General features: G+C 36.4%; 2 protein-coding genes across 4 annotated transcripts; one reads left to right on the plus strand and one right to left on the minus strand.

Annotated features, from left to right (window-relative positions):
• Positions 1–9851: 9851 nt before the first annotated feature.
• LOC149770036 (uncharacterized) lies at positions 9852–96720 on the minus strand. 3 transcript variants are annotated; one of them, XM_089949493.1, is made up of 20 exons: positions 96640–96720; positions 87673–87788; positions 82776–82825; positions 81733–81843; positions 76653–76798; positions 58682–58812; positions 57250–57385; positions 54827–54895; positions 51960–52066; positions 51592–51673; positions 47674–47844; positions 44400–44486; positions 39298–39392; positions 38384–38491; positions 37019–37079; positions 29892–29996; positions 21168–21232; positions 19003–19074; positions 17299–17468; positions 9852–14190 (listed from the first exon to the last, which is right to left on the minus strand). In XM_089949493.1, the coding sequence occupies exons 2-20, from the start codon at positions 87774–87776 to the stop codon at positions 14069–14071; spliced, it is 1992 nt and encodes a 663-aa protein (XP_089805619.1). In that variant the 5' UTR covers positions 87777–87788; positions 96640–96720; the 3' UTR covers positions 9852–14068. The 3 variants fall into 3 exon arrangements, with proteins under 3 accessions (XP_089805619.1, XP_089805621.1, XP_089805622.1); XM_089949495.1 differs by lacking the exon at positions 96640–96720 and adding an exon at positions 96483–96501; XM_089949496.1 differs by lacking the exons at positions 9852–14190; positions 17299–17468; positions 19003–19074; positions 21168–21232 and adding an exon at positions 28998–29386.
• LOC149770037 (zinc finger BED domain-containing protein 4-like) lies at positions 92728–94269 on the plus strand. Its single transcript, XM_089949498.1, has one exon. The coding sequence runs from the start codon at positions 92728–92730 to the stop codon at positions 94267–94269; it is 1542 nt and encodes a 513-aa protein (XP_089805624.1).
• Positions 96721–144179: the final 47459 nt, after the last annotated feature.

The following is a 144179-nucleotide window of genomic DNA, read 5'->3' on the forward strand; positions in this document are numbered from 1 at the left end:
TGATTATGATAACTGGCGTGGTAAAATAAAAGTAATAATATTGTTTGCTTTAAAATGAATATTCCGCAGTTTTCTTTATGCAAAATTAATTTCAAATGTTAGGCCAGTCTATATATTTTTAAACTTATTGCTGTTTCTTCATCGCTTTAAACACCAACAATACCAGTAAAACACTATTTTTTTTTTTAGTAAGATAAATATTTAAACATTCACTTACATTAAGAAATTACTGTCCATGATCTAGCAACAGTACAATATCTAGCGAAAATAAAATATTTCTTATACCATAACACAATTCAATATTTCTTATACCATAACACAATACAATATTTATTATACCATAACACAGTACAATATTTCTTATGACATAACACCATAACCATACCTTTTCGTTACAATGTAGTATTAAACTGGTTTGCGAACTAATATGTGCTGTAGAGCCGAGTTTTATCTCAAAAAGTTGAGAGTCAGCTCAGTCCCCACCATGAATAGTATGTTCTGAATCTGAAACACAATAGGCTGGCTTGTTAAGAAAACGATCACTTTCAATTCATTTTCTTAAAACACACAGACACGCACACTTGCAAGAGCTGAATTACATAAAAAGATAAAAAGTAGATAAAGCAATACAGAATACAGTGGAGCTCATCACAATATTTTTACAGCTTATCCTTTTTTTAGTTCTGAATAAGTGATGTTGTAAGGACTAAAGGAGGAGCCTGATCCCGAAACTTCATATTATTTCCCAAGTGCTCCGGCAAACGTTTAAACACAGTCAAGCGTATTCCAAATACTGACATAAATGAGTGTGCATATAAAATAAAAACCTGTACTCAAACACCACGCGCTAATTCCTTATTTGAATACAGATAACTTGAGCTGGTCGCACCTGTCAAGCAACTAAATTCAGCCTGGTCGTTTAAGAATATATCATGTAGATGCCAGATTCTTATAAATATTAACTGGATTGGCGCATGCAAGTTGATGACGTTAACTGTAATGAAACATCGGTAGACGGGATTTGTGTGAAAAACATATTTTTGTTCCTGCTTGATATACAAGTTTAGTAAATATTAATCGATCATGTACACATAATGATACCCTCGGAAAGCTGCATGATAACAATTGCACAGAACTATCCATTGTGCTCCCTAACAACTCTATCAATGTTATTAAAACATATTATAAGTTTTACACAGGATCTTTTCGTAATATGCTCGGAAGTCCGGAAATAAGCATTTAAAGACACCATGATTTCAATAAAGGAAAGGGCTTTATGCAAATGACACTCATTTCTGTCATAAAATATAACCACTTTGTAATCAATACCCGTAAGCAAATTTGGACCACATTACCGACATCATTCTGTCAGGGGCTTTTACCCACAATAGGTCAAGTTAGCAATCTCAGAACAATTTTAGCTCCTTTTTCAATATTTGTCTTACACAGCATTGTTTCTGCACAATATTCGTACACAAGAGATAGATCACCGAATTGCTTTTAAACTAGTTTATTAACTTTATTATGCAACATGTTATAACAATGAATAGAAAATGCAAAAATGAATATATTATTCTCTATTTTGCACCGCATCAACCCATACATAACACCGATCAATTTTAGAATAGCGCAGACCCAGACTTGCCGTGCCAAGATGCACATTCAAACATTGTTGTGAACTTAAATTCATAAGTGGGTTCTGGGTGCTCAACGTATGGAATGAACTTGTATTGATACATGGCAATTTATTTTCCTAGAAATAAAGCAATTTTATATGCAATTTTAGATGAAACATTCCATTTCATGCTCGATCGTGGGGATCATCTCCAAGTATCACAGAGTGAAACTTTAGGTTATAACATTTCTCTTTAACTCGTAAAATTTTGAAAGGATGCGCTTTTATCTATTTGATTATAAAAATTGATCGATGGCTGCCCGGGATATATAAAATATTTTGATAATATCATTGGCAAAGAGCAACAGAGTGATTATATTTTAATTTATGAACGATGACAAATGACAGTTTTCGATGGCAACAAGATAAGAGTCTGCAAAATAAAGTTTGTTAGGTTTCTCACTTTATATTAAATCAAAAAGATCACTTTATGTTAATTGAAACAGGTCACTTTATATGATAGAGTAGTAATTGGTGTACCAAGAGTCATGAGTGGAAACCCATTTTAAAAATAAAACTAAACACACTTGCGGGTTTAGTAAATAATACGTCTTCCTCCTCTTTACATATTGTTATAACATTTCGGAGAAAACTGAAACCAACTTATAAAAGATTCAAAATATATTAAGTTACCAAAATTGCATTCCCTGAAAGTTATAAAGCATGCCATAAATTTAGAGACATGGAAACAACCTCACATTAGAACAATCACAACAATCGATGTTATAATGTTAACGTTAGTTTAGATTGGTCTTAAATGCAATTTTTATTATGTATTCATGTTCAAAATAAATGTTTTCTTCACTTGTAAAATCAAAATGCTAAATATATTAAAATCTGATGAGAATTCTGTTAGCAAAAGACCTGAGACACTTTTAATTAATTATTTGTATTAGTTTCATGTATTGTTCAGATTTTGATTCTTTCTTTTACAAATTGATTCTGTAGAAAGTGTACTGGTGAGATAGCCAATGCTACAACTTCTCTGACTATATTTATGTTTAACTCGTAACAACTATAGCTGAATTAGATAAGTTACTGAACGGGAACTAACAAGATAACATTAACTTCAGTGACTCAGTCACTGCCATTGAGAGATGTAAAATAATCATAAAATGTAGGTCTCAACAGCCCATTTTGATAAGACATAACCGATGTTACTTCTGAACTTGACATACATGTTTTAATTTGAACATACATCTTTGTAATTAAGTTTTCAAAATCCTGGACCAGGAAATCGCAGTGACCCAATTTTAATGTGAAATGATTTTATGCCAAGATGCATTCTTATTGTATTAGTTAAGCTACAGTTTGTTATGATTTGAGCACATACACCATATTTAAGTAGTTTTCTGAATCCTGGACAATCTTTAATTATAAGATACGTTTTAGTATAGTGTTCAGAGTCCTAAAATTGTGTGAAATGTTTTTATTCAAAAATATAATTTCAGTGTAATATTCAGCAATAGATGAAAAGGTAATGGAACTTGATCCAAGAAATAACAGTCACCACCTTTTGGTGATAGTCACCCATTGTTGGAGAGGGACGCATATCCATCCCATACCAAGATACCTCAAAAAGGAAAGCTTAATATCAATAGAAGTACTGGTAAAATAAATGCAGCCCAAGCAGAGAGGATGGACATATCATTTACAGCAATTTAGAAACAAATCTTGAAATATACGTTTTAGTGACCCAGTTTTGTTTAAAGCATGCCTATCCGATGTTTTACTCTCAGTAGAAGTGTGGTTAAAATACGTGAGGTGTTCGCATTATAGTATGTGTTAAACAAATGAAGCAATTTTTAAAAAATTATGGAAAGCAGGGTACTGTGATTCATTATTCCTGTGTAAGAAATGTTCATTCCAGTATCCGACAGTGCAAGTTCTATGTAAATAGTTTATATATATATATATATATATATATATATATATATATATATATATATATATATATATATATAGAGAGAGAGAGAGAGAGAGAGAGAGAGAGAGAGAGAGAGAGAGAGGGAGAGAGAGAGAGAGAGGTTACAAACCAGAATGGAAGGATAATCACAATTATGAAGCAATTTTATTGACCTGGAAATTAGGTCACATCAATCTATCTCTGGTAAGCAACACACATCCAACCTTTTGTCCCTGTTCGATGGCAACAGGTGAAAAGGTAGTACAATTAGAGCCAAGACATATTTTAACCATTGCTTTAGTTCTCAAAAAATCCTGGAAAGCAGAAAGTAGGTCACAGTGCTCCATGCCCATCTCAAGCTCACCCATTATGCAGTACAAATTTATTGTTAATAAGTGAAGCAGTGTAGGAGTTGGACTAGGAAGACAGTCACCGAGTTGTACAAAGTAAATCAAATATAATGCCTGATTGTTGACATGAAAGTATACAAAACTCGACCACTATTTTTTCTAAAACATCAGGCCACAGACCACCAAACAGGAGCAATGAAAGTCTTGCAGGGTGTGAAAGCACAAACCAACTGGTCAAACTTTTGGACCAATAAAACGAAATTAACCAAACGTTTGGCCTAATAAATCCTTACCCAACAAGTTTTGTGTCTAAAATACATTAGATAAATTTGTTGATAGTGCTTTCTCTTTTTTCGGTTTGGTTGCATTTTGAAAAACATCCAACACTTCACAACCAACCGATCATTACTAGACTCAAACAGCGAAAGACAACGATTGAAAAAAAAAAGAATACAGGCTAAAAGCAAGTTATAATTTTGACCAATAAAAGTGCAGGAATTAATTAATATTCGACTAGAACATTCAAAGGTTTTTGTTTGTTCCATGGCTATGATATTCTCCTGACTTACAAACATATTACCAAGAAAAGAGTTTTCGTGTTTTAATGGGACTTCAGATTTTGCACAGAAGGATGACCTAATTTTCTGAGCTGCTCTGGTGTCTGGTACTTTATGGTTGAGCTTATCTTGGTAATCATCACACAAGGCCAGCTGTCATGCTTCTGCATCGTTGTAGTTTGTTTTTTTTTGGGTGGTATTTCTTCTCTACGTCAGTGAGTGACACTGACTGTGGATATCATCTATATAATATTTCCCGATAGCATTTCTCTAATTGATTTGTTAATGATGATGGTGACATAAAATTGTAACTTTTATGCGGGACATTTCGTTGTTTTAGGCAACTCAGTTAATGTCAGCGACTTCAAGATTTCTTGTACAATATCATACGATGAGTTTTGTGCCACTAGTCTTAATGCATCAAAATAATATAATCCAGAATGTCTTTGAATGAATTCACAGTAATTCCGAAATAACGATATAGTCTAAACTGCCAATGAGCACTTTGCAATTCCAATGAATAAATTTAAAATATATGATTTCTCTCAAACCATATCTGAACACAACAATGATTCTAGAGACTGAACTTAAAGTATGAATGAAATAATTGTGTTTACTTCAAACTTGTATACAAATCTAAGTTACAATAAGATGACCATGATAGGGGTCATCCATTTAGTACATACGCATGGAGGGGGTTTAACCCAAATGCATATGCTTGCGTATTGAGAGGTCTACTAATAATGTACGTACGCATGGGAAACGGGGGGGGGGGGGAGGGACGTTAGACCTCGATAATAATTTCTCTAATACGTAACCTGATCGTTTGAATTTTAGCGGGCACTAGACAAACTTTATAAAGTTACTCAGCTTATACTTTGATGCAGCCATATATTCAATGTCGATGGACTATCTGTTTTATTAAACACATTAATATTATTAATCCTTGATCATTTCTGCGTGGATTAAATATAGGCCGTTTTATAGAATTGGGGGGAGGTGTGTGTAAAGAAGTACGCATTTGTACGGGGGGGGGGGGGGTTTCAAGCTGTGGCAGATTTTTGCGTATGTACTAGATGGATGGCCCCATATGAGTCGAAAGTTCTCTTCCAGAACCTTCTAAGGTCAAAAGGCCATGTCAACATGCTTACAAATATTAAATACAACCCACAGCCATGGGCTTAATCTAGAACCTACAATAATGGATTAAACTAAAGCACACAATAAAGATACGCATAACACTGTCTATGGTAATCAGTATGTCTGTTCCTCCATCCATCCAGCAGTCAGTTGCATAACAAGCTGTAATCAAGAGATCTACAGTAGTTCTTTGAAGTGTAGGCATGAGTGAACCCCAAGAAAACAATATGAATAAACAACCTATTAGATTTTATTATATGCAAAAGAATATTTAGAAAATGATTATATTCACTGACTTATTATACAATTTGTAGATTTTAAAGAATTTGAAATAACATATTCTCGATCGTTACAGTGAGAACCTTTCTCAAACATTAGAATTGAACTAAGTCAACCAGACAGAGCAACGAATTTGTTGACAAGTTTCATCATTTAAAAATGAATCGTGTCCATGGATCAGCTACTATGAATGAATAACTGACAGTGAAGTACATATTCAACTATGAATTCTCGCAGAACAAGTGAAGTGTGCACATTTTTTTATATAATTTAATGCTGGTTTGGAACTTTGAATAACAAGATTCTTACAAGATGTGAAACTGAAAAATGGAGTACATACCTCAAGCATGCTCAACTACTTGGAAAAACTAAAGTAGAAGGTATTGCATAAATATGCAGAGAAAACTGGACAAGACTATCATACTTCAGCTGTTGGAAGAAAAATAAAACCCAGTTATCATTAAAATGACAAATGAATGATTATATAAGTTCTGGATCTTACTTAATCAGAAAAAATAACATTAAAAAGACTTATTTTATATATATATATCATAAACTAACACATGCCCAAATGCATTTCGCAAATGAGTTCAAAACACCATATTAACAGTGAGGGTGTTTCAAAATAACTTTCAATGAGAAAATATCTCCATGTCATAGTCTAAATTTTAGAAACACCTGACAGTGATGGACTGTATATTTTGAACACCTAACGGACCATCTGTTAATGTTATTTGGCCAGCAGAAGGGGATTAATTAGCCCACTAATCAGCATAGCACGAGATCGACCACTAAGCATTTTCCTGTTATACATTGTTCTAAATGGTTAGATATACATGTTCCATCTATGCGGCCAGTAATAATTCATATGTAGTGTATGTTATGGAACTCCTACTAGCGTTGGAACAAATATGAATTTGAGCCTCACTTTGTCTAAAACATAAGACATAGCACAAAGCAAAAAATATAAACAAATCTTTTATCTTCATTAGTAACTACTCAAAACGTTTAAAATTAAGTGAGCATTGAAAGTAATCCTACATGAAAATCAGCCATCAGAGTAATATATATTGTTTTTACATTATGCCAACTACAAAACTTGGCAGCATTATTTGTAATTGGAACTGTGTATATATATATATATATATATATATATATATATATATATATATATATATATATATATATATATATATATAAAGAGACCTATATCTTCAAAGAAGGAATACTTATTTTGTTTTTGTTGTAGGGTTTAACGCCATTTTTCAACACACCATAGGCTGTACATGGCGGCCAGTATTAATGGTGGAGGAAGAACCCGGGAAATCCCCGGAAAGAACCACCGGCCCTCGAGAAGCTACTGGCAAGCTTTCTCACATACCCACATTGACCGAATCCGAGGCTCGAACCTACGCAGACTGAGGTGAGATGGCAGTGATCCGTAACGGAGAGCGCTTTAGACCACTCGGCCACTCGGGGCCCCGAATACTTATTTTGAAAGAAATACTTATTTTGCAACTCTAAAAGATAAGCAATGCATTGGTTAATATGAAAGAATTATTCTCTTGATAGATTCTAAATAAAGGTCTTAGAGTTTTATGATTGTGATATGCATCCATCATTTTAGAGACACTAGAAATAAGCATTGACTGATATTTAAGCTCCAAAAGTATGTCTATATAACCCCTCCTTTAAAATAAACAAGAGAAAATTTATGATGGATTGAGCAACCTATAATCAAACGTTTATGGCATTTGAAAATTTGCCTTTAGTTTCGACAGAAAGCACATGAACAGCAATATAAGATATTTCCAATGAAATAGAAAGAAACTGAAAGAGAACTAGAAATAGGCAAAACATACCAAAGTGCTACTTGGGTGCTTGGGATATTAAGTCAAACTTCTGATAACAATTTGCTGTTTTTGAAGCAAGTATTTTATATGAAAGATTTCACACAGGGCTCTCAACAGAATTTCTGGATGAGTAGTCATGGACTCTTCACTCATGGAACTCAAGAGTCTCCAGCATGTTTCCGAGAGTCCCAGACATAAACTTTGCAGTATGTCACTTTCAATATGATAGAAAGAAAAATGAAGTACCTGTTCATTATTCTAATAATAGCTCAACCGAATTCTTAGCCATTTACAATATCACATTAAAAAGAAAATATTTTTCCAGTAAATAAAATGTTAAGTTATACATTCTACATGTACCATTATGTTTACCATTACAACACTAAAAAAATAAACAACTAAACCACAAGAATAAAACTGTCAGCATTAGTTTGAATACTTAGAATGATCACTTAGAATGCAGTCTAGTTTCATTAGCAAGTAAAAGACATCTTCGTTCAGACTAAGGACACAGAGATGTGCAGACACCTGCCATTGCATTGCTCTATATATATAAAAATAATTAAAATGGAAGAAAATGAATGAAAAAATATACCAAGCAGTATATGTGCAAAGAGGCCAATGTGGGTATGTGAGAAAGCTTGCCAGTAGCTTCTCGTGGGTCGGTGGTTCTTTCTGTGGATTTCCCAGGTTCTTCCTCCACTATTAATACTGGCCGCCATGAATAGCCTATCATGTGATGAAAAATGGCGTTAAACAACAACAACAACAACATGTGCAAAGAAAACTAATTTTAAAAAAAATATGTAAATTGGTAACATGTTAAATTCTTTAAGAGTTGACCCTAAGGAAAAAAGCTGGGATATAATGTGATCTCGATAGAAAAGATGAAGTATCACAAGTCAGATGGAACTTGTGCCTATTGTTTTCTTTGCTCATGTTGGCATTAGTGTCATTTTCATCACAAGTTCAATTTCCCAAAAATGAAAATAGTTTTGACCAACTCATATTTACGAGTCTGTATTTTTCTTAAGTGTTTGTGATTTGGATTTTTAACATAGCTTTAACAATTTTTCAGTGATATTGATACGATGTCTGCAAGATAACAGTTTATAATGATGTCTAAAACTGGGGCATCATGCTGCAGACATGCATTGCTGGATTACCAGATAGGCAGAGTAGGTACCGGCCTAGGGGCCCCCTGACAACGGATCAAATTAATATTGATTAAACATATTAGGAAATAATTTGCGAAGGGGGCCCCAAAGATTTCGACTGTCTGAGGGCCTCACCAAGGTTTAATCCGGCACTGCAGATATGTGGCATCACGTCCCACCCAGCCACATTATCCTGACACAAGGCCAACCAGTCCTAACACTAACATTTTAATGCTGAGTGCCATGAGGCAGCTGCTAGCACATTGTTTTTATAAGCCTTTGGTATTTCTGCCCTCTTATAAAGTCTCTACTGATGCTGTCATGCCCTATGGAAATCACACATACTGAAATAATGGTTATTATCATGGCATGTTGACAATTTGACAATATTGTCCAAATCAAACTCTGAGAAGCTTTTTATTATCTTCGTGATTTATATTTGTGTTGTCACCAATTTATTTTAATCACCATTACAACATATAGGGCATTATTTATTTGCCAATCAATTGCAGGTGCTTACATACACAGACCAATAGAACATGGTTTCTTTGAAGTATGTCAGTGGCATTCTGAGGGTTAGTCCTTTTCACAAGACAACTACAAGAAAAAAGGCAAGCAGTCACACTGGCCTGTTTTACTCAAGTCTTGCCTCGTTATTCTTCAGCCTGGTCATGGCTGACCAGAACATGGAAAGGGTCATGTTCTTGGGGAAAATGAAGCGTGTCATGAGGATGAATTACAGTCCTTTGAGAACTGAATGCATATTTGAGGTTTATGAGAGCCCTGCATATATCTATATACAGTAATGGTTGAGCTCAGTTCAGATAAGACTACACTGGACTATGACAATAATTAAGAGATGTTTCTTACGAACTGTAGATGTTTCTTACGAACTGACTATGTAGGGGAGAACTGACAAAAATCAAACTCTTGATTTCTTTTCAACTATAACAAAAGACATTTATTAAGAAAACACAAGAATTGAATTGCACAAAGCCAGGATATTATCAGTGTCATAAGGTACAGGTATGTATATGACAATCTCACACAAACCCATGGTATGTATTAGCACCGTATAATTAATTAATTGTATTAATACAGTTTTGAAGAATGAAAATTATACTACATTTACACTGTCTGGATTCAGCTGCAATAAAGCTTGCTACAGAACAGAAAATATGACTTGGTTGTAATTTGTAAAATGTAAAATCAACAAGGAGAACAACTGCTTGACTTTACATATGAACTATAACAATGTGCTTATTTCAATTGAACTGATATAAATGGAATTTAATTAAGTCAGTGACGACAACACTATCAATGATTTATAAAACAATATATAAAAAAAACATCAATAATTACATATTTGGGATGACAGATTAATCAGGTGTTGAGATAACTAAGTTTAGAATGCCAAGTTGGTGAGGATAATGCTTCCAATCACCTAGACATTTGAGCTTCTAAAGAAAATGTTGGAATTATGTATATGAAGTATTAGATTAAGTAATGATTAAATTGGATATTAGATCAGTCACAATGACCTAAATATTCCATTTGTGTTTGAACAACCTATAATTTATGAAAATGAATAATCTATTTGCTGCACAACAAATATTCACAGGTATGGAATTAAAACAAAAACTTACAGGAATGGCGTTAAAACAAAAATAGACTTAAGTCAGCATAGAATAGCATCATAAAGATGCATTTAGTTTCGTAAACATAATTAGATACAAAAATTAATAAATTAATAAACGCATTAATCAGTGAGGGCAACACTCACTTGGACCATGTAACTGATTTCTTACAACAAATGATATAACATACTGAAGTTTGCTTATAAAATCAATGAAAAATTAATATAATTCATACAATTTAGAAGAGAGTAAAGTATGGAAAATTTCTTAAATTTATATTGCTTTGTGAATAAATAAATTTTAAACAAAAATTGTACTCTCCAAACTACATCCTAATGTTACAAAACTTTATACATAAAAGTAAATAAATAAATAAACAAAAATAAATAAATAAATAAATAAATAAATAAATAAATAAAACTCACAATAACTGTGACCTGACAATTTGAATGCTGCTCAGCTGACTGCCTACAACACCCTAGTAGTACATACTTCTGACAAAACTCACAACACCTTACATTCTTCTGACAAAACTCACAACCCACAAAGCCCACATAGTTTGTTAGAATCATCCAACAATCATAAGCTGGTATGACAACAGTACATTTAGTCAATATCCACAATGGCTACATAAAGAAATTACCAACTCAATTTTTTACACATCACTGCCATAAAAGTAAATTGTAAAAATTAAAACCAGTTTGTTTTTCACAGTGCATGCCATGCTTACCACTGTAAGAAAACTAAAAAATTAAACAATTTAGAAGAGAGTAAAGTATGGACAATTCATAAATAAATACTGCTTTGTGCTAAAATAAATTTTAAACAAAAAATTTAATCTCCAAACTATTGAAGTTTCAAAACTTTTACGTAAAAGTAAATAAAACTAAACAATAAATAAATAAATTTAAAAAAAATCACAATAACTGTGATGTGAATTTGAAAGCTACTAGCTGACTACCCACAACACCTTACATACTTCTGATGAAACCCACAACCCAGACAACCCACAAAGTTTATTAGAATCATCCAACAAACAAACAGCACATGCCATATTTACCATTGTCACTCACAGCAATGATTGGGCACCTATATTAAGTCATGCACTCTTTCAACATCACCATGGTGGACTGTGTGATAAAGGAAGTCAGCATGTGTTTGTGCCAAGTTAAACAAAGAAGAGAAAAAGAAAAAAATTAAACACAATGACACACAATATCTAAAAATTGGGGACTAAAAATGCATTGAGTATGTCTCATAGTCTGAAAGGGGTAACCAAAAATAATTAGTCAAATTATCAAGGATGCCAGCATCCACTTTGATACTTCCTATTTTTATTAACTCAAAACCTATAGACTACACCAGCTAACAATTATCTGAAGAAGAAAACTGACCCATACATACATACATACATGCATGCATGCATGCATGCATGCATGCATGCATACATACATACATACATACATACAGACACACACACACACACACACAGATACATACATACATACCTTGAATATGTCTGAAATTTAGATGCACAAAACACAGCTTGAAAAAGTATATAACATTCCTAAAAAACATTTTATAATACTAACATGCATGCCAACCTCTGGCAAGGAAAAAGTGTAATCCAAGCAGAAAAAGAGTAATCCATATATAACATAATAAAAATTCAATAAGCATATGTACAAAATGATTTATTTATCCCTCTGGACTTTTAACATCAATTACTGCTTGAAGTTTTCATATAGAACACTTTGAGCTCTAAAAAGCAACAGACTCTCATACTGCATTTACAAACACTTTGTACAAGCTGAGACTATGAATGTTTTGCACAACAATAGAGCACTAAGTGCTGGGTTACAGAACCTGGATCTGAATTCAGTTTTATTTTTGTTAACAATACTGAACAATCTCTCACAGTCAGCATTAGAATGGTAAAGAACCAATATTCCTTTTATAACCTGACAAAGATGAGGAAATTTTTATCTTACAGTTATTGGGTCTTTTAGCTGAGAAATAAGATGAGAGAAATTAACTCAGGTAGAGTACCAACTTGATACTTCAGGAGTTCTCCTTCTAATTTATCAGCAGCCTTTCCTGCAGCATGGTGCATCATATGACAGAGACAACCTGATATGTACAATGATGGAGACATTTTTCAAAATACAGAATGCAACTCCTTTATGAATTCCAGTCATCACTGATGCAGCATAAGCTGAAAACCCCATAAAGTTCTGCCAACTTAGTTTATTCAAAGCATTATCAAGCAAATAAAAATAAAAATGTTTTCTCCTGTTGAATCTACTGTTAATTCTGGTAATGAAAGAAGAGCACTATGAATTTGCCCTTTTCACTGTCAAAGTCTCTTACACAGACTTTTTGTTATAATCACTACTCCTGTCTGCTGCAATACTAAACGGCCCAATTTTCATGGCTTCTGCAATTTTAAGTGAAGTATCTTCTGCTAAACACCTAACAATATTAGATGATTTTGTTCTTGCACAATACATATTTTCTGCAATTTTGGATACAGAAAACATCAGTTTGAGCAAGGGACCAATGTAGGTTTCTATCACTAGAGTAGTCCGAGTTCTAATAAGAACTCAGTAGATAACGCCTCTGCATTTATTAAATTTGTGTCCACAATTTAGTTATGCTATAAAAAAAGAAATTAACTTAGTAATGGAGTTAGTAAAATGAGCTAATTCAAGGTTTCTTTGTTTTACCACCATGACCAATATTAAAATCCTTTCCAAAGAGCCTGCAAGTGACATGAAGCTGCCCTAGAATGGAACGCAGTATTGTGTAATTCTTGTATTCGTCTCTGAATCTGTTTTTTGTCTTTTTCTTATTATCTGTGAAATGATTTTTACTCTAACACATGCATCGACTAGAATAAATCTGATCTCACTTTAAGCACCCAATACCTACAGATTGGTTCTGTATGAGATATGAATTAGAACAAAGAATCGGCGAGCCAAGATTAAAAGTTAGAAAACCAGTCTGTTTTCTCCTAACTAAGCCATACAGCTGCTACAAATATAAACTGAGGTCACAAATTGAAAGTAGAAACCAGCATGTTTCTTGGAACTGCTACAAACAGAACATAATACTGTTAGGAAAGTGCATGCAAGTCTTCAGACAAGCATACTCTTATGTCATAGTTACATAGAAGCTGTCTTTTCTAACATATGGTCTGTGGGATTAATGGGATGTTAATAAAAAATAAGAAACTAAATTATTAATATTTTTTAGAATGATATACTGAAAATGTATAATCCGAATACAATTACGTGTAAGGAATAATTTAGTGAGAAAAAAAAGCGTAATGATTATGCCAAAAGCGCAATGGTTGGCATGTATGTACTAAGGTATAGAAAGAAATGATTGTTTCTAGTATGCAAATATTAGTACTGACTGAGACATTTTCAAATACAAAGCAATGGTTACTGAACACATTGTTCCTGACTCAACTCTGGGCAGAATGACAGCTATTTTATCCTGCTGTGTTGGATTACACTTTCCTCAAAATGACATCATTGATCCAGTTGTCAATCACATTTTCCAGAGTGTACAATGGCATTGGACCATTGCTAAGAATGGTGTAATGGAAATCACTCAAATCAAAAAGTGGACCTGGAATATAAAATTTTAAATTTTTTAAAAAAACACAAATAACCAAAAATGACGAGCTGCTCCTTTGGAATCGATGAGTGATGATTTAAATAGAAATATATTTTTCTAAAACAAGAAATGACATACTGGAAACATAAAAACTAAATACATAAAATGGCTCTTGAAGAATGTGTTTGCACCTTATTTAACACCAAAGCTTTTGGTTCATTCATCACTCAAAATATTTTTGCTTGTTCACATTTCATATGTCCAGTGTGCCCAATGCTCTGTGCAGCTTTGTAAATTATGGAATTTGAAAAAATCCTGTTCCAGTTCTGAACACATTAGTATCTGAAATTTCATGTTTCATGTTTTCCAAAGGAAATCAGTCACTTATAAAATATCATGTTGCTCTTGTGTGTGTGTGTGTGTGTGCGTGTATGATTTGGATTTTTTACGTAGCTTTAAAAAAAAAATCAGTCATATCGCTACGATGCCTGCAGTGTGGCAGTTTATAGTATTGTCCATCACTGGGGCATCATGCTGCTGACATGTAGCATGATGTCCCATCCAGTCACATTATCATGACACCAGGCTGACCAGTCCTAACACTAACCTCCTAATGCTGAGGCAGATGTAAGTACCATTTTTGTAAGTCTTTGGTATGACTTGGCAGGGGATTAAAACCCACAACCTCCTGCATCTAAGGCGGACGCTCTAACCACTAGGCCACCAGAGCAGTCTCTCTTCTAAATGTATAAATAATCTTTCCCTATATGTATGGACAAGCCTTGATGGAATCAAATGGTAAACTATTGTTCAAGGAACTGCAGAAAAGAACCTTTTGATAGGGGACGGAATTCTTATCTCTTCATCTCTGCCTTGAAAACATATGTTGCTAGTGAGATGTTGTTGTTGTTGTTGTTGTTGTAGGGTTTAACGCCATTTTTCAGCACAAGATAGGCTATACATGGCGGCCAGTATTAATGGTGGAGGAAGAACCCGGAAAAACCCCGGAAAGAACCACCGACCCACGAGAAGCTACTGGCAAGCTTTCTCACATAACCACATTAGCCGAATCCGACTAGTGAGATGTAAGAAGATATTAGATGTCATTTAATATATATAAAATATTTTATTTTAAATATTGAGATGTTTATATGCATATTTTGCCATCTTCACATTCATTGGCAATGAGAAGAAAATATGTATTTCCCAAAACATTTCTATCTCTCCCTCTTACATACCAAAAAATCCAGCTATGTCCAAACCTTTTTATACCTATCCCTTTATCTATCTTTATATGTGTACATGTATGTTTTTGCTTTTCTAACTATACCTGCATTTTAACTCTTTCTCATGTACATATCTATCTACATGTATTACTAACATATTTGGGGGGGGGGATTAACTCTAATTATCGGCACATTCTCTAAAAGTGCAGCCAAAGATAAAAAGTAAGCAAAAGTTAAAAATGAACATAATGTAATTTCCTTATAATACCACATAGTTTATATTCTTTAATTTATTCATCATGGTATATTATGTTCGGGGTGAGGTGAAATGTCTGAGGGGCAAGTACAATTTCCAGTAAGCATGCCCTGTAAAGCAGACATTTATAAAAATTTGTAAATTCCTGATGAATATATGAATAAAGGAAAACTCCAAATAGGATATTCATATCAGACATATCATATGTCAAGCTGATTAAATTTTGCTAAATTCTTGATAACATAGTCACTGTTTAGTGACCAGGATGATGGTTCTCACTATCCAGGTGATCCAGATCAATATGTAACTCATCTCTAGACTGGACACTGGAATCTGTTCCTGCTATTGATGACCAGTCCAAGTCATAGCTAAAATAAGAATCGAGATCCTCATTCATTGACTTATCATCAATGGCAGTATCAGAATTAGATCCAGCCTCAAAAGATGAAGATCTGGTATCCAAACCAAAGCTGCCCATGAAATTTGGTCTGTGGAAAGATGAGTTCCAGCAGTGCTAGAACTGGATAAAATGCATCTACATCAGCAGAATACAGATGACCAGTTACAACATTGTAGTGACCATACTGAGCATCCTATATCTATATTCAAAGTTAATTTTGCAACCCAACTATTTTTAAAACATTGATAGTGTCTTATTTCTTTTGAATAGTTCTTTTTTCCATGTTGATGCTGGGAACTGGACGTAGCTTCAGACATTGTATAGACACAGATGAGATTTTAACTGGAGTTACAAGTGTCTACTGCACGTATACTACACATGAGTTATTTATCTTCTCATCTCACCCCGATTCACAAGTGGTCACTGGAAAATATTCACCACTACTTATTTTTCACTTGGCTTCTATTATTTCTCTTAATATCGCACAATATACAATTTGCAGATTAAATCTACTCGATAAACTTAAAATTCCAACTGGCCATATGGACTTGCTGCCCAAGTTTGTATCCCCATTTGCCATGATATTGGCTGGCATTGGACCGGTAGACTGGCAGAAATTTTACATGCTGACTAGTATGATAATTGATTTAACAAATTTATACATCAAATCAAAATCAGACTTTCATGATTATGTTTAACTTTTATATGTCTTGTGCTAATTGAAAGCATATTTCATAAAAATGCTTCCCCATACAGTAGATCTGGAATGCCTAAACAATGATGCTGGTATTGCCATTTTCTCCATAGCACGCTGAAAGGAAATGTCAACAGTAAGTTTGCCATCAATCTGAATAAAATCAGATCTCCACTGTCCTAAGAGAAGACCAGACACCAACCATTTAGGGTTCATGATTTATTGATCTATGTTATTACCATAACTGCTAATTTTATCAGTCCATCATATGAAATCTTGTATCTTCTCATTTGGGAGACTGAGCGGTGTAGCTGAAGAGCATCAATGTGCGCCAAACAATTTGATTTACTTTCAGATTATTTAAAGCTGCATTTCCATTGGCTAAGATTAGCAATGGGGGATACAGCATTAACTTTTCTGAAATAAGAGATTCACTGAATGTTTAAATTTCAATGTGGTAGTCACATTACCGTCATGGATAATATGAAAGGGTTACAGGAAATCAATCAAAGCTGATGCAAGAAAAACAAATAAATAACCATACCCAATTCTTTTTCTGCCTTCTGTCTCAGTTCTTTGATCTTCAGTTCCCCAATCTTGTATCCACAAGCCTGCCCTGGCCAGGTGATATAGCGGTCAATTTCTATCATTGAACCTTCCATCGTGTAACTAGTGTAGTTCAGAAGGTACTCTACTGCCCTTTCTCGACCCCACCTTGAATAAAATATAAAATTCAAGTTGAGCACATAAAACACGCCTCATAAAAAACAGCTGACAGTGTCATACAAAAACTGATAGGTATGAAGATGGGTAGGAAGGAAGACAAGTAACACTTTAAGTAGGCATGCACTCATCTGTCATAACTGTTGTTGTTGTTCTAGGGTTTAACGCCATTTTTCAGCACAAGATAGGCTATGCATGGTGGCCAGTATAACTGGTGGAGGAAGAACCCTAGAAAACCCAGGGAAGAACCACCGACCCACGAGAAGCTACTGTCATAACTGTGTGTGTGTGTGTGTGTGTTATGTAGTTAGGTAGGTAGGTGTGTATGCATGTATATATATGTATTTTACATATTATTGCATGTATGTGTGCATGTGCATATGTATGTATGTATGTATGTATGTATGTATGTATGTATGTATGTGTGTGTATGTATATGTGTATGTATGCATGCATGCATGTGTGTATGTATGTCAACACTTTTAGATCTTCTGCATGCTTTCATAGCAACATACAGACTTGATTTTTACTTCCTATACAGGATTCATCTGGCCGAGTGATCTCAAGTACTTGCCTTGACTGATTGCTGCCATCTCACCTCTATCCACATGGTTTTGAGTCTCAGGCTCATCCAATGTGGGTATGTGATAAAGCTGCCAGTAAGTTCCCATGGAATGGTGGATCTTGCCAGGGTTTATCCCTGGTTCTCCCTCCACCAGTTATACTGGCCACCATGTACAGCCTATCTTGCACTGAGAAATGGCTTTAAACCCAAGAACAACAACATACTTGCTATAAATCCCTAAATATTATGTGTGTATGTTTTCAATGTAAATTTTATGCTAAAATTAGCTTGCATTGCTTAGACTAGTTTGTCAATAAGTAATTGTCTGCATCATAATTTCAGAAATAAAAGTTTCACATTGTATGCTTTCATTGACAAGCACCTATATTTAAAAAAGATGTATTGTTTGTGTAAGATACTTAAATAGGTCCCATGTTTTACCCTTGTATTTAAATTTAATTTCTGTGTGCAAGTTTAGATTACAAATTTATAATTCCTTTCTTTGCATGATTTTTTCCCTAAACGTTTGATTGGTTAATGTTAAGTCTAGCAAAGAAATTAAAACTGAAATTGTATGATAACAGATGAAAGTTGTTTCTGTATTGTTGTAAATCCAACAAGCTAATACATTCTCAATTGTTGTAGTACTGGATAGAGACTTGAAATAAAAACTGTCCATCCATTGTCTATTATTTACAGTAGAATTCTCAATTTCTTTGAGGTAAATATAGTATATTAAGAGAAATATTAAGGGCTGTTCCATTTAAACATACATGGTACCCAGGGAAGGCTGTTTTTTTTTTACAAAATATATGCCAGGCTACTTTGATTTCAAAGAATTCATATTAAAATGATTTTAAAAAAATCTAAATTGCATCTATGGGTGAGTACCTCACTTTAAAAGTGCCTTCCCTGAGTCCCATGTATGTTTTAATAGCCCTAACAGCATGTGCTGCATACCCAAAGTAGTGTAATCCTGTGTCAATAACAAGTCTGCAAGCCCGAAACATTTCTTCGATGTATCTTCCCATCCTAAAATAAATTTATTGATATACATACACAAACACAACTGTAAATTAAACTGAAGGACAATCAAATACAATTAGAAATTGTTTCCACTTAGAGATGTTCTCAAACGCACCACCAACCATGCTTGATGTAGATACCTGATGTAATTAATAACTTAACACATTTAGATTTTTAAAATGTAATTCTGCACATAGATCCATGAATCAGAAAGTAGTAGCGATATATAAAAATAATTTTATCAAGCAATGACAAGGTCACAAATCCAATCACATTTATTGTAACATCTCTAGTGTTCAAAGATTAAATTAAATACTGCATCAGAATTGAAAATCACATGAAGATATTGTGAATATAATGCTGCCTGGATATGGGTACATATTTATTATTTTAAGTGTTCTTCCCAATGAAACTTATCAAAGACATGGTATCAATTTCAGCATTCTTATGATGCATTAATTAGAAGAACAGAATATTCCAGTACATATGAACCATTTAAAGGGTGTAGGGACTTCCCTTCGTATAATAGTGTAACAGTTATTTAGTTGATATACGGAAATAGTTCCTTATAGCTATTCTAAAATACACATTTAAGAAAACGGTAAAATGTAAATCTGCATCATCGATTGCTTTCCTGTGTCATTGTGGTTAACACTAAATGCATGAGTCATATTGAAACATCTCTAAACGAGCAGGTATTATTGGCATATTTCATATAAATATATAGATAGCGCTTTTACGAAAAGAGGTAATTTGGATTATTTTGCCAGTTTCCAGACCAAAATAAATGAATGTTTGCTGCCACAATGCTGAACAATGTCAACCAAACAATTGTGCAGCTATAGACATAAAAAAAGACAGGTAAATGGACAGACGGACAGATAGGTAAAGAAACATATACTACTCACCCTAGCAAATGATATAAAGCATAGGAAAAAAAAACTAGAAAAAATCACAGAAACAGAATAAAGAAAACACAGACCATAGATTAAGACACGAAGGATAACATCAATTATGGTTTCTCTACAAAAGAACTCGTGTTAATGCAAGTTCATAAAACAGAGAGACATTCTGATCTCAAACAATTTTACATTTACCAACGAGGCTGTGCTTTTTCAACAGTTATTGTCATAACCTGACATTTTTAGGTCAAGTGTCATTTTATTTAAATACAAGAAAAGAGTCAGTAAGTATTACAAATGCAGGTAACTGTGACTTTAAAATTTGTCCTGCTGTTAATAATATTCCAGACAGCTACAATGTAAATCACAGAGAGACATGATTCTCACTGCCCACCTCTATCAAATCAAGCAGTATGTGCCCATGCTAAATTGCTGAAGAATATATGCATATAGGTTCAATGGCTATTGTTGCTGAAAAGCCACAATACAGAAACAAGATTTCTGCTTTATTGTACTATTTTCAAACAAGCAGGAACCATGCAGATGGGGTCTGTGTAATGGGACTTGACATTAAATGCAGTCTGTGTGCTTTTTCGTAGAGAGATTACAAAACAACTACTCTACATACTTGCTTTTAGGACGAGTCAAACTGCAAACTGCACAAATCTGGATCTGCCATCACATAATGCACCACCTAATCTGGGTTTGTGCAGTTTGTTAGGGTAATCAGTAGAACAAACTAAACAGGCCCTGATCTGCTGGCACATAATGCTATGGTAGATCAGGATCGTTGTTGCTTGCAGTTTAACTCAACTTAAAAGAATATACAATATAGATTATGAGTGAACTGTGACTGCTTTAGAAAGGTAATGCTTTCTGTTGATGCTGAAGAAACAACCACTATGCCTAATCCAATTTAATTAAAATAGAGATCTAGTTATAATAAGTACATATGTTCCAAGTGGAGTTTTTCACTTTCATAATTGTCAAAGATGTATTCTGATTAGTGAATCAAAGTTTCAAAAGAACATGACCTCGTATAAGTGTTCTCCTATATGCTGAAGATCTCAGATGTAAGAAAGAATATTTAGTACCACAGGTACAATGCATTTGAATCTGAAGCTTGAGATGGAAAGTAAAGTAACAATAATGCATGAGGAATGATCACAAACAACTGTCTACAACTGGATAACTTACAATTCAAAGTCATCCTTGTATATGCCCATTTCTTCTCCCAGATATTCAGCATATAAGGCCCAGCCCTGAGAAAAACAATATTATGGATTTTACTTTCAAAACATTTGAGTAAATCAAAAATCCAATTTTTTTTTTGCAAAATGTTTTATCAAAAATACTTACCCAATCATAATACCTCAAGAGAACTACTACTACCTCACAAATTCAGCACTCCCAAGTTAAAGCTTTTAGCTAGAAATGCTATAAATTATCTGCCCATCTAGGTGGCAGTTAGAGTGATCTCTCTTTGACATAGGGATTGGAGGAAAATCCTCTGAATACCAGTTACTACTAACACAGAACACACATTCTCTACATGGCTGTAGCTACAAAGAGCCTAGGAGGGTACATGTTTATTATGATCTGGGAAGTATTATTGAAGAAACATATTTTACTATAAACAATTTGGTTTCTTTTCCAACTCTTACCTGATCATAATATCTTGGGAGAATAGGCTTGAGGTGGAGGAGATACATCCCCTTACCCTCCTGCAAATCCAGCCTAAGTCATGAAGCTACGTCCTAATGAAGCTGTCAAATGACCTGGGAAGTTTGTCTGTTGCATCATGGCTATAGGTCCCACCAGAATGAGTTGATCCTTTTTGGGATGAAACAGCTCTGAGATTAAAGCTCAAATGTTATACTTGTGGTGATTGTTCTAACCTCAATAGTTGAAATGCATAGCAAATTCATTTGATCAGGGGTTATTTCCTGATATGCAGAATGAATGAAAGTCTCTGCTGACATATCATTCTGTACCTTTTTGAAAGGAACCAAACGGCATAATCTCCCTTGAAGCAATGGCTCAGTTCTTTTAAATGCCACTTCAGAGCATGCAATGAATCATGTTGGTGGCCTTGAGGTGAGTGTCCTGGGAAGACAGAAACTTCATTACAAAAGTTTGATACCCCATGAACAGAATCCTGTTTCTGGTGATGAAAGCTGGAGCAGTCATGAGTGAAATTTACCCATCTTGTCAGAACTACATGTAGTTCAGGTCAACTTCTAGAGTATGTATTTGGCTGATTCTGCCTGCCATTACTAATGCAGTGAGGTAGCAGTTCATACATGAGTAAAAAATAAGGGCCACAGGAATGGTTCAAGTGATGACTTGTTCAGCCAGGTTAAAGTCCACATTGGGCACAGAGCTAACTACTTTGGCCATGTCTAATAAAATTGGACCAAACATCAGATAGGTCTTTGTCCAATATCCTCTTTTTCATGATGATGCAGGACGTCAGTAATCACTGAATGGTTGTTGTTGTTGTTGGGTTTAACGCCATTTTTCAGCACGCGATTGGCTATACATGGCGGCCAGTATTAATGGTGGAGGAAGAACCCGGGAAAACCCGGGAAAGATCACTGAATGGTAGTCTTTGATTGTAATTCATGGTAATTTTTCTGATCAATGAGCCTGAGGAGGAAGTTAACTATCTGAGGTATTGATGCCTGCAGAGGTACAATGTGTTCTTGTGCACACCATTGAGAGAAAATTTGCCTTCATAAGGTTTAAAATTGGGGGGCTGTCTTGCTTGAGCGATTTTCTTCACCACAGTTGTGAGTACAATTATTCCTATGAGCTTATTTAATATGATTCAGGCATGAGGTTCAGAAGCTGTGTGTGTAATTTGAATTGGTAATGTAGCTTAAACAACTTTCCAGTCATATCACTACAATGTATGCAGTGTATCCATCCAGGTCCATCCAATTTATGGACAGAGCACCAAGTGCCCAGGCTTTTGGATCAATGACTGGCGAGATAAAAGTTGTGAGTGCGGAATTCCACCTTGTCTAAAACAGATCCACCATTGGTTGATCCTACTTGGGACAGTGAGTCTTCTAATACATTTATTATAGAGAATATGACAAAGTTGGATGTGAATCTTTGGACACCACTACAGAAAATCACAAACCAGGATGCAAAAGTCTGGGGACTTGGTTTCACCTTGCCTTTTGAGCTAAGTTGATGAATAGAAAGCAGACTCTCTTTACATTTAAATCTTCCTGCCACTAATGAAAAGCTGTTGAAATGACTTTCATCTTGAGAATATTGATATGTAAATGACCCTCCTGGATAGGCCACACTCCACTTGTTTCCTGGAATGATAGTAACTGGTGTGCCACCAAGACCTCTGTGTTTGCATCTGTAGAGACTGTGAGTTCTGGTGGTTGCACTTGTAGATGGAAAGGAGCTTCATATTTGTGGAGATTGTTGCCAAGGAAGCTCCGTTTGAGAAGGAGAATAATAATTCACTAGGTAGTATGATGTTGCTGCCACAGAGGTGGTCTGGACATGGGCCATTAGTTACCTTGTCCATCAAACAAGCAGTGGTCTGGACATGGGCCATTAGTTACCCTGTCCATCAAACAAGCAGTGGTCTGGACATGGGCCATTAGTTACCCTGTCCATCAATCAAGCGGTGGTCTGGACATGGGCCATTAGTTACCCTGTCCATCAAACAAGCAGTGGTCTGGACATGGGCCATTAGTTACCCTGTCCATCAATCAAGCGGTGGTCTGGACATGGGCTATTAGTTACCCTGTCCATCAATCAAGTGGTGGTCTGGACATGGGCCATTAGTTACCCTGTCCATCAATCAAGTGGTGGTCTGGACATGGGCCATTAGTTACCCTGTCCATCAATCAAGTGGTGGTCTGGACATGGGCCATTAGTTACCCTGTCCATCAACCAAGTGAAGACCCAGGGACTAATGCTGAGGTCAAATGGAAGTGCCCTGAACAGGTAAACAATGTCTCTATAAGCAAATGGTAGGAACTTCCTTAATAGACAAAGGGCAATAACTCTTGTCCATTAACTTCCTTTGTCAAAGCTCCAGTGGCCTCGTGGTTAGGGCGTCCACCTCAGATGTTGGAGGTCACGTGTTTGATCCCCAGCAGAGTCATACCAAAGACTTAGAACAATGGTACACACAGCTGCCTCACCTGGTGCACAGCATTAAGAGGTTAGTTTTAGGATTGGTTGGCCTGGTGTCAGGATAATGTGATAGGGTGGGACATCATGCTACGTGTCTGCTGCATGATGCCCCAGTGCTAGACAACACAATAAGCTGCCACACTGCAGACATTGTAGTGTTATGACTTAAAAATTGTTAGACAACCAGTTAAAAATCCAAATCACACACACACACCCCCCCCGTCAAAGCCAGGTGATACTAGTTTTTAGCTGAGAAACATACTAAAAAGGATGCTTGCATGGTGGGGTGGTGGGGAGGGTTTTAAGTAATGTGATTGGGTAAATATTCTTAGAAATTTACTTTAAAATTTGCTTTCTCCTTCCAATACATTCCTAAATCACATTATGTTAGGAGAATAGGTAATATGAGGAGGGAATGACGAACATCTGACCTCTACCTTGGGTAATCTTCCAAGGAATGATGGTTGGATTGGTTCTCCTAATTACATAAGCAACACCACCTAGGGTTACTTGACCTGTGACCTTTACATATGGTTAAGAAAATGAAAACTGAAATCTACTTACCTACAAAATGTTACTGGTGAATCCAGTGAAGCTAACAGGCTGTATTGCTTGTTCAAGTTGGGTCTGGTGGCCATCTGCCACCACCAGACCAACCCAATTCCAGGTTTGCCTGTCTATGGAAGAAAACAAGCAAATGACAACTATTTGATTCCTGATGGAGAGTAACATATTTTGGGCTACAAAGCCTGGTTGTGTCAAAAGGACCACCAAACCATCTGATCTGAACTGAAGATAGTTCAAGTCGATGTAAAGGTCATGTGGCTCATTTACCCTGCATGTGGAAGCTACAGCTATCAGGAAACATGACTTGTATGATAGGAATTTTAGTGAAGTATGGGCTACAGGCTCAAACTTATTCAAACTGAGCCATGTTAAAACCCAGGATAGGTTCCATTCTGGAAAACAGAGGGATGGATTTTTATTGATTGAGATCAAAGTAGGCTAACGAGATCTGATAAGTCTTTATCATGCCCAATACCATGTCTGACATGATGCTGGAATCTGTTTGATACCATGTCTGATATGATGCTGGAATCTGTCCAATATCATGTCTGACATGATGCTGGAATCTGTCAGATATCATGTCTGACATAATGCTGGAATCTGTCCGATATCATGTCTGACATGATGCTGGAATGTGTCTGATATCATGTCTGACATGATGCTGGAATCTGTCTGATACCATAGAGCGGTACGCTTTGATAGTGATTAGGGCCAACTGTTTCTCCTCTAAGACCCAGTTGATGATCGAGGCAATGTTATTGATGTGTCAAGTCCCTGAAAACACGCCACTTTCCCTCATAAGCCTTCAGAGTGGAATTGAAGGTTTAAACCGTTTGTCTTGCAATGCTGTCCTGATAAAAGCGAAGTAAGCAGAAGGCAGCCTGGGCAGGGATTGAACACCAGTGACCATGGTTGCTTGGGAAGATTCAGGTTGGCTGGAATCTTCCTGGGCAGATCTATCACTAGATCGAGTAGATCAGTGACCCAGGATTTGCCCATCTGAGACTGGCTATCAGAATTTTCATGCATTTCTGACCCAGTAACTACTAGGTTATTTTTGGAATCAGGAAGGTGGGAGGGTAGGAAAAGGCCCACAACCCTCCCAACTGATTGACAGTGCATCTACAGCCCAAGCTTTTCTGGGTCTTGGACTGAAAAAATGAAGGAAGGTAAGTTGTGATTCCACCTTGTCAAAAAAAGATAGATCGACACGCACACCAAAATGCACAGATCCAATAGAAGACCGATTGATAGAGAAACCATTCTGTGTGAAGGACTAGACCTCTCCTGGAATAAAGTGTCAGCCAAAACAGTGAGTCTGCCAGGGAAGTGTCTGATTTGGATATTGATATGGATATTATCACACTAATATAGACATTGCCAAATCACAACACAGGTGATTTGGTGCCTCCTGTTTGAGATAGGTCACCAACATCAAGTTGCTGGACACAATTAGGACAATTTTCCCTGAGAGTCGATCTTTCCAGAAAGTGAAAGGCGTTGTTTACAGCCTTTTTTTTATAGAAGGTGATGTCAGAGGCTGCTCCACTGGCTCCCTTGTGCCAACGATGGTAGTGAATTCTGAAGATTATTTTCCTTTTTTTTAGCAGGGTTGGATTCATTAGGTAGCAGGCAAATATTCCAAACGTAATTAGGGAACCTATCTGAAGGAGAAACCATAATACAATTTATTTCTGTGGGGTTTCAAATTTCATGATTTGAGTTTTAAATTTTTTACATATTCATGGGTACCTGATTTCATGGATCTATCATTTACACCCCTCCCAACAGCCTCCAAAACACAATGCATACGTCAATGCAATATTTCTGTACAAGTTTACTAGCAAAGTGACATTCATTTCCACGCATGTGTGAGCAAACAGGTTTAATCTGTACCGCAGTAATTAAGCTGAGTAAATAAGGTATTCATTGCTAACATCTGGTATAAATATGGAGAAATTAAAGAAAATGCTGACATCTTTTTCCACACGTCTGAGCCAACACATTTAATACCACTGTTGTAATTGTCAGAAATTAGATTCTCAGTTGTTTTTAAAGATCGCTATCAAAATATAAAGTTCTCAATAACTAGGGATTAGGTGCCTGAATGATGCCATGGACTGTAAACCTCTTTGTTTTCTTCTAAACAATTTATCCTGTAATGTAAACAGTTCTGCTGAAAGTGAATTTCACTTCAAAAGTTAAAATGTAACTGATAAAGTGTTTAAAGAGTCCTGCTCTGGTGGATGGGAACAAAGAATGTGAAAACTCTACCAATCATTTTTAACAATATTAAGTCCTAGTTTCTGAAGAAAGTGCTGACTGTGATAAAAGGCAATCATAGCCTGAAAAAGGCTGATGTCTCATTTAACAGAAAAAAGGATTACGCCAATGTCTGTGTCAGCTGCTTGCATGGATAAGTTACATTCCATAGATTTAGCAATTAATGTTTGCAAGGAGGAACTCAAATCCCGATTCCATTCATTAGTACTCAACATAGATGACTCATTGGTTAAATGAACAGAAGAATGTGCATTCAGATTACGTCTCTGTGGGTCTCCCCTTAAGCCAATTCACGCAAAGTGGCTTGTGTGCATGCATGACAAAGAAGCACTTCAGACTCAGTTCAAATGGGCTTTAAGAAAGCAGGACTAATCTGCAATTATAGTTTATCTAACAGTTAGTTGTGCAAACATCTATTCATAAATGGGAATATTATGTGCTATGGGAAATAAAAGACAAAGTGGGAAAATCTGCTTTATTACTATAATGTACATCTGGTAGAGTAATTACAATCTTAAATGAGTTTATTTTGCATTCAAATTAAACTGTCATCGATGAGTTTCAATGTCATACATGTACTTATCCTAATGTACATATCAGACTACAGACTGCCATGGTATTAAAACTGAGAAACAAGTAATGATTTTCCATTGCATAACACAGGGAATGGGTGAATGTCGGCCTGGTTGATATTTCATTGTGACTTTAATTTCATGGTCTGGCTTACTCACGAAAACCACAAAAATGGGAACCCCATGAATTTAAACCATATCACAATATTAGATGGAGTATAATCCTGGAAGTAAAGATTCCTCCAACTTGTTAATGGCAGTACTTACAGGCAGCTAGTAATGTGAGACCTCTCTGCTGAGTAGTTAGTGCCTTGGCAATATTTGAAGCAGTAACTGAGTCATTCACTGGATTTGCCACCAATATCTGTGTCAAGGGATATCACTATCTAACTGCCACCTGGGAGAGCATTTTTAGTGAAAAGTTTTAACCTGGGAGAGCTTTTTTAATGAAAAGTTTTAACCTGGGAGAGCATTTTTAGTAAAAAGTTTTAACCTGGCAGAGCATTTTTAGTGAAAAGTTTTAACCTGGCAGAGCATTTTTAGTGAAACGTTTTAACCTGGCAGAGCATTTTTAGTGAAAAGTTTTAACCTGGGAGAGTTGTTGTTGTTGTAGGGTTTAACGCCATTTTTCAGCACAAGATAGGCTATACATGGCGGCCAGTATAATTGGTGGAGGAAGAACCCTGGAAAACCCCGGGAAGAACCACCGACCCACGAGAAGCTACTGGCAGGCTTTCTCACGTACCCACGTTAGCCGAGCCTGAGACTCGAACTCACGCAGACAGAGGTGAGATGGCAGTGATCCGTAACGGTGAGCGCTTTAGACCACTCGGCCACTCGGGGCCCAACCTGGGAGAGCATTTTTAGTGAAAAGTTTTAACCTGGCAGAGCATTTTTAGTGAAAAGTTTTAACCTGGCAGAGCATTTTTAGTGAAAAGTTTTAACCTGGCAGAGCATTTTTAGTGAAAAGTTTTAACCTGGCAGAGCATTTTTAGTGAAAAGTTTTAACCTGGCAGAGCATTTTTAGTGAAAAGTTTTAACCTGGGAGGGCATTTTTAGTGAAAAGTTTTAACCTGAGAGAGCATTTTTAGTGAAAAGTTTTAACCTGGGAGGGCATTTTTAGTGAAAAGTTTTAACCTGGGAGGGCTGAACTTGACTGGAAGTAGCAGTTCTCCTAAGGTATTATGCATGGGTAAGGTATCTGAAGAAGAAAAAAAGATAACATTTTGAATGAATACATGTATTAATTGGGGCATGGAACAAAAATAGCCATAGAGAGAGAGAAAAAAAGGTATATACATACCTTCATATATACATACATATATTCATGCATGTATACATGCATACGCACACACACACATACACTGTGATATTCAAACATTAAAGGAAACTAAAACCATCTTAAGCTATTACTGTGGTAATTTACTCCAATAAGTTAAAACAAATTTTTAATGATTATATAAAGACATTTCAATGAGCTTAAGACATAACTATGCAATGAAGTATTAATAAACAAATTTGTACAGAAATATCTGAACATGGGAGATTTCAGCTTTTGGAAACTACAGATGATTTTAGTCTTCTAATGATGATTCTTATTGCTGAAACAGAGATTTTGTTGGGTTTCTTCTTCTGCAGGATCCAAATCATCAAACCAAAAGCTTTTATTGTTTTTCTCTGCAGATTCAAACATCAGATAAAGAGTTTATATTGCTTTTATTCTGCATGATCCAAGCTTTCGAACTGAGATCTTTTATACTTTTTCTTCTGCACCATCGAAACATCCAACCAAAAGCTTATACTGTTCTTTTTCTTCTGGAGGATCTAAAACATCCAACAAAGAATTTTTACTGCTTTTTTCTGCGGGATCCAAACATCAAACCAAGATCTTTTATTGTTCTTTTCTCCTTCACGATCTATACATATATCAAACAGAGAACTTTGTTCTTTTTCTTCTGTAGCATCCAAATATCAAACTGAGAGTTTTATTGTTCTTTTATTTCAACAGGACCAAAACATGAAGCTGAGAAGTTTTATTGTTCTTTTTTTCCTGCATGATCCAAACATAAAACATAGGATCGTCAACCTTTAGGCCATTGTTTTACACTTGAAATATTCAACTAATTCCAAACAAAACAATTTCACTTACAATGATATCTTTGATATTACAATTCATATTGAATGATCCCTTGCTTCTAAAATGGTGTTATAACTACATTTGAAAATAATACTGATTATTGGGATCATACAGACATTGATATATCCAGTTTAGTTGGAACTGGGCATTTTCTATTTCAGTTAGATTGTTATGCATTTCATTTTGATTTACCTCCAAATATGAATTGAAAAATGGAAAGTAGAAAGGTGCACTGATGACTCTCCAGTTCATATGCTTCCTAAAGGTAGGCAAATCAGATACCAGGCTGTAGCTCTCCTGTTTACAAATATAAAAGAAAGTTGTTATCCATAGTCCAACACACACACACACACACACACACACACTTCCAAACAGGCATGTGATATAATAAAACAAATAAAAATGAATATCAATGTGGACCTCAGGGACTGGTACAATCAGTGTCAAAAGACTTTACCCAATCTACGTGATGTAGGTGGTGACATTCCAAACAAGTCTCACTTTATGACCCTAAGAGAAGCTCTAGTCTTTTATGCTAATCATCTGGGTCTTACAGTCACTGATCAGTGTACAGAGATAACAACTGCATTATGGTTGCATTACTGTTTATTTGTATTGCATTCTTGTTGAACAGGGTTGAGTTTCTGATATGTTGTGTTACAGCTGCTTTGTGCTGCACATTAACTGAACTGTGTGTCAATCCTTTACCGCATTTTTAGTAAACTACATTTGTGATAGATTCTGCTGCTAGTAGCTTATCAAACATTCAATGTAAAGCCCAAGAATGACAAGTAGCTTATCAAACAGTCAATGTAAAGCCCAAGAATGACAAGTAGCTTATCAAACAGTCAATGTAAAGCCCGAGAATGACAAGTAGCTTATCAAACAGTCAATGTAAAGCCCAAGAATGACAAGTAGCTTATCAAACAGTCAATGTAAAGCCCAAGAATGACAAGTAGCTTATCAAACAGTCAATGTAAAGCCCAAGAATGACAAGTAGCTTATCAAACAGTCAATGTAAAGCCCGAGAATGACAAGTAGCTTATCAAACAGTCAATGTAAAGCCCGAGAATGACAAGTAGCTTATCAAACAGTCAATGTAAAATAAGCAAAGTTATACTTATTAACCTAAGAATGACAAGTAGCTTATCAAACAGTCAATGTAAAACCCAAGAATGACAAGTAGCTTATCAAACAGTCAATGTAAAATAAGCAAAGTTATACTTATTAACCTAAGAATGACAAGTAGCTTATCAAACAGTCAATGTAAAACCCAAGAATGACAAGTAGCTTATCAAACAGTCAATGTAAAATAAGCAAAGTTATACTTATTAACCCAAGAATGACAAGTAGCTTATCAAACAGTCAATGTAAAACCCAAGAATGACAAGTAGCTTATCAAACAGTCAATGTAAAATAAGCAAAGTTATACTTATTAACCTAAGAATGACAAGTAGCTTATCAAACAGTCAATGTAAAACCCAAGAATGACAAGTAGCTTATCAAACAGTCAATGTAAAACCCAAGAATGACAAGTAGCTTATCAAACAGTCAATGTAAAATAAGCAAAGTTATACTTATTAACCCAAGAATGACAAGTAGCTTATCAAACAGTCAATGTAAAACCCAAGAATGACAAGTAGCTTATCAAACAGTCAATGTAAAATAAGCAAAGTTATACTTATTAACCTAAGAATGACAAGTAGCTTATCAAACAGTCAATGTAAAACCCAAGAATGACAAGTAGCTTATCAAACAGTCAATGTAAAATAAGCAAAGTTATACTTATTAACCTAAGAATGACAAGTAGCTTATCAAACAGTCAATGTAAAACCCAAGAATGACAAGTAGCTTATCAAACAGTCAATGTAAAATAAGCAAAGTTATACTTATTAACCCAAGAATGACAAGCAGCTTATCAAACAGTCAATGTAAAATAAGCAAAGTTATACTTATCAACCCAAGAATGACAAGTAGCTTATCAAACAGTCAATGTAAAATAAGCAAAGTTATACTTATTAACCCAAGAATGACAAGTAGCTTATCAAACAGTCAATGTAAAATAAGCAAAGTTATACTTATCAACCCAAGAATGACAAGTAGCTTATCAAACAGTCAATGTAAAATAAGCAAAGTTATACTTATTAACCCAAGAATGACAAGTAGCTTATCAAACAGTCAATGTAAAACCCAAGAATGACAAGTAGCTTATCAAACAGTCAATGTAAAATAAGCAAAGTTATACTTATTAACCCAAGAATGACAAGTAGCTTATCAAACAGTCAACATAAAATAAGCAAAGTTATACTTATTAACCCAAGAATGACAAGTAGCTTATCAAACAGTCAATGTAAAATAAGCAAAGTTATACTTATTAACCCAAGAATGACAAGTAGCTTATCAAATAGTCAATATAAAGCCCAAGAATGACAAGTAGCTTATCAAACAGTCAATGTAAAATAAGCAAAGTTATACTTATTAACCTAAGAATGACAAGTAGCTTATCAAACAGTCAATGTAAAACCCAAGAATGACAAGTAGCTTATCAAACAGTCAATGTAAAATAAGCAAAGTTATACTTATTAACCCAAGAATGACAAGTAGCTCATGGATCTTAAGCAATACTTATTGTACCAAACTTCTGGGACATAATATCAATTGTTTACTATATGCGATTTTCTCAATATATTTGGCTGCCATGACCCAAATAATGGAACAAATATTCCAAACAAAACTGCAATCATCATCATCATTAGAATATAGCAGTAGTGTCAGTTATAGTTGTAGTAGTGATCATCATAGTAACAGTAGAAGCCAATGACATAATAGTAGTGGTAGTCATTGTCATAGTAATAGTAATTACTGTCATAGTGATAGTAGCCATTATCATAGTAATAGTACTCATTAATAATAATAATAATAATAATAATAATAATGTTTCCTACCTGAAATATTCTCAACACATTTTATTCTAATTTCATGGTACAGTGGAACCCCGCTATAACGCGCCCCGCCATAACGCGAATTCGGATATAATGCGGTCGTAGCATGGCTCCCGAAATTTCGTATATTCATTCACACATGAAAAAAAAAAATTTGGAGAAAAGTAAAAAAAAACAAAACAAGAAATTAACTTCATTTTGGGCATGAGATTAGTTGTGACTTTTAAAATAATATGATCGTGGCATGGTTCCTGAAATTTAAATTCATTTACGTGTATTTTTATCGGACTGTGAAAATATTTGTTTAACGTACGAGAAATAGTGTGTAAAACGTTTATTATAATTTGGTGGAAGAATTCGCGTATGACTTTTAATAATAAACGATCGGAACTTAACAATTTATCCAGATTCTTTAAGTGATTTTGGAGAAGTGATCGTGTATGAATTCTAAAATAATACGATATATATAACGTACGAGAAATAGTGTGTACAACGCTTGGCTTCTGAAATTTATCAATTTGAACAGGTTGTGGTGAAGCTCCATATTCTACTCTAGAAGAGAAAACTGGTTTCATTAGGTTTTTGAATTGTTAAGCCGAAGTAAACATTATCGGAAGTGTTACTTATTACGGATCCATGAGTAAAGCCAGTAAATCGTCTTTGTGATTGTCTTCCATGAAATCTGTATACAGTCGTTGCTCAAACAATAGCCGACATGGGCTTCTTATTTAACTGCAATCACAGCCAAGCAGCAGACAAAGCTGTGGTTGATACAAGAGTCGCACAATTTAATAAACATCAAAGGACGAAAGCCGCCAACATGTGTGCTGTGCTTGGCGGTGTGATCAAACAACAAACAGTTGAAAGTAAATAATATCCAATACAGACACCGTATGTAGACCCGGGAATAGCTGCATGCAATGACCGTACGATATCAGACGGCAAGTAAATGGTTTCAATATTTTGTTCATCCTATATTTTACACGACGAATTCAGACTATTACAAAATTATTGAATATTTTAAATCTGTACGATTTTCAATGAAATTACATCCATTATGGATGAACTGCATGCCACGACGGCACGGTAGCATACGGTGTTGATACACTTTTCATGATATAGCGATAGTCTGGTATTATCGGTCAATCTGTATTATCGTTCAAACAAATAAAAATTAGTAAATGTTTTTAATGCACAGTAATAACCTATAAATATATTAGCCATCGATTATTTTGAATCTATCTTAATTAATGCATTCCAGTTAATATTCATCTGATGATAAGCCGACTTTTGATCATTGCACATGTATACACGTATATGTTCTCGGAAAAAAAGTTAAATATTGTAAAACCCCGCATTAACGCGACCCCGCTTTTAACGCGATCCGATTTTATGGACCCCGATCATCGCGTTGTAGCGGGGTTCCACTGTATTTGTTTTTGTAATAATATTATGTTTTTTTATCTTATAGGTGTTGTCTAATGTTGTAAAGTGCTTAGAGCTTCTAAAGATTAGGTGCTATACAAAGTCCTCATCATTATTATTATTATTATTATTATTATTATCAAAGTAATAGTAGTAATTATCATAGTAATAGCAGTAGTCACTGCCATAGAAATAGTAGTCATTGTCATAGTAATAGTAGTCAAGTGTCACACCAAAAGTAATCATCATAATAATAATAGCTGTCATTGTAATAGTAGTCGGTATTAAAGTAATTGTAGCATCATTATCATAGTAATAGCAGTAGTCACTTTTATAGTAATAATACTCATCGTCACAGTAATAGTGGTCATCATCATAGTAATAGTAGTTGTCACTGTCATAGCAATATTAGTCACTGTCATAGTAATAGTAAAGTGTCATAGTAATAGTAGTCCTCATCATATTAATAGTAGTTGTCATTGTCGTAGTAATAGTAGCCACTGTCATAGTTATAGTGGTCATCATCATAATAATAGTAGCTGTCACTGTTATAGTAACAGAAGTTCTCATCATAATAATAGCAGTTGTCATTGTCACAGTAAAAGCAGTTGTCACAGTCATAGTAATAGTAGTCATTATCAAAGTATTAGTGGTCATCATCATAGTAATAGCAGTAGTCACAGGCATAGTAATATTAGTCATTATCATAGTAATTGTTGTTATTGCTTTAGGGCTTAATGCCATTTTTCAGCACACAATAGGCTATATATGGCAGCCAGTATTAATGATGGAGGAAGAACCCAGGAAAACCCCGGAAAGAACCACCGACCCTCGAGAAGCTACTGGCAAGCTTTCTCACATATCCACATTGGCCAAATCCGAGACTTGAACCTACGCAGACAGAGGCGAGATGGTAGTGATCCGTAACGGAGAGCGCTTTAGACCACTCAGCCACTCAGGGCCCCATCATAGTAATAGTGGTCATCGTCATAGTAATAGCAGTATTCACTGTCATAGTAATAGTATTCATTGTAATAATAACAGTCATTTTCACAGTAATAGTTGTTGTTGTTGTTGTTGTTGTAGGGCTTAACGTCATTTTTCAGCACATGATAGGCTATACATGGCGGCCAGTATTAATGGTGGAGGAAGAACCCGGGAATACCCCGGAAAGAACCACCGACCCACGAGAAGCTACTGGCAAGCTTTCTCACATACCCACACTGGCCGAATCTGAGACTCGAACCCACACAGACAGAGGTGAGATGGCAGTGATCCGTAATGGAGAGCGCTTTAGACCACTCGGCCACTCGGGCCCCCTCACAGTAATAGTAGTTACTGTCATAGCAATAGTAGTCATTATCATAGTAATAGTAGTCACTGTCATAGTAATAGTGGTAGTCATTATCAAAGTGACAGCAGTAATCAATGTCATAAAAAATAGCCATTGTCATATCAATAGTAGTCTTGGTCAATAGTCAAGGTCAGAATAATTGTAGTCATTGTCAAAGCAATAGTAGTCATCATGGTAATAGCAGAAGTCATTGTCATAGCAATAGTAGTCACTGTCACAGTAATAATAAAGTGTCATAGTAGTATTTCATCATTATAGCAATAGTAACTGTCATTATTATAGTAACAGTCACTGTCTCAGAAATAGTAGTCATTGTCATAGTAATAGTAGTCATCATCATAGTAATATTAGTAATCATTATCATAGTAATATTAGTAGTCATAATAGTAATAATAGTCATCATCATAGCAATAGTAGTAGTCACTGTCATAGTAATAGTAGTCATTGTGATAGTAATAGTAGTCTTCTTCATAATAATAGTAGTAGTAATTGTCATAGTAATAGCCGAAGTCATTGTAATAGTAATAATAGTCATCATCATAGTAATAGCAGTAGTCACTGTCATAGTAATATTAGCCACTGTCATAGTAATAATAGTCTTCATAATAGTAGTAGTCACTGTCATAGTAATAGCAGTCATTATCATAGTAATAGTAGTAGTCACTGTAACATTAATAGTAGTCATCATCCTATTAATATTAGCAGTCACTGTCATAGTAATAGTAGTAGCCAGTATCATAGTGATAGTAGTCATTGTTGTAGTAATAATAGCCATTGTCATCATAATAGTAGTAATCATCATACTAATATTAGTCACTATCATAGTAATAGTAGTAGTCATTGTAATAGTAGTTGTTGTAATAGTAGTCATCATCACAGTAATAGTAGTAATCATCGTTGGAATAGCAGTAGTCAGTGTCATAGTAATAGATTTGGATTTGGATTTTTTAAAATGTAGCTTTAACAATTTTTCAGTCATTTTGCTACGTTGTCTGCAGTTTATAGTGATGTCTAGCACTGGGGCATCATGCCGCAGATATGTAGCATGATGTCCCACCTAGTCACATTATCCTGAAAACAGGCTGACCAGTCCTAACACTAACCTCTTAATGCTGAGCGCCAAGCGAGGAAGCTGTTAGTACCTTTTTTGTAAGTCTTTGGTATGACTCGGCTGGGGATCTAACCAACAACCTCCCGCACCCAAGGAAGATGCTTTAACCACTAGGCCACCGGAGCGATTGATAGCAATAGTAGTAGTCAGTGTCATAGTGATATTAATAGTCATTGTTGTATTAAATTTTATGAACTTTTAAACACTCATTTAATGACTATTTTATAAGCAGCTGGTGAAAGTACTTTTCACATATTTTTCTAAGTAATTGCCCTTATTTGTGGACAGAATGTTTGACTATGAGTCTCGCAAGACTATACACACCTGTTCGTAAATATGAAGTGATTTTTCAATTGTTTCTATATTTAGCTATGTATGTAAATATCACTTGTTCATGCAAATATTCCCACATTTTACAATGACCCTTAGTTATGCAGCTATATTTGTGAAAAGCTACAATCAGTGAGAATACTATGAAATAACATACCGCTAAGTGGTGGCCAGGAACTGTTTCATGCATTGTCAGGGCAGCCATTGAGTATGTTGGACTACAATTTAGAAAGCAGAAGTTAAGTTCATCATCCTCAGGTTTTTCAATTAACATCATATATGAGAAATTTCTGCTTGGCTTTATTTTTGCTACTTTTAGGGTTGAGCAGAAACCCTTAAATTTAAACCTCATGGACATCATGGGAGCAAAGAATTCACACCCCCAAGGTAGCAAAAGTTCAAAAATTAAAAATGTGCATTTTTCCATAATGTAAATTAATTAAAATCAACAAATGCAGACAATTTCCCTATTGTAACAGTATTTAATACATTCTATTATAGTATATCATCAGCAAATATGACAAAGCAGGCCTTCAAAATTGGACAGCGAATATGACTAATACAGGCTGAATTACTACATTAATTATTTCATGATTTGTTTGTTTGTTTGAACATACAAGTTTTAGACTTGTAGGGGTGTCTGGGAACTTTGAGGGAAGCTTGCCAAATCTGTATTTCTGTAATGATAAATGTCTGCTTTAATAAAATGCAAACTTGTTCAAACACTACAGTAATGGAGTGCGTAGTCAAAATAGCTCAGATGAAATCATGAAGTCCTGTCAATTAACATACTAGAAGTATCTTGTCCCATCTTGTACAAATATGGACAAAACATATACAATTCTTCAGTTTTACTAAAAGAAGCTATAGAAAATCAAAAGGAAAAGTTTCAAAATGCATACAAGTCCATTCAACTAATGCTAAAAAAATTAGGTCTTATGGAATTTAAATATAGTTCAAATTGACAACAATGTCATTATATATTACTAAAATGAAATCAACTTAGTTACCTGAATCTAAGTTTGATGCGATTGATCAAACAGAGCTCTACTGTCCATTAAAAGAAGAAATAAATGCGTGTGTGATCACATTAGCACTTGCATAAACTTAGCATCTTTAATTATCTGAATGATAAAGTCAAAAAATGAGGCTGTCATGAGCATGAACTATATAAATTGTGAACACTGGGAACCATGAGGGTATGTATCATGATAGTATGTATCATGATGGGATGTATCATGATGGAATGTATTGTGATGGCATGTATCATGATGGAATATAATGTAAGCCTACTGTTTAGCGGGCTGTTTGATTTTTGCAGAGTTCCTGAGAAGAAAACGTACAAAAATATATATGATATGCATTTTGTTGGGAAGAACATTATATGGGGAACCAATTCAAGAACCTTTACTGTTGCTTCTAAAAAGCAATAAATTTACCAGCCACAAAATAGTTGGCTAAACAACAGTGCATTTCTATGAATAGCGACACTACTGATAAGAAATGAAAAATGTAAACTTACTTGTTTTGGGGTCTTCTAACGTTCACATAGAAAATACCAGGTCTTGTACCATCTTCAGAACCACTTTTGTACTCACCACCTATTCCATCTTGCGGTGTATTCTTGACGCTGCAATCAGGTATTTTAATGTTGAAATAGACATTATACAATAACATAGTACATCTGTATTCAAATTAAAATTATATATGCTGGCATTTTACAGTTTGTTCTTGTAGCCCATAATAGCAATCTGTTAATAAATTATGAAGCAGAAATTTGCTGAGAATATTATTGACACTGCTTCTGAACAAATTAATGAAAGCAGTCCAAGGGTTCTTCTGGGTCCAGAGAAGAATAACAAATTTGGATACATGATGATTATACCATCATGTGGATAACATCAATTAGTAACAATCATCTAATTTGTCAATCATAGTTATTCCATGCATCATGTGATAAATCTTAAATGAAAGAACAAGAAATGAATTTGTAGGATTTTCTCTGGGACAAGAGACTGTAGGAAATTTATATCTAATGAGATACAATATATCACATACCACCCATCCACCACTGAGTAAAACGAAAACAAAGTAAAATGTTGCAAGATAATTCATAAGAATGCCAACTGAGACAGACTGTTGTATGATATTAGCAATCAATTATTATTGAGTTGAAGCTCTAAGACAAAACAGACCAAACATTCCATTTTTTGTACAAGATTTTTCCAATAAAAAGTATTTTTAAAAAGCACAAATGCTTGCTTCATAAATGTTCATGACTTCAAATGTAATACTGATTTAAAACAAGACATGAGGTAATACTTTAATTTCTCAGAACGTTAAATCAAAACACAAACAACTGAGATCAAAAACAACAGATGTGGGATTTTTTCTCAGTCCTTAATACCAATGTTTTTCTTTAACAGTAATACTTACATTACTGGCAGGTGTGGAATATTTTTGAAGTATTTTGGCAGTTCTGGTAAGATGCGGTCGAATATGATCTCCCGAAATCTTTGGAGAGCCACTTCCTGAAAATAATTGTTTTTGTTTTCATCTGATCAGTACATTATGTCATAAATTAAATAGATTAACACTTGTACCTAATGTATAGGTCTAACATTCATACCTGACAGATAGGTTAACATTCATACCTGTGTAAAAGTATAATATACATACCTGGTGTAACGGGCAACATTCATACATGGTTTATAGCAGCAAAAGATGCATACATACATGCAGTTGATCACATGATGGATAAATATAACTGGTCACAAAATGGGAGATTTATTATTTCAATAACAGAAGGAAGATGTATGATAAATGAACAAATGTCATCAAGTATTAGAACATATGTATATCTACCCATATAGTAAATGCATACATAATGCTGCCTGATGAATGCCAATACTGGAATTATTATTCAAGATATGATAAACACATTACATGATGCATTTTCATTTTTTATTGCCATAAAGTCGTTTTTCCCATTTGCTAAACCCATTTTGGAAACTATTAAATATAAAAAGGTTTCAGAGAGATATGCGGCAGAAAGTGTAGAAAATGGTAGGTTACGAGGCTATAAATGCCTTCATACACAAATTATAAGCAAATAAATTGTCTGCAGAATAATTATTCAAAGACTGTAAAATACAGAACAACTTAGTGAAGAGCTTGCAAAGGCCACAGAGCTTCAATGTTCTATAAGTTTTTAAGCAATCGAAGATCTAAGCATCACTGCACTTCCAAAATCAAAGTTAATGGAAAAAAAATTGGTCTTAGCAGAGATTACAAAAGAAAGCAAAGAAACCTATTCCCACACCAAACAATTTGCTGACAAAATCCCTATAAAAGAAGAAATCAGCTCTTTCAAAATATTTTTCAAACATTATATGGTCATTTGAAATTATATTCACAAAAGTGTATAAGAACAAGGATTCTCTAACAACTTTCAACAAAGCATAGTAATATTCCTTTTAAAAGGTAAGATGAAGAACAAATTAGACATAAATAATTATTACAATACATGCCAACCATTATGCTTTTATTCACCAAATTACTTTTCCCACCAGACTGTATAGGGATTACACTTTTTATGCTACATTAAAAAATAATTGTTATTATCATCTCTTTAATTCCACTCATATAAATTTGAGAATATTCTTAAAAAGATGATTGCTGCATAAGAACAGCATGAGAGAACTTTCCTCACATCCTATTTATAGCAACTGTATATGACCCATTTCCAAGAAAACAGATGAGTTTCTTCAAAAGTGAAATAGTTAGCAAACCGGTCTATATTTTTAAAGAAAACTGTGCCAGATGTTAAGTGAAATGCTCTAAGGTGTGAGATGTGGTTGTGGATGATATATAACAGATAATGTAGGAGCCAATGGGTCTTTTCAAGTTTCAAGACATGTCAGACCAGAAAGAGTGACAAATCAACCCTGCTTTACAAACTTTAAAAGAATAATATAAGAGTAATATAATACCGCATTCTGAGCACCTGACCATGATCATTGCAGGATTCCAGTTCACAATCATTCAGCAAAAGCTAGTTGAAGTGAGTCCTGAATATAATTAATTTTTCAGTATACTTTGTGCTTGTATTCTGGTTCTAATTCAGATAGATTTTGCCCTTTGTGACAAGAATTTTGACAAGCTGAAAAACCAGGTTAGTAGTAAAAATGTATCTTTTTCATATGTGTTGTTATTGTGGCATGAAATATATACATTATAGTTTTTACTCCCAAATTAAACTTTTTGTCACTTATAACAGCATTAATTATGCTCATACATCTTGGGGGGTTGGCATGTATGTTATTATAACTAAAGTTCCAGTTTTTCAGAAAGTCCTAGAAAAAATTGTATATAACTGACTGGTTATTTTTTCTGAACAAATCTCTTTCCCAATCCCATTACACCAGGGCCTTTGAAACAACTGCAGTTACTAACTGCAGCTTTCTCTATCAAGAAAGAGTTAAGTTCTTATATGGATATTGAGAATTATATCTATATTACATTTCTTGATAAGACTAAGGCCTTCTCTGCATGGTTCTTCTTTGTAAAGAATGGCACTGTAAACTAATAACTGATCTACACCTGCCTTGCATGTTATTAGCAAGACAAGACCACTGTAATGTCTAATTCACATCATTTGATGCAACACTTACTTGATAAATTTTCTAAGATTGCAAAATAGTAGAGACTTGGAATAATGCAGAGAAAAGCTGAAATGTTGCATTCACTAAGAAAAAAAGTGACTGTGTTCCCCTCTTTTCTGTTTCCAATATGGCAAATGTCAGCAGTCAAAATAAAAATTACCCCATACATGCAACTTAAAATCAAATGTTTCATTACCCACTGTTTACACACATGGTTTGGTTTTGTAACACTTGTTTTGTTTTATGGCTCTTGCATTTTTATCTGCACTTAACTTGAAAACATTTAATATATTGAGAAATTTAAAAACTTTCTTTGTCAGCATAATTCACAATTACCAACTATATAAATTGAAGATTTCAGTGCAAAGATTAAGTACAGTAGAACCTTGTTAATTCAGACTCTTTCATTACCCAATAATGTCAACATTAATTAGTTTTCCAGACAACTGAATCATGCAGATGTTTAAGATGTCCTTATATGGTATACCTGTACATGTATTTGCTATCTGTACATGTATATTCAATAATGGTTGAAATAAATTAATGAATACATCTACTGACTTATGTTTATTTCACTTTATTATAACATGCACTTGTGCATAAATAAAAGTTTAAACAATTACTGGCAAATCTTTTTTTACGCTGGATGGTACCTCTAGTCATCTATGCAAGCTTGATGGTGTCATCATAATACATGTAATGTAAAACGTACAACAAATACAAACTAATATCTCACAGTTAATAGGTTATGGTAAGGCTAATAAAATGCAGTAATTTTTATGTCTTATTTTACAACTGCTTTAGCTTCTAATGAGCCAATAATTGACATCAGTTTATTCTGAGATGAAGCTCTATACTGTTCAAAGCTTAAATCAATCAACTTTGACAGCCATCAAGAGACTATGATTGTTACCTACAACTGGAATAAAACAATGACACATTAACCTATAATGTCAAAGCTGTGGACATTTTGATTTCAGTGTTTTGAATTAACACACCCATCAGTAGGTAGAAGTTGCTTATACAACCACTGGTTACAATACGGTCACCCCACCTGAAAGTTTTCCACATACATGATCACATGACCAATTTAAAACTTAAATGTGCCACTAGAATTTGACTAACCAGTGGACACATATCCAAATCTGTGTCGGTGAATTTGTGACTGTATTTTCTGATATGATTGTTTAAATTTTCTTATCTTTGGACATTAACAAGATTATCGAGGCAAAAGTTTATAGTAATTTTACACTATGGTCCCTGATTTTGATTTCCAGATCCAGGACACAAATTTCTGCATAACAAAACAAATTAACTTTCGAAATTCAATTTCTGTTGAAATATGTTCGGATAGCATGTTTCCAGATAAACGGATTCTGAATTAATGAGGTTCCTCTCTATATAAAGTAAAACCTGTCTTGAGAGACCACCACTTCTACCAATAAAAATGGTCTCTCAAGACAGGTGGCCTCTGATAACAGGTTTGTACAAAAGAGCAGTTTCCAAGATCAAATTTATGAAGTGTTCAAAAAAGAAAAGAAACCTCAATCACTGTACATATATTATATTCTTCATTCATAGTTCTTGTTAAAATATTGCATGCATTTATCTGAAGAAAAAAATTATATAAAGATATACGTCATTAAATATGAAGCACATTGATATATAGCATATAAAATCATTTCTAATTTACTCCTTGTCCTTTATAACACCGTGAATTCGTTTCATTGACATTTCAACTGCTATTTTGCGAGTGGTCTCCTCTATTTTTTTACTTCTTAAAATTACATTAATTCTTTCTTCCTGTGTTAGAATTTGTCTCATTTGAGTTGGAGGCTTTGCCATTGTTTTTAAGGTGCTAAGTCCTAACATTATCAGCACTCAATGGTAACAACAACAGTAATAATGGTTCTAATAAAATATATGTGGAATATATATAAATGAAATAAAAATATATAAACAACTTATCGAGAAACAGAACAATTTACTCAGAGATAAAAGTCAAAGGCTTAATTCACAGATGACATAAAGTGATTAACTTTATAAACAACTGTCTAACTGGCTGCACAACTTGAACAGACGACGGCTTGGTGTGTGGGATATAATCACTGTAACATTGAAAAAATACTACAACAACACAACCATTAACAATAACAATCGAACTAAGGAAACAATTCTCACTTTCCAGTTTAATAAAGACCTCATTCACCCCCAGGCATTACAGATTAACTCCAAAAACCAACTATGGGCACTACAATGGCAGTCATGTACCTTTGCTGGTTTATAGTTGATGACAAATAATACTAAATGCTTGACCTGCCAAATTTACAGGCCAGTAGCCAGGCCCTTTGTTTGATCTTCATCAGAACAGTCTTTACTTTTCAAGCAGTTGTGGTTACAAATGATTAAATAAAGGTCAGTGGTGTTTGTCTCTATTTTCATGATATGGATGTTTATAATGTTGGAACAATCTGCATTTACTAAAGTCTGGTTTACGATCAATGATACATGGCACTACCTGCATGACCTACATAATTTCAGAAATCGATAACCAGTCTTTTGAGGAGGTTTTCAGAACAGTCTGAGCAGTCATAGTTACAAAGGATTAAATAAAGGCCAGTGGTGTTTACCTCTGCTTTTGTTGTGGTCATTCATAGCAGTGTCAAAATGTGTATAAAACTATCACAGATTTTACTCAAAGGGATTGTTACCATGTGTACTTCTAATTGTTGTAATATTACCAGCATCAGGCAAATGTGATATAATTATAATGTCGGTGTTGTACTAAGCTAAAAGCCAGTTCTTTAATATATATATAATGTAGAAACAAGTTTGAAGAAAATGGAAGAATATAACTTTCTAAATGTTATATACCGGGTCCATGATAAGGAAACTAGAGTTCTCCTTCAGCACTGTGAAGAAATCTTGCACACTTCCTTGGATTCCTAGTCTACTCATAACCTGTAAAAATACAACAAGGTATAAATGATAAGCAACTGAATCACAGCATCAGTCATTAAAAGACTGGGCAGTGGAACAATATATAAAGGTAGCAAGATATATATCAAGAGAGAGAGAGAGAAAGAGAGAGAAAAACACCACATATGTTCAGGGCCTGAAAATTCTGGTGGTCCATTATCAATTCTTTTTATCTCTGGACCAGTCATTTGCAAGCAGCACTAGCCCAATCTACCTTTAATATTTCTTATTTGTTCCACTAAATTCAAGAAAATGCATTTTTTAGTCCTTAATTCATCTGACAAGAGCCATAAAAGTGCACTGATGCATGGGGAAGTCGATCAAGACTAGTAGCATACAATCACCCTAAAAATCTGTAAATTTAGCATGCAATGTGCTAAGCACCAGTCTAAGCTGTGTCTTCCTCATTTGTTCTCAACCATAGCTAAAACTAAGCATCAACAGTATCATCAAGCCTTCCTATGAGTTGATTTAGATATTGTTCTAGCCTTCCTATGAGTCGATTTAGATATTGTTCTAGCCTTCCTATGAGTCGATTTAGATATTGTTCTAGCCTTCCTATGAGTTGATTTAGATATTGTTCTAGCCTTACTAAGAGTCAATTTAGATATTGTTCTAGCCTTCCTATGAGTTGATTTAGATACTGTTCTAGCCTTCCTATGAGCTGATTTAGATATTGTTCTAGCCTTCCTATGAGTTGATTTAGATACTGTTCTAGCCTTACTATGAGTTCATTTAGATATTGTTCTAGCCTTACTATGAGTCAATTTAGATATTGTTCTAGCCTTCCTATCAATTGATTTAGATACTGTTCTAGCCTTACTATGAGTCAATTTAGATTCTGTTCTAGCCTTCCTATGAGATGATTTAGATATTGTTCTAGCCTTCCTATGAGTTGATTTAGATATTGTTCTAGCCTTACTATGAGTCAATTTAGATATTGTTCTAGCCTTCCTATGATTTAGATATTGTTCTAGCCTTCCTATGAGTTGATTCAGATATTGTTCTAGCCTTCCCATGAGTCAATTTAGATATTGTTCTAGCCTTCCTATGATTTAGATATTGTTCTAGCCTTCCTATGAGTCGATTTAGATATTGTTCTAGCCTTCCTATGAGTTGATTTAGATATGGATTTACCATTTGAAGGCAAAAATTCAACCAGAGAATTAGTCTGCAACAAGATGTTTTGCACTATAAGGAATAAAATGTCACAGGTGCAAAAATAATGAAAATTATTATACAAATATATGTATTCTGACTTTCCCAGATTGCTGGAAAAAGGCTTGTCCATGGGATGAGTATGATGAGAAGCAATCATTTATGTTTCATTCAGCGTGTATGGCATACTCAGAGTCAGCCAATAATTAAAACATCTTATTCAAAGGCATGCAAAGTTTTATAACTGACTCATTACCAGCACATGAAACAAACTGAATGCACATAAGCCCCGAGTGACTGAGAGGTCTAAAGCGCTCACCGTTACGGATCACTGCCATCCTGAGTTCTTCTTCCACCATTTATACTGGCCGCCATGTATAGCCTATATTGTGCTGAAAAAATGCCATTAAACCCTAAAACAACAACAACCATAATGGTTATTGATAGTAAATAAAACACACCCCTCTCAATCATCAAGGTCATGATTGCCTGAACATTTACAAAGCTGAGTGAGCAACTAGTTATTCATCATACCAGAGCTAGTTGATTTCGGTCCTGACACTACTGCACGCTGACTGCTTTCTTCTGAGAAACATGGCAATTGACACATACACTTTGAGAGACCAAGGCAAAGTTCATCTGAAGCTGAGAAGTCTACCAAAATAGTCTGAGTTTTCTCTGATTTCCCACCCCACTTTTGATATTCTTACCTAAAGAAAATGACAAAAAATCCAAATTGGGTTGGGAAAGGTCAAAGGAAACTCTATGTGACAAGTGAATTGTTACTCTTAGAGCCACTGACTCTATATAAATCAACTTTACAGGTTGTTTTCTCATCTGTTTGACCAAAGAGCTTTCAATAGCAAATGTTTTCAATTTTTATTTGATGTTGAGAACTTATAGACCTAAATGTTTTAGTTAATTACAGCACTGAGATTCAAAGAGGCTCCACCAATAAAGAGATAATTATGATATCTGAAAATTTCAAATTTCAAGGTTCCTAAAATAATTAAACTAAATAAACAATAAAGTAGTTTTCTGGATCTTGAGTTTGTAATTATTTTGTTATTTCTCCTGTCTTAGTTTTTGTTAAACAATGTAGTAAATATATGAATGTCCGACTTATGTGTGGACCACCACCAGTACCTGTGAAATTTATGGTTTTACTGGCCTTGGACTGTGAGTTAAAAACAATTTTTTTTTAGGTCCGCATATTGGATAATATTCATCTAATAAATAGTTCATATCATGAAAGTTATTCAATGAAATGAGAATTAATTTTACTGTCCAAGGTCATTCTATTCATCTTAATTATACAAGAATATCACTCTTTCATGTAATTCACAACTCCTGGTATTTGGCCCCATCCTTGTAGAAGAGTCTCAGAGTCAGTTTAAACAGAAGATAAAATGCCCATTTTGCTTTTATAATCAACACTGCACAGATCAAATATTCAGTTAAAATTGATCAGAAAAAGGATATTGTGTACACTAATTAAAAGGTCTGAAAGAGGATATTGTGTTCACTAATCATAAATAGGTCAGAAAAGGGATATTGTGTACACTAATAAATAGGTCAGAAAAGGGATATTGTGTACACTAATAAAAAGGTCAGAAAAGGGATATTGTGTACACTAATAAATAGGTCAGAAAAGGGATATTGTGCACACTAACAAATGGACAAAAAAGAGATGCTGAGTGCACAATAAATAGATCAAAAAGGGATATTGAGTACAGTAGTAAATAGATCAGAAAAGGGATATTGTGTACAGTAATAAATAGATCAAAAAAGAGATATTGTGTACAGTATTAAATTGATCAAAAAAGAGATATTGTGTACAGTATTAAATTGATCAAAAAAGAGATTGTGTACAGTATTAAATTGATCAAAAAAGAGATATTGTGTACAGTATTAAATTGATCAAAAAAGAGATATTGTGTACAGTATTAAATTGATCAAAAAAGAGATATTGTGTACACTAATAAATAGGAACACTATTATTGCTAAATACCTTTAAGATATCTTGGTAAATGCGGTCTACTTCATCCAAACCTTTTTGGTGGACTTCTTCTGGTGTGATATTAGTAAGGGAGGTATGCCATCGTAGCATATGTATGTAATTTTGTGTCCCATTCTTCCAGCCATGTATTCCCCAACTTTTCCTTGTATGGGGCATATATACCTAAAATGGACACTGATAATTCTAACCATTTGCCTTTGTTGACTTTCCTGAAATTTCTAAGTACTGACTTCATAGAAGAGAATTTCCTATGATCCTATTCTAACTATTCCATGTAATTCAAAATAATCTAAATTAATATGTCAGTTATAGTCTACAAGTTTGACAGTTACAGTCTCACGAGTAAGTCAGTTTCAGTCTACTAGTTTGATAGTTACAGTCTCACGAGTAAGTCAGTTTCAGTCTACTAGTTTGATAGTTACAGTCTACTAGTTTGACAGTTAGTTTCACTAGTATGTCAGTTAGTCTACTAGTTTGACAGTTACAGTCTACTAGTTTGACAGTTAGTCTCACTAGTATGTCAGTTACAGTCTACTAGTTTGACAGTTACAGTCTAACTAGTTTGACAGTTGCAGTCTCACTAGTATGTCAGTTACAGTCTACTAGCTTAACAGTTACAGTCTCACTAGTATGACAGTTACAGTCGTATTGGTTTCATCAGTATGACAGTAACAGTCTCAATAGTATGTCAGTCTCATCAGTGTCAGTCACATTAGTATGTTAATCTCATTAGTGTGTCAGTCTCATTAGTATGTCAGTTACAGTGTCATTAGCATGTTAGTCTCATTAGCATATTAGTTAGTCTCATTAGTATGTCAGTCTTGTTAGTATGTCTGTTACATTCTCATTAGTATGTCAGTCTCATTAATATGTCAGTTAGTGTCATTAACATGTCAGTTACAGTCTCATTAGTATGTCAGTTAGAGTGTCATTAACATGTCAGTTACAGTCTCATTAGCATGTCAGTTTCATTTGTTTGTCAAATACAGTCTCATCAGTATGTCAGTTACAGTCGTATTAGTATGTCATTTATTCTCATTAGTATGTCAGTTACAGTCTCAACAATATGTCAGTCTCATCAGTATGTCAGTTAGTCTCATTAGTATGTCAGTTACAGTCTCATTAGTATGTAAGTTAGTCTCATCAGTATGTCAGTTACAGTCTCATCAGTATGTCAGGTACAGTCTCATCAGTATGTCAGTAACAGTCTCATCAGTATGTTAGTAACAGTCTCATCAGTATGTCAGTTACAGTCTCATTAGTATGTCAGTAACATCAGTATGTCAGTAACAGACTCATCAGTATGTTAGTTACAGTCTTGTCAGTATGTCAATTACAGTCTCATCAGTATGTCAGTAACAGTCTCATCAGTATGTTAGTTACAGTCTTGTCAGTATGTCAATTACAGTCTCATCAGTATGTCAGTAACAGTCTGATCAGTATGTTAGTTACAGTCTCATCACTATGTCAGTTACAGTCTCATTGGTATGTCAGTAACAGTCTCATCAGTATGTTAGTTACAGTCTCATTAGTATGTCAGTAACATCAGTATGTCAGTAACAGTCTCATCAGTATGTTAGTTACAGTCTTGTCAGTATGTCAATTACAGTCTCATCAGTATGTCAGTAGCAGTCTCATCAGTATGTTAGTTACAGTCTTGTCAGTATGTCAATTACAGTCTCATCAGTATGTCAGTAACAGTCTCATCAGAACATCAGTTACAGTCTCATCAGTATGCCAGTAACAGCTTCATCAGTATGTCAGTTACATTTAAATAACTAGAATTGAAATGGATGAAAAAGTCATCTTAATTCGCTAATGGCAGAAAGACAATTTGACTATACTGTATCCATCTGAGTTGCTTTTCATGACCAGCAAATTGCACCTCTAACTATTCTTTACTTTTATAAGAAGCAGATAAAATCTAATAACATACCTAACCTTTGATGTGGTCAGTAAAGTGCCAAAGGTGACCATAATCGAATAAAATGTATAACTAAACAAAAGAATAATAGTATTGTAAACAAAATTGACATAGTATAAGAATAAAATAATTTATGGCATTTTTTCTTACTATATAGTCTGAAGCTCTGGTTAGTGATTACATAATAGCATACACTGAGTATATACTATGAGGCAACCATAGTGAATATATACCGTATGGCAACCATAGTGAATATATACTGTATGGCAACCATATTAAATATATACTGTATGGCAAGCATACTGAGTACATACTGTGAGGCAACCATACTGAGTATATACTGTGTGGCAAGCATATTGAATATATACTGTATGGCATCCATATTGAGTATAAACTATGAGGAAACCATACTGAGTATATACTGAGGCAAGCATACTGAGTATATACTATGAGACAAGCATACTGAGTATATACTATGTGGCAAGCATACTGAGTATATACTGTGTGGCAAATATACTGAATATATACTGTGAGGCAACCATACTGAGCATATACTGTCAGGCAACCATATTGAGTATATTCTGTGAGACAACCATACTGAGTATATACTGTCAGGCAACGATACTGAGTATATACTATCAGGTAACCATACTGAGTATATACTGTGAGCACCCATACTGAGCATATACTGTGTGGCAACCATATGGAGTATATACTGTGAGGCAACCATACTGAGTATATACTGTGAGGAACCATACCAAGTATTTACTGTGAGGCAACCATATGGAGTACATACTGTGTGGCAACCATACTGATAATATACTGTGAGCAACCATACTGAGTATTTACTGTGTGGAAACCATACTGAGTATAGGCTGTGAGGCAACTATACTGAGTATATACTGTGAGGAACCATACCGAGTATTTACTGTGAGGCAACCATATGGAGTATATACTGTTTGGCAACCATACTGATAATATACTGTGAGCAACCATACTGAGTATTTACTGTGAGGCAACCATACTGAGTATAGGCTGTGAGGCAACCATACTGAGTATAGGCTGTGTGGCAACCATACTGAGTATAGGCTGTGAGGCAACTATACTGAGTATAGGCTGTGAGGCAACTATACTGAGTATAGGCTGTGAGGCAACCATACTGATCACATGTAGAAGACTTTCAATCCATCAAAATCACCACAACAGTTTAACCCTGAGTTTATAAACAGTGTTGGAAATCTACTGAATGTAAAACTGTATGAGCCAGAAAAGTTGGACATATGTTAGGTGTTAGAACATATATTAGTTAAAAAGATAGGGTAAATGTCATTTTAACACATTAACCCCTGGAGCTTTTTGTCCTTTTCGCCTGAAAATCGAGTAGGAAACACATTTTGAAAGCTATTTCTGAACAGATCCGAAAACACTAAATCTCCGGTGATCTTTTAAAAACATACTGCCTAGTTGTGTTAGAAACATTGTTTTTCATTAGCTATTTGACTCGCGCATGAGCAGAAGGGTAAAAGTTGGAAGGTTTAGGGGGTTTTTTTTGTGCTAATCAGAGCCATTATTTTTGTATGGAGACCAATCTTTATTCCAAATGCCCTTCTTATCCTACTTTTTGCAAAGGCTCATCTGTCTGTTTGCAGTTCATACCTGTTTGCCTTAGATCCGAGACCAAAAAGTCTAAAATCCAGACATAAAATCAGATTACGACCACGGGTGAATTTTCAGTAGAAAAAAGTCTGCTCCAAAATATGAGGTTTTTCATCTGTATTTTGTAGTGCAACTAGACATTACAGATTATTTGTTATCATTGTAGAGCTACATCTGTGTACCTTTCTATTATACCACCCACTTTAGTGTATCATGCATGACCATGACACAACAGAGCTTGGCAGTAGGCTACTACCTCCTGCCCCGTTAAGTCATCACTAGGTGTAACTGTGTTAAAAGAGGCATATTACTATCATTCTGATACATACCTTTTGTATGAATAACTTGACTGCTTTCAATTTTAGAATGAACTTCTTAATCGCTGTCTTCATACGTTCTGTCATATGCTGCCTGTAATGAAGATTAATGTTCATTCCATTGAATATAAATGTTAAATATTGTACACTTTTGCTTATTTTTATTTAATTCCTTTCCAAAATCATATCTAAAGGATAACAATAAAAGGAAACATAACATTATCATATGATAATATCTGAATTTTCTGTTCAATGGATATATATATATATATATATGGGTGGGTGTCATAAAATTTATACAAAACAATGAAAAATGATTACATTTACTAATTATGTTTATACATGAAACTAAATCACATGATATAATAAACCTTTCTTACAAAGTGTCACCAAGTATAAATGCTGCTTTGACTTCGAAGAATGGTTCAATGAAAGGAAAGGAAGATTCATTTGCCGTTAGCTCATCTATTTGGCCTGGAATCCGACTCTAAATAAAATGAATATTACTATATTTAAAAAACATGTCATACATATAGTATTTATAGGTTACTGCATTTGTATGGGAAAATATGAACGAGTTTTTGGATGAAATACTGCATGACCTTGGGAGTGCAGTATATCCATCTGACAAAACGAGTTCATATTTTCCAATACAAATGCAGTAACCATTTATTATATGCTCATTTTCTTATTCTACCTAAGGCTTAATTACATAAACAAAAGAAACAAGGTAAATGAATGTATGCCATATTCCAAATTAAATACACAAGCACAGATTCATCATTACACAAAACAACATTATTAATGCGCACATAATTCCGCCCAGACAAATTTGAACTTAGTCGTGCACTTGACATAACTTTCAAAAGAAAATGGCGTGTCTAGTTAAAATTGAAATTTCCAGTCATATTGTGAATGAATACGCATTGCAACAACTTTTCCATTTGATCTGGAATGATTAGAATTTTGTATTTTGTTTCGATTCTACGAAAGTTCGTGATTTTGGACTGGAATCATCTGTGCAAATTGTACATGAAATACATTGGATTGAAGCAACGTGGGAGAAGCCTGATTACATCTGCAAGTGTGTTTGTTCTGCCATTGACTATCTGAAATCATAATGTGGGAAAAATATGAGGTGTTTCAATTGTAATTATCAAAAAGACGCTAACGAATTTAATATTTATTTCATTTTGAGTGCAGTAAGGAAGATTTAACTGCAATTGGAATATAGTCGAAATTACAGTACAATTTCAAAATGTGTAATCAAGCTTGAGAACTCATGACATGGCAAATTCAGATTTGCAGAACTAAGAAAGTACATTTTGAGGAAATTCTGGATGTAAGTATATTTTTTTGCCATTCTTATTACCAGCTAAAAGAGACAGTTTATGCCATTATAGCTTGCATGTTATTTGTAGGTACCAAGCAATTTTATGAAATCTGGTGTCCATCACAAAATCTGAAACAACGTATCAAAAAGTCAACGTGGCATGTAGCAAAGCAGTGGGTATGTTGCAGTCCATGAAACATCTGCTTTAGTTCATTCAGAAACAAATTTAATCAACCAAAACATATTGCGCCTACTATGCAAATGTACATGATTTATTTACAAAGTAGTTCCTAATACACTACTATGCACTTGTCCTGCGCATGGTTGCAATATAAAGGGGTGAAATATTGTAAAATAATGAACGATCTGATAATGTAAAGTTCACAGAGAAAAAAATAGCATATAATAAAAATAAGTATCATCCTACTTTAACATTCATAAGAAAGATGTTTTGCCTTTAATAAGTACTACTGGTAACAGACTCATTTTTTCTTCTTTTTATACGCTCATCTTGAAGTGTCACAATGAAGGAAAATATTTCATAGTGTTATAATTCCAAATGTGACATAATTGATTTGCTTGGTCTTCTTATCACTGAAACATGCATAGATTTGCAATTACTAGTCTTGGATCTACCCAGAATATAGTGAAAATGGAGGCCTGAGGCCTGTCAGTTCAAGGTCTGTGTAGTTCTTGACATTAATCTGAGGAATGTACACCTCATGTACCGGTAGTTTCCTTACCAGTATCTAGACATTACATCACCTCATGTACCGGTAGTTTCCTTACTAGTATCTAGACATCACCTCACCTCATGTACCAGTAGTTTCCTTACCAGTATCTAGACATCACATCACCTCATGTACTGGTAGTTTCCATACTATTATCTAGACATCACGTCACCTCACATACCAGTATCTAGACATCACCTCATCTCATGTACCAGTAGTTTCCTTACCAGTATCTACACATCACATCACCTCTTGTACCAGTAGTTTCCTTATCAGTATCTAGACATCAGATCACCTCATGTACCAGTAGTTTCCTTACCAGTATCTAGACACAGCAATAATGGCAATGTAGTTATAGTTAAGACACCTGTTGCAGTAGATACACTGTGTTCAAGGCAAAGCAGAATATCAGGAAAAATGGCCTGGATGTCATCTATTTTGAACTGCATCATCCTGTTTATATCCATTACAAAACTTGTACATGGATAGGGGGCTATATTTTGAACCATTAACATCTCTTAGCATCCAAAGTGACCATTGGATATGAAACTTACATGTGTGCATTTAGTGTTGGAGTGCATACACTTTTTTTTGGCTTCAAACTCAGATATGGGAGGTAAAATGAATCATATTCCTACCTTTTTGAGTTGGAATTATAGCAATTACAGCTATTCAAAAATGTACAGCTGTATTAAGTACTCTATTTTATCAAAGTCTGATATTTGGTATGTTGATGTTGCGTCTAATTTGTGCATATACACTATCCCTTGCACCAAAAGGACCATCAAGACTTTGAATAATGTCAAAAACATAAACTGCAGTGCATTCAGTTCAAAACATTCTAGTAGTGGATGCATAATCTGAAATTTGGCAATGACATGAAAATGTAATCTGAATAAAGGCAATAATTTTTTTAACAACATTTGACCCACATCAGTAACAATTTATGGCAAATAGGTGGTTTGCAAAAATATCACCAGGCAACAAGAAAATCTCTTTGGAGTAACATTTATTTTTTTCATTCGATCCTAAAAGCATTTATTTTAGCAACAATAAACAACACTTGTGAGACAGCTTTCTTAGGACACAATAAACACACATGTAAGATAACTCTCTTATCACACACTAGAGCATATGCATGTGAGAAACATGCAATTATAACAAGACTCATACTAATACGTACCACAGAGACATTATTCAGAGTATGGTTATATTTAATAGCCAGTCTTGCAGCTTCCATCATTTCACTGTACTGAAAATAATAAAAAATATGAATATAACTGTAGTGCTAGATAAAAAGTGTATGGGAGATTGCAAATATATTGCAGTGTTTAACCAAAGCTCCCTTTCCTTGACATAATAATACACAAAGTTGCTTCTACCATGAAATATGGTGAGCCACATAAGAAAAAACATTTGCATCAAATAATGCCATATTTTAAAACAAAAATATTATTATCATAAATATTATTATTAAGATATTTTAGTACAGACCCTGTGTTTCTAAGTTCAGATCACAAACACATACCCACAAATAATCTTTTTTTCACTTGTCAAAAACACCCCAAAAATCACAAAATAAATGAATACTTAACCAAGATGTAAAGGATACAGTACAACCTGTTATGAGAGACCACCCCTTCTGCCAACAAAAATGGTCTCTCAAGACAGGTGGTCTCTTGTAACAGATTTGTACAAAAAGGCCAGTTTCCAAGATCCAATTTCACAACAATTTAAAGAAGCATAACCACAATCACTGTACAAATATTCTATTCTTTATTAATAGTTCTTGTTAAAATATTGTATGCATTCATCTGAAAACAAAATTATATAGCATTAAAGATCTACTTCAATCATTAAACATGAAGTCACATTTACATTTGAAGATCATATGTACATGCATTAGCATATGAAATCATTACTGATTTACTCCTTTTTCTATATAGCACCCTAAATTTGTATTACCAACATTTAAACTGCTATTTTGTGAGAGGTTTGCTCTTTTTCAATTCTTTTGAATACAACATTCATATTTTCCAATATTAAAATCTGTCTCATTTTAGTTGGAGGTTCTTCCATTCTTATTAAGGTATCAACATTATTAGTGTTATGTTGTAATATCAACTGTAAAGACAGTTTTTAACAAGGCTTTGGGAAGTATATAAAATCTAAACATGTGCATTGCATATCTAACAATTAATGAAATAAAAAGAAACAGTTATCTCATCCAGAAACAGAATCATTTACTCAGAGACAAAAGTCAACAGCTTAATTCAAAGAAGACATACAGGGATTAACTCTATCAACAAAGTGTGCAACCTGGTCACACCAACTTGAATAGACGACAACTTGGTGACTGGGATGTAATCACTAACATCTGGGGAGAAGAAAAAAAAAAAAAAACCATCACAAGCCTTGAACACTATTAGTCGAATCCCTCAAATGATTCGCACTTGCCGGTTTAATAGACACAGACTTTATTCACCCCCAAGGTAATACGGATTTACTCTAAAGACAAACAATTTACACGACCAGTACATTAATTTGGGCACTACAATGACAAATTACTGATATGAATATTAGACTGGTTTATGGACTGTGCCATCTGTCACTATATACAAAATGGGTAGCCAGAATCCTTTTCTTTTCTTTATAAGATTTTTTTTTTGTTTTTATGTGTCTTTTTGATCAGAAAAATCTTTACTATTAAAGCGATCATTGTTACAAATGATTAAATAAAGGTAAGTGGTGTCTGTCTATGTTCTCATGATACGGACGGTCGTTCATAGTTTGATATGAATGGAAACCAGGCTAAGTGCAGGAATACTCTACAGGTACTTTTAGTCTGGTTTACAATAGAAGATATGAAACACTAAAAGCATACCTACAAAATTTCAAATAGTGGAAGGCAGCCTCCGTTTTTGTTTAGAAAGTCATTTGATTAAATAAAGGTCAGTGGAGTTTCTCCTCATTTTTGCAACTGCAGTCGTTCATGGCAGTGTCAAAATGGCCTATTTCGCCAAGAAATCCTGGTCATTGGTCACATTCAGCAGGTGGTCACTCATGACAGCATTAATATAATAAAATCAATCTGTGCATTATGATTGTGGTCTGAAATGACAGGTGGTCGCTCATAGCAGAGGTTGCTCATAGCAGATTTTACTGTACTATCAAATCTTTTTATAACAACAAAAAAAATCACACTACCCTACAGTATAAATAATTTGTTTGGCTATGTATTTCCATGCACATATCACATACCCACAATTAACCTTTCATTTTATTTTTTTTAAACGCCGTAAACCCAATTTGTTTTGAGGGGGGAAAGGGAATTACATACCATCATGTAGTGGGCTGTTCACCTATGTGCTTTTTATTTTGGTCAAAATGATAATTTTTAATTAAGAACTCTGTATTATGATATTACAACAGTGAAAAACATGTCTTCAGACTTCATCATTATCTGTCATAAATTTACAATTGTCAAAAGAACATTAACATTATTATAATTTTTAATCTTCAACAATGTCTATCTTGTAATTTTCAAATAAATATTTATGAAATAAAATGTTATTAATCTTAGGGGTTACCTTTACAGAATCATACCTGCTGTGGCATCTTCTCGATCCGAACAATGAAATTCAGATAATCAGCATGGGTCTCAAAAGGTGTCACATCTACCAATTCTTTTGGGTTGGTTAAAAATCCCTCAAGGAAATTGAATGGATTCAATGGATGGAACCTTCATAAAATAGAAAATATGAAGATTTGCTGACACATCTAAAACATAAAAACACATTTGATGGTAAATTTCTGAACCAGTTACATCTGTGTTAAACATAATGACATACATGGTTAGGATTAATATTGTTCAAAGGAATGTTGGAACACAGAAAGCATAACCTTTCAGCTATAAAGCTTAAAAACAAATCACTTGCATACTATTTGCCAGCCGCTAATTTTTCTACTGGGGATTGTAAATACCACATTCTGACAAAATAAGCTATGAATACACAGCATTAATAAAAAAATCAATGAACAATTTATTTTAATTATTTTATAGCATTTTTTACTCCATAGGGTTCATTAAAAGTTGCTGGAGAAATACATGTACTTAAATTAACAGATTTCCATGCAATACTAATGCCCTGCACTCTCTGTTCATGTAACTGGATATTCAGTTGTGTCTTTTGAGACTACCCAATAATCTAACCCTAGTAGTACCTATACAGAACACACACATAAGGAGCTATACTGGATATGATGGACTAGCATGAAACTAGGCCTACATAAAAAAAATGTCCAACCATCTCAATGAAATGTAATCAAATTTTTAGTCTACCAAAAGTTTATCACCTGTATGCAAATCTTGTGACAATTTGACCCAAGTAAATACTCTAACACTTAATGAGGAATAATAATAAAAATAATAATAATATAATTATTATTATTATTTTATTATTATTATTATTATTGTATCGTTTTCAGTGTCCCGTTACAACATTCTCATGACATTTCCTTTACTACTGCCTCCATGCATATCATTTTTTGTATGTATTATTGTATCTGGTCCTGGACGGCATTGATATTTGCCTCTCTTGGTTTCTGTCCTTTCTCCTTAACCAGGATACTTGTGAAAACAATATGGTTCTCCATACAATACACACATTCACATCAATCACCCCATGTTCAGTTTTCATATTAAATGTTGCTATTTTTATAAAGCACCAAATAACAAATAGTTTACTCATTTTCAGACTGATTTTCAAATTATTTCTTTATTTTTGGTTATTTAACACATATTTGAGAATTCAACCATCATTCAAACATGTAATAGACCAGATTTCATTTTGCCTTTTCTCTTAATGCTTGTTTTGTTGGTGTAAATTGTTTCTTTCCAAAGGAAGATATTGGACAGCTCAAAAAAGTTTTGAAAATATTTTGCAATTATGCTATTTTATGTATTCACATGTATTTTTAAAGTCATTGGACATTCCTTGCCAACAAAGCTAAAATAACAGGCATGAAAAAAACTTACGTCCACCATTGATATCCATCAATATATGTTGTAAGAATATCCTTCAGAATGTCATAGCTCACTGCATGTGTCTTGTCTAAATTGGACCTCTTGACTGACATTAACTGATCCAGAAATGCTTGAGCCTTGTCCTGTATAATTACATGAAATATTTACACTTATTTGGGTTTTAATATTATAAAAATGTATGTGATTAAGTGTGTGTGTGTGATTTAGATTTTTAACGTAGCTTTAAAAAATGTTCAGTCATATCGCTACGATGTCTGCAGTGTGTAGTTTATAGTGATGTCCAGCACTGGAGCATCATGCCACCGACATCTAACATAATGTCCCACCCAGTCACATTATCCTGACACTAGGCCGACCAGTCCTAACACTAACCACTTAATGCTGAGCACCAAGCAAGGCAGCTGTCAGTACCTTTTTTGTAAGTCTTTGGTATGACTCGGCCGGTGATCAAAAACCCACGACCTCCCACATCTGAGGCAGACGCTCTAACCACTAGGCCACCGGAGTGGTTAGTTTTTATAAAAATGGAAACACCAATTGAAATATTTATCAATTTTTATCTACTTCGTGCATTTAGAAAAGATACAATAATGGTATACTTTGAGCTTAGATTCATAAAATAAAACTTTGCACCTTTAAAGCTTATTTTTTTTATTTTGCAAGAAATAAATTGAAAAATAAAAAATATGGCAAGAAAAGTGTTCTGTGCACAACTTCAGTCCTTGTATGTCTTTTGAGTTTGTGAAACCTGACAATCTTGACATCTAGACTTTGTGACAAGACAGTACAGCTAAAATGAATAGGAAATTAATGTTTATTTCCTTTTAAGAATAACTCTGTGTAATTTTAAATTCAGAGTATTTAATATTTGGAGATCACCACATTTATATTACTCTGAGCAAAACAATCAAACTACATGTATTGCACTAGTCTGTATGATATCTAAGTCAAAATGTGAGTCCTACACCATTACACTCTGTTGTCCTACACCATTACACTCTGTTGTCCTACACCATTATATTCTGTCGTCTACACCATTCAATATCTTTATGATTATTTAACATCTGAAAACTTTTCACTGGTTGAATGCCATGTTTGCATATCACTTCGTGCAACAAGTACAGGAGTACAGTTTTCCACTATATTATATTTATTAAAATTAAAACATAACTAAATCAGAAATATGGCAGAGCCAATTACAGCAGAAAGTAGATGCCACATAATTTAAAAAGTTTCATTTACATTTTCTGTCTCATTTTTTTCTTGAACAGGAATGCTTTTTGGTAGATATCTGTATTTAGATATCTGCATGATCTATAAAGAGACCAATGTTGTAATTCTACTATAATAATGTTCTAAATTCTCAAAAAATTGACAATGCCAAGTTTCATTGCTGTAATGAGGGATGTCATAATTAGGGGTAAAATGATTCATGAATATATCAATACAAGGGGTTGAGAACCGATATGAACAATACTTACCATATGCAAATTATTTTAATCTTCAGCATCTTGAATAAAATAAGAACTTTATTTGCACTGTCTTTCTTTAAATTGAGAATACAATTGAGACAGCTGTCTCTGGCACACAATTTTGTTAGTAAAAATAAAGAAGGATATTAGTAACACTCACAAAACTTCTACAAATTAACACAAAGTGATGTGGGCTGTAATCCCCAATACCCACCCACCCATCACCTGGAATCCCATGCTAATTATCTTTTCCCAACAATATGTTCAATATAAAGGAGCCACTCCAAATGTGTTCCACATGTATAATTATGTACTTTAACAACCACTTTTGTGTGAAGTTTCTATTTTAATTTGTATCTGGTCAAATTTAAAGTCACAGTACCAGTGTGTCTTGCTTCACATAAATGGTTGTTAAACTAAATGTGATTGGAACATTGGGCCCAGGAAAAAGCAATATGGCATAGTTTGAGCAACGTATCAAGAACTTTGAAAAATGTGCTTAAAATCCTGAGTACCTAAATACCCAAAATGATTGATTGCCACTCTGGTTCATCTTCTGACGATGGACTTAAAACCCTAATACAGCATTATGGAACCAATAAGAAATATGGCATAGAATTCAGTAATGCACTGATTCAGGAAAGTGAAACTTGGGCCGAGCTTATGCATGTGCAAAATCTTATTTTGGAGCAGAATTTTCCAAAAGATAATACTTGTGATGTCTGGAAAATTGTACAGAACAATTTACCAGCTTATCAAAGCTGACTTTGATACACACACACACACACACACACACACACACACACAGATATATATATATATATATATATATATATATATATATATATATATATATATATATATATATATATATATATATATATATATATGTATGTATGTGTGTCTGTGTGTGTGTGTGTCCATACAGAACAATATTCACTCACAGATAAGGAATAAAGTATGCTTAGAAACAAGAAATTAATGATTATACAATGATAGGTGACATCTTTTCAAGATTTTGAATAAAAATGGGCTCTAACCAAGTGAAGCAAGAAGAGAAATGGATATTGAAGTGTTAGGTAAATTTTAAACTATGGCCATTTCCTCCTCTCCCTCCTTTATTCCTACTCCCCCTTTATTTTGGTGACAAGTGGGTATCTCACCACTTTAGATAAAATCCCATCTGCATCTCTGCTTAAATTGTACATGGGGAACAAACTTAGAATCTCTCTTTTCATGCTGATATATTTAAAATCAGTGACTAAATCTGCTGATTGGTTAAATACAATTAGTACAGAATCAGTGAGGGGGCTGAATACAAATATCAATAGTTTGCTACCTTGCATAATTTCTTTTAAAAAATTTAAAAGAATGGGACTGGGTGTTGTCAAAAGTTTTCCCTCTTCATTAAAAAAAAAAACAAATACATGTGGCCATGGCAGTTTTTTTGTGCAACTGCAGGAAATACAATGTAATATATTTTGTTAGTATTCATTCCCACCCAAGCCTGGACTGATTCTAGATGAAGGTTACTTTGTAAGGAAACTGCATTATTCTTCCTTTTTGAAGATAACATTATAATGTCCTCCAAGTTTAAGATAACATTATAATGTCCTCCAAGTTTAAGAAACGCATGAAACTGATAATAAGAAGCTTTTAAAGCATTCATGCAGTACAAAACAAATGGCGTGGCGGCTAAACTAAGTCCTGCATTTGATGCAATGAAACATGTCTTAAATGATATTAAATGCTGAATAAAACTCCCTGACAACAGCTAGTCTGAAATTTGTTTGTAATCTTGTCATGTATACGTGTGTGTTAATTGGATTTGTAATGTAGCTTTAAAAAATTTCAGTCGTGTTATTTCATGTCAGTCGTGTCATGGATGAGAATGGCATAAAAACATATGCTAAGTATATGTCTGTGTGCAATCTTCATACTGGAATACACCCAATATGTCAACACATATAAAAGAGCACACTTATCACTGACAGACCTTCTAAAGATGAAAAGTTGACATGTTTATCAATACTGTATCCTAATGTAGACTGTGTATTGTGAATCGTATTGAAACACGACATAGGTGCATCTTTTCACCCTTAGTCATAATGATGATGTGGTAATATGATTTGGCCATCATTATGCCGAACATAAAATTTTATGACCATCCTAAATATTATTCTTACGACGATGTCAGAAAAAATTAATAAGATTGCATGCTTTAATTTGCAAGAATGAAAAACAATGTCAGATAAACTTACTGAGACTTCATTTTACAAAAGTTCACAAGTAAACAATGATGGGCACATTATAAGTTCTATTCCAAAGAAGCAATTTTGTTTAGTGTATTATGTTTCTTAAATAATACTTACCTGATCACATTATATAAGGATAACTTTCTTTGCTACATCAAAATCCAGCCCTCCCAGAAAGATGAAAAACGTCTTTTCATATATATATATATATATACATACATACATACATACACACACACACACACACACACACACACATATATATATATATATATATATATATATATATATATATATATATATATATATATATATATATATATAGACAAGTTTTTAGTTCAGTTCAACCTGAAAGGATGCTGACATTGCAGGGAAGGGTGGGAGAGATCATCTGTAATCTGATCAGATAAGTATTATTGGAGAAATATGATTTACTAAAAATTGTGCTTTCTCCAGCAAACACATTACCTGATGATATTATATTAGGAGAATAGATAAGAGGAGGAGCAAATGATGAGCATCCCGTCTCTACCTGTTTCAACCAGAAGGAGCATGGCTGCTCTACTACAGAGAAAGCTGCCAGAAACTTTCTTAAGAGGGGGAGGATCACCACACCATACTCTGAGAGTGGAGTGAAGTCATGTGGGATTTAATCAATGGCGAATGGTGTGTGGGTGATAACATTATTATAAGGTGTAGAAATGCCTAACATAAAATAAACATTTTGTACCACTTCAAATATTAAGTACCTAATTAAAGCACAGCTGGTAATTATTCTTCTTTGTTTGTTTTCATGCCCCATCAAAAATGCCTTTGCAAACTCAGCATAATTTACTAAACCACACCCATATATGTATCATCATCAGTTTATTTACTGTTTCAGATGTAAACCATCAAGCCTTTGAAATTCAATCACTGTAGTAAGAAATCTTAAATTAAAAATGGAGGGAAAAAAAACTTTCCATACATATCATTTCACAATCAGGTTTTTATAAAGGGAGAACCGCTGCAATATTGGCCAGTATGAATATATTCAGGAAATGGGTTTCAGGATATATATCCAAACACAATTTTCCACAATTCATGAATGTTGTTCCTTGGACATTTCTGTCAATGTATCAGATTTTCTGCATGGCCTAAACCATAGTACATGTAAGTGATATCATGCTTGTTATTTCTGTATCACTGCTTTCTGTGCTATGTTCAGTTAGCAGCTGATGACTGTCCTGTCTCTGATATGAACCCTGAACAGGCCACCCAGATTTGGAAGCTTGCACAGACAGGTGGCAGAGCAACTCTTGTGCTGCCTGTTTTCTGAGCAGTTAAAATTCAACCCCTAAACAGAAGTGGAGAAAAGAATGAGAGGGAGCACAAGGCACCACAAGGTATCATTTTAAACTAAATCCATGTTGCAGGAGGCCATCAGGGCATTAGCCACAATGTGCTGGTATGCTCTAGGACCTTGGCGATATGACTCACCAAATTGTTGGCATGATCATTTCTGGCCTTCTCAGCAGGGCAAAAGTTCCACTGTGTCACTGCCTTTAAAACAAAGCATTTTGTCTTACTCTAAAAGTTTTGTCCAAATTATTAAATTACAGTACAATTAGCAACAAAGGAATCAATCATTGCTACATAGGAATAAGTCATTGCTACATAGGAATTTGTCATTGCTACATAGGAATTAATCATTGCTACATAGGAATAAGTCATTGCTACCTAGGAATAAGTCATTGCTACATAGGAATAAATCATTGCTACATAGGAAAAGGTCAATGCTACATAGGAATTAGTCATTGCTACATAGGAATCATTTATTGCTACATAGGAATAAGTCCTTGCTACCTAGGAATAAGTCATTGCTATATAGGAATAATTCATTGCTACATAGGAATAAGTCATTCCTACATAGGAATCTCCACTGGAGAGGACACTCCAGCGTCGTCGTACGGCGTCGGCACAACACGAGAAGTAGCAGTTTACCGGTTCTAAGTCAAAGCTCGATTGGCGTAGAGCTTGGCGCCAGGGGTTACTTCTGACGGTGGGAGAGATCATCAGGTCTCACTGGACAGCTACCGCCCGCCTCAAGCTGGGCAGCCCCCAGTCAGTAAGGTGCTGCCCGCCATGGCCTGCCTGCTTCACTGGGTGCGTGGAGCTTAGAGAACCATCTCGACAAGTGGGCCACAAAACTCTGCACCAGGAAAGACTAAAAGAAGAAATAAAAAGACTCCAACTCTTCGTTTTGCAACCTGGAACATCAGGACCATGTGTCCTGGATTGACCACTGACCTACAGCAGATCGACGATGCACGGAAGACTGCCGTCATTGACAGAGAACTCTCCCGACTGAACATCGACACTGCCTGCCTCCAGGAGACCCGACTGGCTGACAGCAGCACCATCAGGGAAGCCAATTACACATTCTTTTGGCAGGGGAAGCCCTTGGATGAACCTAGGCAGCATGGTGTAGGCTTTGCCGTCAAGAACACGCTAATCGCCTTCATTGAACCTCCATCATCAGGTACTGAGAGAATCCTTGCCCTCCGGCTGTCAACATCCTTAGGCCCGGCCAACATCTTCAGTGTGTACGCCCCAACCCTCTACTCCACCTACGAGGAGAAAGACAAGTTTTATGAGGCTCTGGATCAGGCAATATCCAGTATCCCCAACAATGAAAGCCTTTACTTACTAGGAGACTTCAATGCTAGAGTGGGAGCTGACCATGAGGCCTGGTCCACCTGTCTCGGCTTTTACGGAAGGGGCAAGATCAACGAGAATGGTCAGCGACTGCTGGAGATGTGCTGCTCCCACAGCCTATGTGTGACAAACACTTTCTTCAAATGCAAGGAGATCCACCAGGTGTCATGGAGACACCCACGTTCACGCCACTGGCACCAGCTAGACCTCGTCATCACCAGGCGTGCAGAACTGGCCAGTGTCCTCCTTACCCGCAGCTACCACAGTGCCGATTGTGACATGGACCATTCCCTCGTGGCCAGCAAGGTGCGAATATTACCCAAGAAGCTGCACCACGCCAAGAAGAAGGGTCACCCACGTATCAACACCTACTTTGCAAGCAACCCAGAGAAAACACAGCAGTTCATCAGCAAACTGAAGGAAGCCCTCACCAAAGTGACACCTGATGACACCATTGATTCCAAGTGGTCCCATATCCGTGACTCTGTGTACAATTCAGCCATCACAGCTTACGGGAAGAGGGAGCGAAAAAATGTCGACTGGTATGAAGCAAGCTGGGAGGAGATGGAGCCCGTGACTGAGGCAAAGAGGAAAGCCCTTCTGGCATACAAGGCTGCACCTAGCCCCAGAACACTACAAGCCCTCAGGATTGCAAGGAATAACACCCAGAAGACCGCCCGCCGCTGTGCCAACACCTACTGGCTGAACCTTTGCAACAGTATACAGACAGCTGCTGACACCGGGGATACAAGAGGAATGTATGAGGGTATCAAAAAAGCGACAGGCCCCCCCAGCTACAAGACCGCCCCCCTCAAGTCCAAGACGGGCGAAGTCATCACAGACCAGGGGAAACAACTGCAGCGATGGGTTGAGCACTATCTTGAGCTATATGCAACCCAAAACAATGTCACTGGAACTGCCCTGGACGCCATTCCAGACCTGCCTGTCATGGAGGAGCTAGACACACAGCCCACCCTAGAAGAGCTCGGAAAAGCCATCGATTGCCTTGCCTGTGGGAAGGCTCCTGGAAGCGACGGCATTCCGCCTGAAGTCCTCAAGAGCGGAAAACCAGCACTGCTCCAGCCCCTACACACACTCCTCTGCCTTTGCTGGGAACAGGGATACATCCCACAGGACATGCATGATGCCAACATCGTCACTTTGTACAAAAACAAAGGAGACCGTAGCGACTGCAACAACTATCGGGGCATCTCCCTCCTCAGCATCGTCGGAAAGGCCTTCACCCGTGTTGCCTTGGCACGCTTGCAGATCCTAGCCTCCCGCGTCTACCCAGAATCCCAGTGTGGATTTCGAGCCGGCAGGTCAACTGTAGACATGATCTTCTCACTACGTCAGCTGCAGGAGAAGTGTCGCGAGCAGCGGATGCCCCTCTACATTGCCTTCATAGACCTGACGAAGGCGTTTGACATGGTTAGTCGGAGTGGACTCTTCAGACTCCTGCAGAAGATCGGCTGCCCCCCACGTCTGCTTGCTGTCATTATGTCGTTCCATGAGAACATGCACAGCACAGTGTGCTTCAATGGCGCAACATCTGAAGCATTCCCAGTCGTTAGCGGAGTCAAACAAGGCTGTGTCCTTGCACCGACGCTCTTTGCCATCTTCTTCTCCATGCTTCTCCAGTATGCATTCAAGGACTGCAGCGAGGGAGTGTACATCCATACCAGGGCTGACGGCAAGCTGTTCAACATCGCCCGTCTCCGTGCTAAGACTAAAGTCACAGAGGTACTCATCCGTGAATTGCTCTTTGCCGACGATGCAGCCTTGACATCACACACGGAAGATGGACTTCAGCAGCTGGTATGCTGCCTCTCCCATGCATGTAAGGAATTTGGACTGACCATCAGTTTGAAGAAAACAAATGTCATGGCACAGGACACAGACTCCCCTCCCTCTGTCTCCATCGATGGGTACAATTTGGAAGTTGTCGAGAACTTCACATACCTCGGGTCTAACATCTCCAGCTCACTCTCCATTGATTCTGAGGTGGGCGGCAGGATTGCCAAGGCAGCAGCAGTGATGGCCAGACTTAACCAGAGGGTCTGGAACAACCCCAACCTCACAGAGAAGACCAAACTGCGTGTCTACCAAGCGTGCGTGCTCAGCTCACTTCTCTACAGCAGCGAAACATGGACCACCTATGCAAGACACGAGAGGAAACTCAACAGCTTCCACCTGAGATGTCTGCGGCGCATTCTGCACATCCAGTGGCAGGACAAAGTACCCAACACAGAGGTTCTAGAACGCGCCAACATGAACAGCATGTTCTCCATACTCAGCAAGAGGCGCCTTCGCTGGCTCGGCCGTGTCAAGAGAATGGACCCAGGTCGCATTCCCAAGGACCTGTTATATGGGGAGTTAGCAGAAGGTGCACGACCAACTGGACGACCACATCTGCGCTACAAAGATGTTTGCAAGAAGGATATGAAGACAGCAAACATCAATGTCAACGACTGGGAGAGCTGTGCAAACAACCATTCCAGCTGGCGTCTAGCTGTCAGGCAGGGAGTTCAAAACGCAGAGGAAAAGAGAAGAATAAAGCAAGCTGAAAAGAGAGCTAAAAAGAAGGATAAGCAAAAGCGTACTTTGGAGCTATGCCATCGTCTCTCGTAGACGGACGGATGCCAAGACATAGGAATAAGTCACTGCTACATAGGAATAAGTCATTCCTATATAGGAATAAGTCATTGCTACATAGGAATTAGTCATTGCTACATAGGAATAAGTCCTTAGGGCTGTTCCAGTAAAACATATACCCCCTCGGGGGAAGGCACTTTCAAATTCAACCAATCCACAACAGAAGCAATTTTAAAAAATTATGATCCGCCGTCAGATGTGTTTTAATCGAGAAACACTGCCCCCTACAGAAGTTTATTTTTTTAACATAATTTCTGGCTATGGGTTAGTGGGCGGTAGAAGCGATTTTAATATTGAGTTGGGGACAGAAGTGATTTAAATGACAGCTGGCTGTAGGTAATCTACTGAATTCATATACATCATATAATCTACTGCATATTTTTATTTGTATTCACTCATTATAATCAGTCTTTTGTCCCTTTGTTTGTTTGTCTGTCAGCCAAGTATATCTCTTGATACTGTGAAATCACAGATTTTCATGGTGGCTTATTATTTGTAGAATTCATTGATCAGTCCCTTAATACCTACTAATTTAACGTCCATGAATACAGATTTTATAATAGATATTTCTATTCTAATACAGAAATCATGAATTTGTATCCTTACTAAACTCTGTGTTTCCTAAAGTGATCAGTATGTCTTGCTATTTGTCTTTGTTCTCAGGCATGCTGCTTTTGATTAGAATAATAGTTAAATCTTGTATTGCTTTAAATGTGTGGTCAGATTCTATGATTCATTGTTATTATTTTTTCCAATAAATGTTTTGGTAGACTTATATGATTTGTCAGAAGAAAAAAAACCAATGATGCCTGTGGAAGTGATGTTGCATCATTTGTCTACTTTTACACTATATCATTTCTTGTAAGAACATCTTTTTCAGTTACCGATGTCTTATTTTTACGCCTTGTTGCAGGACTAATATACAGTTATAAAAAAATATAGCAAGTCAAACATTTTTATATCACAGATTTTAAAAAATGGATGAAAGTCAAGGAATCATTTTTACCAGAGCACTCATAAAATCAATGTCACTGCAGTTAACTGTATTGTCAACAGCATCATAATCATCACTGATGGCCTAGCAGTAACATTCTGCACTTTCAATCCAGTTGTCATAGGTTCTATCTCCCACTTCTAGTCTTTCATATGAGACTTATACCTATGGCCTGAGGGGCTTTCATGGCAGAGTGGTTTAAGATGCTTGTCTTGTGATACAGAACTGAGGGGCTTCCATGGCAGTGGTACAAGATGCTTGTCATGTGATTACTTGCCTCCAATGTGCTAATGAGAATGTTGCCAGTTACTTGTGGAAGGTCAGTGGTTCTACATAAGTGGTGTTTGGTGTCTCAAAAGGACTTGGATTTTCTTCAGCAGTAAAACTGGCTGCCATGTATAGTCTTTCGGGGTTCTTCCTCCACCTAATATATTATAAAAAAGTCACCAAAAAAACCCAAATCAAACCACACTGAATCAACCAACTAATCAACTGTGGCAACAGCAGCAAAGGTACTAGTCAATCATTTTTGCCACAGCTGTATGAGTTTATAACCTTTGACTCTAGTAATTTTTGTAGACCTTAGAATATCGTCAATTATGCGTTTTTGACAGTTACCTAAACGTCATCATCAGTTGGTGCAAATGGAATTTTCATGGTGAGCATATGAGATGGAAAAGTCTTGAGCAATCCTGCATCCCACACTGCCGAAAATTTTACATTTTAGCTCACTTAAATTTTCTCTTAACAATGTTCATTGTTCTAACTAGAACTGTTATAACTTATTCAAGCTATATTCACCAATATCTGATGATATGCATCTGTAATAAATATTTGTAACAAAGTATGAGAATGCATCAATGTTTTTCAATCATGCATTTGAATTGAGCAACAACCACAATCAACAAACCAAGAAATAAAATTATTCACATCTCTCAGGCAGATGTAGGGCATAATCATAATCTGCCAAAAGATTTTTAATATTTTAAATTTGCCAAATGTTTTTTCCAACCATACTGATTCAGTGGACATATCACCAGGATGGACAGAAACAGACCAGAAGGTTAAAATCAATTTGATACATCTTTTAAGTAGCTAAATTCATATTGGTTTAGTTAACTGTACACCCTTTATTGTCTTCCTTTTGATGAAATTTCTTATTGAAGCTAAGAAAATAATGTTGCACACATAAAAAAAGAGGCACACTTCTACTCATTATTGTTTTTATTATACTTCTCCATCCCAGTCTGTTCTTATGATTTTCTCCCCCCCCCCCCACATACTGTTTGTCTTGTTTATGATATGTATCTAAATTTCTCACTTACTTTTCCTACTACTATACAAATGTTCTGTGAAAATGCATATCAGTGTGAACACAATGGGGAGACTAAATCCAAGATTGAAAACTTCTACATTTCTGGATGTATTCTGCTTGGATACCACATTTCTGCACAAAACTCAAGAGTTCAGGACTCTGCACTAATTTAGTTCCCACTGTAAATTTGTGCAAACACCACGATATTAAAATTCAGTAACTTAAAATTTTGAGTGCTCATGATCAAATTTATGTCAGTATAGACACATCTATGACAGCTTTTGTGAAGACAAAAAAAACATAACAGCTGCACCATTTTCTGGATCTATACAAATTTGAAATGTGTGCTTTCAATACTGCACCAAAGAGTGAGCTGTTGATTTCAGTAATGAGTCATCCAAACTCGGGTCTGTAAAGGGATGGAAATTATGTTAATAAAACAATGTCCCTCACTTTTTTCAGTTACAAGTAGGACAAGCTCTCAAAAGATTTTTTTAACTAAAATCTTACTTTCATTATCAACCAATCAGGGACAAACACATATATACTTTATCTTCACTGATTTATAGTATGGTTCTCGTTCTTTCACATATGTAGTAATGTTGAGTCCTTGAACAACTCTCAATGGTTGTAAGCCTTTTTTGACCATGCTGAATGGACACACTGTAAGATAATGTTCAAGTAACAGAAATAGCATGGGATAAACAGAGACCAATAAAAGTGAATAGTCAAATTATCTCCTCTGCAGGATGCTGCCAGGATTTCAGGATGTACTCTAAGTTTTGTGTGTGTGTGATCTCCAATGAGGAAGTGGTGGTGGTGGGAATAGCCATTGTTAAATATCTCCCTAACACTTAAATATCTGTCACTCTTTCTTACTGTTCCACTCTGTTACAGCTCTACTGAAATCAAAATTCTCGAAGAGATGTCATCTCTAGTTGTATAGCGATTATTACTGTGATGTCATTGGGCATGGTCACGTGGTTGTGGTGGGGTCTTGGTTGGGATGGCATAAAGACTATAGGCTTACTCCATATTTGACAGCTAATTATGATGTTGTCAAAAGAATTAAAAAATTTCTAGCAATTCAGTTAGACTCAGATACTTGATTCATAGTCAGTGAACAGGTTCTAAAATTGATATGTTTATTTTGGAGTTATGTTCCTCCATCACATTCAAGATTTGGATATACCAAAGGTGAAATTGGTACAGTTACAGCCTAAACTACTATTGTGGCTACTTCAAATGTTATTTAATGTAAGACTTGAATGCAAGAACTTGTAGCTTCAGTGATTTTTGGGTTAAAAATTAATTTCTTCTCAAACAACTCAATTTGGTGCAGATTACATTGTTTTTTAATGATACAGTGAGAATTCTTGATGTGTAAAAATTGCGCAAGAAATGAACAACGTCAGATCAGAAAATTACTACCACTGGGAAAATACTGATAGGAATATACAGAAATAATGATATAATTATTTAAGTAGAATATATGGTGACAACACGAGCGCTAGTTCTACAACTTTGTGCAAAATACATCTTGTACGACTATTCTGTTGTTTCTAACAGCACTGTAATATGGCAATAATTTCTGTCCACTTTTTACTTTAGTCCCTTGCTAATTAATAGTTTTAGATTTTACAACACTAAGCACATTTTACCTTTTGACAATAACACATCATTACAAATATTTAGATTGCAAGAAAATAGAAGTTACAATTTTATTAAAAGCACTGGTATCAGTAAGACTAAAGGAGATGTTTAAAAAATAGAATCAGGATGAACAGATTAGTAGTGTAGTAAAGAATCCATTTATCAGAATGACATCAAGTATTTTTTCATCAATTTCACCATCAGTTAATGATACTGCTTAAAAATGTATTGTACTAGATAATAGACTTTTTTAGCTATCCATTTTGCAATACAAATACCAAATGATGGCTTGGAACTAAGTGCCAAAAGGTCTGCAGAAAATACCACCATGATTAAAATATACATAGGAAGAACTGAACACAAACAGGACAAATTTTATCCATCTTGCTTTGAGTTTACACAGATCAGTCAGTCTCTTATATATAATGTCATTTAATTTTTGCACATAGAGAGCATGTACATCATTTGGTCATACATCTGCATGATACAAAAGTTTTTCTTTTTATTCTTTTGTTGCTCAGTGGTTCTGCCAACTAGAGACCTACACACACTTAATTATGTTGTATGGGGATTCTCTGATGTTCCCTATGAGCATTAATCTGTTAATTGTTTTTGAATTTAATATGATCCTCCTCCTCTGTGTATGAATATTATTCTGTGCTGTGAACTCCTTTCATTGCCTGCTGTCTGAAACGCATATACATAACTAGCTTGAACAAGTTACTGTTCTTTATGGTTGTGCAATTTTCAACATCTCACATGTATGGCCCCATGGGTATTCTCTCTTGGATATCTCTGTCCCAAAAAGAAAAGTTTTGAACCGAGGTCTCGTTTTGGTAAAAATATGAGTCCCATCAGGAAAAGTTGCAGTCCCCTCTCAGAAAACTATGCCAATTATAAGAACTATTGGTTGCCAGAGTTTAATTTCTACATTCTGTATAACACTGACATAGCTCTTGCTTGTTCATCAAGTGAGTCTGAATTTTTTCGATCCAAAGAAGGTCTTATTCAAAGCACTAAGCTAGGCATCACACACTTTCTTACAGTTGGCTAATGTCCCTTTTAAACTATCAGTTCTAGCAACTTTAGCCCTCTCCTGAATCTCACAATCTTCGTCAGTTTGCCATTGAACTCCAAAATACTCATTCAAGTCTATGTCTCAACATGATTCTGAGGTCACATTCACTGCTTATTCTGTTACACTAGGAAATGAACACAATAATAAAAGCAAAAGTTGTTTATTTGATGTACTGTTATAAATGACCACATGTACATCTCTGGGTATTTCTGCCTCTGAATTCAAGCACTGTAAATATCAGTAGATTTTCCCACCCAGCTGCCAGTCAAAGCCTTTGATCTCGCCACTTAGCTATTGCAGCATGTTCTTTTGATGTACTCTTATAATGGTGACGACGGGGTGTGGGCTTTCAACCACTAAATTCTGTCATTGTAAATATCATCACAGCTAACTGATCAACACATTTTCCCACTATGCAGGTGACTGAAGCAGGACTGGCAAGTCTTTGAATCTTACTGCCCACCTAAAAAGAAAAAAATTGGCGTCCAAATACGCGTGATTATAAGTGTTTCCGAGACCTCTGTCAGTTTTCACTAACATGAACCCTGCCAAAGATTCACTTCCTTGAATCAGTGTTTTGCTGCCTCTTATGCCAGATCTATGTCTTCCATAATGCTGTATTAGGGTTTTAAGTCCAACATTCCCATAGTCTGCTTGTTTAGACATGGGTATATTTAATAAATATAACCGGCATATTGTCCATCCAAAACATACATCGGACTCGCACTCATCATCAATTTTGGGCTCAGATCACACACTGGTATTTCCAGTGACATTTTTCCAATGTCCAACAGACCGATATACATGAAATTCATTGTCATCATAGCTATCACCAGCCAGTATCTGCCGACTGAAAACTTCTGAAGACAAACCGTGTTGTGATTCAACCATTTTGGTTTCCTGTGTGGCCCTTATTAGAAACACACATTTGTAAAACTTCCACGATGAAAGTAAGGCTAAAACTCCATAAAATGCGTATTCCAGGGCCAATGACCGAATCAAATTTAGTTTAACAGCCATTCATGTCGAACCGAAGTATCCAGATGTCTGGATGTTGCATCAAGCGCTGTGAGGAAGTTGCGGCAGCGCGAATTAAGTCGCGAAATGCACTTTTAAAGTTAAAGTTAAAAGTTTAATAAAAAATTGCATACTGCGCAAAGCACATTTTTTTTTATATCCGCGGCGTTAACGTAATTTGCCAAACGCGTATCACTGCTTTAAAAGTACACGAATTCGTACAAATTACGTGCACTCGTGTGTACTGGCATCATTTTCTGACCCAATGTTTTATTCACGTTAGACCGCTAGGAGGGGGGGTAGATGCGATTTTAAATATAGATTCGGTTTTTTTTTTCCTTCTTTCTGACAACCCCACCAGCGATTTCTCATTTTGTTAGCACAACCCACAACAGAAGTGATTTTCCTAACCAACCTTCCTCTGTCAGAATCAAAATAGTTCGAAACGCAACCTCCTACAGAAGTTTTTTTGAAGTGCCATCACCGGGGGGGATATATGTTTTACTGGAACAGCCCTTACTTGTCATCACATAAACAGAAAATTCTAAATGGGCAAGTTCAACAGTTCTTGCTAAAAAGTTTGAGGTATAAAAGTCTCTGAAAAACAACATCATAACAGATAAGAAAAATATTTTTCAGCAGTTTGAATGTGAAGTAAATGGAAAGAGAATGATTCAAAATGTCAAGTGATGTTTGTAGCAAGATCTAAATGACATGATGTTTGAATGGTTTTTAACAGCGCATGCCAAGAACATCCAAGTCACATTTCATGCTTAAGAATTAAGAACTATTACTGTATGTTCACTTAAAATAAATATGTTCTTAATACAAAAAGAACCCTTTGATAATTAATGTTGCTTTAAAATGAAGACATTAAATGAATTAAAGTTAGATGTACTAGCTTTGTTACTTCAGATACATATACATCTCACAAATATAGTCCCCATGTGAATAAGGTGTGGTCTTTTAAGAGGGGGACAACTGTATTTCTAAACAGTATGTGTCAGTGTGCAAATTACACATGTGAGACAAGAGGCTGTTGGGTAATGACTCATGGAAAAGAAGGCTATTACATTACAAAGGTAAAAAAAATTCAGACTGAGACACTGTAATATTTCTATATTTTTTGATGACTAAAGCAATGTTCAAAATAATGGACTATTATTGTCCTCATCTAGATCTACAAAGACTTAGACTTTGTAGGTAGGGATGACTTTTGATGGACACAAGATCTGACAGATTTCTTCCATTGCTGCTTTAAAAACTGAATTCCACCTGTTTCATGGTCAGATTTCCATTTCATCCTCATTATCAATCTGGTGATTGTATTTTTATTTTATACCTTGGGTCCATCGATAGTGAATTCCATATGGCAATGATGATGCCATATCATTAGGACACATCATATGACCTCTAGGATATGCCATTAAAACTAGTGGTATAAACGAATATCAGTTCAGCATTGCTTGGATTGCCTGTCAGATGGTTCTATGAATAAATTTAGTTTGTTATGAACAGTAATGGTGACATTTGATTTAGAAGTCATGACATGAGTGCATAAACTTGGCACTTCAAACTGGTGAAATTGACAGTGCTCACTTTATTAGAGGGGTTCCCAAGTTACTTCCTGAGAACATTGGACCACATGGCACACAGTTTACACATGTGACGAAAAGCGCTTTGTACAAGAGAATAAACAAAAAAAGCATACAACAAATATATATAAAATTTGAAATAAATGCCAATTGTGTGATGAAAATGATTTATTAATGGAATATCTACATAAACATGGCACACAGAAAAAAACCACTGGTGAGATTGTATAACTCGATATCAATGGTAACGAAAATGAATGATACAATATTGGAGAAATATCAATAAATTCATCAGATGTTACAAAAATGTTGTATGTACCATATAAAACAACATTTTGACTCACTGTACTGTTATGGATATATATATATATATATATATATATATATATATATATATATATATATATATATATATATATATATATATATATTACATAGAGATTAATTTATAAATACCTGGAATTATATTCTAGTGTTTTTGAGTTGCTCTTATGCTTCATATATAGTGATTACATCAAGGAATTAGATATGCAGCGTTCATATTCTATGTCGTACTAGTGTTTTGAGTTTTATGAGAGGAATTTTGATTTATTTTGTTCACTGAAATTGAAGAGCTGAGACATTTATTCTAAACAGACAGTACCTTATAGATTATTGTGAAATTATGAAAGGACTTGGATATTTATTAATTTTGTTGGATTACCGTTGGATTACGTACATTCAAGGACATTAGTGACATTCAAATTCCATTGGATTTACTTTGAACAGTAAAAACTTTTGGATAGTAGAACAGTGATTCTTGTGTAGTAACAGCACATAAGCACATTAGAACTTTCATTTGGAATATTTCTGGAGCATTTCTTGATAACTGTGAAATTGATAACACATGGAGGAAATTCTAGGATTTCATACCATACCCAAGGACATAATAGCACCAACAAAAGATGGTGGTGAAATTTAAGTATAGAATAAGAAGGTTTCTTTGAGGTATGTCTTTAAAGCATGAACGTGAAAATTTAATACATCCAAATTTAACTATAGCCATCGAGCAGAGAGATAAGGGAGTTAACGTGTAAGAGTTTCTTTCCTCTGTCAACATAATACAGACACAAAAAATGTTCATCTTTCTGGCTGGATTCAGAGCTAGCAGAGATAACTATTATAATATAATGTAATCTTGTGAGGTATTTGATGGGGACACAGAAAAACACAAACTATTCTTATAGTCTACCTTACGAATCTTGAAATCCTTGTAGTTCCAGGACTCCAGCTTATCATTATATTTGTAAACACCCAGGGTTGTCGACCATTCTGGCTCAGTTTCTAATCTCCAGTTGAAGTAATCATTAGTAATCTTGTCCAGCTGTCTGTTTGCACCTGAAGTACACCAAGGACAAATATATATATATATATATATATATATATATATATATATATATATATATATATATATATATATATATATATATATATAAAACTACATGTACTTACACCTGATTTTGAGTTATTATACATGTACTGACACCTGGTTCTGAGTTAATACACATGTACTTATACCTGGTTTTGAATTAATATGCATGCACTTCCACCCAATTTCGAGTTAGTATACATGTACTAATACCTAGTTTTTAGTTACTGTACATGTTGTTACACCTAGCTTTGAGTTAATATACATGTACTTACACCCAGATTTGAGGTAATATACAAGTTGTTACACCTATTTCGATTAAAATACATGTACTTACTCCTAATTTCTGAGTTAATATACATGTACTTAAGCTTAGCTTTGAGTTAATATACATGTACTTACACCTGGTTATGAGTTAATATAAATGTACTTTACAACTAGGTTTGAGTTAATATACCTGTATTTATGCCTATCTTTGAGTTAATATATAGTGTGATCCCACTATAACACGGTAGCTGGGAGCCATAGAGCCTGAGCGTGTTAGGAACCGTCATCTTGTTATAAGCAACCATGTACAGTACCAACAAATTTGCAGGGTAAGCGGGGGTTTGTATGTGGGTGGGTATTACAAGCGGATGCAAAAATGCGTGCTTCATTGGCAGTTACCATTTGGAATCCATGTATATTAAATGAGAAAAACACCTGCAGTGATAACAGAGATTGCATACATAATATATTACTTTATTCAGAGAACCATGCATTGGTACATACACGTGTATAGTTTATATATACATGTCTAATCAATAGCATGAATAGAGTATCAACACCGTGTACTCACCCATGAATCTCATCACATACACTGAATCCACAATACAAGTATTTCCATCGGAAATATCTGCACACAGATTTAAAATATTCAATAATTTTGTCACAGATCATTATATGACTCAATTCAATAGGAAACAAAATAGCAGAAGTTATGTAACGAATGATGAAAGAGTTGTCCGACAGTTAATTAATGGGGTGTGTATAAATTTCATACTGCTGAATTTCTCATCCATGAACTGTAATACAGTGCAACTCTGCTATAACACCCCCCACTATAACGTGAATTCAGATATAACGTGGTTGTGGCGTGGATCAAAACATTTTGTATATTCGTTCGCACATGAAAAAAAAAATTTTTCTTCAAAGTACATGTACATGAAATAGTGTATAAAAATGTATTATCATTATGGGGAAGAGATCACGTATGAATTTGAATGTAATATGATCCTGGCATGGTTCCTGAAATTTTAAATACATGTAAGTGTATTTTTCTCGCACTGGGAAAGAACATTTTTTCTTAAGTACGAGAAATAGTGTGTAAAACATTTATCATTATTTTGGGGAAGAGTTCGCGTTGGAATTTTAATATAATACGATCATGGTCGGAATTTTAATATTATACGATCGTGGCGTAGCTTCTGAAATTTAACAATATCATCAGGTTCTTGAAGTGTTACGCCAAAATAAACAGCAGAAATGTTACTTATTACTGGTCCATGAGTAAAGCCAGTAAGTCGTCTTTGTGATTGTCTTCAATTAATTCTATACACAATCCACTACTCAAACAATAATCGACACGTGTTTCTTCTTTAACTGCATACACAACCAAGCAGCAGACAATGCAGTGGTTGATAAAAGATTCTCACAATTTAATAAACATCACAAAAAAAACAAAAGCCACCAAGATGTTTACTGGGCTTGGCACTGTTATTAGACACAATCAGTTGACCAGTAAATAATGTCCACTTTATTAGCTGGAAATTAAAAGGGTATGAAACTGTACATGCGTTAAAAATATATAAAAAATTATAAACGTAACTCGTGACCATCACAGGTCTACTGCATTTAGTTCTCAGGTTTTACAATGGTATGGTGTTTGTTTATGAACTCGTACGATATCAGACAGCAAGTAAATAGTGTTGATACTCTGTTCATGCTGTATATTAAACGCTGAATTCAGACACAATGATCTGGGGACAAAATTATTAAATATTGTAAATATATGTGCAATTTTCAATGGAATTACATGCATTATAGATGAACTGCATGCTACGATGGAACAATAGTAAACGGTGTTGATATTCTATTAGTCATACACATTAGACATGAATACTCGTATATGTGCCAATGAGTTGTTCTCTGAAAAAAGTAAAATACTGTAAAACCCTGCATTAACACAGCACCGATATTAATGCGATCCAATTTTTTGGGACCCCAATTATCACATTATAGCGGGGTTCCAGGGTTTGCTCTTGGCAAAGTCAATCATATTTCTCAACTGAAGAATTCGATCATAGTCAATATCTTCTGTCTCCATCCATCTCAAAACACACTCTAAATTTTTTACTGCTTCTGTTGCTGATTATGGATTATCCTCAGGTGTGATGATATCATCATTGTCAGCATCACAATTGGTGTTACTGAACGTAATATTTTGAATAATTTCTGCATCCAAAACGTGGTCTGCAACTGGGCAGTCATTATCAAAAATGAGCCATTCATTAACCCTGTTGCGTGACTGCATCAGCTTCCCAAATGCCCTCTCAGCCTCGAACTCAGAAAATCCATTAAATAAGCTATCTTCATCACTGATATTGCCGCTGTTATCCTGAGTAATAGTAAATGCTGCCCCAAGTCCTTTCTCCCTGCATTTCTCAATGCAGCGTGGCATAATGGCATCCCAAGATTTGCTGCCGAGGGACATTACTTCTTTCAGATTTTATCTTTGTACTGTCGCCTGGGCTGAGGTTTCATCGCAAACAATCTTTTCACAAGTTCTTTTCTATAATTCATCTTAAAAACTGATATTATGCCCTGGTCCAGAGGCTGACTCCTGCAAGTTGTTTTCTTTGGGAGGAAGCTAGCTTTTATTTTCTCATCCTTACAAACCAGGCTGTCTGCATGTGGGTGTGCGGGGCAGTTGTCAAATAATAACAATGCCTTCAGCTCCATCTTCAGATTTCTAAGGTGCGATCGAACTGCTGGTATGAATTCATGTTGAAACCATTTTTCAAACAAAGCAGCTGTCATCCATAGTTAAACATAGTGGTTTAAGTTTGTGTCTTCCTATTTTATTGACATAAAACAGCAAAGTTAATCAAGTTAATCACTCCTTTATTTTCTTAAACCCTTCATGTTTATGTTTGTCTTTTTTCACCGCTAGGGTGGTGTCAGGCATCATTTTGTACCATAATCCAGTTTCATCACAACTGTAAATCTGCTCTAGAGAATATCCACCTTCCCCTATTACTTCCCTCAATTCATCTGAATAGTTTACGGCAGCTTCAGAATCTGAGGGCAGATTTCTCCAGGAACTGTCACGTGGCTAATCCCATGTCGCTTCTTAAAATGGTTTAGCCATCCATTGCTTGCTTTAAAGCTGGAATCTTGCCCATGTAAGTCGGTGTGTAATTTTTCAGCTTGTGCCTTTACAATTGGTCCTGATATAGGCGCTCCTTCAGCCATAGTCTGCACAAACCACTGATACAGGTCTGCATCAAGGTGGGTGTCTCCTGCTAGTCATGCTTTATTTCTCATCAATCCCTTACTTTCATGCATATCCACAACCATCTCTCTTAGTTTCACTCCTATTTTGTTCCATCCTTGGATTGTTCATTCATTCACACATAAATCTCTAGCTACTTGTGACTGTCTAGCACTAGACTTAATCCTGTCCTAAGCTTCAATCTTTTCTTTAACTGTACAAGCTTTATGTTTCCATTTCCCATTTTCCATTCAAACTGTCCACTAATTAACACTTTTACACCTATTAGTTTGAATGCCTACAGCATTTGTAGGGAATGGACGGCATTATTCACTGGTCAACTGAATGCATAAAACAACACCACCGAGCCATGTGCACATATTGGCAGCTTTCAGGTTTTTTAAGTTTTATAAATCATTGACCTTTAATTTGAACAAGTTTAGTTTGGCAATTGACTTTAATGATGAGCAAGGTACTTAAACTAATTGATTTATAAATTCAGGTGAGAATCTTTTATCAACCGCCGCATTGTTTGTTGCTTAGTTGTGTATGCAGTTTGAGAACATATGTCGGATATTGTTTGAGCAATGATTGTAATACTACGGAATGCATTGAAGACAAACACAAAGTAGACTTGATGGCTTCATTGCTCATGGATCAGTAATAATAAGATTAACACTTATGAGCTGTCATCTTTCAACAACAGACAAAGATCAAAGTTTCCAAAGAACCCAGCCACTGGTTAAGATACTCGTATTTCCACTGTTTATTTTGGCACAAAACTGATAGAAATTGGTTAAAATTTTAGGAACCATGCCATGATTGTTTTATATTCTAATTCATATGTGATTTTCTCCCTAAAATGATAATAAATGTTCTACATGTTATTTTTCACACTTTTAAGAAGAAATGCTTTCCGCGTGCGAGAATAATACATGTATAGGATATTTCAGAAGCCACGCCACAATCGTCTTATATTCAAATTTATGTGCATCCTCTTGTCCAATATGATAAAAAAACTTTTTACATACTTTATTTTTCGTACTTATAAGATTTATTTTCTCGTTCACGAGAAAAATACCTGTAATAAGGTAAATGAAATTTTGGGAGCCATGCCACAACCATGTTATATCCAAATACGTATTATAATGAAGCGTACGTACAACAAGTTTTGAGTTAAAATACATGTCAAAGGACTTGTTCCATCAACAATTTTCAAACTGAGCCAAAAATAACACAAAATACACCACAAAACTTCATTTCCAATATTCAGCCACTTGAAAAAACTAATCCTCATCAGGGAATTTCTCAATGCTCAAAATTTTAAAATATACATTTATGTGTGCATAGCTAATGACAATGCATTTGTACCTTTCTTGATCTCTTCAGTATAGTTATATATTGATGTTTTCAAATCAGTCAATGGCGCAGTTCCATTACGGCCAAAACTCACACGAGAAACCGGATAATGAAACCCATCCTCTGGAAACAAAATTGAACATGTCAAGAAATGGATCTGCATAAATCATTTGTTGCAGTATTTGACTACAAGTTGAAAGAATACATTGGAAAATATTTAGTGTAAACATTTATTGCAAACGTATGTCCAGAGATACCAAATTTTGGTCATTTTTTAATGTAGTCCACAAGGAAATGAACAGAGATGATGAACACTGTTAGAAGGAAAGCAAATTTATAAAGATTCTTGTTTTCCTTTTCTTAAAACTTCTATATAAATGTTTACTTTCCCTACTTAGATTGATAGTCAGAAAATGAGATAAATTGTATAATTTGCATAGATTTAAGAGCAGGAAAGCGAAATTTCTCTCTCTCTGTGATATCCTGGCATTTAATATTCCATATGTACAGGAATAATACAATGCTGGCTCTCTGTACTCTGACAGTCGTGTTGTCATTGTAGCAATACTATCAGATGCCCTCATCATTCCTGACATGGTTTTGTTAGGTGTGTTTTTTTATGTGTAAGTGCATGGTGGGGGAAGGGTGACACATGTGCATTTAATAAATTTGATGTTCATGTTTTTGTCATCTGATGCAGGGTTTGAATAGTCAGTCCTTACTTATAACTCTCTTTAAAAGTACCTATCACTGTTCTATATACTGCAGTTAGCATTAAAGAATAAAACTGAAACTTAGTGTTCTGTGTGAACCTGCAGGAGAAACAATTAAGATAGGACAGAATGAAAGAGAATGAGAAAAGAAAGAAAACATGTTGCAATGCCTTGTGAAGACTGAAACAGTGAAGTCAAGACTGAATATTCTTTATAAACATAATAAAACATGAAAATCAAACAGCTTGCCAACATAAAAGCAAATCTCTTCAACCCAAATATTTTAAGAATGTTTAGCAGATAGTGAGCTACAGAGACAATAATACAGGTAGTTGTACTTACGTGAGGTTGAGGGGTAAAACATCAGTAAAGTCACCATAACTGTCAACAACCTGAAGGTTCATGGAAAATATTTTTAAAAATTTCCTCCAAAAAGTGCAAGATGAGACAAAGCAAAAGGTGAACATAGCAAGAAAGATATTAAAATTCAATAAAAAGAAGGCAAACTGACTTGGTGTATATGACATAGATATGTGTAGTTGTGACCAAATTTAGAATCTGCAGGGATGATACAGATGTTAGCTGGATAATTAAAAATCACAAATAAACTGCAAGTTAAAACTTACATATGATCTCTCTGTATTATTAAAATTGATCCTGTCATTAATATTAAATAAATTCAGTTGAAAGATAATTACATTCTTTTAAATCTTGCATTTATGAAATTGAAAACCTGACTACAGAGTTTGAGCTTCTGTTTTCTAAAGGTTTTGTTTCAGAGTAAAGACAAAAAACATTTGTTACCCAATGATGTGCTGGTTTTATGAGTACCATGATTGCGTCCAACATCTCTGATTTTGGCAATTTAGATAATATAGTTACTAAAGGTCATGCCAAATTTATCACTTTTGTTCTAAAATGAGACATCCACACCACCTTGAACAGAATACATTGCAGTTATGGGATTATAACTAAGGAAAGGTTATAAATATCAGGAAAATCTTTAACCAGATTCTTATCAAAGTGTTGATAGCGCCACTACCACCACCATTCAAAAAAGTGATGGCCATGATCTGTAAGTACCATAATGAAAGCTTAATTCTTTTCAATTTGCAGCAGCTCATAAATAGTTTAAATGCTACAGCATTTACCATTAATAGCTTCTGGGCTCCAGATAGCAGAAGAGCAAAACAGAGGTCAATCTTGGATCGCAGTAGTAACATTATCAACAATTTTATTAGGTGGTCAATTAACCTGTGAAAAAGATATAAATGTACTCTACAGCCAAATTTACTTTTGATGTGATTAGGACTATAGCTAATACTTTGGTCATAGCCTAGTGATACATGCTGTGTTTTGGTATATGGTCATATGTCTAGTGAAACATTCTGTTTTGGTATAGGTCATATGTCTAGTGATATAACCTGTTGGTACAGGTCATATGTCTAGTAATACATCCTGTGTTGTGGTACATGGTAATATGTCTAGAGATACAACCTGTTTTGGTACAGGTCATATGTCTAGTGATACAACCTGTTTTAGTACAGGTCATATGTCTAGTACATCCTGTGTTTTGGTACATGGTCATATGTCCTGTGTTGTGGTACATGGTTATATGTCTAGTATAATACATCCTGTTTTTGGTACACGGTTATCTATCTAGTGCAGATGTCTCGAACTAGAATCAACTTTTGACTTTAAAACTGCATGTTTTCTACACAAAACTGTTTCTATTCAGTAACGGTTATGTGTCATCCTTGAAAAAATTTCATCAAGAGAAGAGACTCAGACTGTCAGAAATATTTTTAAAAACATGGAGACCCCTGCTAAGGAAAGTCTGCAGCAACGACCATAGTTCAGAAATGTATTTAATTCCTTTAATGTTTGAACATTACATCTCAAAGTAGGGGCCCTGAGTGGCCGAGTGGTCAAAAGCGCTCTCCATTATGGATCACTGCCATCTCACCTGTCTGAATGGGTTCGAGTCCAGGATTCAGCTAATGTGGGTATGTCAGAAAACTTGCCAGTAGCTTCTCGTGGGTCGGTGGTTCTTCCCGGGGTTTTCCCAAGTTCTTCCTCCACCATTAATACTGGCCGCCATGCATAGCCTATCGTGTGCTGAAAAATGGCTTTAAACCCCACAACAACAACATCTCAAAGTATGCCATTAAATGATAATTATGTTTGGTCACACATATCCATTTGTTGATGACACTACCTACTCAACTAATTTTATAATTACCATATTTACCGCAAATGTTGGGACACGATAAAATAATTATTTTTTTTCCTGTCCCAGAACTTATGGTGAAACATTTTTTCACTTTGGTCATATGTCCCAAGACTTAAGAAACGAAATAAAATTGTATTGCATTTGTGCTTCCCCCCACCCCACTGCACGCTGCAATAAAACAGATAAATAAAACACTGAATTGATAATAAAAAGAGAGAAACTATTGTTATCATTTATTCCTTTTTTCAACATCAGCATTTAAGAATAAAATATTTCCACGAAATCCGTAAGCGTAGGATTGATTCCATATTGTAGCATGTATCAATTATGTCCGATACCACACACCACGTTGTTCACATGAACATTGAGAAGCAATTGTGTGTGGTTGTGCTCCAAAGTTAGAACATGTTATCCGACTGAAAACTGGAGCAAACAAAATCGCAAACAAGAGGGAAATAGTCAACCGATATCTTGAAGACGCTATTCACGCATGACACAGTGATGGGTGCAAAATAATCAAGATTGAATTATATCCAGGCCTACTGTATGACAGTATGTCGCAAATAAAAATGATCATTTGAAAACACATTCACTTATTATGTGTAATTGACAATCTTTTCACCAGCTTGGGTTACAAAGGTATCCTTACTATTTACCCGCAGACGTCAATGATACTTTGTATTAATTGTAACCACAGATGCCAAACACATAGAACATAGAAGCCCTGGTGGTGAATAAACACGACTGGCAGCAATCAGTTAACTCCTTCTTTGAACCTACCGACAGGACATCAAAGACAAAAGGTGATTTTTATTACAAAGCAAGCCGATCTCAAAAGCTGACTTTGGTTACTTTTTTTTTTTGTCTGGTAAAGGATATCAATACAAAGGTTATTTTATTGCAAAGCAAGCCGACATCGGAAGCTGACTGGATTTTGTGAAGTGAGCCGATTTTTTTTTTGTTTAATATACAAAGACGGTCAAGATATGGAAGCAAACTTGGGTTCCTTTTCAATTATATTCACAGGAATTTTGAAAATAAATTGAAACAATGGAACAAATTTTGACGCAATATAGTGCTTTGTGCACAGATGTCGATGAATTCGCAAATGAGAGGGAAATAATCAACCGATATATTGAAGACAACTGCCATTCACGCATGGCACGGTGTTAGGTTCAAAATAGCCAAGAATAATTTATATCCAGGTCTACTGTCTGACAGTATCTCGCAATAAAAATCATTATTTAAAAACACATTCACTTGAGTTGCAAGTGACAATCTTTTCGCCAGCGCAGGTTACAAAAGTATCATTACTATTTATCCACAGACATCAGTGCACCTTTGTAATAATTACTACAAAAATCACCAAGCACATAGAAGCCCTGGTGGTAAATAAACACAGCTGGCAGCCAACAGTAAACTTCTTCTTTGAACTTACCAACAGGACATCAAAGACAAAGGCTATTTTCATCACAAAGCAAGCCAACGTCGGAAGCCGACTTTGGACTCAGAAGCCGAATTTTTTTAAAGGATATCAATACAAAGGTTATTTTATTGCAAAGCAAGCTGACATCAGAAGCCGACTTGGATTCTTTTACGTGTGCCGATTTTTTTATATTTTAGCTTCGAATAAACAAAGACGGCCGAGATATGGAAGCTAACTTTGGTTTCTTTTCACCAGTATTCACGACATTTTTTAAAATAAAGTGAAACAATGGAACAGTTTTTAAAGTTTACAATATAATGCTTCGTGCGCGAACATCGATGACCCAGCATCATCCAGAAGATTTGGAGCAAAATAAAATCACGTGATGAATAGATCATTTCGCCGACAATATGATCATTAACATGGATAAAAATCTAGTGTACTTTGATCGCATTCCTGGATGGACTGACTATAAGATGGGCATCAAAAGTGTGAGAATTAGCAAGACTAGTGCAGATTTGAAAACATCTGACTTTTGTCCTTGCAGTTTCCGCTTCAGGTGGTGTGTTGTCTCTAACATTTTTTTCAAGGCATGAGAAAGCTAAAAATATATTCATGTACCAAAAGAATAGATCGTACGTGTGCAGGAGAAGGGTTGTGTTAATGAGATGCTGCTGCAGTGGATTGAAGAGTTTTATGTCAAGTATACAGTTTTATATTTTTTTAAATAAAATTTCAGTTGGAGTGCAATTTCTGACATGTAATTTTCGAATGACTTAAATGGTGTCCCACAACTTACGACTTGAAAAAACGATGTGTCCCAGAACATACAGTGCACAAAAAAATTACTTTTAAAATTAATTTATGGTGTCCCAACAAATATGGTGTCCCAACAGATACGGTAAATACGGTATACAATATGGAAATCAAAGGCATGCGCAATATGTGTGAATGTGATGAAAGCATAACACAGAAGTTTTAACTGGTCAAGCAACTGAAGTTGTCTTGTCATTTAATAAATCTCATATATATTAAGATAATGATAGCTAAACAAATATCAATAACATTTTAGCTACTGGTCCAAAAAGAGAAACAGTTAACCAATTGTTTATGAAAAACGTAGAAAAATAAAAACAATGAAAAAAGTCAAGTAGAAAAGAAGAAAAAAATGAATAAATATAAATAATCTATAAATAATCTAAGTTCTGTGATTAAATGTCATTTTTATTTACTACGACAGAATAGCATATACATTTCCATCCGTGTTCCATTTCTTCACACCAGTGCCATATATATTAATGTCAAATAAGGAAAAACAACAACTGAACAATAAATATTAACAGCATCCATAATCTCTATATTGTTCATGCATAATGCCTATTTTCTATTACTGTATTTCCTGGTCCATCACTTTATTTCCTTGCCATTAGAGTTCATAAATATTAAAATCAAAACTTAGAAAAATAAAAACAGCGTATACAAAGTATCCAAACTGAAGACAGAAAAAAATAAACCATATCATGGTTAGTTTTGAAATGATATGTCAATGTATCAGTGTATTGATACAAAATGAAACTTACCCGAAAAAAGTTACTTTAATTTTCAGCAGTTGTGAATAATTATAAGTCATTTGCCTTTTCATTCCATAAATGTTGAGTTCATCTGAGACAGCCATAGCCTGCATATGCACTCATTTCTGTCAATAAAAAAAAAAACTGTTAACAAACACCCGCTAGCCTTCTACAAATTAAAACAAGGTGACTAACTCGAGTGGATCAAAAGCTGCTCCCCACACCCCAAAATCCATGATAATTATTTCATCCCATCATCATATTTAGCCACTGATAAAATATATCAATGTATAAAAGATATTCACGGTTTGTTCATTATTAAATAACCACTTTTATATGAAGTTTATCTCTTGCTTTACATGATGTCTACTTGGATTGAATTTGAAGGCTACACTTCTGGTGTATCATGCAGTTAATGTTACACACAGTTCTGTCCACGGTAAAACAATAACCACCAATGAGAACTAACTGTAGCTTGTTCACTGCATGATATACCAAAAGTATTGGCATCCAAACTCAATCCAAATAGATACAAAGCAAAAGAAACTTTTGACAAAGGTTGCTATCAAATGATCTCTCAAGTACTTAAATCATACATGGGAAACAAGTTCGGAATAATAATAATAATAATAATGATGACTTTATTTCAGATTTAAGTCCACAGACAGTAAAACCAGCAATTTCATACAAAATGTGCCACAGAAACCACAAAACAATATTAACACAACAATTTGCTCCAACAAACAAATATGATATATTACAACAGCAAGCAAAGTGAAACACTTCTTTCAAGATTTTGTTATCACTAGTGTTTCCTTTTACCCTCATTTGTGCTACAGGGACCCCCCCAAATTTTAATCTGACTTCCAGTTTTGATATCAAAGATTGTTTTTTACTCAGTGTAACCCCCAATTCTGACACCAAGGAGATTTTTGACTCTTCAGTCTTTCACTCCTAGGGGATCCACTGTTACTACTTGCTAAAATTCTAAATGAGTACACTATGGTGCCTATTATAATCTATTATAAATCTAATTGCAATTTTGTAACAGATATTTAACTGCATCATTTATTAGTGAAACATTTGTCCATAGATGAGCACAATACAAATTCATACAATAAGATTTAAAAAGCAAAACCTTTTACATTTATAGAACATCTTTTAAATGACCTTAGATGCATATTTAATCATATACAAAGAGAATGATATTGCTTTCGTGTTTCACTATCATCTAACAAATCAGAACCAATTATTTGCCATGGGTATGCATACTCATCAACAAACGGCAGCTTTTCTCAACAAAGCCTACGACTGAAACACAGTCTTTTTCTTGTCTTGTCGTAATCCACCGATATATGTGAAATACCAATGTTACATTTGCTTTCTAAGCGGATATATGTCATCACTGACTGAACATGCCATAAAGCTGTACCAAATAATCGGCTATACTCATAATCGAGCCGATTATTGGAACAATCGGTATAATTGGTATTGGCAGAAATAATCGGTGCCAATGTAAACAAATTTCCAAAATATAAATTTAATCATAACATTCATTCTGACATGGCTTGAATCTCAAATCAGAATTAAATAGTGAAAATTAAGGAATGAACATTTGATTTGGGGGGTTAAATGAAAGACAGTACATTCTTAAAAGTTAACACTTTTTAACGTGCTTGCTGTAAAATACTGCTGATTGTCTGCTCACAACAAATTATCAATACCATGCATGCACTCATCCCAATCACAGCAGCCAACCAGCTAACGAGGCCTCGTGTGGCTGTTGAACTTCCAGCACACACATTACAGAGATGGTCCTGGCTTTTAAAAAGTTGTCACCCAAAAAAAATCATCAATCTCAATATTTTGTTGCCAATTTTCAAAACATATCGCCAGAATAAGTTGTGAATATTTTTCCAAGACTATTAATGTAATAGGCAATGAAAACTGAAAAAGATGGGATAGGTATTACTTTATTGACAACAAGCAATACAGCCATAATATTACAAAATAAATCATTACATGACTGTTTTGCACTACTTCCATGGTCTTTGCATTGCGCATCACCATTAGAGCATAGGTCTAACTGTTGTCACCTGAAATAAATGCATTATCAAACGTAAAATATCTACTTTCCCATAGTCTCTCTTTTTTTAATAGAAACAAGTTGGCAACAAAGAAATAAAAGCATTGCTTCATTATTTTTTGTGACTGAAACATATTTATTGTGCCGTGAAAGTTTCCTGTTTGCAATAAAAAAGTTCATGCTGAAGATTGCTACCAATGGCATTTTAAAACCCCAATTAAAGTTCCAATTTTTTGAAACAATAGTTATCTGGCCATCAAGTAAAATGAAGGTGGGACATTGCGCAAAATGTTAAACGTTTTAATTTGTTCACAGGTTTTCATTTCCCTATGAATAGCCTCATCCCTTGGTAGCTGTCTCTGGCTAACCAAAATCTAGGCCAATTTAACCACATGTACATATAACATATAAACAACTATACAGCCATGTGCTACTAGGATAATAAATATCAGAGTGAATTAATTTGGATGACCGGCCGATCGTAAGCTTTCTATAAAGATAATAAAAAGTCAGCATTAATATTTTAACCTCCAAAATTAACATTATGTGGTAGTTTTCAAATTAATGAACACATAATATATTAGACACCAAGAACATTAATTTGAAAACTACCACATAATGTTAATTTTGGAGGTTAAAATATTAATGCTGACTTTATATTATCTTTATAGAAAGCTTATGATCGGCCAGTCATCAGCTGAGTGACGCCACTTTGGATAAGCATAGCAAGTTGGCTGGTGGGGTTGGCCATGCTCTAGATAAAATATACTCTACAACAGTCTCTGAATTGGAAAGTTTCCAGACAGGAAAATCAAAGTTTTCACTAAGAAAGATTATTGAAACTTTTGTCAGAGTACTAAAGGACGAGGAACTCTTAAGAGAAATCCCTGGAAGATATCACAGAGCTTATCAGAATTTCTGCTCATTAGCAAGAATAAAGAACCCAGACATATACATCTCGCACATAAACAAATTATCACGCAAATTTGACAAAAGAAACAAAATTATCGCTAACTCACATGTCAATTTATAATGTATGTATGTATGTATGTATGTATGTATGTATTCATAAATACCATTGTAAATTTTATTAATAAAGTTCATCATATTAATCATGTTATAAGTAATGTTATTTGTATGTATGTATGTATGTATGTATAAAGTTCATCATACTAATCGTGTTATAAGTAACAATTTGTTGCACAAGGGATTAAAGTATGAAGGAGAAAGTTTATATTTGCAGTCAAAACAGGAAATGGGCAAGTGAGTCGGATGTACATGGTCTGATACCAGCAGTGCAGGGGAATATTTCATACGAAAAGGATCGCTATTATTATTATTATTATAATTATTATTATTATTTTATTTCAGAACATACAGTGCTGTATTTAATGTTTGGTCCTGGTTGGTTGAAGAAATGGGAGACAAGTATACAGATGCGAAAAATCAGCAAAGACACATTTGATTGAAATGTATCATTCCTCCACAGATAAAGAGACATAGGACAGAATTATCAAGGAATTTTTAAGACCAGTGGTCCAAAGGGAAGAAGAAACTATTGGTTTTGATTAAAATATAACATTATCCATATGTTATAAGCTATGGTGTAAAATTATAATAGACATATATATGTATGCATGCATATATGTTTTTATTCATAAATACCATTGTAAATGTTATTAATAAAGTTCATCATACTAATCATGTTATAAGTAATTTTAAGTAATGTATGTATGTATGTATGTATGTATGCATGTATTCATTAATACCATTGCAAATGTTATTAATAATATTCATCATGATAATCATGTTCTTCTTATAAGTAATGTAAAGTATTAATATGTAGATACACATGTAGTATGTCATAAAATCCATTTATACTAGGGCATAACCGACTTTTGATCCGGAAATCGGATTCCACCGGATAGTATGAACTTCCGATTAATCGGAGTCGGACAAGGCAGGAATGACCGATTCGGATAATAAAAATAATAAAGTTGAATTTCTATAGCACCGTGTCTAACACTGCGTGTCATTCGATAGTGCGTTAATAAAGTTAAATAAGAAGTCAGAAAAGTCCAATATGGTCAACACAACAGGGTGAAACGATAATACTTGAGTTAGACCGAAAGATTTAAATTTATTAAAATATATAATACAGTCCTACCCGTTTATGTCAACATCCTCAATAATGAAGGCAATAATACTGAATACATTGACACATGCTAATGAGGTATTAAAAGAAAATGATTCTTACAATCGTAAATATAAATAAAGTTAATAAGGAAACTTTCACAGCACAATAAACTTGTTTCAATCACCGATCATTTTGGAAAATGCAAGAATCGATCAGATTTCATTGCTTTTATTTAAGTCGCCGCAAGAGGCCAACTTTATAGGACCAAACAAAAGCCTGTTTTATTTTTATTTGACCGCGACATTAAAGCATGGCGGCAAGATCAACTAATTGTTGAATAAAGTACAGGATGGAACTGGCCGCTTGCCGACATAAATGATTAAGGCGGGAAAATTAAAGCCTGGCGGCAAGATCAACTAATTGTTGAACAAGGAATGGGTCGGAACTGGCAGCTGGTCGACATAAATGATTAGGCGGGAAAATTAAAGCGTATATGCTGCGTGGATGCATTGGAACTGTATGATAATGTAAATGAAATTTATATTAGCATACAGTGTGAAAAAATTGTGCTGAACTGTTGAGACTCTGCGGCTGCATCCATCATTAATCTCACATTACAGTTCTGACAGATACTGCGATGCTATGTTGTAGATAATCTTGAGTTTTGATATACGACTTTCCATAAACTGTCACTTTGTTTCTAGACATACATCCCTCTCATGCACTATTTAGATACAGAATTTGTTGTATTGGCCACAATAACAAAATATTTCTAAGCCTTTACAGACAATAAAATTAAATGAAAATCTGATAAAAGTAAAAAAAAAAATTTTATTTTAAAATGTCACAAAAACAACAAAGCAAAATATGGGATTATTTTGAGATAAATGCCATAGATGAGTCAAAGGCAGATTGTTTGGTTCCACAGTGCAAGGATAAATTAAAACAAGGAGGTAATGATCCACGTTCATATGGAACCAGTGGACTTATCAATCACCTGCGTGCAAAACATCTGGATGAATATAAAAAGTATACCGGAATCTGTGACATCGAAAAGAAACGAAAAGCCGAAGAAGTAATGCAGCCTGGAAAGAAACACAGAGTACAGACAATAGAGTTCCTGCTAGAAAAGAAAAAACCGTTTGAGGCTAACAATCCACGCCAGTTAATCATAACTAAGAAGATCATAGAAATGATTGCGGCTGATGCTATGCCTTTCAGCATGATTAACAACATAGGCTTCACTCGCTTTCTGAATGAACTTGAACCTCGTTATGTTATTCCATCCGAAGTCCATTTGTCAAGAACGCTTATTCCGGACTTATATTCTGCCGTGAAGAGTAAAATTGTTATTTTACTAGAACAAGCAGCCTACATAAGTTTTACAACTGACGTGTGGACGAGCACAAATAATTTGAATGCTTTCATTTCGCTTACCGCTCATTGGATTGACAGCAAGTGGAACAGGATGTCCATTGTTCTGTCACTACGAAATCTTGAAGACCGACACACGGGCCAAGTTATTTCGGATAACATCCTTGCAATGTTGGCAGCATGGTCTATTCCAGATGAAAAACATGGAGTTCTCGTGCGGGATAATGGTGCGAGCATGAAAAAAGCGGCGGAGTTATCTGGATTGGATCACTTGGGATGTTTCACCCACACGATCCAGCTAGTTGTCAAGGTTGGACTTTTAAGTCAAAGATCCGTTATGGATGCTATTGTCACTGCTCGTGCAATCGTTGGGCGTTTTCGGCATTCAACTCAAGCCACAGAACAATTGCTCAGAATCCAGAAGTCTTTGACATGCGAAGGCGGCACGCCATACCCGACACACCGTCTTATCCAGGATGTTACAACCCGCTGGAATTCTACGTTCTACATGCTCGAGCGCCTCATAGAACAAAAGAAAGCTATTGCCCTCTATTGTCAGGAAAATGATGGGGTTACAAATCTAACGGCACATGAGTGGAATTTGATGGAACGGGTTTTGATTACGCTTCGACCATTCAAACAGGAAACCAGGAATGCCAGTATGTCTACTGCAACAGCAAGCATGATCATCCCCAGTGTTCGCGTTCTCATGGCAACTTTAACAAAACCTGCAAGAGTCGGAGATGACATCGGAATACAGACCATGCGGGCGGACATGCTGAAAGATTTGCGTACACGTTATGAGGAAGTGGTGACAAACAAGTTGTGTGCACTTGCAACGGTTTTGGATCCCACTTACAAATTGTTGGTTTTTAATGCGCATGGGCATGACGCTGTAAAGCGCATGTTAATGGACAACTACAGATCGAGTATGAAAAAACAATCACCGCTGTCAACATTCCAGCCTCAACAGAAGCGGATCCAGGACCTTCAACTTCGACTGGCCTAGATTCCTACTACCAGGAGTTATTTGCCTCTAGCACATCCGACCAAAATCTCGCCTCTGCATCCCTGTCATCTGAATTCACATGCCAGCGCGAATTGGATTCGTATCTAGCTGAGAAAAATCAGCCGAGGACTTCACCACCAACGGACCCAGTTATATACTGGAAATCCCGGGAAAAAATGTTCCAGATTCTGGCAGCTCTCGCTAAACGTTTTTGTTCAATACCGCCCTCTAGTGTCGATAGTGAAAGAAGTTTTAGCACCGCAGGTGCTATTTGCAGCGACAAACGATCGAGCATGTCCGCTGAAAAAACGGAGATGCTACTATTTCTTGCAAAGAACTTGGAAGTTATAAATTTTGATTATTAAATTTCTGTATTATCTATTAAACTGCGTGTTTTTACTTAGGTAGATGAAACATGGCAGAAGTAAACTGCTTAACTTTAATGTTATGTTATATTATATTATATTATATTATATTATATTATATTATATTATATTATATTATATTATGCGCTACATAAATATATCAATATTCAAGACTCTTTAACTCGCATTTCTAAATTTATTACATTATAATATCTTTGCCAAAAAACAAGAACAATATCACAGGAAAATAAATACTTAGGGCGTCATAACACGTGGATTTCAGTTTGCGAGTTTTATTTGTAAAATCGTAAGTTTTTATAATTATTATGTATAACAATGTGATCGTAGAAAAAACATTTATAATGTTTCAGTGCATTTTACAAAAATAAAAAATTTCATGGATTCTTTGTGGCTTTGAACTTCGTTGCATTTTGCTATAGTCCTGCCATATCCTTCCCCTTGTGACATCGGTGTGATATGCAAAACGTGTGTAACACGGTTTAAAAAGTTAATTTGAAAAACCTTTTAATTTAGCATTTCCGATTAACTGAATCGTATCCGGAATCGGAAAAATTTCATGCCCAAAATCCGGAATCGGAAATCAGTAGAAAAATGCTAATCGGTTATGCCCTAATTTATACCACTGCAAATGTTATTAAATATGATTGAAGATACTACCACTAGTAATAATAATAAATTAATATAAATAATAATAATATTATTATTATTATTATTATTGTGTAGCATATTTTCACATCTGAATACAGTTTGTGGTCTTTTTAGAATTTATTTATCATTCACTCTATCTCACATTTCTGACATGATGTCTCTCTATTAAATTTCTGCCGTAACGACAGTTCCCACCCAAGCATCAGTAAATTCCTAGTGATATATGCCTCGCTAGATGGTTTTCATGTGTTACTCTTACCTTGTGGTGATGCTGCTTTACATGCATGCGTGGGTAATTCAAATCTGAGGTCAACAGCCGATGAATAGACAGGTGTTCTGTTCTGACAGGGATTTATCCTAAAACAGTGTGTGTTCTAAAGGATTTAACGCTGTGGATCATTAGAAGAGGGATTATACTTACCGTCTGGATAGAAAGGTTAGTCTAAATAAATTTATTAATTAATAGCGCGCGGTCCGATCATCTGAAGTCACATAGCGCGGACGTCTCAGCACGAGTGGTGCAGAATAACGTTGGTCTCCGCCGCCAGTCAAACAAAAAAAAAAGGTGGAGAACAACTTGCTGGTCTAGCACTATACAAAGTCCTAATTATTATTATTATTATTTATTATATATATATATATATGCAGGGCCCAGATGGCCGACCGGCCTAAGCTACTCTAGGGTGATTGCCTGTACAGATCACTGACATCCCATCTGTCCAAATGGTTTGATCAACAGGCTGTTTATTCAAGCAAACTGCCATTACTTTATGAATTTTCATGTCAATCTCCATTACTGAACATTACTGTTTTAGGTGTACCATGTTTAAACGCTTTAATTGTGAGCCCTTACTCCACCAGCCCATCCGTACGTAATTAAACACTGCACGTAATTGTTCAGAGGGAGTCAGAATTTTTTCAAGCAAAACAATTTTCCTGCAAGTATAATTTTCCTGCAGTGATTATTAAAATATAAATTATAAATGAGGGAGGGGTTTGCTGTTTTAGCAAAGATATATAACTTTATAACCAGAAATAAAAGAAAATAAAAATTGGTGTACATTTGTTATGCATGTCTGATTGTTGAAGTAAATTGTTGTACTATTGTTTACAGCTGGCAAAATAACTCCAACAAGTTTTCTGTGCAATCAAATTCCGACTCAAAATCTGACGTATTACTGCGTAAAACAAACGGCGTTGTCTAGCGTGTTTTCCCATCGTCTCACTTGACAGGGAAATGAGGCCAAACTGATAGGAATATCTTACACAAGTGGCAGCCCAAACCAACACTCTTCTATGAATTAGAGTCTAATTGCTTAAGTCGGACCATACATACTCATGTTTTTCTCATGGAATCATATTCCGATAGAATCAAGTGGATTAAGGTCCATTGACACACATTAGGATGGTAGCCGAGAAATCCCGAAGTCAATTGCAGTCGGTTCTACTAAACACCGCATAGAAAGACAAATTCGGCACAAACACATAAACTGACAATTTTGGAAAATATTTACTGTTACTATATATATATATATATATATATATATATATATATATATATATATATATATATATATGTGTGTGTGTGTGTGTGTGTGTGTGTGTGTGTTAAATATTCAATAAAGCCTTTTCGCAAAACAGTGGAATCTTCTTGTCATTATTTTTTATTGTATCGCATTGAAAACTGATGCAGAATGTTCTTCGTCAGCATATTTCAATATACACTTAGTAACTACTGGAAAAGAAGTGCCCAAAGAAAAAAGATGGTGCAGAGACTACTATAAAAAAATATAGTTGATACAACATTATATAATTAAACATATAACAGTTAGAAATGTTCGCTTATTTATTTGTTTATCTTTTTTCTTAAAATAATTAAATCTTTCAGCAGCACAGAGGTGGAACAGAGAAAATGTTGAACGGGGGTGGTTAAAAAAATAACGTGAAAATAAATACATGGAACCGTTGGAATGGCCAACGCATGGTAACATAAACTATATGAGACTCATCATGATGTGTTTATATGTGCAATAAATGTGAATATTTTTATTTGATTTTTTAGTTACATAATGAACAAATAGTGACATAGCCAAGGGTGGTAGTTAATCAACCAAATGGCGAGAAGACCAAGTGAAAATGACTCAAAAAATAAATACAAGGCCCAGTTTCAGTAACCAATAGCTGTAAGAAAGACTTGTTGTTGTTCCCGTTGTGCAATATTGTGGCTTCGTTGTAGTTTGCTCATGAATCCGTTTTTAGTCACCGGATGACCAAATGTTGGCCAAAAAAGCTTGTTCTATAATTATTATATCGTTTTAAGGAGCAAATATAGACAGTAGAGGCTGAGCTGTTTGTTTGTGCCAGTTTAGTTCCCATTTTTATGCCAGTTATTTTTCTTTGTGCCTATTTAAATCCATTAATGTGGTCTCTTGATGAAGTACCCTTCAATAAGGTTTTCTCATTTTTCCAATTTCTGCCTTCATTGGGTCACTTCATGGGGTATGCTTCAGTGAGATCTATTTTTGTTTTTGATTTTCCATGCATTTATGGCTATATTTTTCATGCATTTCTGGCTATATTTATTTCTGGCTGTTTTTGGGCTCTTAACCGCTACTGTCTGTTTTTACCATAAAATGAAGGTGTTTCCCCTCTATGGTCAATGGACATACTCTTAGACGAAACGAAATACTAGAAATTCAGAAGGTTGTTAATAAATTTCGCGCACCCCACGGTTATACGGCCAACAGGATACGGACTGATTGCTAAAAATGTTTTGCACCACCCACCCCCGGGCAAACCCGAGTTGGTGCAAACACGCACGAATACCAGTTTCGACTAGTGATGGATGTGCACAAATTGTCAGCAATGAGTACGTTTTCCGGCTGACTTTCAAACGCTTGGGTGCGGCCCCCACTTAACTATCTTACGATATTACCACTAGATTACGCAGCTTCGAGAGATATCTGTTAAAACCAAATAAAAATACCTGCTGACGATAATTTAATAACATTTTAGATAATATATAATTATCCCGTGCTCTAGAATATTCGGCTGAAATAAAACATTTAAATAGTGTTATTTACAGAAAATAAATAATATATCTAAATTTGTACGTATATTAGTAGTGAATGGGGATGGTATAGGGTCTATGGGACTTATCATTAAAAATACCCTTGGGAACATATATGGTCTATGTAAATTTAACATGGAGAAAAATCGTGGGAACATATAGGGTCTATGGGAATTAACATGGCCAAAAACCCTGGGACAATATAGGGTCTATGTAAATTTAACATGGCCAAAAAAAACCTGGGACTGTATAGGGTCTATGTAAAATTGAAATAGGGAGGGTCTCTATCTTTTTTTTAAAAAAAAAAAAATAAAAAATAAAATAAAAAATAAAATAAAAAAATTGAAATAGGGAGGGTCTCTATTTTTTTTTTTAAAAAAAAAATAAAAAATAAAATAAAAAATAAAATAAAAAAAGGGGTAGGCAATTCAAAGGCTATCTCTTTTCGAGAAATATGGGGGCCCTGAAAAGGGCCTTTGGTTTATGTTAATATGCTCTTAACATAAAGGGCATTTGCGACATCTTCTTGTCCTCAAACTTCGTCTTACAGCAGGGCCATACATCAGAGTCCTCTTGAGGCAACCTTGTCTCTCTATATAGACTCTTCTTATCCACAGGCTGCTGCTGGTCCTGTGGACAACGGTCCACCTGGATCGGACATACATGAGCATGTCCGTCCTGAACATCATTGTTGACACAAGGGTTGAAGATTCAACGTCGGTCCACATGTTGAGGCTCCAAGAATAGGTGAATCAATGCATTGAACGGCGCTTATTTATAGGTACAGGAAGGATTGAAACGGATTGAGTTCATTTACCAATCCGAACACGCGTTACAGAATTCAGTCAGCTCGCATCCAATCCGAAGATAGCAGTCTGTGACGTCACGTAGTCTATATAGATTCGCTAGCGCTTGTGTGCAGTCAATCTATGCGACAGTGATTCAACATGACGGAAACTCAGAAAACGATCCATTGGGGTGCACCAGCAGGGGAGACTGCCCAAGGGAACTCGGACTTACTTTCAGAAGAGGTGAATTGGGATTTTGTGGATTTTCTCTCCTCGCAAGAATTTGTTCCGGAACCTTCGTTACCTTCTTCATTACCGCAAGTGGAGAATTTTAGACAGAGACAGAAAGAAGAATTGGAGAAATTTATACAACGACAAAAGGAAGCGGAACAGGCTTTTCTCCTACAGCAACAGCAACAAGAAGAAGAGGTAAGAAAAAAACAACAGCAACAACAGCAAGAAGAAGTAGCAGCAAAGAAACAAGAGGGTGAAAATCAAACGGTCACGGTACTGTTGGACATTTTAGCGGAGTTAAGAAGTCTGAAACAAATGTATCAGACTTCTTTATCACGACCGAAGAGAATACGACCTTCCCGAGCTAAACACGTCAACCCTGTGATTAAGCCTACCGTACCACCCTTAGTGATTTCAACCCAATCATTATCATCATCATCATCAACATTACGCAGTCCAGAAGTAGGCCTTGGCCGTGGCAAAGGCATAAGGCAGTTAAAGTTGATTGCTGAAACTCACCCCTACATCATAAAGAGAAAAAGGCCCTTTTCAGGGCCACCCACATTTCTCGAAAAGAAATACAATTTCAATTTGCCAATAACTCAAAAATAAACCCCACCCATTTTACCCTTATAGTACGTGTCTGTGTATGAGTGCGTGAGTGTACGTTCTTATTTTAAAATCAAAACTCAAAGACACTTACCTTATATCATTAATTTATTCCTTTATCCATTTTTTACAATCCAATTCACAATTCACAACACAACACTTTAATAAAAAGTTCATTGACTTCTTCTTTCTCCTTGTTTAGTCTCTGTTTTTTGAATTTCTTCACCGTCTTTTCCTCATTTTCTTCCCTTCTTCTTTTCTTCTTCTCCTGTTTCTTTGCCTCTTGTAAATAGAATTGTCTTTTTTCTTCCTCTTCTTCCTCTGAAGAATCCCTCTCTTCTTCCGAAGAATCCCTCTCTTCTTCTGAAGAATCCTTCTTTTCTTCTGACTCCTCTTGTTTCTTTTTTGGGCAATCTGGAGACCAATGTCCTTTTTCTTTACAATAATAACAGGTATCTTGACTTTTGTCTTTTTTAGTCCCTGTTTTTGTTCTTTTTTGACGGTCTGGACACTCTGAAGACCAATGCCCTTTCTTCTGACAGATATAGCAAGTATCTTGACTTTTATCTCGAAAGGAAGGAGAGTAGTCCGTAGGCTGGTCTGAAGAGAATTTTCTAATGACCCCTCGCAAAGCTCTGACGAAACGTTCCATCTGGTTAGTCTCTTCCATCGTTGTACTCGGCTTGAGAGTGAAATGAATAGTGAAAGGATAAGACACACACCCTTTTATATACGCTGGTCTGCTATGACTATAAAGTAGCTCATGGTGTTTGAACTTGAGTCATTTGACTTTTTGCTTTCAAGATGAAACGATCCCATTCATTCGAGAAGAAAGAAGAAGAAGAAAGTAAGAGGCAGAAACGTGATCTATCGCCTCGAACCAGGGCTGAAATCTTGGCACAAATTCATGCCAGTGATTTTGAAGAGGACATGAGTGAACCAGAATTTGAAACCTCTAAACCAAGTTCACCACCCTTAGTCAACCCTGAAAAAAACTATTCCATTCGAGAGACGGAAAAGCGCTCCTCTAGAAAATTTAGAACCACGGCTTACAAATACACGGTGAAGTTTAAAGATTTTAAGTCCGAAGTACCGTTAGAGAAAGCAGAAGGATTCATCACCGGAGTGTGGGATTCTCTGCTCACTGCACTCAAGCGACAATGTCAACCCAAAGAAGACGATCGCTTGAGACTTTCCATACAACACGACGGTTTGAAATCCCCTGTTTGGATCGAGTTTAGCACCCCTGCAGAATTGACCGCTTCCAAAGTCATGGACAAGATTCAACACGTGCAACAATCTAATGACCAGTTTGACATCACCGATGGAAAAGCCACATTGGACATGACCCACGTCTCTCCTCCTCAAGGGACCGGACGCAAAAAGATGTTATTGGTGAGCGACCTTCGCAGCATTAAGCGTAGCCTTGTCCGAATTCACAATCCTCATGACCAGATGTGTTTAGCCCGTGCCATCGTGGTGGGACGAACCTATGCCAACAAGAACGACACGGTAGAATGGAAAAGAGACTGGGAGAACATTCGACAATCGGACCGAGCCAAACAACGAAATGAAGCAGAACTCCTGTTACGACAAGCTGGACTGTCCAAAGACACACCCTGTGGCATTCCTGAGATGCAAAAATTGCAAGATGCCCTAGCTCCACGATACACCTTGAAAGTGCACCCTCAAGAAGTGCGCGGGTCTTTGTTGTTTCGAGGGCAAGACTTTAAGGATGGAAAATACATTCATGTTTATCATCACGATGAACATTTAGATACCATTACCAATATCACTGGATCCCTGGGATACGGTTATTACTGTGAGAAATGTGACTATGGTTATAATAATCGAGAGCAACACAAGCATTGTGGATGGAAATGCTCAGGATGTTTGGCCTCTTCACCCTGTCTGAGCGAAGAACCAGTACCTTGTTCAACTTGTCTGCGCACGTTTGTCAGCCCTACCTGTTACCAACAACATCTGAAAACGCAAGGTTCACAGAAGAAATGTGCTTGTCAACTCCTGAGATTGTGCCCTACGTGTGAACAAGTCATACGTACCAATAGTACCAAGGCACACGTATGTCGAGGAAAGAAAAAATGTCACATTTGTCACCACATCGTGGACTTGGAACACCAATGTTACGTGCAAAAATACCAACCCCCACCAGAGAAAGAGGACGGTCACAAGAAGAAAGGCAATTTCATCTTTTTCGATTTCGAATGCATGCAAGAGACTGGCATTCACATTCCTAATTTCTGCGTGGCTCATCGAGCGTGCGAGAAGTGCATTCAAGAACCTATCTTCAGTCATTGCCCTCACTGCAGCAAGATTCCTGGAGGGCGTGAAAAAATCTTTCGGGGACCGAACACGTTAGCCGATTTTGCCCAATGGGTCTTAGACCCCGTCGACAAGACGTGGAGCCAAGAGGACATCGAACGTTACTGAGATTGTCATCGTCATGCCACGGTGATGGCTCACAATTTCTCCGGATACGATGGACAGTTTCTTTTGAGGTACTATACGGAACAAGGCACCGAACGTCCTAAAGTGACTTTGAACGGAGCCAAAATCATTTTCATGCAAGTGGGACAAGTACAGTTTAAAGATTCGATGAGCTATTTGGCCATGCCTTTGAGTCGAATGCCTAAAACGTTTGGAATGACAGAAATGGCTAAAGGGTACTTTCCACACTTTTTCAATACGGAAGCCAATCAACACGCCGTTCTACCCCATTTACCCGAGGCTCACTATTACGACCCCGACAACATGCGTACCGAACAACGAGAAGCTTTCTACGCTTGGTACCAGGCTCACGCCTCGGACCCTTTCGACTTTCAGGAAGAAATGTTAAAGTATTGTCGTTCCGACGTGGACATTTTACGACGTTGCTGTGGAAAATTTCGAGAACTGTTCATGAAACACGGAGGGGTCGATCCTTTGAAAGAAGCTTGCACCATTGCCAAAGCGTGTTCCTTAGTGTATCGACAACGATTCATGCCTGAAAACACCGTGGCTGTCATCAGTCCTCAAACGACCCACTTTGTCAAACGTTAATACTCGGTCAAAGCCCTACGTTGGTTACATTACTTGTGCGACAAGGAAGACAAGTGGATTCAGCATGCCCGCAACGGAGGGGGCGAAAAGACCATCGGAACGTATTCGGTCGATGGCTGGGACTTAGAAAACCCCAAGATCGTGTACGAGTTTAACGGTTGCTTATTTCACGGATGTCCCGTCTGTTACCCTGACCGTGGCACTAAAAATCAGTTTTTGCAACGAACCATGGAAGACTTGTACCAGGACACTTGTCAGCGGCGCCTAAAGTTAGAACAGCAAGGATACCAAGTGGTGGAAATGTGGGACCACGAGTACGATCACCGTATGAAAACCGATCCCGAGTTTAAACGCCTCGTGGAAAGTTACAAGCTGATGGACCCCCTGAACCCGAGGGATAGTTTGTACGGAGGAAGGACCAATGCCACCTGTTTGCTGTACCAAGCCGACGAAGAGAAAGGAGAAGAAATCAAATACTTGGACGTGTGTTCGCTGTATCCCTACGTGTGCAAATATTGTCGCTTTCCCGTAGGGCACCCGCAATTGCTGACGAAACACATCGACCTGAAAAACATTCGACAATACGAAGGCTTGATCAAGTGTAAAGTTTTGCCTCCCACGAACCTATACCATCCCGTCTTACCTCACCATTGTCAAGGCAAACTGATGTTTCCCTTGTGTCGTACTTGTGCCGAAACGTGCAACCAAGACCAACCTTGCCATCACAGCCAGGAAGAACGGGCCTTGACGGGAACCTGGGTCAGCGTAGAATTGTTCAAAGCTCTGGACATGGGATACCAACTGTTAGAAGTGTACGAAATTTGCCACTTTCCCAAGACACAACAATACCACAAGGGTGACCCCACGCAGAAAGGCATTTTCGCCGACTACGTGGATGCCTTTTTGAAACTGAAGCAAGAAGCCAGCGGCTATCCGTCCTGGTGTCACACTCCCGAAGACCAAATACAATTTAAAGAGAAATACTACGAACAAGAAGGCATCACTTTAGACCACATCGAGAAAAACGAAGGCAGGCGATCGTTTGCCAAAGTGATGTTAAATTGCTTGTGGGGTAAAATGGCACAACGACCGTGTTTACCCAAGACGGAATATTTGACAGAACCTTCCCGCTACTTCCAGATGATTCACGACAAAACCAAATACATGAAACACGTGGACGTCGTTCGAGAGAATTTGATCTTGGTCAATTACGAAGAAGATCTGGACTTTGTACAAGACGACCCTTTTGGAAATGTCATCATTGCGGCTTACGTGACAGCCCATGCTCGCTTAAAATTGTACGAAGCTTTAGAACTGTTAGGGGAACGCGTCCTGTACTTTGACACGGACAGTTGCATTTACATCCATCACCCGATTCAACATCACCCTAACATCGAAGGAGACCGTTTAGGAGCCTGGACAGACGAGCATCCCGACGACAAGATTCTAAGTTTCGTCAGTGGCGGTCCCAAAAATTACGGCTACGAATACCGGGACAAACAAGGAGAAGTGCACACGACGTGCAAAGTGAAAGGACTGACTCTGAATTATCGTACCAGTCGAGTGGTCAACTTTGGGGTATTGAAAGAAGCCTTGCAATCGGGAGAGGATGGAAACTTTAAAGTGACCACTTACCAACCGAACAAGATTGTACGTTTACCCACTCACCACATCGTCAGTCGACCTTTGGAAAAAGTTTATCAAATCGTGTACCAGAAGCGAGTTCGACTTCCCAATCATTTCACCTTACCGTATGGACACGTTGGTATAAAACATTGGTTGTAAGAGGATAGCCACCCACCAGAAAGATGACTTCGCCACAGCAAGAATCGAGTGAGAAACCCGATGAGAACTCCAAGTTCAAACCCTACCATTTTCCAGTCTTCTTACCTGACTATTGTGATTGTGCCCGTCGATTGGACACGTTTCAGAAATGGCCTACGGATAGGGAAGGATTACCTTCTTCGCATGTTTTAGCTAGAACAGGATTTGTCTACTTGGGACCTGAGTCAGGATTGGGATACGAGGTACAGTGTTTCGCTTGCGGACTGAAGTTACGAATGGATCTATGTATCTATAAAGATTCAGCTATTCTGGAACATACTCGATGGTCTCCGCACTGCCCTTACCTTTCTATGGCCTTTCCACCCATCACACTACGGTACAATGTTGACGGTACCTTAGAGACGGTACCTTCCGAAACAAGACATAAAAAACGTAGAAAAGGAAAGATGTACAAGCTGGAGACTGCATTGCGACTAGTATAAAAAGGGGGCTATGGTCAAGATCGATAGTTCATTGTGACTACCAAGACCGAGCGAACAAGATGAATACTTTGAAAGAGACATCGTTCCAGTTTGGGGATTGTAAAAAAGTTGTATCTTCCTCTAGTGTGACTAATATTGGATGGATAAGACCCATGCATTGCGACGGAAAATGTCCGGAAGGAAACTGCGATTGTCCATGTGGTTACCATTGTAATTGCGTAACGGAGTTTGCAGACGAGTGCGATTGTGAGCCTTGCGATGGGTACGATGCTGTACGTTGTGACCTGAGCGATGCCGTAAAGCATCATGGGAACTTTGTTCTCACTGCCCCTGTCATGGAAAGTGATGCTGTGCGTGTCAAACCTGAGGGATGCGAAAGCGATGCCGCTCGTCCTCTTAGACATTTTACCGGGTTTAAAGGGGAATGGTCACCTTCACGTCTACCCCCCTACGGATGTCATCCAGCCCTGAGCAAACTCCTGTTCCTGTCACCCAACCCTCATCGAAACGAACCTGTGAAAAACGAATATTCGTTTCCTGTGCGTTTGTCGGAATACTGCGACTTTGAAAATCGTCTTCAATCGTTCAAAGGAAAATGGCCTAAGTATCTGGGAGGACCGACCCCCGAAGAATTAGCCAGAGCCGGATTTTTTTACTTGGGCGAAGGAGATAAAGTCAAGTGCTTCAGTTGCGGTGTGTCACTTCACCACTGGGAACCGCAAGATTCGGCCTACGTAGAACATGCTCGATGGTCACCGAATTGTCATTACTTACCCTTAGTTGGACCGAGACATTGAAGTAACTTACCATGTCGTTGACGAAGAAGAAACCAGATTGGTTAGGAGTCAAATGTTGGACATCACCGAGACCAGTATTTAAACTTCATTTCAAAAACGATATTGAATCATTACCTAAAGAACTACAAGAGAAGATTTACAAGGAAGTTTGGCAGGGGTTTGCCAGAGTGAAATCTCAATGGGTCACTGTAGAACTTTTGTGTCGAGAAATTCATAAGAGGAAAGTGAAAAAAGTCAACCAGTGTGTTAGATTTCTTTGGGTCAAGGGTGCATTCCTCCTATTGTATCGCTTTAGACCGTTTACATCAAAAGAGTTCAGTGACATTCTTGGACGTTACCCTGAATGGCAGTGGTCAGAAATTACTCACTATGTGGATTACTTTTGTGAATTGTATGGACTGACCTATTCATGAATACTTTACAAGAGAACATTCGTGCTTTGCCTGTGGAGTTGAGAGAAAGGATTTACCGAGAGCTGGTCAAAATACAAGTCAAACGTAAAGAACAATTGCATCCGTTACGTCACCAGATCTTTAACCACTGGTACCTGAATGGTATAAGAGAACTGATTCGTCAGAAATTCTTTCAATGGTCAGACATTGTTCAAAACTTTGAGGTCGCTAATGATCGACATGTTCATAATTATGGTTACTTCGAGATTCACCTACAGCAATACATTGAGGAAGACAAGGTAAAGGATTACCAACATTTGTTACGTGGAATCTGCTTAGCGGAAGAGGAAACTTCTAAACGAACTCTGACGTTTCGGTTACAGTATGCAAGATTTAGATTCCCTACTGGAGAACGAAGATCTCTGGCTAGAAAGTACGTGTATTGCATCCAAAAAAAAGAGAATATAAAAACAGGCTGCCATGCCACGGTTTATGTCACATGTCATCCAACAGATTCCGTGGAAGGAACTCAATGACCATATTCAAACCGTGGATCATTACCATCAATTATTACAAGAACTGTATCCATTCAATTTGGGACGACAAGTGGTGTGTGTCTTAGTGACTTGCTTTTTGGGATTTCGTTTACCAGCCGATTCTTTGTGGACTCTTTACGATCAGTACTTACCACCTCAATGGCCTTAAATGGTCACGAAAAACTCCTTTTGCTCAAAGCCTTGCGTTTTCATCTGGATACTTCTCGACCTCAACAGGAAAAAAAGATTCGTCAACTTTTAGCTACCCAAGACGTGTATGACGATGTGTGTGTAGCTTGTGACTTACATCCCCATTGGACAGATGTCCGTGCCTGGAAAGAATGGGGTTTTGAGGCTTGGACCCAAGAAGTGGCCCAGTATGCACGAGAGTTGTTCAAGGAAAAAAGTTACTTTTCAACCCGTGTTAGTGACGGTGCCAGAATAACCCGTCACCCAGGACAGGACTGTCGTGAACAGACCTGAAAGACCCTTTCGGGAGGACACTTGTGTGACCTTACCCACTACTATAGAACTGGTTAGAACATTACCCAAAACATGTTGTACAGACACTTGTGTTTATTCCACGTTCATCGTTATCATGTGCCTTTTATCCTTGTACTTAAGCCTTTGGCTTTTATGTATTTTTGTCTTTCGTATTCATGTTTGAAAAAAACATTCAATAAACGTGTTCTGAAAAAGTATATAAACTCTTGTCTTGTTTGTTTTCGTGTCACAAGTGACATTTCTCACACCATGGCTACCTCTGCTGTCTCTGCTCCCTCTTCCTCTACTGTCAAAGTCATCGACGAACACTTAGATCGTGCCAGTTGGGAGGCTTTGTATCTTCGCCATCCCTTTAACATGCTCATTGCTGGACCTAGCGGTTCTGGCAAAACCGAATTCGTCAAACGTTTGATCGAACATAAACATCATTTGATCGATCGGCCCCCTCAACGGATCGTGTGGTGTTACAAAGAGTGGCAATCGGCGTACAGCCTCTTGCGAGAAAGTCAAGGCGATTCCATCGTGTTTGTTAAAGGCATTCCTAAAGAAGACGACGGCATCGTCTCTGACTCCCGTCAAACCCATTTGGTCATTTTCGACGACATGTTAGGAGAAGACGAAGAAGAAATTAAATTGTGGTTTACGCGCAAAGGGCATCACCGTAATGCCAGTGTCGTTTACATCACCCAAAATTTGTTTCAACAAAGTAAAGCCCATCGCACCATCAGTCTCAATGCTCATTACGTGGTCTTGTTTAAAAGCCCTCGAGATAAATCGCAAGTGCAAGTCTTAGCCAAACAGTTAGGAACGCCTTGGCTGACTCAGGCGTACGACGATGCCACTCAAACACCACACGCCTATTTACTCGTCGATTTGAAACCTACGACCCCCGAGGATTTGCGATTTCGTACCCACTTGTTTCACCACTGGTGCCAAGACGGAGGGCCTGTCCTGTACACGTCTCCGTCCTCGACTTCATTTCACTCCCCATGAAAAAATCTATAAAAACCTCAGACCCTTTTTCGTCTGTCTCACACAGTGTGAACATGACGTCCCTTCAGTCGCATCTTCCCGTCAAATTGATTCGTGCCTTGTATGGCATCAGTCGAGAAAAAGACCCACAAACACGAGCTCGTGTCTTAGAAGCTAGTCTCAAAGAAGTCTTACGATGGTTCACGGTGACGGCACGTCAATTACTCCAAGGAATCATTCAGATTCCTCATCAAACCAAACGCTTTTTCGATCGAAACAAAGTCGCTTTGGTCCAACTGGCTGATCCCCGCATCGACACTCAAACCAAAAAACAAATCATTTTGAAACCTGGAGGGAGCGGTACTCTAGGAGGGGTCATCATTCGCTCACTCTTAAGATGGGATCCTAATGCCCCCAAAGTTATCCCCAAGACAAAAGTCCAACGAAGCCCCAAGAAGAAAAAGAAAAAGACCAGGTCCCCAAGGAGAACTTCTCCAGTGGCAGGACCCTCCTCTGACCAGACACCACCACCCCGGAAAAAGAAAAGAAGCCCCCAGAAAAAGAAACAGAGAAAAAGTCCTCAGAAAAAGAAAAGTCCACAGAAGAAAACTAGTCGCAAGAGAGGCACTTCGGCCAGGACGCAACCTTACACTCGCAAACCACGACCTGCCACAGCGGTGACTGCGTCTCCGGCAGCCTCACGTTTATCCACTTCTCCGTTGATGTCACCAGGAACTGAAGAGTACTTGGAGACGTTGATCACACCAAGAACTTCTCCGTTGATGACCCCCAAAAGAACTTCCCCAGTGGCAGGACCCTCCAATTTAGTGGCAGTGGCTGCTGCTCACAAAGTACCTTCTCCCAAAATCAAAGTCCATGAAAGATCGGGCATGTTACAAAGTTTACTGGATTTGTCCAAGCAAGAACTGGCTCGATTTAGTCCGTTACATACCCCTGCACGACGTGTCATGCCTGTCCTCAAACTGATACGCCGTAAAGACAATCAGTGGCGACGCGTTCCAGTATAAAAAAGGCCTGTGACCGAGTAGGGTATCAGTGTTTTTTAGGTCCTCCTAAAGACTCAAAGATGTCACCCTCCAGAAAACCCCAAAGAAAGAAAAGGAAAGGACTGCCACCACGTTTAGCCAAACATGGGGACCTGTTATCTGTCCTGTCCAAAGCTTCTCCACCCCTACGAAAAAAACTCATTCAAACGGCCTCCAAAGAGGTCATCGATACCGTGTGCGAATGTTGTTTGAACGTTTTGAAAGGCACGATCCCTTTGTCCAAACACCAGAAACAATGCTTAAGCAAACATCGTCACGTTCTTCGCCAAATGGTTCGAAAGAAAATTCCCATTCGTCAAAAGAAGAAGATGTTAGTGCAACGTGGAGGCATTTTGCCTCTCTTGCTAGGCCCCATACTGAAAGGAGTCTTGGGAACCATGTTGGGAGGACTGGTGGGAGCAAGATAAAAAGGCCTTCGAAAGTCCCAAGATCTCAGAATCGACCCCTGACAACCCCATGGAAGGACGAAAACTAGCTTTAGTGCCTTACAAACGATGGATGGAATACCATCGGTGGCAAGAACAACGCACCCCGCATTTACCTCCCAATCCCAATTTGAGCGAGATGTCCCAGTTACAACACGAATTGCAGTCCTTGATGGATCGCCAAGATTTGTCCGAAACAGAAAAATCGCAAAAGTACGGTCAACTCTTGCAACGACTGCAACTCTTTCACCAGAAAGCTTTAGACGAAACAGCTCTACCCACTCTGAAAGATTTTAAGACCTTGATGAAAAGTCCAGCACCATCACCAGTACCAGCACCAGTACCACCAGTACCCGTGACCAAGACAGAAAAAGGAGAAGAAGAGGAAGGGTTTCAAACTCCACCAGAAAAAGTACGCAAGTTAACAACACCACCTACCTCCAGAATTGGATGGATTAAAAAGATGATGGCCACCCCTTCTTCCTCACAAGAGAAAAAGAAAGTGAAGACAGAAGTGAAGACAGAAGTGAAACAAGAACCGATATCCCCCGCTCAGACATCCTTCTCCTCTTCGACACCTATTGCTGGCCGCACACGCAAAGCATTGCAATCCAAGAAAGTACCCCAAGAGAAAAAGAGTAGCATCCTCCAAGAGTGGGTGTCTTATTAACACACCAACCAACACAAAAAATGGAAAAAGTCTTAGCCAGCATTTTCTACGATCCCTCCCATCCTGCAGGTTACGCAGGAGTTCAAAAATTGTATCGTGTTGCCAAAACTCGACTGAAAAGTCTCCGTTTACCTCAAGTGCAACGATGGTTACAAGAACAAGCTACCTACACTTTACACAAACCCATTCGACGCAAGTTTGCCAGAAGTCGCACCCGAGTGGAAGGCATCGATCATCAATGGCAAGCCGATTTAGCCGATGTCTCTCACTTGGCCAGCTACAATCGTGGTTACAAATATTTGTTTTGTGTCATCGACGTCTTTTCCAAATTTGCCTGGGTCGTACCCTTGACTTCCAAATCGAGCAGCGAGTTAGTGCGAGCCCTGCAACGGGTGTTGAAACAAAGCGGTCGTCACCCTTTTCGATGGCAAACGGACAAAGGCACCGAATTTCTGAACCAAGCTTTCCAAAAAGAATTAAAGAAACGTGACATTCATTTTTTTACCACCGAGAATCCCGAAACCAAAGCCAGCATCGTGGAACGTTTTCAACGCACTTTGAAAGAACGCATGTGGAAATATTTTACGCATCACCACACTCTGAAGTACATCGACATCTTACCGCACCTGGTGCAAGCGTACAACCAATCTTACCATCGAAGCATCGGACGTGCCCCGCAAGACGTGACTCCCGACAACGAAGTGCTGGTGTTTGAGCGTCTGTTTGGTACGTCCCCGACGAGGGCTGTCCCCAAGAAAAGGGGAGTGTTGGCCGTAGGAGATTGGGTGCGCATTGGCAAAACCAAACGCACTTTCGACAAAGGTTACTTACCTAACTGGACGACCGAATTGTTTCGCGTCACTGGACGAGTGCATGGCCGTCATCCTGCCGTCTATAAATTGGAAGACATGAACGGAGAAGTGCTCAAAGGAACGTTTTATTCGCCCGAGTTACAACGTGTCACCAAAAAAGAAGACGACGTGTACGACATCGAAAGCATTCTCGAACGCAGAACCCGTAAAGTGGGCAAACGACGTGTCAAAGAAGTCAAAGTACGTTGGAAAGGATATCCACCCAGTTTTGATTCTTGGATCGACGCTTCGCAAGTCATCGACTATAAAAAGAAGAAGTGACCATCATGCCCTTTCACACAGCAGACGCAGCTACGTCGACCAGTCCTTCTTCACCCAGTTCTTCTGTGCAAGATTTACAAAAACAACCCTTGTGGGTGTGGTGTGGAGAACGTGTGCCTAAAACGCAAATCGTATTTTTCTGCCAAATCTTCGTGGTGTATTGTGTCATCGGGGCAGCCATTGCCAATTTGAGTTTGCAACAAGGAGACAAACAATTGTGGACCATTTTATTGAGCAGTTGCATCGGTTACCTGCTTCCCAATCCCTCCCTGAAATTCTCCTCGAACGGGAACGTTGTGTCCAGTGCCAGTGCCAGTCACCACTCCAACCACAATCAGAACCCCATTTTGGGCGGAGACACGCCTCTGACGTCCATTAATAACCCCTCGGACAGCCACAGAACTCTGGAATTATGAGTCACCAAAACCAATTTTACTTAACCTTACCCAGTGACAGTTCCATGGAGGTGTTTCCCAATAACACGTTGTGCTGTTACACGGCCAAATTACCTCAGACCATCCCCTTAGATCACGAAGCCCATTGGGAAGTGGCTTTAGTGGAAATGATTCACCCGACCCAAGTCCTCAATGTCCTTCCCAATCAAAATGTTTTTGATGTGGAAGTTCATGACGAACAATTGCAACAGTACTTGGATACCTATGGCAAATATGACAAGAAAACCCCTGGCACAAAAAATCAAAAGTACACCACCTATCACTTGTTCATTCCCCCAGGGTATTATTTTAGTGGTCAACATTTGGTGAGCACCATTACCTCCATGTTTAATGTCGTGTTTCTGAAAGCTTTGGAAAGTGTCAAAAAAAGTGTCACCATGGAATACCACAAAACAGCTCGTCGCTTCTTGATGAAATTTGACGGGAGTAAAATCCTGTCCATTTTATTTTGTCCTGAATTGTTTGACATGTTGGGCGGAGACATGGACATGAGAATGGCCATGATCAAGAAAAACGAATCACCCATCGTTTACGACAACGAGTCTTTTAGCAAGTTATTTCGTGCCCCGGTAGAACTGAACCAAGGACTGAATTTGATGTTTGTGTACTCCGATGTGGTGGAGTATAACGTGGTGGGACACACCTCTGTACCGTTACTGCGTGTCATTCCTTTCAAAGTGGATTCTGCCACGAACGCTGACGAGGAAGGTGGAAACACTTATCACGTCCACCGCGAATTTGTCCATCCTCACTATTTGCCTGTCAGCAAGTCGTATTTGGACACGGTCAACATTACTATAAAAGGAGATTTGGGACAAAATATTCCATTCACCAAAGGAAAAGTCACGGTGAAACTCCATTTTCGAAAACGGTTCTCTCACGATTCGTAAGTAAGTCATGTATCCAGTGTACCGAGGGGTTGCTCGACAGCGAGGACACGGTTTAGGAGACATGCTGAAATCGGCCTTTCGTTCGGTGGCTCCGGTGTTGAAACCGATGGTGACACGCGGATTGCACGCCTTGAAAGATGCGGCACTGACGCAAGGCAAAGAATTTCTCCAAAATGTCATCATCGACAAACAAAACCCTAAAGAAGCCTTCATGAGGGCAGGCAAAAATGTCTTGCTGCAAACGGGTAAAGACATTTTGGGCCGACGAGACACACCTATAAATGCCCTGCACGCTACCGAGTCAAGCATTCAGCAAGGACAAGGCAGAAAGAGACGACGAAGAAAACACCCTTTCACCAGACTTCAAGCGAGAAAGGCCAAGAAAAGAAGAACCGTTCGAGACTTAGACGTTTTCGATTATTGAGAAAGAGAAAAAAATGATGCACCGAGAGTCTTGCGCTTGTTCCAAGACGGAACTGGACCTGTTTGCCATGCCCACCACCATGATGACCATGCAAGAATCCCAGTGGGTGGAATTTCATCCCGTCTCCTCTTTGACGGAATCAGCTCCCATCGAGTTTGAAATCAAAGGACAACCCGAAGATTACATCGATCTGAATAGCAGTTACCTGTATTTGAAAGTGAAAGTGATCAAAACGGACAACACCAATCCAGGAGGCGATGCTAGAGTAGCTCCTGTCAACAATTTCATGCATTCCTTATTTAGCGAAGTGGACTTGTACTTGAATAACAAACTGGTCAGCAGCAGCATGGATACTTACCCATATCGTGCCTACTTGGTAAATCTCTTGACGTACGGAAAAGAAGCCAAGAATACTCATCTGGATGCTTGCGTGGTATGGAAACCTGACACAGCAGGTGTAGGCACGTTTAGCGACACAGTCCTGACAGAAGATGACAATCCTCACAATGTGGGGTTTAACGACCGTCGTAAGAAAATTCTGCAAGGGCGAAGTTTAGAACTGATGGATCGTTTGCATTTGGACATGTGGTTACAAGAAAAGTATTTGCTCAACGGGGTGGATATCCGTCTGAGACTGAATCGTAGCAGTGCCACTTTCCATTTGATGGCCCATGCCAACGAATACAAAACTATCATTCAAGAAGCCCGACTTTACGTGCGTCGTGTGGAAGTGTTACCTAAAGTGGGAAACGACGTCAGTCAGACGTTGAGCAGAACGACTGCCAAGTATCCGATACGACGCGTAGAAGTGAAAACGTTCACCATTCCTGCTGGACAGCGATCTATGATCGAAGATCATCTGTTCCAAGGACAGTTACCCAAACGTTTGATTGTTGGTATCGTCAGGAATTCAGCCTTCAACGGAACCCACGATCAAAATCCTTTTGAGTTTCAACATTACAATGTGTCCAAGATCGAAGTCAGTCGCGACGGCAAGACCTTGTGTACCCGACCCTTTGAGCCCAACTTTGGTGTCGCAAAGAATTATTTGAGATCGTACTTGTCCCTGTACGAAGCCACGGGACAGTTAGGAACCAACACCAGTCACGGTATTTCGTACGACGATTATGCAGGAGGCTATGCTTTGTGGGGTTTTGATTTCACTCCAGACCAAGGCAGCGACGAGGGACATTTCCACCCTATAAAATCAGGCCAGATTCGTGTGGAACTTCAGTTTGCAAATCCACCTCCAGATCACACAGTGAACGTCATCCTGTATGCAGAATTTGACAATACCATAGAAATCAACAGTTTGAGAGAAGTCATTCTAGATTACTAGAAGTCATGGAAGACTGTTATCCCTCTTTACCTAGTGGAGAAACTTTGGACATGAAATGTGAGGAGACTGTGGAAGAAGAAGAAGTGATCATAATGAAGTCGAGATGGCCAGAACAAGAAGCCCATTTAGTCTCCTGTTTTGCCAAACACTTGGTCGATAAAATGACGGAATTGATCAAGAAAAATTGCTATGGATGTCAAAACGATCATCCCAGTCAAATTCAACACGATAAATGCCTAATGTTAAGTCAAGAAGAAAAATTGGACGAGTATCTGGACGAAGCTTGGAGTCTCATCTCGAACAAAGACGTGTTGCACCAGTGGTATAAAGACTTGCGTGAACATTCTTGTCCACCATTAACCACTCAAGAGATCCATCGTATCGAAGCTCTCCTGAATCAGAGTGAGGAAACAGAACGAATAACCGTTTATTCGTCAGACATTTTCAAGCAAAAAGTCAGGATCGAATTGACGACTTATTATTACCTGTGAAGAAGAAAACACAAAACAATGGATACCTGGGAACTTTATTACCTTTTGAACCACAGTTCGTATACGGCTTCTTGGAATCCCGTCGTCTGTGCTAAAGATGAACTCCCTCATCGCAAACCTAAAGACCATCAAGCTTACGTGATCAACACGGACGACAGTCATCTCCCAGGAACCCACTGGGTAGCCGTCTACTTTCCTCAAGAAGGATGTGTGGAATATTTCGATTCGTACGGATTGCCCCCTTTGGAAGACGATATCATCGACTTTATGAGAAGAAATGCTCAAACCACCCGATTCAATAATGTGAAATTACAAGGCACAGATTCCTTGGTGTGTGGACAGTACTGTGTGTATTTTCTGCATCATCGCAGCCTGGGCTATTCCTTAGAACATTTAGTGACTCATTTCGATCCTCGTTCTTCTGCTAGAAACGATGTGAAAGTAGATCGATGGTTTTGTGACCATTATGCTTATCTTTTGTCTCAAGCTAGGAAACGTAGTGTCCATCAATGGCCTAATGATTTCCAACAGTGGAAATCACAATTTCATTCACAACGTTGTCAGCCCTGTTTAAAGTAGGTTGTAAAATGAGAAAAAAATGTTTGTGATTTGAAAAAATTGTTTGATGTTATATTGTTGGATTATTGTTAAAAATGTTAGAGTTGTTGTTTAGTGTTAAGTGATTTTTGAATAAAAAATGTTGTGTTTTGAAAAAATGCTTTTGTCTTTTGTTTAGCTATAAGAATGTTGGATTGATGCTCTTTCATTTCTTACTATCCCTCTCATGAACGTTGCGGCTCGAAAAACCGTGTGGGGGATGTTTTCCTTCACGTCCGCGCTTTGACTTTAAGAACCGGTTTGTTCCCAGTCTAACCATCCATTGTCGACTCATCCTCCTACGAAGATGTGCTCCAAACTAGCTAAGCTCAACGAAGCCTACGTGAATTTGCATAGGGTCAGACACAGTCTGATACCGAAGCCAGAAGAAATAGAGAATGTGAGAATGTTAAAAATCACTGAAGACCTGATAGAAGAGCTCTTCAGAGAAGAAATGAACAGGGAGAAAGAAGAATGGACAGAGAAGTACAGACTTCAGAGACAGCAGCAACAGCAGCAACAGCAGCAACAACAGCAGCAACCTGAAGCTGACAGAGGCTTTGTCGATTGCCGTATCGACACCAAAGAGTTCTTCTTCTCTTTCCGAAGAAGCAGACCTATCGCCAGAAAGTCTATCCTCAGAGGACATCGCATTCTTAGAAACTAAAAAAGAATGCCATAGCAAAACAAAAAACAGCCCTTTTCAGGGCTACCCAATACTCTAGAAAAGAAATAACGATCCATTTGCCAATGTGTGTAGGTAGAGTAGTGTGAAAATAAACACTAACTCTTTTTTAAAAAAATGTCAGGGTATGCGTTTGTGTGTTTGTGTTTGTAAGTGATTAAGTAAGTTGGTATGGATAGTAGATTAAAATAATGTCTTTTTGGTGTTTGAGGTGTATATTTGGGGTTAAATTGGATTGCTTTGCGTATGTAAATAGTCTACTGAAGTGATTTATAAAATATTTTACAATAGTAATGGGTAGCATAAAAAGTGAGTGAGTGTTTCTTTTAGGTCCGCGCGTTGTTGTTGTTTTTTTGGTCATGATCTAGGTAAGATGAATTTTATGTTTTTAGGGGGATGTTTTCCATCACGTCCGCGCTTTCAGTATAAATTGAAACTCGCTCGGCAGGCCAGCTACCCTTGTTGATTGATCAACACAAGAATGAATAGCAGAATAGTGAAACTGTTAGAACTCCAGATGCACCTGGAATATGCCAGGCGCATAGTAAACGAACTATCAGCGGAGGCTATCGTAGAAGAAGCAAGAATGAAGAAAGAAGAGGAGGAGAGAAGAGAGAGGGAAGAAGAGGAAAAGAAAAGAGAAGAGAGGATGTCGTTCAATATTCCCGAGACAGAGGATTGGGGTGTTGAAGCGAATCATCCTCCCTCTGCGCTCCCCAGAAGAAAGGTGAAAGAAGACTGGGGAAGAAGATGCGTGTGTGGCGCAAGGCCAGGAAGGTGCAACCATTAGATAGGTGCATCTGGAGTTTAAAAAAAACCAACAGCCCTTTTCAGGGCTACCCAATACTCTAGAAAAGAAATAACGATCGATTTGCCAATGTGTGTAGGTAAAGTAGTGTGAAAATAAACACTAACTCTTTTTTAATAGTGAAAGTGTATGTGATTGTGTGTGTGTGTTTGTGTTTGTAAATGTTGAAGTAAGTTTGTGTTTGTAAATGGTGAAGTAAGTTTGTGTGAATAGTAGATTATGGGTTTATTTATTGATTCTTAGCGTATGTAGAGGGTATAGTTGTGGTTATATGAAATGAGAAAGTAGGGGGATGTTTTCCTTCACGTACGCGCGATGTTAGGTCATGATCTAGGTAAGATCAATTTTATGTTATTAGGGGGATGTTTTCCTTCACGTCCGCGCTTTCACTATAAGAACCCACAGTGTTCGTTGTTCAAACCATTCTGCAAAGAATAAAAAGAAGATGGCGTCAAACCAAATGGACAAAATACAAACCTTGCAAGACGTTTTAGACAACTTAGGAATAATGGAACAGATGCTAATAAGACTCGTTGAAGACCATTATTCCTATAGTCCCCATCGTGTAAAGATGGAAATTAATAACTTAAGAAAAGCAAAGGACAAGATTAGTGGTGTCATGAAAGAGATAAAGGAGGAGAAGGAGGATGAAGAGGAAAGAATAAGAATACGCAAATGGAACGAAAAAATTGAAAAAGAAGAAGAAAATGAAAAGAGGAAGAAAGAAGAGGAGGAAGAGAAGAAGAAAGAAGAGGAGGAGAAGAAAAAAAAGAAAGGGAAGAAGAGTGTAGGAGATAAAATAAGAACTTGGTGGAGAAAAAGAAGAAATTAGAAGAAGAAGAAGAAAACCCAAAGGCCCTTTTCAGGGCCCCCATATTTCTCGAAAAGAGATAGCCTTTGAATTGCCTACCCCTTTTTTTATTTTATTTTTTATTTTATTTTTTATTTTTTTAAAAAAAAAAATAGAGACCCTCCCTATTTCAATTTTACATAGACCCTATACAGTCCCAGGGTTTTTTTGGCCATGTTAAATTTACATAGACCCTATATTGTCCCAGGGTTTTTGGCCATGTTAATTCCCATAGACCCTATATGTTCCCACGATTTTTCTCCATGTTAAATTTACATAGACCCTATATGTTCCCAAGGGTATTTTTAATGATAAGTCCCATAGACCCTATACCATCCCCATTCACTACTTATATTACTGAGTGGGAGAATAATCCGTGTTTGTAGTCCACAGGTAGAGTTAGTCAAGCGAAACAGGTGTGGCTTGGTATGCACCATACTCGACAATGTCTCTAAACAGCCTGCGGAAAAAAGAGTTGGTTTCCACAGAGAAAATATCAATGTATTATATTTGTGAACAGACAGATATACAAACATATTTTAAAAAATTAAACATATACACACCATAGGTAATCTAATCGGTAAATCATACCTGTTCTTGCAGTAATACCTATTTTGCTTAGGGAAGCCAACTATTAATAGTGCATATGTATTTATCACATTCAGCGATTAAACATAAAATAACTTCAGATTACACTCGGAGGATTCAATTCTAACAACTGGAGATATAATGTATGGTGATCTCAACATGAGCAGAAATACAATTACCAATGTGAGAGAACCAAAATCAGACGATGACGTGGCATTAAAAAAATACGTGACAACAAAAACAACACAGTCAAAACTGAGATCATTTAATGCGTTGCTAAAGGCGTCGATGCAATGACTGTGGATCTCAACGTGTGCGGAAATAGCATCGCTAATTTGAGAGAATCAGAATCAACGATGACGTTGCAACGAAGAAATACGTGGACAACAGCAACATCCCGATGACGACCTCTTTAATGTCAATCAATGATGGACTGACCACATTCAGACCTGAATATAATAATCATGTAACCGCTTTTCAAAGTTTCATAGAAACATAAATAGAACCATAGATAATTTCTTTGGAAATCCAACGGTTATCAACACCAAACTCACTGAAATTAATACACAATTTGTTGATCTTGTAAACGTTAAAACAACAATCGAAATTATTAACAATGAGCTCAATAGCATCAACTCAAGAATCAATTTGATAAACACTGAACTCGATAAAATCAAAACGATTGTCGATGGTGTAATTCACACGACTCCGCTCATCAACATGGTATAAACAGTAGTGTCTGGATCGGGAATATGGTCACCGTAAAACAACTCTATCAAACATACCTCTCAGGTCACCAGGATGTACAGGCTCTCCCTGTTTAGCCCATCAAAATTTCAGATATGTATGATAAATCCATTGGGTCATTCCACCCATAGATTTTCCAGAACTATCTCAGTCTTGTTAAGTCAAAATATCGAGGAAACATTCACACTTGATCCAGAAGACAAAATCCTAACCACATCGATTTATTTGTGGTGCCGGAATTCGTCTCGAAAACACCTCAATTGTTAGCTTGGCATATGCCATAATAATTCCCACACAATCCTTTCGGTATAACCAAGCATGTGCGTGGAAGGCATTGCTGGAAGAAATTATAAGCGAGCATATGAAAAAATAAAGAAAAACATCGCAGACGAACCATCGTCCTGGACAACGTTATATACGCGGTTTTGTCGCTAGTCGCTGTAACAACGACATTAATCGGTACGTTATCAGCGACGCACGTGTTACCGCCTGTGGTTGGAATCAGTGTTTCCGTTGTTGTCGGTGTTGCTGGTATACTAAATATTATCGCGAAAATATATCTACATGTGCCAGTAAAAAGAAAATGCACGAGCACACAGAAACAACTTATGCTGCGACATAGGCTATGCGTATATAAACATAGCATCGATACTGTCAGCGATGTTAAACGACGGTGCAATATCAGACAATGCATTTACTGAAATTAGGGATATTTAATATCGTTATCACAAGAACGCCAACACACCACTGCCAACGTTGCCAATGCCACATTTAGAATCCGCCGTATAGATAATAATGACCACAGAAATGAACACACGACTGGAACAGATCATCGCTGACATAACTCCGCCGACAACCACAATGATATCAGCGACATCAACACGCCCAGAATTCGATATTGGTTTTCCAATTCCAATAAAAGCCCCAGTGGTCGGTCACTTGAAATCGCACTTACACAATTACGACTTTTTTATAGTTAGCCAAATATCAGAGACAAATCATTTGGTGAATTATTCGCCAACAATTCGCTGATATTCTCGCATAAAACAAGCGCTGATTGAACGGCCCCATTTTGGGAAGTCCTCATGGTAGCAACAGGAACATATAAAAATCGAACAAATAAAAGATGAGCTACGGCGCAGAATTAAATCTATAACAGGAAAATAATCAAAGATCGTTATCACAGTAAACGAGCCAACGCTGAGTGCCGCCAATAAAATTATCGACGTCAGATTAAGCCATTTACGTTTATGAGTCGTATATCAAACCGTGCTATGCTGGCCGCTGTAAGCTTCTGCTTATGTTGGATTACCTCGACCACAATGATCTGATTATTTCTGGGGGGCAAACATACACTAATAAAAGTTACAGGTCTTAGACCACACTATCAGTGGACGAGTGGGGTAGAAAGACGTAAAGAAAAAATAATCAATACGCCAATATAGTGGTAACTTTATTGGACACTGACAAAAACATTTGAAAAATTCCGGAAGAGTGTAACATAGGTGAAGATGAGGCAGACTATGTTAGAAGGGGTCAAATATACCCAGATTGCCTTTATGGTGATGCAAAAGCGAAGGAATCAGAGTTAGATAAATTGCACGAATCGGGTATTTCTGGTAAATCGGTTTTTGATGAAATAACGCAGGAACATAAAACCGCACAGAGCAATCTTAGAGAGCGTTTTGAGCGGTATATAATTAAATATCTGAATGATAATCTTAGACAGGAAAAATTAATGAAGTATCGGTTGAAATTTCATGCAGAATGCTTTCAAAATACTGTGTTAGAACCAGCAGTTAGCTGGAATCATCAATTTGTATAACTCCTGGATGAACACAAACAGTTAGTTCTCGATTACCGCAGAACAAATATCTACGTTCAAATTACCTGGGTTGAATATCGATACAATAAAGTAGGATCTCGATAGCAAACCACACTCACACTGGAGCAAAGGTCAGTCCATTTTTTCTGCCTATACCGCCCTCCTCCTAGTAGAAAAAAAACAAGCTGGCTGACTCTCTCTTTTTGGAGCAGTTTCCGAATCTCCTGGACTATGGAAATTCGATAGGTGGCAACCTGATTATTCTTGGAGATTTCAACTTTCACTTTGACTGTCCCTGAAACTCAAATACATCAAAACTCATAGATTCCATTAATGTTTTCAACCTCAAACAGTCAATTAACCAACCCACCCATAAACATGGTCACATTTTAGACTGGATTCTTCATAGACCTGATGATAACATTCTACGGTCCTCCCTGGTATCCCATGACCTTGCATCAGATCATCTCTGCATTATATGCCATCCTGACGTATCAGTCCCTAACCCTCTACCTTTATCTGCTACTAAGAGAAACCTCCGTATGATAAATAGAACCAAACTAATGCACGACATCCAAGCTAACCTAACAACTTGCTTACCTCCTACCGCAGAACAACTCGATAACTGGCTGCGTTCATTGCTTGACAAACATGTCCCAGCTACCAAGTGCAGAGTATCAATTCAAAAGTGTTCTTCATGGTATACCAGTGTTAGGGACCAGCTTCGCACTGTTAAAAGAGACCGTCGTAAAGCTGAGAGGCTCTGGCTTTCCACCAGACTCACTATTCATAAGCAATTCTATGAAGTCGCTGAGAAGAATGTCACAAATATAGCCCATGCAGCGAAATCAGCCCACTACACGACTAAGATCATTGAAAGTTCCAGCTGCAAAGAGCTCTTCGAGATTACTAACAAGCTAATGTCAAGGAACAAATCAACACCACTTCCAACTACCTTCTCTCCAGTCGTCCTTCCGGACATGTTTGCAAATTTCTTCCGTGACAAAGTACAAACCATTAGAGATAAGTTTGACACCACAATTTCAATTGACTCGTCGTCACCATACAGTTGGGATACAGAATTTGAGCGGCAACCATTAGCAGCATTTGAACCTGTCTCTATGGATTTTGTACGTACAATCCTGATGAAGAGTGCACCAAAGTCATGTGAATTTGATCCAATTCCAACATCAGTTCTGCTTGAGTGCTTAGATCCAGTATTGCCTTCACTAACTGATGTTATTAATACCTCTCTCTCTCATCCGGGGAATTCCCATCATTTTTCAAAACTGAAATTGTAAAGCCTCTGCTGAAGAAACCAACACTAGACCATAACGATTTGAAGAACTACCGCCCAGTTTCTAATCTCCCATTCATATAAAAAATCTTAGAAAAGGTTGTTCTATCCCAGCTTGTATCTCATTTAAATTCAAACCGTCATTTTAGCAATGTACAATCTGCATATCGCCCTTACCACAATACTGAAACTACTCTTCTAAAAGTAGTTAATAACATTCTCTCTGCGATGGATAGCGGAAAGATTACAGTCTTCACCCTCCTTGATTTGTCTGCAGCATTTGACGCAATAGACCATGATATATTACTTCACCGTCTCCAGCATGTATTTGGCATTCATGATACAGCCTTACTGTGGTTCAAGTCCTACTTGGTCAGCAGGACACAAATTGTATCTGCAAATGGAATACACTCCAGCCCAGTTGACCTATGTTGTGGTGTTCCACAGGGGTCTGTTCTTGGACCTGTTCTCTTCATTCTGTACACTCAGCCGCTCTCAAGTGTCATAGATCATCATCCAGTGTCTCATCAATTGTACGCTGATGACACCCAAATAATCAAATCTAGCCACCCAACTGAAGTTGATACTACCATCCAAGGTGTAGAGAGGTGCATTTCTGATGTGAAATCATGGATGACATGGAACAAGCTGCAGATGAATGATGATAAAACTGAGGCCATTCTGATCACAACACAAAGACTTTCTCATTCACATCCTTTACCTCAAGCAATAAATATCAGCAACACCAACATTACATTCACACAATCAGTACGAAACCTAGGTGTTACTCTGGACAGTAATCTCACATTGCACCGACATGTCATGAACATATGCAAGGCTGCATATCTTGAGCTGAGACGCATCAGCTCAATTCGCAAATATCTTTCAGCTGATGACACTAAAAAACTTGTGTGTTCATTAGTACTTTCAAGACTGGACTGTTGTAACTCAGTTCTGTCTGGTTCATCTCCATATCTACTCCACAAACTTCAAAAAGTTCAAAACACAGCTGCCTGGATCATACTTAGAGTACGACGATCAGAGCACACCTCCCCGCTGCTCAGTACCCTACACTGGCTATCAATTCAATCCAGAATCAAGCACAATTTGTTCTCTGTGCTACGTTTCACTGTCGGACTCTAGTCCAACATACCTATCCGATCTCACCCATATGTACACACCAGCAAGATACTTACGCTCCTCCTCTGACAATCGTATGCTCATTATTCCCACTATGAAAACAAAGTCATATGGACTGCGTTCTTTTGCATACCAAGGCACAGCAACGTGGAATGAATTGTCCACTGAACTTAGACACAAAGACACAGTGATCACATTCAAGAGGGCTCTCAAAACTCACTTATTTTGACTGCAAGAACAAACGTACAGACATAATGTTTCCTACTTGAAATATTCTCAGCATGTTTTTTATTTTTGAATGTTTTCTCTAATTTCATGGTGTTTGTTTTTGTAATAATATTATTATATGTTTTTTTATCTTATAGGTGTTGTCTAATGTTGTAAAGCGCTTAGAGCTTCTAAAGATTAGGCGCTATACAAAGTCCTCATTATTATTATTATTATTATTATTATTAGCATAACTGACAAATATTTTCCTAAGATTATTGCGGCATGGGAGAAAATAAGAGGCCCTCCAGACATTCTCCGACATGACAACGATCCAACAGGTGGTGGTCGTCATGTGTCACCTGGCATTGTCAAAATCACATCGACAATTTCTGTAAATCTAATCTATGTCGCAGTCGACCGTAGCTGTACCTTATCTAGGCAAGCATTACAAAAGCAGATCCAGCAGGGATATGCTCTTTACAGCTTATATCCGGATGTCCCCCCTGGTCATTTGATTGCGTCAGTATCCGTTAATCATGTTTATTTACTATGTCATAATCCATCGCTGTCACGAATACGTTTTCGTCTAACCGACCAAGACGGTAATTTATTGGACACACGTGGTGCAGAATTGACTATTAGTTTGTTTGTGCGTGACAGGCCATAACAGAACATCATGACAAAAAAAAGACCAAAATAAAAATAACACATAACAAGAAGAAAAAAAACATTTTTGTTATGTGTTATTTTTTGGGTTACTTTTTTATTGTTTGGGCTATTCCTCTTTGGCGGATTCTGGAATCTTAGCGATGAATCGCAAGCAATCTTTAACAAGTGTTTTTAGATGTTTAGCACGAGTACTTCAGCTGCTTGAGTTTCATATTGTCGAGACAAATCTGATCGTATTTGCTCAATGACACTTGCCAGTGGATTAAGCTATATCATGTTGTTCGTGTAAATCCACCACGTTTGAGTAATTTCATAAATTTGTACCCAGCCGCGAGTGTATATCTGTCCTCTTCATGTCTTGGCTGTATCATCTCAAAATCATCGTTGATTTTTTAACATCGAATTGACCATCTTTCTGCAATTGTTCGATCGTAGAGATAATCTTATTAATATGTTCTTGGTTGATTATATAATAATGTATTTTTTTAAAAATAAAGATTGTATCGAGACAATTCGATAACATGTTGCTGAATCATGTAAACTTATCGTTATGAATACATGCTGTGTTTTCTGAGCATGTGTGTAGAAGGTTTAAAACGTACCTATATCCACACCGTATCTGATAAACACTGACAGTGGAAAGTTGTTCACAATGCGCGACATAGTCTGTAGTGCTCCACAGCAACAGGAAGTTTCAATTGCCTGGCCCCATCGGACATGGATGACTGCACAACGCCCATGTTCAGCGAGGTCCATATATAACGTGGAAGGTTGAAGCCAGGAGGATAGACAGATGGCCGTGAGTCACTGATAACACATTACTAAGACCATCGCCATAAACTAACAATATGTATGGCTTGCCATCTGCAGAAAGTCCTGATATATGAAAAATTAAATATGGGTGGACAATAGTTGTGTCCTCTTGACAGTTTTTGTGTTTGGATTTAAGAACGCTGTGTCTAACGGATAGAATACAGAATGTCGCAGGATAAAATCAGATACGTCTGTGCATATCGGCTTGTGTACATATTGGGATTCTTATGTGATTCTGATGTTCGTACGTGAAGCCAAATGCCTTTTGTTGTCGGTCAGTTCTTTGGGATTGCTCATGTGCAGTACCTAATTCCAGAAAAATGTTTAGTAATCTTTGAACAGGATTTGTGCAAATTGTAGTTCGGTCTTTGTGTTTTTACAGAAACAGACCTCATTAACTGCGTGGATTTATAAATAGGCGGTTGGAATAATTTGAATGGAGTACTGTTCGCGTAAGATTCTAAGTTTAGAATAAGTTGTAAAAGTGGATTGCAACAGTTTGTGTTGCAATTGTAAAGATGCTAATGAACGCCTTTATGTCGCTGTAGCATTTATATATTACTGGTGATGTAGACGTGAGAATGCAGTGTCCGTTAGTAAGTTATCTTTATGGTGATGACAATATCACTTGGATGCTAAGTGGTTTAGAAACGCCAGATTTATTTAATGTCGTTGGAGCGATTTGTGGTTGGTAGAGATGATCCGATGCTGAAGGATTGTCAACAGCAGGGAGTTGACCTTGTACGACGGTTTACGTGAAAAACTGTTAAGCAGTCAGTATCATTATATCTACGGAATCTTCGCTGTGGTAGAAGAATGGTGCATGCGTGTTTGACCAATGGTTTGCGACCTGCTGATTGTCTGTGTGATATTTGAGGTATAGCGTTGTATATGCAGGGAGATCTGTCATTCTAATTCAGTTTACACAGGCAGAACATATACGAGAGTTTGCATCCTTAAAAGCCAGTCAAAACGGTGTCATGACTGATTTAACTTTGATAGTTTTGGTTCGTTGTTGATATTTATTTTATTTCTAAGCGATGAGTAAATATGTTTTTCTTTTCTTTACGTGGATGGAAAGTGGCGGATCTAAAGGATCAGATCCATACTTTCCGAATAGATGGGAATAGTTCTCTGCACTGGGTGTGTGGGTCGTGTTTTGTGTTTCATGGTGTACTAATGTTCGGGTACGAAAGGATTACTGCTGAATCACGGAAATGCGAAACAAGGAGAAGCCATGCAATTGTAAAGTTATGAAAGAGGGGCGCTCGTTACCTTGTTTTAGTCTGCAACCTTTGAAACCATGCTTGGACGAAACAAAACTATAACAACTTATTTCATATCGAGACCCTCTAACACCAAATTCAGTATTCATTTTCTCCTGCTAAATACCATGCTAAAAAGAATTATTTGATTATTTCATACAATATGCTGCGCAACATATATTTGCTGAGGGACGGACTATTCTGGTTATTACCATAGGACACAACTTAATGGTCAATAGGACCCTGATAACACCCAGTTGGGGATGTTGCTCCTTTAATAAAAGCAAATTAACATTACAAGTTCGTATGAAGAATCTTCGAACAAATGAACATAAAATACAATAAAACTTTGATTATCCCTAATAATCGACATTGTAATGCCTGTAAATTGTATATAATCTTACAACATAAAACAAAACGTCATACGTAAAAATAGTCACGAAATGTACACATTGTCCTGGAGTCCGCTGCCTCTCGCTCGCAATTAAGTGAAATATTTTGAAGGCCCGGTCTTATAATTTGCGTGGCTTAAGGCGCCATGCTGGCAATGCAGCCCAGAAGCTATAGCTACTGTAGTATGCCTACTGTTTTAATCAACTCGAGCGTGGGGCCCCTCACAAGCGCCTCGCTTAAATAGTTAAGATAATCAGGCAGATATAATGTATAGGGAGTGCATCTGTAATTTAGAGTATAACTTATAACTGTATGTGAGCAGTCAAGACTTAGATTTTAGATGCATGTGTCTAAGGCCAGTATTCATGTGCTTGTGTTTGTTATGTGTAATGGGTGGCAATATTGCATAAAATCACTAGCATTTTTGCGGATCTCCTTGCACATGTGCTTGAACTCTCTCCGTCTCATCAAGGATGAAGTTGAACTCCTCGTCAGTTTTGCGGATATCCAGGCGGCCCCCAACCCTTGCGCGGCTCCACTAAGAAGGTTTATCGTCGTACACTGTCGCAGACATTATACGCAACGAGCAGTTACACCACCTAACACGACTACGGTTCCGGTTCCAGCAGCTCTGTTCGTTACCTTCTCGACCTGCTCCATGCTCAGTTTTGCCGTCTTCTTTTCGTGCGGCATTGCCTATACTTATGTATCTTTAATTTATATCGAGTGTTGACTTTTATTCGTGATTGAAAGAAGAGTTCTTTCCTACCTGACTTTTGTCATGTTTTAAGATATTTCCTAAAATTTGAGTTCAAAGTCTAATAATGTGTACAAGCTTAGAATGTTCTGGAATCGAACGTGGTCGAATTTATCACAAGAAATATCGTTTTTTTTTTTTTTTCTCCATGGCATCAATTCCGTCGTTAATCAGTGGATATTTGTATATAAAGTGGATTTGGTGAATAATTATACATTACTGTTTCTTTTAAGTCTTTCAGAATCTATTAACGGATCTTATATCCTCGTACAGATATAATTCTGAAAGATTTATTTATTTAAATTTTTCGTTGGACATTTAAGTTTTGGACAAGAGAGCTACTTTCATATTAATAACAACTACTTCAAAGATATTCTGCATCGTATCATTGTGGAACATCATGCCATTCATGACTATTGGTATATCATTACATTCAAGACTATCGGAATTCTTTCGGAAAATTATATTATTTTGGACTTGACATTTGACATTTGGTAGAATTTTTTAAATTCAATTCACAATACTGTAATAGTCTGTTTAATTTTCACTCTACAACTTAGAGAAAAAAATTTTTGTTAACTAAACTCCATTTGTTGGTTTCGCTTGCTTTCGTTTACGTAGATTTAGGCCCAGGGTCGTAACGGAAAGTAGAGGCAGGTCAGAGATTTCAAGTTCTATAAAACGTTTCGGATATATAAAAAATTACTTTAAAATTTAAATTGACTCTGTTTCTGAATTTTCAATTTCCTTGTAAAGGTTTTAATTTCACACATTTAAGAAATATTTAGTGAACCCCAAAAAGCATTCACAATGTCGTATAACGAAGTGCATTTTCTTTCGAGTCCTACCATGGTAGTGTTAGAGGCAGTTAAAAAAGACGATTTCGCTTGAGCTTGCTAGCCTTTATCGTCTTTCTTATGCTGAAATATCTTTTGCAAAAGAGAAAAAGAATATTTTGATTCAATATTCGGTGTAAAAGGACATTTTGGATGATAGTGCGTTTGATTAATAAATAAGTCTCTGGAAAAAGCCTCAATAGAATTGAAATTAATAAAGCTTCAGAGTCAGAAAGAAATAATGGAACTGCAAACCTGAAAAGAAGAGATGCAAAAAGAAAGAGAAATTAGAGGCAAATACAGAGTGACAGAGAAACAGAGAGACGATATATATATATATATATATATATATATATATATATATATATATATATATATATATATATATATATATATATATATTCATAGAAAAGAAAGGGAAATACTATATATATCAATATATCAAAAGAAATAGAACTGGTAGGCCGATTGCACACCTTTTTCAAGCGAATTCAGGTTTTGATGTTGCCAGAAAAATTAGGTTACTATCACATTTTCAGGACATAAAATGACGTAAATAATTTCCTCGCTTTGGGAAAATTGCTGAAACTTGAAATGGCCAAGACAGCATTAGACTCATTAATGCAAACTGTACTTATTAACAAAGCTCAAGAAGTCTACACTTCACTGTCGGTACAACAAAATTGTGATTATGGTATGGTTACGGAATATTATGAGTTGATAACCGAGGCAGATCGTCGAGCGTTACAAGGAATGTAGAAAATAAACAGGACAAACCAGTGTCGAAGAATAAAGATTAAAAGAACGACTGTTTGATAGATTGTACTTCGCAAACAATGTTGATAATGATTACAATAACCTCAGACAGCTCGTATTCACTGAAGAGACCAAAATTTGCACGCGTGTTTCCGTCAAGACCTATCTTGATGAGCAAATAATTGAAACTTTAGAAAAATGTTGCTTGCGAAGCTGATAATTATTCCTTGATTCAGACAGTTTCAAGATTTACAGTCGTGTTCAGATATAACTCGAGAGGAATCATTTATTTAAAACAGCAGCAGAGAGGGTGAACAGACCACTTGCTTTAAAGTCCATTTATGAACATAAAATCTCATAGGAAAAATTGAAATCAAAAGGTCAATAACACACAAAACCGAAGCATCTAACTTACCGAGAGTTTCTATAATTGGGTTACTTTATATTTGTTTGTGTTTTTCAGAATTTGTGTTTACCCGTCGGAGGACACTTATTTGTGGTCGCACCCTCTCTGTGGCTAAATAAATAAATTTTATGCGGGGTCACAAAAACAACAATCTCAACCTAAGCCACAAATTCTTCAACCTGAGCTACAAAGACTCAAAATTCCTGAGCCTCAAATTTCTTAACCTGAACCAAAAAATAAATAAAATAAATAATTACCGAGTCACAAATTTTTCAACCTGTGCCACAAATTTTTAAAACACAAAAGGTTCAACGTTGAGGATGTTTTTGTTGTAGTCAAACATAATTACAATTTCAATATACAAGCAGATATTTCTTGTCTGCTGAAGCATTTATGGAAATAGAAGGTGAAATTGCAAAAGCAGATGATACAACTTATAATGATAATTATATGGTTGGTTTTGTTAACAATAATATTATGGCGTTGTTTGACAGCGCTACGTGCATGACTAACGGAAAAAATATTGAAACAATTCATGAAGACATTGGTGTTGCTACAACGATAACAGATTTGGCTAGATATACAGATGATTATACGAGATCAGCTGGTCCGTCAATGATGTTTGTTAAAGATAATTTTAACAGTCCTGATCATAGACCGTGTATTAAAACGACTAAGAAACATTGCAGGGGCTGCTGATATTGAGGCTGAAAACATGATTATTGATACCAATCCAGAATATAATTTAGACTTTGCTGTACGTAAATATATGTTAAAGAATGAAATAGAAGATTTGCGTGTGCAATTCCACTATTTCATATCTTCGGATTTTGTAGAAATATTAGAAAAGTTATCTTTGGAGCTAAGCATACAGTAGTACTTGTAAGAAAAGCTACTGACAATGATGCAATCTGGCGACTAGCCGCTCTCGCTACTGATGCTGGTAATATAAGACTAACAAAACTTTCGCTGTGGATGCCAGTAATGACTCCAACAATTGATGAAGAAGAAAAGTTAATTAGTTTTAGGAATTCAGGCGAAAAATCATTATTATCGTGGTTGACAAAGACTACAGTTAGCACTCAAAGTAATGTTGTTGGGTTATTTACATGGCATATAGCATCACATCAAGGAGTTTCTGCACCAAGGCATATCTTTATTGTTTTACAAGTTCAAGATCGAGTAAATTCACAAAAACGCAGTGATATGATATTCGACGGCCTTGAAGTTAGTGAAGTTTCTTTACGGATAAATGGACATCAAGAACCATCTGAAGATATATAGTTAAATTTTGAAAATAATCATACAGCACGTGCATATCATTGTTTATTGACATTTTTGGGACGTGACCAAAACATAGACTAGGTTTACAAATATCACAGTTAGATTTTAGACATCTATATCCGATCTATTATTTTTCAATGGCTCATATGGAATTATTAAAAGAATCTGTTGTGGATATTTATTTTAAAGCTCGTATAAACGAAGCTGGCGCTAATTATAGAGCAATCGCAGTTATATGCAGCGATAAAGCAATGGTACTTGAAGGCACTGGCGAACGAATGCGAGTATTTGACGCACCGATAAAATACATGTAACATTTTCAGTTGAAAATAACCTATTGCTTTAAGAAATGTCACAGCATCATGTTAGTCTCAGTCTGACTCCTGGTTAGATTAAAAAGCTTCAATCAAATTCAACAGAGAACTGTGGAATAAAAAGTATCACTAAAAAAGATCAGGTCCCAGGTGGTCAAAATAAACTATCATTGTCAGAACGTCAGATCATACATTTCAATGATGTTAAACAATCAAAGCCAGGCGTTAAACTCAATCTTTTTACTGATGCAGTTAAGGACTCAATTTACACAGGCGGTATATTTCCAATTCTTGCAGCTATACGAGCTATTATTGCCGCTGCAGCTCCAGCTGTTGAAAGAGCAGCTGCATTTTGGTGCTGCTGGTGGATTAGCGGCAAATAATTAATAACAGGGAAATGAATAAATAAGGAGAAGGGGCCTAAGATTACCAGGACCTCCTTATCGATACGGAAAAGGTCTGAGACTTCCAGGAACTTTTCATTAATCTTTCCAATGTCAAATGTTCTTTTACTTAATGCTGCTAAAAATAATATCAAAACTTTTAGAGGTGTTTTAATGCGTGATCAATTACAAAACAACCAAACAATACAGAAACTGATATTATTAATCTCGATAATACTTCTGGTCTAGGTACTCACTGGGTGGCATACGCAATTGATCCACGTGGAATTATATTTTTTGATTTGTATGGACTGGTTCCACCAGAAGAATTTATAAATTACGTAAACACAATAAAAACTCTATTCTGGTATTCAACATTACCAACACAAACAATAACCGATTCGCCAATATGTGGCCGTGACGTAATTTCTGTACTCGACGCTGTGTCATAATCAACATTAACGCCTCATACATTCGTGCACGATTATACAAGTAAACACGTCATTTTCAACAGATCTCAAACTGTAATGGTTGATATTTACGGAAGATCTTCTTGTAACAAAAACAAAACAAAAATCCGACGTGATAACCCATGAAAATATAAGTAAATATATCAGTGATGAAACATCTGAATTATAAAATTTTGCATATGTAGAGCCAAACGAATTGGTTTTATTTCAAGATAAACAAGGAAAATTAAAAACAAGTAACCTTTCATTGAAAGATAGTATTTTAAATGAATGGAGTAACTGAAAATAGCTTAGCTGTGTTTGATAGTAATGGAAAAAATAAATCCGGTGTTATTATGTCAACGATATTAGATAGTTTTCGTAGTCCAGTATAAAAATCCGGTGATACAATGAATGGTTCTCTCAATATGTCTAATAATAACATTACTGGTCTTGGAAAACCAGAATCAGACAATGACGCTGTATCGAAACAATACATCCTTCCAATGATGAACTCGATAGTTTCAGTTAATAATGAAATAAGTTTACTTAGAAATGATTATACTGCTCATGTGAACACATTAGGTTTTCGTAAAAGAATAAATGGGATTGTTGATGATTTTTTTGAAAACCACCAGCCGTTGAGTTTAAACTCTCTGATATAAACAATATATCGACAATGTAGTAAACACAGTAGCGTCTGGACAAGCATTATGGTCACCACTTAATAAATCCATCAAACATCGCGCTGAGGTTACCGGTACATACAGGCTCTCAGTACTTGGTTTTACAACATTTACGATATCTACCACAATTTCACGGCGTTATCCACTGACTCTATCAGATGGATCTCTTGGATATATGTTCGTGATATTGGAGCAAAACAACGAAGAAACATTTACTGTGGAACCCGAAGAAAAAAAACTCGGCTTTATTTTTATTGGTGTCTTGAATTAGTCGCCAAATTCCCACCTAATTAAAATATAATGAACATTCCAAACAACATGCAAGTGCAGTGCAACATTACATATATATAATCAAGCACGTGAATGGCAAATAAACCTTAAACAATATTGTTGACGAATACGCAGTATAAATAAAACATATCGCAGACGTGTACTTTTGTTTACATAATTGTTTATTGTCTACTTTTATCTCTGGGACCGGTGTATTATTATGAACAATAATATCATCGCTAGTAATGGCACCAGCAGTAGTAAAAATTTGTGTTTCAGCTACAACAAAATCTGCTGGTCTTCTTAATACCATCGCAAAAAAAGTATGCACGTGTATAAACACAATATTACATGATTATATAATAAAGTTACATACAGCGACACTAGCATACTCCAAATTATCCTCGTTATTATCATCAAGCCTTAGTGATGGAAAAATATCTGAGTTTGAGTTCACGGATATAATTAAAATCTACAAAGAAGCAATGACTGTGATATAATACACGCCTGATCTAAATAATGATAATAATAATAATAATAATAATAATAATAATAATAATAATAATAATAATAATAATAATGTCAACTCCGATCGAGCTACTTCAGCAGATTGTCGTTAATACAACTCCATCAAAAACTACGTTGATATCGGTAAGTTTAACTAATGTTTCATTTAATGTTAACTTTCCAACTGCAATTCCAGCGAAAGGAATAGCGCTAGTACAATTACGAGTACATTACATCTAGCCAAATATCAGATCACAATCATTCGGTAGATTGCCAGCAAATAATATGATTGTATTTGCAAATAAAAATAAAAATGATGTAACTCCAGATTGGCAGGTTGTCAGAATTCCAACATGTAATTATCAAATCGAACAAATCAATGAATTCCAGCGCATAATTAAATCGAATCAAGTATATATATCACCGTTCACGAACCAACGTTATCAGTTTTATAGAAATATAGTCACCAGATTATGTTGTAGATATTTATCAATCATCGATCCTATATGTTTTAGGTTGGCCTGAAATTCCTCTAGATTATAAAAATCCAGCAGAACAATATTTAAATGAATTCCTCACAAACGAAAAATAATGTATAACAACTCCACAATATCGAGAAGAAGAATCTCCATTACATCCTAATCATCCATATCTCTATCCTTCTTCTATGGTCAAATCAGTAGGAGGATTTTATACTGTTCGAGAAGAAATGTTCATATCATTAACTGATAAAATTAGAAATGAACTTATATCTATGTCTGCATCATTAGTAAATGTTTTTAAAACTTTCATTCCTGAGTATCCTAATGATCATCTAAAAAAGCGAATCATGGAAACAATACAACATTTAAATCAGATTGTATCAGACCTTGATTATATTAGTCAAACAAGTGTTGAACATATGACTAAGGCAATGTTAGACTGAAACAAGAAAAAATAGAAACTTATAAAGAAATAATTTTCGAATCTTATAGATTAACTGAAGCAGAATTACCAACGTTTGTAATACCAGGATTTTAAACCGACGGACTAAAAAGAAAACTCAACAACATTATCAATGAATATTTTCCACAAATTTTTGAGTCATGGAAAAAAGTAACCCCACCATCAGTAATTCTTAAACATAATAATAATTCGCACGGTGAAGGTAGTCATATTTCACCAGGAATTGATAATATATCTTCAACTATCGCAGTCAGTCTTGTATATGATGTAATTGATGGCAGCTATCAAATAGAAAAATCCGTCAGGTCAAGCAAGGATATATTCTGTATACATTTACACCTCAAGTACCTCCTGCATATTTGATCGTACAAGAGTCTATTATTCTTTCTTATCTAGGTTGTCATCATCCGTTATTATATCAATTTCAAACTTACTGACCAGACCGGACACTGAATTGATTTAAGTAATGAAAATCTGAATATAAATCTATACGTAAAATCATTAAAAAATATGTGTTTTCAATGATTGTAGCCATGACAGGAACCACAGTGGCCATAACTTTCATTTTCACTACTTTTGCTTTAAAAATCGCATTTACTACCTTATCTTTCCCTTTCATTAATAACTTTGTCATCATATTCACGAGCTGACATAAACGTTTTCAACCGCCTCAGGTGCGTGTTAATAATCGTTTCCTTCTCTTATTTGTCAGCTAATTCTGATTTAATTTTCTCAATCATATTTACAGAATTGCATCAAGCTATTTACAGCGTATATACCATCTTAGCTCTAAGGACGGCACAACACCTCTAGTAGCATATTTACAGCATTGTATTAAGCATATTATATACAATTATTATTATATTATATAAGGTCTTAGTTCTAAAGAGGGCACAAAATATATCAAACTATTTAAAGCATTGTATTAAGCTATTTACAGCACTATATACAATCTTAGTTCTAAGGACGGCACAAAATATATCATGCTATTTACAGCACTATATACAATCATAATTCTAAAAACGGCACAATACATATTCGCCCAACATATTTTGTGTACACACACACACACACACACACACACACAGACACACACAATGATCAATCCCAAGAGAGTGAAAAAGAGCATCCACCACGTGGCGACATGGTGGGGCGTGTGTTCTTTCTGTTTAAGTTCGTGATTGGGGTTGATCCCCACTATTTTAATAAATAAATGCGAAATATCGCCACCATCGACAGTTGTCAGTTTCGGGATTTGGTCGCCCGACCTCGAGTATGAGAATCCACTTCTCTAGCATTGTATCACTGTACACATCTTACAGATGTATGTTTTAGAAATTATTATAAAGTTACCTTTGCTGGATTTCCACCAAATGAACCACAGCATGGATTTATTTTCCATTTTCCAGAACACATGGTATTACATAAGACAGTCTTTGATTACCCTCCCCAAAATAAACATTCATAGGCAAAACTATAACAACGATTTTATCCCCCCCCCCATACTGAATATGGGGTAACCAGTATTAGTGACGAAACTAACTGGTTTTATATTCGACAGTGCCTGATTACACCATCAAGAGATGCCTCGTAATTCTTGATGATAGGATGTGTCACAAATTCTTTTCGCTCCATTGATATCTATAATATTATTGGTCTAAATGGTTATTTGAAAATCTAGCGATATAATCTTCTGCATTTCTTATAATTTTGTCATTATTATCAGTGTTATTTGTTTATGATAATATCTTTTCAGCTCTCTGTATTTTACCACAACACACACACACACACACACACATACATATATAAAAAAGAATTTCGCATAGATGGCGCAGCTCATGTGTATTCAACATTAAATATCATACGCAATACGACCGAAGTCATCGATGGTACAGTGAACGACAAAACTAGCGGAGACGAATATTAATTATCTCGTCAATCAAATATATTTTTTCAGAGTAAAGTTTATTAAGGAAGTAGACGATACTTGGATTATCAATGACAAACGTGACCCTGTCCTTCGTAATGAAAAAATCACCGTATTAAGTAAAACTTCCAAACCAGGAATGTTGACTGGTACTGACAAACCGTGTTATGAAAGAACATATGCTGTAACCGCGGTTATTTATGTATCTATCGGCTGAAGATAAACCCAACGTTCATGACCTAAAACCGATAACATTTTCGAAAATAAATGGTGTAGCTGAACGAGTAACGGAACAATTTACAAACGCGGTCAGTGGAAATAAACAAACAGACCAGCGACGTGAAAAAATAAACAAATGGGCTGAATCAGTCAAGGATAAAGGAGCTAAAATAAATGATGTCAATGAATTAGGAAAGAAAGTAAGAACGATAGCCAGAAAGTTTTATACGAACAAAGTATAAATAGAAAGGAGCATCAATTGAAATTATTGATGATAATGCGCATGCGTGGACTAATACAGTAACAATATTTCAGCGAAATCTAATTGTTAAATTTTACCAAGAAGATATATTTGATTTTATTAACGGAATAAGTAAGAATGATTCTGTATCATTATGGTTGTTTCAAAGATCAGATAATGGAAACTATGGTCAGTTAATACGACGAGATAGTTTTCGGACAGAATCTCTCATGAAGAAATGAAGAAGCTTGCGTTGAGATATACCCATGACGATACTGAACAATTACTGAGTAATTGTTTTAGCGTTCCGTCAGTTGTTGCTCATTTTGCTAGAGAGAAAAATTAGTGGAAACCAGCATGATTGGCTTTTCTTGAAGAAATGCAACGCAGCTGTGTCGAATACGGACAGGGTAAATTATGGAATACTAAATAAGATTATAGGGATGTTATTTCGGTTGATATGATTGCATATTATCCGGAAAGTTTCTTGGTATTGGAGAGTGTTCTAAGCATTTTGAGTGATTCGGACATCCAACACATGAGATGACCAGGGTATCGATAAATTGACCATTACCAGATTTCGATTTGACTGGATTAGCTTGAATCGAGTGATTTAAATTTGCCAAAGATCTTCATCCGATATTTTATATCTGGTTTGACAAACATTTTTCAGAACAAATGTGGCACCAACAGTATCATTACGGTATATGCTAGATTTAAAAATACTGTTATCGTTAATTGTAAGTAAAGCAATTTTATTGTATCGACAGCAGAAACAAGTTTGGTTACCACAGGAAAAGAAATGTTATGATGATGAAAATCCTGATATAACTGATTTCGAGAACAAAATAGAAAAAAGATCTTGCAGAAATATAATTGGTAAATTTACCCAAGGAGGATCATATGATCATGAACGACATTGTACAAGATTAAATATAGATGATGCTAAACTCGATTTTATAATTATCAGACGAATAGAACACATTTATAAGTCGAAGTAATATAAATTTATCAGACGGAACTAAATTAGGTACAATAGTGAGTTATACTGATGGTAAGTCACCGCAGTTTACTCATTTAAGATCTTCAATGCTTGTGTATAAATCTATTATTCTGAGTTTGCTGTCAGAGTCGTTACGGATTCATTTTATATCAATACAAAATACACGATTGCTAGAACAACTACATATCAGCACATATGCATCATGGGGCGAATGGAGAATAAAACAAGAAAATATACTTAATTATTCTGAATCCGCCGACGTTGAAATTAAGAATATGTATTTCCCAAAAAATCAGATATCAAAAATGTCATCAGCACCATCGGCATCTGATCCTGTAGCTATACATAAACAGTTTATCTCAATGGGCCTGCAGGTTGTGGTAAAACAACTCGTGTGATTAAATTATTCTTTAACAGTTGTTCAGATATAGTTGTATTAACACACAGACTCGCAAGAGAAATGAAAGAAAGAAATATTAAATCATGCACTTATCACAAATTATATCGATGGAAGGAAGATAAATGGGCTCCTGAACGACTGGGAGAGAAATATTTTCCAATGATCATTGTTTGGGATGAAATATGCACCGTTTCATGCGAAACGTTAAAAATATTTTATGACTGGTTATAAACAAACAATACTGCTGTAATAATGTGTGGCGATCATGGTCAAGCACCGCTTATTGTTGGATTGTCTCCACATAAATGGCTGATGAATTTTGTTAATTAGTAAGAAGAAATTAAGAGAGTTTAGGAAATTATTCAAAATACAACCGAAAAAAAACTCCATGTGAAATAATGTCAGAAGACTGTCTAAGCTGCAGAGAATTGTCATAGACTTCTCAGAAACTGCTGGTAATAGCGATGTGAGGGATAATGTTGTCGTAAGAAACAAATTAGTTATAAACGGTGTGACAAAAAATAAGCGTGATTTTGATCTCGATGCTGAATGTATCATAACATTGAAACAACAGCAAAATAATCATTTTTGCTAGCTGTAATACAGGAATGTTGTGGCAGTATTCAAATAATAATCCAATACAATTTATCGTATACAGAATTAATAGTAGTCTTTGTCACACACGCGAAGATGTGATGCTGACCTCTCTTGAATATAATCGACGTCGAGGTGCTAGTTTACAAAAGTGAATGCAGTGGTAATTGTTTGTCTTCAGGAATTACTTGTAATTGTTCACGTACAAATCCACGTTGACGAGCTGTTGACTCTAATCTGTAGATTGCAGGTCTACCCGTGGATCTTACCATGCTAGAAATGTTATTAGTCGTAATACTCCAAATAGGATCAGTCGTTCTTTTTTTACCACCTTCAAGTTCATCAGGTTCATGTTAATATCTTACAGTCAAGTTACCGATTACTGGTTGTTTTGAACAGTCATATCTTTATCTTGGTATGTGTTTTTCTTTTCTGTAATTGCATTAACGGGTTTCATAGAAGTTGCATGAGTAATTCCGTTATTAATTGCAGCTATCACATTAGGTAATCCTGCAACCTATTCACGAGATCTCATATCTTTCTGAATTATTTCCGTTGCATAATGATATCCAAATAACCGCTCAAAAAGTGTTCGATTAAATCGTTCAGCAATTGTCTAGTCACGATGAATTGCGGTATTTCCTCGTCTAATTTTGACGTTATGTTTTTTCATCAGAGATGATACTGCACCAAGAAATTCCTTGCCAAAATCAACCTATAGTAACTTTGGCCTACTCAAGGGTACTCGTTGATAAATTCGTTAAAACACAGATACAACTTCAGCTGCTGTTTAAGTTGATAATGGATATGCTTCCTTATATTTACTTGCAACGTCAACGACAGTCAACGCGTATTTGCATGTACGTGATTGACGTCTACCAATTTAAATTGTATCGTGATGAACTTCATTAGGACTGCTGATCTCAACATGTGCATGCTGAATTTTTAAGTGGTGGTATATCTCTTCCATATTGCTAGTCGTGCTAACCATTTTGCAGCAACAGAACTTGAACGTGTAATATTTGCTGCATCAGCAAGTTTACTAATCGCTGTTCTACCCTTCCAATATCATCTTGGGCTATAATAAATCGATTCCATTATTTTAATAATCGGATGATTAATTACCAGACCCTAAGACTAGTTAACTTTTCATCGCATATCTTATCAACCAATTAGCTAATGATTCTCTAAAACATTTATTTTTTATGGAACTTAATGAGTGAATCAACTTTACATCTGCAATATGTCGTTGTTGCAGATTTGGATTTTTATAAGTTACATCATAAACTTGACATGCTTGATCAATTGCATTTATTGGATACTCTCCGGGTTTTTGATGATCTCGCTCGTCAAGTCGGTGATCAAGTAGAGTTCCAGAACCACCATAATTATATCCTGGAAGATGTTTTTCTCCTGGGTATTTGGCCCAAGGAGTTTCTGATAATTTTCCGAATGAAGTAGCGATATCACCACCTGTCTTCATACGAGACGAACTAAATTTGTATTTATTTGTACCATATTTCATACATTTGCTTGTAAGTGAACGCTTGTTATTTTTTGTTATTATTGTTGTTAATCCACTTGTGGGAGTGGATGCTCTACATCGAACACAATATAAATCCATATTATTTATTATATTTGTATAACATGGATGTCATTGATTTCTCAGCGACACGAAAGCAATAGCCAAAAAACGTCACCCTCGGTGGATTTATTAATAATTTAGTCGTATATGACGACGTAATGCTGGACAAACAATCAAATCCAGCAAGAATATGTTCTTGAGGCAGACACAAAAAATAGACGTGATTTATGTTACTCATTGATATGCACAAATACCTAGAGTGATCAGAAAACTTTAATATTTTAGTTTTGTTTAATGCAGTCGATATACATACTCTGAAAAATATTCATTAGACTTCGCTTTCAGGAGACATGGATAAGATTTAGTTCAAAAACTTCTTTTCAAAGGCACAATCTGCTCCATGCCGATTTATAACAATGCATTTGCATGATCCTCAATCACGATAACGTCTAGGTCTTGATAAAATATTTTGATAAAAAGACAGCAGAAGAGAGGGTGCGACCACAAATAACTATCCCGATGGGTAAACACAAATTTTGAAAAACATAAACAACAAAGATAAAGTAACCCAATTAGAGAAATTCTCCGTAAGAGATTGGTTTTGTGTGTTATTGACCTTTTATTCTCATTCTTTTCGTATGAGGTTTTATGTTCATGAATGGACTTTAAAGGAAGTGGTCTGTTCACCCTCACTGCTGCTAAAACACTCATTGAACTTACTATGTGCACATTGGCCTTGGACGTACAATACTTTGGAGGTATTATGACATCATTCAAAGACATTATGGGTTGCATCATTGTAAAACATTATGACATTTAAGACTACTAGAATTCATTCGGAACATTATATAATTGGACTTTTGTTACGACCTTTATAGTAATTTGGATTGGTGGAATTGAAGAGCATTAGGTGTTGCCGCATTGTAGAGGACAAGACAAGTATCCTACCTCCGGGAGTGGAAAGACTCACACCGGGGAAGGTACTAGACCTAGACGCTGTGCCCTCTTGTCCAATACTGCTACCAACCTAGATGTATCAGTAAAGTCAGTGGTTAATGAAAAAATGACCCTATTCGAGTGCTCAATCCATCAGACAAATCAGTAAAGACATATAAGAAATCTACGGCAGCGACGTGCAAAGCTCTGATGGTTGATAACAAAATCATAGTATTTCCATATTCTCAGACTAATATGGTGCCCCAGCATCTTGCAGATATACTTGAACGGTCATCCTACTATCTCTATAACTTCCAGGGAAATGAGTTGGTTAATTTTCTTGTCGAATTTAACTAGGCATTTGCCCAAGACAAGACCGACTTGGGGAGAACAGATATAGCAAAACGCTCAATCGAAACAGAGAAAATAACACCCGTTCAACAACATCCTCGACGATTATCTTTTATAAAGCGTGGAGAAGTGAAAGACCATGTTGCGAATATGTTGAGACAGGATGTGATTGAGTCATCTGATGATCCGTGGGCATCTCCCATTGTCGACGATGTTTTGTGTCGTTTATTGAAAAACCAAAACCTTCGAGGGAAAGCAGAATTGGTACTACGAACTACCGTACACACTTAAACGTATCAGACTGGGGATTTTGTATGGTTACATGACTCAAAATGGAAATGTGGGATAACCTCGAAATTATAATCAAAATGAGATGGGCTCTATCTTATTATGAAAATTACCAGTAACCTGGTATATTGGATTCAGAAATCTCTAGCACACTAACATCGTGCGGATTATTATAACAAATGTGTTAATGACTAATTTACTTTAGAAATACTTGTGAACTATTTAATTCATTTAATGTGTAAAGAAGATTAAATTACCTAATTAGAAAAAAGTTATGTTTTATCTCTCATGTTTTGTTTTATATTTTGTGAACTCTTATATAAAACTGCTTCGTAATTAATCGTTGCATAGGTACTTATACAAGGATATAAGTTTTGCCGAGAGAACAAGATTGTTTGATTTATTTGAAGACATTGAAATTACACTGCCAGTAACACGTGGTGGCACGCATGTTATTTTCACAGACGGAAGCAGTGGTTTGAATAGTTGGAGCTGTCAATTATAACAGGACCACCTGGCTGAGGGCAGTGATCCTTAGAAGTGCACTGAAATCCGTTCTTGAGGAAAATAATACACAATTGAATGCATTTAACATACTAAGACCTACCACATGTATATACGTTCTACGAACGTAAACAATTTGACTCAACCGAAATAGGAATCTAATGAGTATGTAATACTACATAACGTATACATAACGATTAGAAGTACAAAGTACTACGGTACACCAATCAAAACTTAATACATCTCAACTCCCTGTTTGACAAACGGGGAAGGGAGAATTACCCCGAATTAAGATAAACGGACTAAAATGTGCCAGTGTTTTGAACTATAAAAAAAACCTCACCCTTTAAAAAATCCAATAATATACAGTATACTATGGCATGCTATAAAACCCCCTACACCACATACAAACATACAAACATATATACACACTTATTATTCTTATATACTTACTTAAGAAAAGACTGGAACCATTTGATATAGATAAGCCAATATAAAAAATACATACGTGGAAAAAAAAACATAATTAAAAAAAAAGGAGAAAGGAGAACAAGATAATAAAATAATAATAAATGGGACTAAATGACTCTGGCAAAGTCAACTAAATGAAAAACATAATAAAAAGAAAAAAGGGGGAGGAAATTGGCCCATGAGATTAATATGTCGCTGGGACAATAGTACGACCCTAAATCGGAAGTCCAAACTTATGGAACTCGGACCTCTAAAAGTCCTAATGGAGGTCGGAAAGTACATAAGATTTTGGCTTCATGGGTTTTTTAAAAAACTTACAAATATGATGATAAAAAAGAAATTAACCCTGCAAAATTTATAATTGACATTATTGTTTTATACAATTAACATATACAGATGTATTATGGGAGGACAGGGTCAAACCACACTAAATACAATTTTAGATGTAATCAGGGTGTCACTTCTAGGTTCGAACCAGCTCTATGTGCTGGGATGGGGCTAAGATGTGTCAACAATAGAAGTGCGAGAACCCTTATCTGTTTTCATGTGTGAAGCATCGGGTTTCAACTGGACCGAATTATGGACTGGTAAAGTGGCTTTTAATAAGACATAGACTTGACAGGTGGAGATGTATTTAACCTTCAGTGTGAAAGAATGAATTTGATTTTCTCTCTCTGTTCTAACGGATCGTAAAGCTGCAATTTTCTACAGAGATTTAGGGATATTATTGTTTAATGCCACACAAGGGTAAAGG

The sequence above is a fragment of the Sinohyriopsis cumingii genome, unplaced genomic scaffold (assembly GCF_028554795.1).
Source record: "Sinohyriopsis cumingii isolate HCF-2022 unplaced genomic scaffold, ASM2855479v2 utg002820l, whole genome shotgun sequence".
Lineage (NCBI taxonomy): Eukaryota > Metazoa > Mollusca > Bivalvia > Unionida > Unionidae > Sinohyriopsis > Sinohyriopsis cumingii.

Coding starts and splice junctions, on each gene's coding strand:
- LOC149770036 (XM_089949493.1), bottom strand. CDS start 87,776: ATGCAGGCTATGGCTGTCTCAGATGAACTCAACATTTATGGAATGAAA. Junction 76,799..81,732: donor TACTGAAGAGATCAAGAAAG/GTACAAATGCAT, acceptor GGTGTACTTCAG/GTGCAAACAGACAGCTGGAC. Junction 58,813..76,652: donor AGGATTTCAAGATTCGTAAG/GTAGACTATAAG, acceptor GTAATTATACAG/GACAAGGCTCAAGCATTTCT.
- LOC149770037 (XM_089949498.1), top strand. CDS start 92,728: ATGTCACAAAAACAACAAAGCAAAATATGGGATTATTTTGAGATAAAT.